The sequence below is a fragment of the Schistocerca gregaria genome, chromosome 8 (genome assembly GCF_023897955.1).
Source record: "Schistocerca gregaria isolate iqSchGreg1 chromosome 8, iqSchGreg1.2, whole genome shotgun sequence".
Classification (NCBI taxonomy): domain Eukaryota; kingdom Metazoa; phylum Arthropoda; class Insecta; order Orthoptera; family Acrididae; genus Schistocerca; species Schistocerca gregaria.
The window spans coordinates 262,936,164-263,080,342 of NC_064927.1; the positions used below are offsets into that span (position 1 = coordinate 262,936,164).

Consider the following 144,179-nt stretch of genomic DNA (forward strand, 5'->3'; position numbering starts at 1 on the left):
AAGTGGCGTCTTTAACGATGTGCAAAAATGAGTCAATTCACAATTTAAATTTAGGTCTTAAAGGTGCTGTAGAGGGTAAAAGGCTGTTAAAGAAACAGCCCTTTGTTTCAAAACACCTAGAATATCTAATCTTTTGACCACAGCATGCTACAATGGTACGATTTAAATACTTGTTCCATGAGTAGTTCCAGGGTAATGCTAAAGACAGTAAATTCAACACATGGACCCAGCAGATATAACACCATCTGTACGTTGAGCACACTCTTACGACAAATACAATTCACACTAGTAAAGATAGCAAAAGGTCTTAAAAACATTACTGAATCATACAGTTTTCCTTTTCTTTAAATTCAAAGCGAAATACTAGAAAATAACAATATAGTCTGAGAGTATGGACGCTGCAGAGGCATATGATCACTTAGAAACGGCGCTGTCAGGAATAAATGAAGGGATAATAGGGTTCAACGTCCTGTCGGCGAAGAGGTTCTTGGAGAAGGAAGTTTTGGTTGGTCCAGTGTTTTATCACTGCGACATGTAGGATCTCCGTCCATGTCTCTAGCAATGCTAGAATATATTTAATTCAAGGGCAGTCGGATTTTTCGAAAGGAGACAACTTACAAACAGCTCACGACTGGCAAAATAGTGAAATTGTGTGCCTACTGCCCGCAACGTATCTACAAAGACGCTGTCCACTGACTTAGGTTATTAATCGTCAAACAATAGAACACGTGCATGTCCTTCTCATTCACGCTGACATAATTCACAGTTCAAAGTCTATTTATTCGAGCTGCTTCAGTGCGAATCTCATGACGAGTACAGTAAGTCGCTTGTACATTATTCCATGTGCCAATACCTACGTTGGACCCATAAAAATTCTTATGTTCAACACGAAGCACTCTATAATACACATCTTTTCATTAATCCTTTATACACTACTGGCGATTAAAATTGCTACACCAAGAAGAAATGCAGATGATAAACGGGTATTTATTGGACAAATATATTATACTAAAACTGACTTGTGATTACATTTTCACGTAATTTGGGTGATCCTGAGAAATCAGTACCCAGAACAACCACCTCTGGCCGCAATAACGACCATAATACGTCTGGGCATTGAGTCAAACAGAGCTTGGATGGCTTGTACAGGTACAGCTGCCCATGCAGCTTCAACACGATACCACAGTTCATCAAGAGTAGTGACTGGCGTATTGTGACGAGCCAGTTGCTCGGCCGCCATTGACCAGACGTTTTCAGTTGGTGAGAGATCTGGAGAATGTGCTGGCCAGGGCAGCAGTCGAACATTTTCTGTATCTAGAAAGGCCCGATCAGAACCTGCAACATGCGCTCGTGCATTATCCTGCAGAAATGTAGGGTTTTGCAGGGATCGAATGAAGGGTAGAGCCACGGGTCGTAACACATCTGAAGTGTAACGTCCACTGTTCAAAGCGCCGTCAATGTGAACAAGAAGTGACCGAGACGTGTAACCAATGGCTCCCCATACCATCACGCCTGGTGATACGCCAGTATGGCGATGACGTATACACGCTTCCAATGTACGTTCACCGCGTTGTCGCCAAACACGGATGCGATCATCATGATGCTGTAAACACAACCTGGATTCATCCGAAAAAATGACTTTTTGCCATTCGTGCACCCAGGTTCATCGTTGAGTACACCGTTGCAGGCTCTCCCGTCTGTGATGCAGCGTCAAGGGTAACCGCAGCCATGGTCTCCGCGCTCATGGTCCATGCTGCTGCAAACGTCATCGAACTGTTCGTACAGACGGTTGTTGTCTTGCAAACGCCCCCATCTATTGACTCAGGGATTGAGATGTGGCTGCACGATCCGTTACATCCACGCGGAAAGATGCCTGTCATCGCGACTGCTAGTGATACGAGGCCGTTGGGATCCAGCATGGCGTTCCGCATTGCCCTCCTGAACCCGCCGATTCCAGATTATGCTAACATTCATTGGGTCTCGACCAACGCGAGCAGCAATGTCGCGATACGATAAACCGCAATCGCAATAGGCTATAATCCGGCCTTTATCAAAGTCGGAAACGTGATGGTACCCATTTCCCCTCCTTACACGAGGCATCACAACAACGTTTCACCAGGCAACGTCGGTCAACCGCTGTTTGTGTATGAGAAATCGGTTGGAAACTTTCCTCATGTCAGCAAGTTGGATGTGTCGCCACCGACGCCAACCTTGTGCGAATGCTCTGAAAAGCTAATCATTTGCATATCACAGCATCTTCTTCCTGTCGGTTAAATTTCGCGTCTGTAGCACGTCATCTTCGTGGTGTAGCAATTTTAATGGCCAGTAGTGTATATCAAACACGCCCCCGGTAGCTGAGTGGTCAGCGCGACAGAATGTCAATCCTAAGGACCCGGGTTCGATTCCCGGCCGGGTCGGAGATTTTCTCCGCTAAGGGACTGACTGGGTGTTGTGTTGTCCCAATCATCATCATTTCATCCCCATCGACGTGCAAGTCGCCTTAATGGCGTCAACTCGAAAGACTTGCACCCGCCGAACGGTCTACCCAACAGGAGGCCCTAGTCACAAGATATTTACGTTTATATATGAAATTAGCTACCTGCCCCGGCTTGAACCGACAACTTGTCATAGGTAGCTGTAATCAATGGTACATGTGATGTCATCTTATTGCAAGTGTAATTGGTGTCTGAGATGCTCTCGTACCCCTTTTGATCTTTTACAGTTGGAGAAATCATTCGTTGTATTATTCGTTTCCCTGATCTGAATATTACAAAATCATTTTGACTATATGGTATTCTGTTGTTTTAGAATTACATCATTTCAACTGTGAAGCCATGGCTACTGAGAGAGGATACAGTTACACTGTTGAGAAGTGATTAGAGCGTGCTGGGCGTAAGGAAACGTGAAAGGAAACTGGTGGCTCCTCCACTCAATCACATGATAGTCTCCAGTGAAGTCCATTAGCAAAATAGCAGCTGAACTTCATGTATCTCAACCAACAGTGCATGGAATAGTAAATAAATTCGAAACTGAAGGATTTAGTCCGACGATTGTTAACAAATTACCTGAAAAAATATGGGAAAGTGGGTCGTCACCTATTGTGCTTTGTAGGCACAACTTTCAAATGCCCTGTTTTGATCAAGAGCTATTTTCTGATGAATGTGCGCTATATCACAGTTCAGACAGGCGAAATGTGATTTTCTGGTCTAAGGAAAATCCCCACTACTTGTAAGTGTTGGAGAAGAACTTGTCCCATGTTATGATTTGGAGGAGCATGTCATCACACTACCTGTTCAGACTATTAGTTGAGATTAGACATACTTTTTTCCATAGAGCTGTAGTGAAAACTCATAAACATGCGAATATTTTCATTTAAAAGATAATAGCAAACTTATTGCCAAGCCTCTCAATGAACAATATACAATGTTCTCATACATCAAAGACAAAATCACTTCAGAGAACTCCACTCCACTGAAGAGGTGCAAAAGTCAGATTTTACATAGTACTCACATTATTTGATATTATTTATAGTATTTACACATAGCCAGTTCTATTACGAAATTCGTCAATTATGTAGAATGAGCTGAAACTGAACGAAACATTTAGGGTCTTCTTAATCTAAACGTTGTTAGTAGTCAAACATTTTATAGCTGCTGGAAAGTTATTGAGAGCGTGTGTTCCTGAATAACATACACATTTTGGGACCAAGGTAAGTGACATTAAATCTTTGTGAAGATTATTCTTATTTCCACTGTTGATTCCATATCTTAAGCTGCTGGATTGAAAAAGAGATATATTATTAATAACAGATTTAAGTAAGGAAATCAATAGTTAGTATTCCCAGATTGTAGAACAAGTCTGTGCAGTATGTTCTTGATTTCACACCTCATTTAGTTCATATTGCACATTTTTCGACTCATAAATCTTTGGCCACTTAACCAGAAATATAATGCTGTATGACATTATAGAATGAAACTAAGCAAAGTATGAAAGCTTTTTGATTTTTACATCAACTACGTTTGATGGAACAGCATACACGTTGCAAATAAAGATTTTCTTCAGTGCTGGATCACCCCCAGCCCCCAACTCTCACTTAGTTCATTATTAAGCTGTAATAACAAGAATGTAATACTGTCAACGTCTATATCATGTACAAACGAAACAAATTTGGCATCTGATAATGTTACTGATGGAAGGTCATTGATACACACAAGAAAAAGTAAGGACTCTGAGATGGAACCTTGTGCGACACCACAAGTAATTAGTTCCGAGTAAGGTGAAGCCTGATAGCTTAATAAATAACTCTTCCCAACTGACGCCCTTCGTTTCCTATCAGAGAAATAAGTTTTGAAATATTTCGTAGCGTTTCCTGTGACACCTTAGCATTCTAATTTGCTTAGATTTACACAATCAAATGTCTTTTACAGATCACTGAATACACAAATGGCCAGTAAATTATTGCCTACACCAGACGTTTGATTGTGGCGAATAGTCTGGTTCAGTGTGACTTACTGTCGGTACAAGGCTAATGAAGAATTGCACAAAGGCAGTGAGTAAACCTTTAGGAGCAGAACACCGGAGGTACTCCGCAATATGTCAAGGATGACATGGAAACGCATAGATATCTGTGTAAGACATGTGGGTGCACATAAAGATCCGCAGGATACGTAGTGCCCCTATGTACAATATACTGTTTTGAGTTAGAGATACAGGGACTGCTGGGACACACTGTACGCCCTAAAGATAACTTGTTTATTCAAGAAATCATCATCCTTGACCAAGAATCAGATGACCACCTGAAAAGTGCGTATTCCGTTTTATAATATTGTTACTATAGATCACAGAAGCAATGTAATAATGTGGAATGTGGAGTTTCATCAGCTGAGTTATGATTTTTCTTCGCACAGGGCGAATCAATAAAACTTGCGCCATAGATGTTGCGGAAATGGAAAGTCCTACTGATGTGCGGTTTTCACAGAATGGATTGGTAGTCAAGGCCTCGTATTGTTAGCCAATTAAAAGAGGGAAATCATACTAAGAGAGTGTGTTTTTGTGCAAACATAAACTTTTTTTACATGGAATAGTACCTATTGACATTAACGGACTAAAGGTAGGATAAATTAGAACGTCAGTGGTGTTTGTTGCAGGACTCCTATGTGAGCTGTTTACGAAATATCGTATTTTGAAAAATTCCCACACCCACACTTGTTCAATACCTGTGGCAGCACACACTAAAGAACAATACAGGTACATAATGTGGACTGTGACCAAAAACGAGACAACTGACTATCACAATTTATGTTCAAAACGACCACCGGCAGTGGTAGTACACGCTTCCAGTTTGGTATGGAACGACTGCTGCAAACATGCCAGCATTTCAGCGCAGATATCCGCACAGACTGCAGAACATATCGTTGCATATCATAGACTGTAGTTGGTATGTCCTTGTAGACAGCGTCTTTCAGCTTTTCCCACAGAAAAGGCGTAAGATCCACGGAAAGGGACAGCCAAATTACATGTCCTTTGCATCCAATCCAACGATTTGGAAACAATTCGTGAAGACATGCTGTAGTTCTTCATGCACTATGGGTTGACAGCCATCATACTGGTTCAACATATTCCTCCTAGCTTGTAAAGGAGCATCTTCTATCATGCGTGGAAAAAAACGCGCCTATGAGCTGATAATTTCACTACTCACACCACACGTTAACTCTCCACGGACGCTGACGTTCCACGCAATTAAGCCAAGAGGGATTGTCAACAGACCAACAGTGCATATTTCTGCGGTTTACCTGGCCATGATTGATAAATGTGGCTTTATCATTAACCACCCGGTATTAATGCCCTTGTACAGAAGTTAACACCATTCTCATAATCGTTTCCATGCAGCTCTCGATGTAGAGAGATGTGATACGTATGGAACCTATTTCGATGGAGAACGTATCACTCGCCTGACTCATGCGACTTTCTCACGCGGTTGCACGGGAGCTAATGTGTGTAATTTCCCCCTTTTCTGTCGTCACTTGTTTTCGTTTGTTACGTTGTTTAGGTCTTACACACCAACTTTCACGTAACTGGCTGAAGAGGTCGATAAATAACTGCAGAAATGGTTGACGTCAATTGGGATACTTGCCGTACACACCATACGGGAACAAACTGCAGTTTTCCTACACTCTCCAGACACAATGAAAAAATCGGCTTCTTCTGCATTGGTAAATGCTATCGTCCACTCGCGAGCAACTGCTTTGACTGTCGCACACTAATTGACTAACAAGTTGCAATGCACTCAAGAAACACACCAATTGATCGTAAGTAAATATAACAACATCGTACCTAACAATTACACCGGTTGAACAGCACAAACAAGTGTGGAAACCTTTCGAAATACGGTATCCTGTTAACGATCTCACTAAAATCCTGCAACAAACACCACTGAGATTCTGATTTATCCTACTTTTAATCTGTTAACGTCAACAGACATTGTTAAATTTAAAAAAAGTGTATGTTCTGACAACAAAAACACTTTCCAGGTATTATTACAATCTGTTTATTGGCTAATGATATGAGCCCATGACTACCAATCCATTCTCTGACAACTGTGCACCAACAGCACTTTCCATTTCCGTAATGTTTGCAGTGCAAGTTTAAGATGTTTCAACCTGTATGTGTGTTATAACCCCCAGAGTAGAGCAGATCTCATCCACGTACGAAACCACTGAGCTTCAGTCTGAACCATTTCTTCCGTGGCTGGTAGAGTGAAGTTTTGAGGTGCACCACGACTTCCGCATAGTCAGCTTACTCGATAGGAACACTGTCCATGGATCTGTGTACGATACGACACACAGATTTCACCTGCCTGACTGGTTCATGATACTTGTCGTTTCTTAACGTGCATTTTTTAAAAGTTAGTTGTTCTCCATTCCTTGTTTTGACACATTCGCGTTACTTATAATGCTCGTACAATTCGTATGTTGCAAAGTGATTGACTTCTTGTGCTTTTGGAAGTCATGAGAGAAAATTCCAGCATAAAAGATACAGTGCTGGAATTTTAAAGATTATTACAATTTTTAATAATATTATTAAATTTGTTTGTGAAATGGCAGACCAGACAAATGATCACCACCTACAATAACATCCACAATGACTGTCTTTAATTGTTGCCAAGTGGCCATTCTGTCATTTATGAAGTTTTCATGTTTAGTTATTTTTATGCATTTATTGTGGATTTTACAGTTTGCACTGAGATTTGATTAAGTACAACATCAGTTTTACTATGGTGGCAGGTTTCAAAAGCACCTTTATGCTGTCCTTCATGGCTGTGAATGTTCTCACTCTGGAAATATTTACTGAACTTAACAATAATCTACATCCCACAAAGCAGTTATATTTATGTCGCATTGGTATCCAATGGGCTAAGTTTAGCGTGCAACTTTTTTCTTATATTTCATGAAATGTGATTAACTATAAACAGTGGTCAACAATAACTCACAGACATTTGTTTATGAGTTTTGCATTTGAGATTATTTTACAGTCTATTGCGTCCTGTCTGTCAGCATACAACCAGGAATATGGACAGAATTGTATGCAGACAAATGATCAGAACAGGGAGATTAAAGAGATGCTGTAAAGAATCGAAGATCTCAGTCTAAGAATTCCCAGAATCTCCAATGTTCCTAGTGTGTATGCTAGCAGCAAACTGGCCACTACTTTTGTGCTGTTTCAAAATGGTGTAAATCAGCAAAGCCCATTAACGATAGAACGTTTACTATAAAGTATATATATAATATATATAAAGAAGAATGTCCATTTATTTGTTTGTCTGTTGGTAATTCATACTAATTTATAGTTTCATTCCTATCTCCATGAAATTTTGCACACTTTCCCTTCAAGGCAAGAAGAAGTTAACTGTCTACATGAGATATATTAATCAGACTTGCAGCATATATGTATATAATGTATAAAGAGAAAAGGCTATTACCAAAAATCTCTAAAAGTTCTTGGGTGATTTACCTTAAATTTCTACATTCAAGTGCAACAATCAAGAAAAGTAATGAAAAACCAAATATACTGTGGTAAACTGACTGCAATACCTATAGCGAGAAGAAATTAACAGTGGCAATACCGATTTTGGAGATAACACCGTTAGATGTCATTAGATAGTGGGAAGAGCGAAAGGCCGACGATATGACAAAAATATGATTGGAAACTCTTATTTCTGATTAACTGACGTTATTCAATGCGCAACAAAACAAAGTTGACCATGAAGAAACTATTGCTGAACTAAGTCAGGCCACCATCATCAGAGGAAATGGCACAGGTGAACATGTATTATTTTTTGCATTTAGTTGACACCCAATGATTTAAATATATCATTCGATATAAAGTAATTGCAGTTTCCCATGTGGCTTTCATTCACTATGAATATCAACAAGGTTCATGGCTAAGTATTTTGTGTAGCAGATAATTAAACATCCTGGGCAATGGTGGGCACTGCAGCTAGTATGAAATGATGATTAATGACACAAAAATATTGTCTCCCAGATCTGCTTATTGAGATTACGTCATCCAGACCAACTGAAATCAAAATCTGTAGTACCAGCTATATAAACTATATGTGCTGTACTCTTGCAGTGTGCATTAATTCATTCGATGCTGAGTGGTTATGAGAAAATAAATTATGTTCTTTAGATCGACATATCTCTTACAGCGTAGGTGTGTTTAATCAATATCATCCATTTAACATCATGACGATGTAGGTCGACCAGATACTTGCTGATTAGTGGTTATAAATTCAGTGCTTATAAATCTAAACCACAGAAGTAGCCCCATGAGTCAATTGCACTTTAAAATCATGATAGCCAAGTTTGTTAAAAGCTGTAGGTTGTACATAACTTTGCTTTAGGGAAAATAATGAAATATTTTTACAAGTTTTTTCTTGCAAATATTTCATAGAACACTTCGGTCTCGATCACAATTTGTTAGTTTATTCATTCTGGTCAGCAGACATCGCTATACGAAACCAAAATTAAATATAAGAAGAAACCATGTGGTACATAATACACACAAAGATAAATCTATCAAAGGAGAGAGGCAAACACATGGTATCTCTTCAGGGATAGATACAAGGTATCCCTTCAGTATGTATTAATATCACTAAGAAGTGCTTAATGAAATTTGTGGACAATAACATCATGTGAAGTTCGTAGTTAATGTGACAGGCAGATGGCACTAAATGTTACATTAATACACAGTTATTTTGTATTTAAAATTAAGCTACTAAGGCAGGTTCATTACAATACTTTTAGTGTGTATTCCTTCAAGTCAATACAATATTAAGAAACAATTTTGTGCAATCATTGCAAAAGGAATAAAACATATAATGATCTGAGCAAGTAAGAGACAGACTTAAACATTTCGAAATAAATTATAATTGCTTCAAGTGAATGCCACCAAAACATAACACCAGAAAATATTTTGAAATAACATTTTTTCATTGTTTATTACAATTATGATCTTATTCATAGCTGTCATTTTCTCAGCAACAGTCTGTAGTATGATGTATACCACATTTCAGAAAAAAATTCAGTTGTCAGTTGCAGAATTAGTTTTTTTTTCTTTGCCAGTTTTAACAGTTTAATCTGTCATCTTCAGAAGCTTAATATTAGTCTAGCAGATGTCAATATCTTCTTCACAGAAGCATACTGCCATGCCATATCAAAAAATGTACTTATTTTTTACTTGTTACTAGCACAACAACTTGACTATGCAGATAAATGTGATACATCTATTGTGAATTATAAATCTGTCATTATAATACTCACATAGAATATATATATTTTTGGATGTGTCACAGCATCTAGCTCCTGAGAAGATGATAGCGAAATCTGCTAAAGCAGTATTATGTGTCTGAAGATAAAAGATTTATCTATCAAAGGCAGTAAAGCAAAATAAAAGTGACTATTCTACTGACAATTGTACTTCTTTCCGATATATTTATTAAAATATTTAGTGCCTCTGCAATACTACACACTAGATTAAAAATTGAAGGAATATAACAGAGGTTGAGTTGCGGTTTTACTTTAAATCTTTGCTTGCTTTTTGTAGCGGCACCACCGTTTAGGATAGGAAAAAGTTAGTTTTGTGCAATATTCTGAGCACCACCGTTTAGGATAGGAAAAAGTTAGTTTTGTGCAATATTCTGAGCACAAGTTACAGCCATATGTAGGCCAGATTGCAGTGAGTTATGCTTACCTACAGTTGTGAAGTAGAATAGAGGCCACAGGGCTGTAAAATTGTTCAAATAGTGTACATAGCGGTTTTGCATTTGCAAGTAGTAGGCAGAAGTGGCCCACTGGCCAAACTAGCGTGTGATGAGTACATGATGCAAAGCAATGCGTATGGAATAACAGAGGTTCACAGCCATGCATAAATAGGTGCGGGTTTCTAACGAGATTTATTGAAGCGTGGCAGCTCTCCTGGACGGCGGGGCATGTCACACCATCAGCTTCATGAAGCAACAGAAGGGGTGCGAGCGTTCGACTATCTGAGGCCGACGTGGGGTCCAGAGCCAGCCAGCGGCGGGCCACTCCATGGCTAGCTATCACGGGCAGTCGTCCTGGCTCCCAAAACATCCTGAGACGAGGGCCACAGATTCAGATACCAGATTGCGGGCTCTTGTTGTCACTGCGATCTCAGCCACACCAGCGACAAGGACGCAGCTGGCCACCTGCGGCTCACACCGAGTGGTGCTGAGTAAGCAGGAATGCAGACTGCCAAGTCAACAGGCGGATTTCCTGACGCCACCAGAACTCCGCAGCTGGCCAAGGCTGGCTCTACACGGCATTGCATTGCACGGGCCACTGAGGTGCTTCCTCAGTATTGCAGAGCACTGTGATGTATACAAGGTGTACGAGGGCACTGTGGTTGGAAGCAATAAATCATTTGGAAAGCTTGGACGAGTCTGAATACAGTGCCTTCTACCTCTTTCTGATACATTTGGTCATTGTGATACGTCCGGTGGCAGAAGTTGCTGCTACATTATGTTTCTTCATGCTTAGCTTACATTAATGTTATTTATGTTACCTAGCGAATGTAAATTATGTACTTACTTATTTTCTGTAATAGGAATGCTGCACCCACAGATAAAATGTTACCAACGTAAATTTAGTGGAGTGATGTTACGGAGATACATTTAGAAACTGTGTGATTTTTTGTGAAAGATGGTTCAAAAGTATATAGTCAGCTGTTTTTCATGGAAAAGTGCATGGAATAAAGCTAAAATGATATATAATAAGATGGTTCTCTTCAGGCAAAAGTTCCCCAGAAATGCTGAAGAAAAGTGTTTGTTCAGAGAAGGCTGTAATGACACTTGTCGATCTTGTTAGCTAGGAAAGAATTTTATAGCTGAAGAAATAAAAATTTCATTATCTGTGTCAGAAGTGTATAAAAAGAGCCCTGATTGCTGCTGATTTCATAATAACATTTTAGAATGAACAAGGCTGAGTTGACCAAGGAATATGTGAAATGTATATGAAGCAGATCAAAAAAATTTGCACATATGTTTCCTTGCATAAAGAGGGGTTAATGACTAAATAGTACAGACTAAGTAGCAATAGCACAACGGTGAAAGAAAATGGACTGGGTTTGTAGTCATTCACAATTGAAAACTTGTGTTTAAGTGCACATTTTGTATCAACCCCGTTTGAACATTTCATTCTGAGCATCTTAGAAGTATTTTTTAATTCAAAAACTGCAAATTCAGCAGCAACTATTATTTTAATGAACAGTTTGCATTAATTCAATGCAAAGAATTGCCACAATACCATGCATAAGCAGAGACAGCAGATCCAGAAACTGCGGTATCCCTTGCCACTTCAATGCATCATCAGGTAGGATCAGACATCGAATTTGCATCTTTTATTGCTGCAGAAGGAGTGCTAAAAACAGCAGATTATGCAAGTAAACAAAAGTCTGTACTGGCAAAAAGTAAATCAGTCAGTTCAAATAAACTTTTGTATCACATTTTAATTAGTCAAGGCAAGTTAGTGGTATGATCTCTCCCATGGGATATAGTAAACAGTAGCTTAGATTTCAGACAGATGACTACATATCCCCAAAATTTAGAAAACTTTTAGTAATAACACATACAAAACGACGTATTTACTGTTTCACATAATCAGTTGTCAGCAATTTAAAACATGCAAAATCATATTTGACAATTGTTTCTGCGGTTTTTAGTGTGTGTTAATTTTAATGAAAATTTGCATTATGTAAATGATACGTATTTGAGTGAATATCTAAGTGTATGAATGTAACAAGTCTTATGCTAATGAAAAAATGAAGAAAGTATGTAGAATACACAGTGAAAGCAGAAAGCATTTGTTTTATCTTTCGACTGAATTGTGGAAAGGCCATATTCAAATGCAGTAAATTAGAGGGAAGAAGGGATTAATATTATCTGATGACACAATTGATAGGCTGTCTGCATTAGTGTTAGCAATAGAATATATGTACTGAGAGATCAATCTATTCAGCTAATGTAATGCATGATTATAAGACAGCACAATATTCAAATCATTACTAACAGATAAACCAAATTCTCAATTAGAAAAATATATATGTCTAAAATAATTATATGAATCTGTCTTTTATCTGCTCAGATTTTCCTCTTGTAATTAAAATAAATGATTGTTTCTTGATATATTAACACAACAGCATGTACAAGAAAATAATGTAGGTCGTGGATTCCATTTATAATAAAGTATTGTTTGTTCATTTTAGTGGCTCTAATGATGTTACTCTGCACATAACACTGTGAACACTTTCAACGGTACTGATATGTAGTAATGTGATATCTTTTGTCTATACTAAATCTACACTGAAGTGCCAAAGGAACTGGTACACCTGCCTAATCTTGCGTAGAGCACCCACGAGCATGCAGAAGTGTCACAACATGATGTGGCATGGACTCGACTAATGTCTGAAGTAGTGCTAGAGGAAAGTGACGCCATAAATCCTGCAGAGCTGTTCATAAATCCGTAAGAGTACAAGAAGGTGGAGATCTCTTCTGAGCAGCACGTTGCAAGGCATCCCAGGCGTACTCAATAATGTTCGTGTCTGTGGTGTTTTGTGGCCATCGGAAGTGTTTAAACTGAGAAGAATATTCCTGGAGCCTCTCTGTAGCAATTCTGAACGTGTGGGGTGTCGGATTGTCCTGTTGGAATTGCCCAACTCCGTCGGAACGCAAATGGACATGAATGGACGCAGGTGATATGAAAGGAGGCTTATGCATGTGTCACCTGTCAAAGTCGTATCTAGACGTATCAAGGGTCTCATATCACTCCAACGCACATGCCCCACACCATTACGGAGCCTCTACCAGTTTGCATAGTCTGCTATTGACATGCAGGGTCCATGGATTCATGAGGTTGTCTCCATACCCACACACATCCATCTGCTTGATACAATTTTAAATGAGACTCATCCAAGCAGGCAACATATTTCCAGACATCAACAGTCCAATGGCCGTGATGATGGGCCCAGGTGAGGTGTAAAGCTACACTCCCGAAATGGTTGTAAGGGAAAATCTCCACTTTATTGTTACCGCGGAGATGCTGTGTCCCATCGCTTGTGCAGCGACTGTAACACCACGTTCGAACTCACTTAAATCTTGATAACCTGCCATTGCAGCAGCACTTCTCTTATACGGCACTGCCGACCGCAGCGCCGTATTCTACCTGTTTACATATGTATATCTCTGCATTTGAATATGCATGCCTATACCAGTTTCTTTGGTGCTTCAGTAAGTATCATACTGTTTTATCTATGCACAGACATATGCATCTTCATAACAATTACCTATTTTATTCTCATATTTGGATTTGATTTTATATCATAGGTTCTGAAGACAGTTGTTGACCAAAAGGCATAGAGTCTTGAACTGTTATTAATAAATTACTGTACAAACCGAATTACTGTCTAAGTATTACCTTGTTCCCAGACCTGTACTTAAATTTCAGATTTTATGTTGCTGAAGGATTACAGAAGACTAGAATAAATTATGAGCCAAACAGATAGCGCAGACTCATACATAATTTATAGTGCCACTGTAAATTGCTTATTAGTATTAACAGCAGTGACATAATTTGGAGCTGTCTGCATACTGTTTTCATAGAAATGGAGAACCACACATTACTATCTTGGATGGAATGTAAATGCCATTTACTGATGATTCGTAGAAATGTTAAGAATGTTACTATGCTCCATTTTGCCTGTCCGGTTAGGCATGCGATCTAACGCACGGCTTTCTGCACTGGGATAGAGCGCCTAGTCCCTGGCACAAATCCGCCTGGAGGACTTGTGTCGAGGTCTGGTGAGCTGGCCTGTCTATGGATGATTTTTAGGTGGTTTTCCATCTGCCTCGGCGAATGCAAGCTGGTTCCCCTTATTCCACCTCAGCTACACTATGTTGGCGATTGTTGCGCAAACAAGTTCTCCACATATGCGTACACCACCATTACTATACCATGCAAACATAGGGGTTACACTTTTCTGGTGTGAGACATTCCCTGGGAACGTCCACTGGGGGCCAAACCGCACAATAACCCTGAAAGAGTGGTTTGATGTGTTGCAGCGGAGGGGTGAAATGGACTGCAGCATTCATCGTGGGGTTTTGGACCACTGCGACTGCACCAGGGATGGAGCCTCGTCATTGTTTCTAGGCTTCTGGTTAACATACAATACAATACAAATGCTCCATTCCAAATTATTACCACTAGGAGCATTCTCTACATTTTCCTTATCTCTGTGTCCTTGAATAAATGTTTTTGAGGGAAAAAATGTAGATTTTTTTCAGACAGTTGCTAAGACGATAGAGCAAAGATGTTCTTAGTATAAAATTAAAAAAAAGGAAGAGTGTCAGTGATGACTAGAACCATTATCTTCCATCACTCTGTAGCAAAGCAAATTCGCAAATTCATAGCATGGTAATGTGAGTAAAGCGTAAAGTAAAGAATCATAGACATCTTGTTCCGATCTCTTTCAAAAAATAAATGCCAAAGAAACTGTTTAGTAAACTTTAATTTAAAATAATTCAGTACATCATTATAGTATAAGTAGAATGTCAGTGTACAACAGTCTTCATATAACGTCTTTCAATGGAATGTCTGTGAACCAGATGTTTTCCTACCCAAAATTTCCTTCCAAAATTTTACACTACTGTCAGGCTTCAAATCTACATTTTAAGTCAATGAAATCAATTAAACATTTTATGTTGAACCACTGTTTAGCACTTAACGTTGTTTAATAGCCTTACTTGCAAATTCATTGCATGAGTATGAAATCAAATACAATTTACATGGAAACCAATTTATGTCAGCTACAGCTGCAGGAAATGTTGACATAGCGAATTGTAAACTCAGCTACATCAGTACAAGAAAATTAATGTTCTCGTAAATGTAATTAAATACTTTAGTTTGCCTGCATTATTACAATTAGCAGCAATAATGATACTTTTACTGTAAACAAGTTTTTATTTCCCTTATGTCAATAGAAGCAAAAATTTTTGGTTCAGCAGTTGTTTGCACTGCGGCAGGTACAATTTTATCTCTGCTCAGTAGTTTTGGTGCGCGCCGGCGATGGCGTTGTAGTCGCCATCGTGCTGCGGCTGCTGCGGCAGCAGTGCCTCCCGCTCGGCGGCGATGCGCTGGTGCTCGGCGGCGATGCGTGCGTACTGCTCAGCGTGTTTCTGCTTGGCGGCCGCCACGGTCGGCGTGTCTGCCACGGGCAGGCTCACGATTGGATGGAATCCCTGCTTGTCCGCCGTGTACTCAACCGTGCGCACCTGGTACCGCGGGTCTATGTAGGCGAACGAACCTGCAAAACCCGTCGGCTGCTTTCAACGACAGTCAAAACAATACGATGGAAAACTCACCTAACAAAATATTAGTCATCACCTTGAAAGAGCCTATTGATCACTTTGGAAAGCTACTCGTATAGAAGGCAGTGATTTGGCCCTCCACTGGTGATGTAATGCTCGCTTTACACTAGCAAGTTATTGCAGCAATTTACTTGTGTGCCTCGTGATGACTGGGTGTTCTGTGATGTCCTTAGGTTAGTTATGTTTAAGTAGTTCTAAGTTTTAGGGGACTGATGACCATAGATGTTATGTCCCATACTGCTCAGAGCCATTTGAAACAATTTACTTGTGTGGAGGAACTTGCCACGCGAGTTGTGAGTGTAAACATATCGCCAAGTGCAGCAATTCATTGCGGAAGTGTCTTGCTGCACGTTTTCCGCTTCCAGTGTGAACACCACGCAAGACGTATCTGCAAGTAACTTGCAGCTTTTAGGATTTATTTTTATTTCCTGCAAGTAGGAAGCGCAAGTTATAGTAAGTATGTCGTCTGCATAATACTCATATTTAACATTTTACTTAATGTTGCGACTTAATTTTATGCAACCATCTTATGTATGATATACAAACAAATTTCAGAAATGGGAATGGATGAAGCAGGATACAGAACATTTTATTGAAGCCGTGGAGAGCTACCCCGAAATATGGAACTTGCATAACTGGGACTGTAAGAATAGAATGAAGAAGATGAGCGCATTAAATGAAATCTCGTCGATATTCGACACATCTGTGAAAGAAATACAGAGAAAGTAGCATAACTTGATGACACAACCCCTTTGCAGCCTGCATCCACTCGCTTGTTGTTTTAGGAGTCTAGAAAAAGACGATGTGTAATTATTACATGTTCTATTTAATTTGCTTGTCACTTTCCATTTTATGAGCATTAGAAAAAAAACATATTTATAAGCGTATTCTGTAAAATGAAGTTTATTTCAATAAAAATTTAATTTCATTGTGTGTTTTCACCATCAAATAATATTCCCTTTTCAAGACGTCAAAAATGGCTCTACATATATCGGGTATGATCAAAGAAATTGTGCTGACGGGAATATGAAACAAGCACATTAGGGACTTGTATGAGTCTCCTACAAAGAAAAGATTTCAATATTCAAACTTTTTTTGGTTGTATGTTTCACATAAATAAATGAAACGTCCTATTTAATTCGTAGCTCACCTGTAGCTGTAAATCATAGAGTGGCTAGCAAACGTTGCTCTGCTGAAATAGCAGTACGGAAGTTTTGTGTCTCGTTTTGATATGATGGGCGCTATTAACGTCAACAAACACTCCAGATCATTCGAGGACATTCTACAAAAGTTTTCAAAAGTATCCATGCGCTCCATACTACGTTCTTGCAAAAGGTTATTATAGGCACCATTCTGCGATCTTCTCATTACCCACTCTCTAACCCAAATACTTCTCTTTTTCTTTTTCACGTTTTTCATTACAGTTACAAGAGCTGCAGCATATCTATCTCACGTGACTACTTGTCATTTTATACTTGGGCTTACACCCGTAATGGTACTGAAAGCATATGTAAACAGTATCAGCAAGTTGTTGATGCAAGTTTCTTGCCAAAGAACTTGCGGAAGAATCTTGATTAATTCTTGCGCTGCTGTGTAAACATAGCTGCAAGCGGATCGCAATAACTTGCAGCAATAACTTCTACAGACGACTTGCTAGTGTAAATCCAGCTTAAGTTATGGGTCAACTTGAAGACATGACACAATGACAGAAAGAAGCTATCAGTAATGAATGTGCACATTACTGCATTGTGAATGTTGTCAAATTTTTCGGTATCAGTGCGGAATCTCCCATGTGTTAACAAGGAATGATGTAATTCTCGCAACCGTGTAGCACGGCATAAGAACAGTAGTCGGAAAAATATCCTAACCAACAATGGCTGGAGGCAAGTGTCAACACAATCAGTTTCAAAACAGACGGGAGCTGAACTATTAGTGAATTCAGATCCACGTCAATCGATCTCCGAGCGAACATCGCGAAGAATACCGCATGCAATGAACATTTGGAGTCAGGTACAACATGTCGTACACTGTTAATTGAAACACCGCTCATCGAGGGATCGGTTCCGACCACAGCTTAAATTTGGAACAAACATCGTCATCAACGACAGAATTAAGTACTGTGGAGTACTATCATTCTGTCAAGAGCCAGAAAGGAGCAGAAGATGGAATTACGGAAATATACAAACTCGTTAGCAGGAACGACTCTTCAAGCTCTGCAATAAATTTAGGCCAGTAATACCGAATGTACTGTTCAGAATTGTCAAAAGGAAGAGGTACACTTTGAAAAGACCTGGAAATATTGGGTTGATATTGGCTGGATTATTTCGTGATGGGGCAGAGATTTCGAAATCAGATTTTCGAAATCACAATTTACTAACGAAGAATATTAGGTTGGAGATCAAGTGAATAGTCAGGAAGAATCGAACTGTAATGGCGAGAGATATCTACATCTACATACATACTCCGCAATCCACCATACGGTGCGTGGCGGAGGGTACCTCATACCACAACTAGCATCTTCTCTCCCTGTTCCACTCCCAAAAAGAACGAGGGAAAAATGACTGCCTATATGCCTCTGTACGAGCCCTAATCTCTCTTATCTTATCTTTGTGGTCTTTCCGCGAAATGTAAGTTGGCGGCAGTAAAATTGTACTGCAGTCAACCTCAAATGCTGGTTCTCTAAATTTCCTCAGTAGCGATTCACGAAAAGAACGCCTCTTTTCCTCTAGAGACTCCCACCCGAGTTCCTGAATCATTTCCTTAACACTCGCGTGATGATCAAACCTACCGGTAACAAATCTAGCAGCCCGTCTCTGAATTGCTTCTATGTCCTCCCTCAATCCGACCTGATAGGGATCCCAAACGCTCGAGCAGTACTCAAGAACAGGTCGTATTAGTGTTTTATAAGCGGACTCCTTTATAGATGAACCACATCTTCCCAAAATTCTACCAATGAACAGAAGACGACTATCCGTCTTCGCCACAACTGCCATTACATGCTTGTCCCACTTCATATCACTCTGCAACGTTACGCCTAAATATTTTATCGACGTGGCTGTGTCAAGCGCTACACTACTAATGGAGTATTCAAATTTTACGGGATTCTTTTTCCTATTCATCTGCATCATATTTACATTTATCTATATTTAGAGTTAGCTGCCATTCTTTACACCAATCACAAATCCTGTCCAACTCATCTTGTATCCTCCCACAGTCACTCAAGGACGACACCTTCGTGTACACCACATGAAAGAGAAGAAGAAATGATGGTTACTGACCCCTGACAACGCCGGAGCCGTCGCTCTCCTCGTTGTGAGTGCGGTCGATGTGTCCGGGATAGCGGCCGGCTACGTAGACGAAGCTGTACGGCTGTGGCGGGCCCTCCGTGGTGGTGGTCGGCAGGGAGCCGTCGGCGGCCACGAACCGCCCCCAGGACGGCGCGCACAGCGCAGACACCAGAAGCGGCACGAACAACAGCGACAGGGCCTGCGCACAGGGGGAGCAATGTGCTGCTGTTAGCGACCTTGCCGTCGCACTTGTGTAGCAGTTCCACACTGCCATTAAAGAATAAGCAAATTAAAATTTCATTGTAAACTGACACTCTTCCCCACACTGGAGCTCGAACCTGAAGCGCAAGGTTCCGAGTTTGAGTCGATATCCTTCACACAGTTTTAATTTACCAGGAAGTTTCAAACCAATGTACACACAACTGTAAGCGTGAAACATTAACTCGAGACTATAAGAGCTGTCTTTTCAGAGCCGGCTGGAGTGGCCGAGCCGTTCAAGGCGCTACAGTCCGGAACCGCGCAAACGCTACGGTCGCAGGTTCGAATCCGGCCTCGGGCATAAATGTTTTTGATGTACTTAGGTTAGTTAGGTTTAAGTAGTTCTAAGTTCTAGGGAACTGATGACCTCAGAAGTTAAGTCCCATTGTGCTCAGAGCCATTTAAACCATTTGTCTCTTCTGAAGTTCGGCGCTATGTGTAGGTAAGACATGTAACCAGTCGATTTTTGAATTTCATAAGAGTTGTTGTACCAGCAAGTAGTTTTCGAGTGACTGCAAATTCGTTGTCACCACCCAAGTGCACCTAATTATTTTGTTTGTGTGTGTGTGTTTGGGAGGGGGAGGGGTCTCGAGAAAGAGGGAAGAGAGGGAGAGGGCTAAGCTGGCTAAAATATACAGTGCTGAAAAAAAACTAGTACATCTGAAAAGCCAACGTCGATTTAGACCCGCCACGTGGGGGACAGTAGATGTACTGAAACTTCCTGGCAGATTAAAACTGTGTGCCGGACCGAGACTCGCACGCGGGACCTTTGCATGAATAGTACGTCGTGCTTGGGTAGCTCGGATGGTAGAGCACTTGCCCGCGAAAGACAAAGGTCCCGAGTTCGAGTCTCGGTCCGGCACACAGTTTTAATCTGCCAGAAAGTTTCGTATCAGCGCACACTCCACTGCAGAGTGAAAATCTCACTCTGGAAACATCCCCCAGGCTGTGGCTAACAAGGGGAATGCCTCAGATATGGCCAACCAATTCAGCTCAGATTTGGCAGGTCGCTTGTGTACAACCTAAAACGAAGGAATCTAAGGTATTTTGGGTCAACACCCCCGCGTTTTTGAGAAAATCGCCCCTAAATGTTATGACGAGCAATCGGCTCACAATTTGCGGGATCCATAGATAATTGTCAATATAGCATTTTTCATCATCAGGTATGGGGTCCGCAAACGTAAACTCTTCCAGAAATCGAGGAAAGAAACTTTTACAATTGCCGCTACTGTACCCACATGGTAAACGCTTTTCACCGACAGCGCCGATAGAGCAACGGCCAAGGTAAATGGCTGGGTAATCGGTAAACCAGGTTTCGAATGGGGAAAAAACCTACCGGATGTTCTTCCTTTCGTTTGTATTTTTCTATATCTCAATTGAAAGGGATAGGAGGGTTAATAAAGTAAGTAAATCAATAAAGAATGATAATAATAATGTAGGTAAACTAATTTCCCGAACGCCGTGAGTTAGTGAGGTATTAAACTTTTAAGCCTTGTCACTATCAATTGAGATATGGAAAAATACAAACGAAAAGAATAACATCCACTAGGTGTCTTCGGGTTTTCAGATTCCCAGCTAGTTACCTTGGCCGTTGCGCTGTGGGCGCTGTCGGCGATAGGTGTTTACCATGTGGGTACAGAAGAGGCAGTTGCAAAAGTATCTTACCTCGATTTCTGGAAAAGTATGCGTTTTCGGACCCCGTACCTGATAATGAAAAATGCTCTATTTACAATTATCTGTGGATCCCGCAAATTTTGAGTCGATTGCTTGTCATAACATTTAGGGGTGATTTTCTCAAAAACGCGGGGGTGTTGACCCAAAATACCTTAGATTCCCTCGTTTTAGGTTGTACACAAGCGACCTGCCAAATCTGCGTCGAATCGGTGGGCCGTGTCTGAGGCCTTCCTCTTGTAAGCCATGTCTCCGCAATATCCTTTCTTTCAGGAGAGCTAGTTCTGGAAGGTTCGCAGGAGAGCTTTTGTAAAGTTTGGAAAGTAGGAGTGAGATAGTAAGTAAAGCTGCGAGGACGGGGTGGGAGTCGTGCTTGGGTAGCTAAGATTATGGAGCAATTGCTCGCGAAAGCCAAAGGTCCCGAGATCGAGTCTCGGTCCGGCACACAGTTTTAATCTGCCAGGAAGTTTCATATCAGCGCACACTCCGCTGCAGAGTGAGGATCTCATTCTGGAAGTAGATGTACTGATAAGGGTTTCAACGCCGTCTACATCTACATCTACATACCTACTCCGCAATCCACCATACGGTGCGTGGCGTACCACAACTAGCATCTTCTCTCCCTGTTCCACTCTCAAACAGAACAAGGGAAAAATGACTGCCTATATGCCTCTGTACGAGCCCTAATCTCTCTTATCTTATCTTTGTGGTCTTTCCGCGAAATGTAAGTTGGCGGCAGTAAAATTGTACTGCAGTCAGTCTCAAATGCTGGTTCTTTAAATTTCCTCAGTAGCCATTCACGAAAAGAACACCTGCTTTCCTCTAGCGACTCCCACCCGAGTTCATGAAGCATTTCTGTAACACTCGCGTGATGATCAAACCTACCAGCAACAAATCTAGCAGCCCGTCTCTGAATTGCTTCTATGTCGTCCCTCCGTCCGCCAGGATGGTTCAAATGGCTCTAAGCACTATGGGACTTAACATCTGAGGTCAGCAGTCCCCTACACTTAGAACTACTTAAACCTAACTAACCTAAGGACATCGCACCGATCCATGCCAGAGGTAGGATTCGAACCTGCTAGCGTAGCAGCAGCGCGGTTCCGGACTGAAGCGAGTAGAAACGCTCGGCCACAACGGCCGTCCGTCCGCCAAGAGATACCGTAGTGGCATAACTGCCAGAGCACTATCTGTGTCTATCCCTTAATAGGGAATGTTCACTATCAGAAGGCTCTTTCTGTTGCAAACGTTTGAAACAAGCAGGCAACCGTGCCTCACAGACGCACTCCCACTTCCTACAGCCAGCTGAGCGAGTTTGAAAGGGGTTATAGTGTGGCCTTCCGAGTGGCTGGATACTCCTGGAGAATTGCCACACACGTTGGACGTGCCGTGTCAGTTGTGCAACGATGCTGGTGTCAGTGATAACGTGAACATTCACATACACACAGACACCAGGTTCTAGAAGACGTCCACGCAGCGCAGACGACCGCCAGGATTGTTGTAATGTAAGGACACCTACCACAGCACAGATACAGGGCATGTGAACCCACGTGTTTCAACACGAGCGGCTGTTAATCGGTTATTAGCAGTGGGACTACGTGCGCGCAAATCTCTAGCCTGTCTACCACACACGCCACAGCATCGACGCGCACAGCTTCGTCGGTGCTGTGAGAGGACCGCTTGGAGATGGAATGGCGCGCCGTGGTTTTCAGCGATGAAAGCAAATTCTGCCCTCATGCAAGTGACGATCGTTTGCGCGAACGACGCAGACCTGGTGAGCGCTGTCTCAGAGTGCATTTCTCCAAGAGACACTGTTTCCACCCCAGGCCTTATGGTCTGGCGTGCGACAAGCTAAAACTCTCGTTCCCTTTGCTGTTTCTGGAAGGGACGCTAAGCAGCGCACAGTGTGTTTAGAATGTTGTTAAGCCGGTTCTTTTCCCGTTCTTGCGATAATAAGATAATGTGTTGTTTGAAAAAGATAAAACTCGTCCACATACTGCCCCAGAGACACAACGTGCTCTGCAAGACGTGCAGAAACATTACTGACCAGTATCATCTCCAGATATGACTCCAATCGAGCACGTGTGGGATGTCACGGGACAAGAAGTGACTTACGCGACTCGTCAACCAACATCTATTACAGAGCTACGTGGGAAGGTCGAGCAGGCATGGAATAACATATTTCAGGACAGTACTGGCTATCTGTACGATCGACTGGATGCTAGAGTGCCGCCGGTAGAGCCTATACTGCGTACTAACAAATGTGTTTCAGCACTGGTCGGTACCTGGTACCTCAGAGCCACATATGCACTGTTTCAACAATAAATCTTGAGTGAATTGGATGCTTCTAAAAGGGAATACTACACTACTCGCCATTAAAACTGCTACACCATGACGATGCCGTGCCACAGACGCTAAATTTAACCGACAGGAAGTAGATACTGTGATATGGAAATGATAAGCTTTTCAGAGCATTTACACAAGGTTGGAGCCGTTGGTGACACTTACAACGTGCTGACATCCGCATGGCTGTAACGGATCCTGCACCCACGTCTCGATCCCTGAGTCAACAGATGGGGACGTTTACAAGACAACAACCATCTGCACGAACAGTTCGACGACGTTTGCAGCAGAGTGGACTATCAGCTCGGAGACCATGGCTGCGGTTACCCTTGACGCTGCATCACACAGAGGAGCGCCTGTGATGGTGTACTCAACGACGAACCTGGGTGCACGAATGGCAAAACGTCGTTTTTTCGGATGAATCCAGGTTCTGTATACAGAATCATGTCGGTCGCATCCGTGTCTGGCGACACCGCGATGAACGCACATTGGAAGCGTGTATTCGTCATCGCCATACTGGCGTATCACCTGGCATGATGGTATGGGGTGCCATTGGTTACACGTCTCGGTCACCTCTTGCCCCCATTGACGGCACTTTGAACAATGGACGTTACATTTCAGATGTGTTACGGCCCGTGCCTCTACCCTTTATTCGATCCCTGCGAAACCCTACATTTCAGCAGGACAATGCACGACCGTATGTTGCAGGGCCTTTCTGGCTACAGAAAATGTTCGACTGCTGCCCTGGGCAGCACATTCTCCAGATCTTTCACCAACTGAAAACGTCTGGTCAATGGTAGCCGAGCAACTGGCTTGTCACAATACGCTAGTCACTACTCTTGGTGAACTGTGGTATCGTGTTGAAGTTGTACCTGTACACGCCATCCAAGCTCTGTTTGACTCAATGCCCAGGCGTATCAAGGCCGTTATTACGTCCAGAGGTGGTTGTTATGAGTACTGATTTCTCAGGGTCTATGCACCCAAATTGCGTGAAAATGTAATCCCATGTAAGTTCTAGTATAATATATTTGTCCAACGAATACCCGTTTATCATCTGCATTTCTTCTTGGTGTAGCAATTTTAATGGCCAGTAGTGTAGCTCCACAACACTGTCGCACGAGAGGTAATATGTGAAGACCCACAATGTCCTTGAAGCACAGTTGTGCCCTCAGAGTTTCCTCAGTCATTCCCAGCCGTGACCTGAACTCATACATGATGGCTGTGCCTCTCCAAAACACTGGAAAAATTGGACCTGCCAGCAGGCAGCCATCATTCTAGCCAACGATGGTCCCCTGGGGTAGTGCAGAATCGCGATTCATAACGGATCACAGTGCAACACCATTTATCAGGGATTCATACTTCCCAGTCACGGCACCACCACCCCACGCTGCTTGTAGTGATAACGACAGCCTACACATGGGAGGTCAATTCCCTATTGCTGCTACTTTGCTCTGACCAATGGTGCGGGGTGATACAGAATGTTACAGGGAGTCCATTACTTATCGGGTGGCAAGCACAGATGCGAAGGTGTTACAGTATGCTTGGTGCGCAATATGGCAATCCCCCCTTGAGTTGCTCAGACCAGAACCTCAGCCAGTATGCCTGTCCTGACCTTCCCATGCAATCCAATATCGGGTCCATTTTCACGTCCGAAAGCCCCACAAATCTGGATACTGCACGATCCGATTCAGCTAGCCTGCCACATGGAGACCCACTGTGAGGCCCCTTTAAAACTGTCTAATTTGTTCTTTAGCTCTGTCTCAAACGAGTGCGCAGCATCTCGGCGTCCTTACCAGTGATCACTCAACATCTGACACTGTTCGCGCTCTTTGTACAGAAAGATTCAAATTTCCTATTATGGGCTTCTAGAGGTTGTAGAGGGGACTTAGTAGATGAAGTTTTTATAAGGAACCCTTGTCTGGAAATGCTCCATTAGATATCAGTTTGAGGATCGGATCACTTTCATTTCTCCCACTTCACGGTACGCACGCAGCAGAGACAACGAGTGTTTCGGGTACTTGTCCTCGGGTTCTCTTCTACGTGATTAAGGACGTCCTCTTTATAAAGTCGAAAGTCCGGGACTTCCATGGAGCACCATAGCCAATGCTCCCAGTTTCGAACGTACCAATTTCTAAGAGCAATTGTTGTAGTTGGACGAAGGCGTCATGTGACGTCACGATTAGAACAGGGACTGAAGTTGGCGCCCTCCTCTCAGCTTCTGTGTGTACCGTGAAGTGGGAGATTTGCTTGACAGATCGCCAAATTTATGTTACATCCAAATCGTACATTTCCGGACATGGTTTCCTGATCAAAACCTCATCCTCAAAGTATGCTCTACATCTCCTAGAAACCTGTAATAGGAACTTTGAATCACCCCGTATTTTACCAAGCCTGACAACAACCGTAAACATAAACAACACAAAAGCACTCTGTTGACCACTGCACCTGTCGCAGAGGACTGTAACCCCAGTCATTTACGTACCCTCTGATGGTGTGTACGTGTACGAAGTTATTATGGCATCTGACGGTTGCTTCTGGGTGTTTCACTTTTTTGTCTAGGAGTGTAATCAATGGTACAATGAATCATATTAAATCTGAAAAGCTACTGGTTGCATACCACTAGTACATAACCCGCCAATTTAAATCACAATTGCCTTTCGTCAACCGTAAGAGGTATAACGAAGCTTGTAAGATTTGTCTGTTGCATATAGTAATACCCATCATAATACTACAGGCTATAGGAGATTTAGACAACGTTTCGTTTATTACCTCGAAAAAATAAAGCTACGTAAATAATTTTTTTCTTTGTTTTCAGGTACATGTCTACAGTGATGGTGTATGAAGGACAGTCAAATGAAAACCAAATACCCCCGACAACGAGACCATGCAATGGATCCGTACAAAAGTAACCACCATATATGTATTAAGACATTTATCCCTCTGGCAGACGAAACGTTCATTTCCTGTTTCGTAGATCCATAACCGCACCCATTCTTGCATTTCCTATGTATTAAGACATTTATCCCTCTGGAAGACGAAACGTTCATTTCCTGTTTCGTAGATCCATAACCGCACCCATTCTTGCACTTCCTCGTCCGAATGGAACCGACGTCCACGCATGCCTTTCTTCAAGTCTCCAAAGATGTAAAAAATCACACAGTGAAAGACCCTGGCTGTGCGGACGATGTTTTAGTGTTTCCCCACTAAATTGTTGGAGTGTAGCCTCGTCCGATAGACAGCGTGGGGGTGGGCATTATCGTGCAACAGAATGATTCTGTTCGACAGCGTTTCGACATCTTGAGGGCAAACGGCAGAGACAACAGTGGAGAAATCCCACATTTGCCGCGGCAAAGAAATCTAAAGCTGTTCAAACAACTTCTGATACGGTCATGACGACCTCCTTCGACTGCAGAAGCCCTCTGCTAGTCGCATTTCTCGCGTTTGGAATCACAATCAATGCGCAGCACTCTGAAGACACTTTGCAGAAACTGCGACGCACCATAAAGTCAAAACAATTAGGAGCGCTCTCGGACGAAATCATCCTGTTTCACGGATCGCCTTTCCCCACACTGCCAATCTGACGAAGGTGGCTGGGAAACACTGCAACATTATCCTCACAGCCCGGATCTTTCGCCATGTGATTTTCACGTCTTTGGCGACCTGAAGGAAGATTGAAGTGGACGTTCGTTAGCTGGACAAGAAAATCAAAAGTGTGTGCGGTTATGTGTCCGTCAGCGGCCGACCACGTTCTAGGAAACAGGAACTGAACATCTCGTCTCCCAGTACGACAAATGTCTTAATGGGTGTGGTGATTACTTTTCAATGGAAGCATTCCATGTTCCCATTGTGGCAGGTGTTTGGTTTTAAATTGACATGGAAATCTCGGGAAAAAATATCGCGGCAAGTGGCCAGGCAAGCCAAAAAAGAAATGGTGGAGACTATTAATGAAGGTAAATAGGGTATGGTAATTCGTTTTCTGCTTTTGAACTGAAACAACAATGCAAGAATCCGGGCTGAGTTGCACAACATTTTAAGCATAACAAAAGTCGTCGACGCTGGGTGACGCGATAGCTTACAACCATTCAAGAAACCCGACGACCCGAGGCACCAGCGGAATGTTGCTGCCCTGTCAGGCCAATGCAAATGACTTGGTGTGCCTCCTAATCCCCATGGAGATAGCTGGCGTATTATTATGACGCCAAGACAACAGAGAAACAAAATAAGCACTGGAAACAAGTGGATAGACCAACTCCAAAAAAGGCGAATATTATGTTCGTATGTCGTAAATCGTCACAGGAGCACAGGTGTTAGACCTGCGGATATGGAGTATTTTTGATATTTTGGAAAAGAATAGCGCTTTTAAGTAGCCAAAAGAGCTTCCAGCTCCGAACCAGTTAAAAACGTACATAATAACAAATTTTAAGTGATTTTCTTCAAATAAAAACAGCTGATTAATTTTTGCTGCCACCCTAAAAAGTTTAGAGTGCCAATTGTAAATTTCTGAAAGCTTACTTCTACCACAGCCAAGAAATAGAGACCAGCTCAGCTGATGAGCTAATCAAGTAAACCACCTTGCATTAGTGTTGACATCACATCAAAACACTGCGGGCAGATGGGGTTTGCGACATCGGTCATGGTCGAGATGCATAGAACCGCTAACGCCTCACTCCAATATCCTCTCAATAGGTCATTTTAGCTCTAATTTTCAACTTTCTGGACTTTATACTGTTATGTCTGTACCCAACTCCAGTAGTAAAGTGCCCTTTAAAATATTACTACAAATGAGCTTACTATCTCAGATTAAGTTTCATATTAATATACTAGCAGATTTATATCAGTAACTAAGGGGAATAAGCCATTTGTTAATATTTCAACTTTGTAATTTCGTGATATGAACTGTGCAGTCGTGTTGCACCACATATTCTTGAAACTTTACGTCTCCCTTAGTTCTGACGATGGTTATTCATTATGGTTATTGAAAATGATTGTTCTACTTGAGACCAAACCGAAATATTGTTAATAATATTTCATTGAAAGTAATTTGCCTAAAATTAACTAAAATGTAATTTAAATTGTTGTAAATTCATGGAAATTGTATATTAAATTAAGTAAACTTTTCCAAATTAAAAATCAGAACATGTAGGGCAATACTTGGTTTAATTTTTGATGTAAGTAACTAAAATCATCTCATGACTTTTAGTTGTTACTTTGTAAGTCTTACATTCAACAATGTATTGGATTGTTTTGTTTTATAAAAAGGAAGTGGAGCATGAGCCACTAAGTCAGTCTGCATGGTTGTCTTTCGGAAGCTGTCGGCGTGAGAGTTTTTTGGTGACGGCCAGTGTGCATTACATCTATGTACTTGATAATCAGTCACCATACGTGGCAAAGGTGTTATACTCTGTGCTTTATTTAAGGGTTAGTACAACAGCAATGCAGAATTCTGATACGAAATTTGAGTATCTCATCATATGGAGCAGTTAATTTATTATATGAACTTTCTTTAACTGTAATTGAAATTTTCTAGTTTTAATTCGTCTTTGTACTCGTGAATGGTGAAACCCAAACTGCTAAGTGGGTCTCATAGTGTGACTGAGAATTCACTATTACACTGTCCAACTACAGTCAGAACTGGCGTCAGTGGTAAGTAAAATGGTTCCCTCTTGTCACATTTAAGCCGCGCGGGATTAGCCGAGCGGTCTATGGGGCTGCAGTCATGGACTGTGCGGCTGGTCCCGGCGGAGGTTCGAGTCCTCACTCAGGCATGGTTCAAATGGCTCTGAGCACTCTGGGACTTAACTTCTGAGGTCATCAGTCCCCTAGAACTTAGAACTACTTAAACCTAATTAACCTAAGGACATCACACAGACCCATGCCCCAGGCAGGATTCGAACCTGCGACAGTAGCAGTCGCGCGCTTCCGGAATGAAGCGCCTAGGACCGCTCGGCCACCACGACCGGCCCTCAGGCACGGCTGTGTGTGTTTGTCCTTGGGATAATTTAGATTAAGTAGTGTGTAAGCTTAGGGACTGATGACCTTAGCAGTTAAGTCCCATAAGATTTCACACACATCTGAACATTTGTCACATTTAAAGGTGGCATTTTATGCCGCAACACAGTGTGATCAAAAGTGAAGTAACTCGCGTGCTACCGAGAAACTCACCGGTTGCAAATTTAACCAGGCCTACCAAACCATGCTCTCTACAGAGCGAGCTAGAAAAAGCTGACACGACAAGCAATAAGGTAAACTCACTTGTGCCCCCACCACCACTTCTGTGGGACTACATCAGAAGCGTAGCTGTAAGCGTGTAAATAGTCGAGCTTAGGGGTTTGTGACATTCTGTTGTGCCGTCATACTGTCTCTGACTGGAGAGAATGACGTATTTTTGAGTTTCAGAGAAATCACGGGTATTCCTCCGTGATTAATATATTCTGGCTGCCTGCCAGCTGATTAACTTGTCCAGTTCCGCCATGAGCCTCGTTACACTTGTAGCAGGGCGGCTACGGGACATCTACATCTACATCTACATTTATACTCCGCAAGCCACCCAACGGTGTGTGGCGGAGGGCACTTTACGTGCCACTGTCATTACCTCCTTTTCCTGTTCCAGTCGCGTATGGTTCGTGGGAAGAACAACTGCCGGAAAGCCTCCGTGTGCGCTCGAATCTCTCTAGTTTTACGTTCGTGATCTCCTCAGGAGGTATAAGTAGAGGGAAGCAATGTGTATTCGATACCTCATCCAGGAACGCACCCTCTCGAAATCTGGACGGCAAGCTACACCGCGATGCAGAGCGCCTCTCTTGCAGAGTCTGCCACTTGAGTTTGCTAAACATCTCCGTAACGTTATCACGCTTACCTAATAACCCTCTGACGAAACGCGCCGCTCTTCTTTGGATCTTCTCTATCTCCTCTGTCAACCCGACCTGGTACGGATCCCACAATGATGAGCAATACTCAAGTATAGGTCGAACCAGTGTTTTGTAAGTCACCTCCTTTGTTGATGGACTACATTTTCTAAGGACTCTCCCAATGAATCTCAACTTGGCACCCGCCTTACCAACAATTAATTTTATATGATCATTCCACTTCAAATCGTTCCGTACGCACACTCCCACATATTTTACAGAAGTAACTGCTACCAGTGTTTGTTATGCTATCACATAATCATACAATGAAGGATCCTTCTTTCGATGTACACTCCTGGAAATTGAAATAAGAACACCGTGAATTCATTGTCCCAGGAAGGGGAAACTTTATTGACACATTCCTGGGGTCAGATACATCACATGATCACACTGACAGAACCACAGGCACATAGACACAGGCAACAGAGCATGCACAATGTCGGCACTAGTACAGTGTATATCCACCTTTCGCAGCAATGCAGGCTGCTATTCTCCCATGGAGACGATCGTAGAGATGCTGGATGTAGTCCTGTGGAACGGCTTGCCATACCATTTCCACCTGGCGCCTCAGTTGGACCAGCGTTCGTGCTGGACGTGCAGACCGCGTGAGACGACGCTTCATCCAGTCCCAAACATGCTCAATGGGGGACAGATCCGGAGATCTTGCTGGCCAGGGTAGTTGACTTACACCTTCTAGAGCACGTTGGGTGGCACGGGATACATGAGGACGTGCATTGTCCTGTTGGAACAGCAAGTTCCCTTGCCGGTCTAGGAATGGTAGAACGATGGGTTCGATGACGGTTTGGATGTACCGTGCACTATTCAGTTTCCCCTCGACGATCACCAGAGGTGTACGGCCAGTGTAGGAGATCGCTCCCCACACCATGATGCCGGGTGTTGGCCCTGTGTGCCTCGGTCGTATGCAGTCCTGATTGTGGCGCTCACCTGCACGGCGCCACACACGCATACGACCATCATTGGCACCAAGGCAGAAGCGACTCTCATCGCTGAAGACGACACGTCTCCATTCGTCCCTCCATTCACGCCTCTCGCGACACCACTGGAGGCGGGCTGCACGATGTTGGGGCGTGAGCGGAAGACGGCCTAAGGGTGTGCGGGACCGTAGCCCAGCTTCATGGAGACGGTTGCGAATGGTCCTCGCCGATACCCCAGGAGCAACAGTGTCCCTAATTTGCTGGGAAGTGGCGGTGCGGTCCCCTACGGCACTGCGTAGGATCCTACGGTCTTGGCGTGCATCCGTGCGTCGCTGCGGTCCGGTCCCAGGTCGACGGGCACGTGCACCTTCCGCCGACCACTGGCGACAACATCGATGTACTGTGGTGACCTCACGCCCCACGTGTTGAGCAATTCGACGGTACGTCCACCCGGCCTCCCGCATGCCCACTATACGCCCTCGCTCAAAGTCCGTCAACTGCACATACGGTTCACGTCCACGCTGTCGCGGCATGCTACCATTGTTAAAGACTGCGATGGAGCTCCGTATGCCACGGCAAACTGGCTGACACTGACGGCGGCGGTGCACAAATGCTGCACAGCTAGCGCCATTCGACGGCCAACACCGCGGTTCCCGGTGTGTCCGCAGTGCCGTGCGTGTGATCATTGCTTGTACAGCCCTCTCGCAGTGTCCGGAGCAAGTATGGTGGGTCTGACACACCGGTGTCAATGTGTTCTTTTTTCCATTTCCAGGAGTGTATTTGCAATACATTACATTTGTCTATGTTAATGTCAGTTGCCTATCCGCTGAAGGACTTCTGCTGACGGACTGCACGCTGTCAATGATCCGACTGTGGGAGGTGTGCTGTAGCGGCGTCCTAGTCGCCTAGACGCTATTGGTCACCGTCCTAATCGACTCCAGGGTGGGAGGTGAGTGACCGAGGCGTTGCTGCTTGGCACCAAGCGCACGACATGCCGACCACGAGAACGTGTGGGGCTGCCTAGCAGGGACACCTCTGGAAGATTTGGACGGGTCGCGCTCTTTCTTTGCCGCTGGTGATACACATGGCTCCGCGGCAACTGCTCGCCGCTACCCGGGACAAAGGAAGTCACAGGTCCCATCGGGGAAACAGTGCATTCCACAATCGGCTGCGTTTGTACGCACACAGTGTGATCCTGAGGTCGGACGGAGTACTGTATAAGGCTGCCTACATCAACACTTGTCAATACACATTTTTTTCCTGCACGACACAGTGCGAATCTCACGTTTCTTGACGCGCAGTGGCCTGGAATAGGCCAGGTCTTTTCACTCTTGATCCCAGGTATATGGGCACCCTCGGACAGCTCTCAACGCACGCCATTTTGGTGCTGCCGTGTAAACGAAAATAATCGCTCGTGCCAGGCGAGACTCAATTTAGGAATAAAACGCCAGGGGCGCGGCAGTAAACTCACTTGCCACGAGTACTCCATTGAGACAGGACAGCTGCTCGTGAAAAAGGGGCGTAACTGTAAACTGTCAATCTAAACGTTGCTTCCAACAACAAGCTCTGCTTTCTAATCACTTACCCACCTACCACATTGAGTCACAAGATCAATTTGGACTGACACTTGGTGCTAATTGCGAGTGTTCACAAGAGAAAGCTGTGTAACTTTTAGCATTTTATGTCTACATCTACATTTACATCTACATCCATACTCCGCAAGCCACCTGACGGTGTGTGGCGGAGGGTACCTTCAGTACCTCTATCGGTTCTCCCTTCTATTCCAGTCTCGTATTGTACGTGGAAAGAAGGATTGTCGGTATGTCTCTGTGTGGGCTATAATCTCTCTGATTTTATCCTTATGGTCTCTTCGCGAGATATACGTAGGAGGGAGCAATATACTGGTTGACGCCTCGGTGAAGGTATGTTATCGAAACTTTAACAAAAGCCGTACCGGGCTACTAAGCGTCTCTCCTGCAGAGTCTTCCACTGGAGTTTATCTATCATCTCCGTAACGCTTTCGCGATTACTAAATGATCCTGTAACGAAGCGCGCTGCTCTCCATCCATTGGATCTTCTCTATCTCTTCTATCAACCCTATCTGGTACGGATCCCACACTGCTGAGCAGTATTCAAGCAGTGGGCGAACAAGTGTACTGTAACCTACTTCCTTTGTTTCTGGATTGCATTTTCTTAGGATTCTTCCAATGAATCTCAGTCTGGTAGCTGCTTTATCGACGATCAACTTTATATGATCATTCCATTTTAAATCACTCCTAGTGCGTACTCCCAGATAATTTATGGAATTAACTGCTTCCAGTTGCTGACCTGCTATATTATAGCTAAATGATAAGGGATCTTTCTTTCTATGTATTCGCAGCACATTACACTTGTCTACATTGAAATTCAATTGCAATTCCCTGCACCACGCGTCAATTCGCTGCAGATCCTCCTGCATTTCAGTACAATTTTCCATTGTTACAACCTCTCGATAAACCACAGCATCTTCCGTAAAAAGCCTCAGTGAACTTCCGATGTCATCCACAAGGTCATTTATGTATATTGTAAATAGCAACGGTCCTACGACACTCCCGTGCGGCACACCTGAAATCACTCTTACTTCGGAAGACGTCTCTCCATTGAGAATGACATGCTGCGTTCTGTTATCTAGGAACTCTTCAATGCAATCACACAATTGGTCTGATAGTCCACATGCCCTTACTTTGTACATTAAACGACTGTGGGGAACCGTATCGAACGCCTTGCGGAAGTCAAGAAACACGGCATCTACCTGGGAACCCGTGTCTTATGGCCCTCTGAGTCTCGTGGACGAATAGCGCGAGCCGGGTTTCACACGATCGTCTTTTTCGAAACCCATGCTGATTTCTACAGAGTAGATTTCTAGTCTCCAGAAAAGTCATTATACTCGAACATGTCAAGAGGACATCGCTCCATTTTCATCTTGCGGTCTCTAAGCATGCGTCGTAGAACATCGGAGAATCTGTGACTGGGTTGCCAAACAGATGTCCACCAGTGATTGTTGCCAACGAACTGTGAGTTACCTTCGAAGCGCCTTTCTTGTCATTGTCCTAGGAAACTGTCTGACTCGATGGCACTGTACAAGTTCACACCACATTTCGTGAAGTCTTTCTGAAATACCACAGAAGTTTGGTGTTCATTATGTTGTCGTACAGACAGAAAACTTAAATATTAATATCATCCGAACGTGTTACATGTTCTACGGTTTTAAAATTGTTCTTCTGAAGTGATGTTATGTTCACAAATGTGTGTGTCTTCAAGGTATCGTATGCCACTTTGGCGACTTGCGTGTCCCTAGCCTATCCCAGTTACCCAAGCGGGGAAATGAAAGCTACAGTTTAATGTGGAATGCGCACTACGTGTCGTTTATGGCGACTCCTCACATGGTTGAGAGGTGAATGCTGGGTTAAAAAGCAGACTGAAAAATCCGTGGTCCGACCGGGATCCAATACTGCGACCTCTGGACTGCCAGAGACGCCCTTTACCACCAGACCACCAGATTTTACTTCGTACACGTGCATCGATGGGCCGTTTAGGATATGGAAGCTACACGTAAATACTTAATGGGGATGGTCGTGCACCGCACCAAATCTGTCTGGAGTATCCGTTACCTAAAGTCGACCTGACACGGTTCAAATGGCTCTGAGCATTATGGGACTTAACATGTGAGGTCATCAGTCCCCTAGAACATAGAACTACTTAAACCTAACTAACCTAAGGACATCACACTCATCCATGCCATAGGGAGGATTCGAACCTGCGAGCGTAGCGGTCGCGCGGTTCCAGACTGAAGCGCCTAGAACCGCTCGGACTCTCCGGCTGGCACTTGACACGGATCACATGCGCCGAGTATCACAAATTCGTATACCGAAAGCTACGTTGTAGAATCCTCATCACAACGTCCTGGTCATGTTATAATATGAATTCAAATAAAATAATTTTTTACATAAATAAAAAATGAAGCAATACTTTTAGATTGTAGACATTGGCGGATTATGGAACTGATAAGTAGTTGTAGGGGAACCTAGATGGCCATAAGCACTGTTGAGTCGTGGTGTTTCGAAGCGGGACGCCTCATAATCTCATCGAAATTTGGCGACTTGTTTAATGCCATTGATAAGTTAGAATCTCAAGAAGTGTTCACCAATAATACTTTAAACAAATGGCAAGAAAATATATCAGTGGCTTTCAGAAGCCAAGACACAGTTACATGTATGTTGAACAGTTATTCTTGCACCGCTCCGACACAGTTACATGTAATTTGAACAGTTATTCTTGTACTCCTCTCACAATTCTTATTACACTGTTATATCTCAGTACTCTTTGGGCCTTTATTGTAATATGTTAGTAGTACAGTTGAGAAACCTATTCGGTGAACTAACAAGCTGGGTCTATTGTTACTACCTAAAGAACATTGAGTGTTTTTCTTTTCGCTTGGTACCCGAAAAATACTGGGACACAGTGAAAAGCGCACGCTGCTGCTGCAACACTGGTCTTTCGACACGCTTGCTTTTGCAAACTTGTCCAGGCGGTCGCACACGGACCGGCCACCTCTTTCAGTTAGTCACGCAGGTTAGTCACCCGAGATCGTTCCACTTAGTTGGAAAGACATAACAAACTAAGCATGAGAAGCCACAACCAGGGTTCTTACATTCATTTATTTTAATGACTCATTCTCAGCTTCCATTTTCCCTTTCCTTTAACTTGGTGTTATTTATGTTCAGAAATTTCATGAAAAAAAAGTATGCTGCTATCGGCGTCTTTTCCACGTGAAAATATTTATCTTCAAGCGATTGTCAGACCCTTCGCTAAATAAAATTACCTGTCCACATGTTGCCGAACTTGTTTCGACTACGCTGCAGAAGTTCCAGTGGGAAGCCCACGCACATGCTCCATAACGTCCCGATCTCTCCCCATGCTACTATCATATTTTTCGAGTCCTGAAGAAAGACATTCGTGGCCGTCAATTTAGTGCGGAAGAAGAGGTGAACACCTGCACAGTGTCAGGGTTCGTAGGCAACTCGCTAACATTTTCCATGGAGGCAATGACAGCCTTTTCTCACCGTCCGATAAATGTGTTAACAGTTACGGCGGTTACTTTCGAAATACACACATCAAAAAATGTTTTGCATCACTTCGGTTCTGAGAGTTCCAGAACCTGTGTAGGAAGTTAGACTAGATACCAACATAAATATCATTTCCGCCCTTTTTATTGCTCATGAAACCCACACATTGTATGTTGTTCCATCATACAGCGAGAGACCTTCAGGAGGTGGTGGTCCAGACTGATGTACACACCGGTACCTCTAATACGCAGTAGCACGTCCTCTTACACTGATGCATGCCTGTATTCGTCGTGCCATACTATCTACAAGTTCATCAAGGCATTATTGGTCCAGATTGTCCCACTCCTCAACGGCGATTCGGCGTAGATCCCTCAGAGTGGTTGGTGAGTCACGTTGTTCATAAACAGCCCTTTTCAATCTATCCCAGGCATGTTCGATAGGGTCCAGGTCTGGAGAACATGCTGGCCACTTTAGTCGAGCGATGTAGTTATCCTGAAGGAAGTCTTTCACAAGATGTGCACGATGGGGACGCGAATTGTCGCCCATGAGGACGAATGCCTCGCCAATATCCTACCGATGTGGTTGCACTGTCGGTCGGAGGATGGCATTCACGTATCGTATAACCGTTACAGCGCCTTCCGTGACCACCAGCGCCGTATGTCTTCTCTACACGATGCCACCCCACAACAACAGGGAACCTCCACATTGCTGCAATCGCTGGACAGTGTGTCAAAAGCGTTCAGGCTGACCGGGTTGCCTCCAAACACGTCTCCGACGATCGTCTGATTGAACGCATATGCGACACTCATCGGTGAAGAGAACGTGACGCCAATCCTGAGCGGTCTATTCGGCAAGTTGTTGGGCCCACCTGTACCGCACTGCATTGGGTCGTGTTTGCAAAGATGGACCTCACCATGGACGTCGGGAGTGAAGTCGTAACATGACGTCCTGTGTTGCACGAAAAGCATTATTCAACATGGTGGCGCTGCTGTCAGGGCTCCTTCGAGCCATAATCTGTAGGTAGCGGTAATCCACTGCAGTAGTAGCCCTTGGGCGGCCTGAGCGAAGCATATCATCGACTGTTCTTGTCACTCTATATCTCCTCCACGTCCAAACAACATCGCTCTGGTTCATCCGAGACGCCTGGACACTTCCTGTGTTGAGAACCCCTCCTGGCACAAAGTAACAATGCGAACGCGATAGAACCGCGGTATTGACTGTCTAGGCACGGTTGAACTACAGACAATATGAGACGTGTACCTTCTTCCTGGTGGAATGACTGGAACTGATCGGCTGTCGGACGCCATCCAACTAATAGGTGCTGCTCATTTATTGTTGTTTAGATCTTTGGGCGGGTTTAGTGACATCTCTGAACAGTCAAAGAGGCTGCGTCTGTGACACAATATCCACAGTCAACATCTATCTTCATAAGTTCTGGGAACTGGAGTAATGAAAAACCTTTTTTTATATGTGTAATAAACAGTTGGCTTACTCATTTTCCATTTTGCACCTCTTCATTTGAATGCTCCTTATACTGTCAGTGGTGCACTGCTGGTCATTAAAATTGCTACACCACAAAGATAATGTGCTACAGACGCGAAATTAACCGAGAGGAAGAAGATTTTGTGACATGCATATGATTAGCTTTTCAGAGCATTCATACAAGGTTGACGCCGGTGGCGACACCTACAACGTGCTGACATGAGGAAAGTTTCCAACCGATTTCTCATACACAAACAGCAGTTGACTAGCGTTGCCCGGTGAAAAGTTGTTGTGATGCCTTGTGTAAGAATGAGAAATGCCTAACATCAAGTTTCTGACTTTGATAAAGTTCGGATTGTAGCCTATCGCGATTGCAGTTTATCGTATCGCGACATTGCTGCTCGCTTTGATCGAGATCCAACGACTGTTAACAGAATATGGAATCTGTGGGTTCGGGAGGGTAATATGGACCGCCGTGCTGGATCCCTACGGCCTCGTATCACTAGCAGTCGAGATGACAGACATCTTATCCGCATGGCTGTAACGGATCATGCAGCCACGTCTCGATCCCTGAGTCAACAGATGGGGACGTTTGCAAGACAACAACTATCTGCACGAACAGTTCGACGACGTTTTGCAGCAGCATGGACTATCAGCTCGGAAATCATGGCTGCAGTTACCCTTGACGCTCCATCACAGACAGGAGCGTCTGCGATGGTGTACTCAACGACGAACCTGAGTGCACGAATGGCAAAACGTCATTTTTTCGGATGAACCCAAGTCAGAAACTTGATGGTACGCAATTCTCCTCCTGTCACGAGGCATCACAACGACGTTTCACCAGGCAACGCCGGTAAACTACTGTTTGTGTATGAGAAATCGGTTGGAAACTTTCCTCATGTCAGCACGTCGTAGGTGTCGCCACCGGCGCCAACCTTGTATGAATGCTCTGAAAAGCTAATCATCTGCATATCACAGCATCTCCTTCCTGTCGGTTAAATTTCGCGTCTGTAGCACGTCATCTTCGTGGTGTAGCAGTTGTAATGGCCAGTAGTGTATATTCCCGTATAGGAGAGGCATTTTAATTTAATGCCGTTTGCCTGGTGTCGGGGGATAAATAAAGAGCGGTTTTGCAGTGCCTGTACTGTTCGTAAGTAGGATGCAATGTTCCTTCGTACGTCTGAAAAGGACAGGCCCTACCATACAGTGTTTCGTAATTAGTTCAGCGTTCTGCTGAAAACTTAAGTGAGACGCCTTACACTTAATGTCTTGCTTAAATTGACAGTCGCTGCAGTAATCTCAATTGATATAATGCTGGTCAGAGTTTCAGCAATGTGAAGAAGTCACCTGAAGAATATGACGCATGTGACATGTAAATAAGCCGATGCGAACCCAAAGTTTCAAACTTAGTCAAATGTATAGCCATATAAACAGATAAGATGAAGGCTGTTCCCAAGTCACAAGATTGGCACTGTTTGTTACAGGCCTAAAGCTCTCGACGCCCTGGGCGAGAAGCTGCTCAGAACGGCGTAGTTCATGGAAATGATGCGAATTCAAGTAACAAGTGCACTGGTTTTTAGACGGTTTTCCATTTGCCTATTCGAATGCGGGCTTGTTTCCCTTATTCCGCCACAGCTACACCATGTCTGCGACTGCTGCGCAAACAGGTTCTCCATTTACGCGTACACTACCATTACTCTACCACGCAAACATGGGGGTTACACTCGTGTGGTGTGAAACGTTCCCTGGGGGGGGGGGGGGTCCACAGGGGGATGAACCGCACAATAACCCTGAAAGAGTGGTTCGATGTGGGACGGCGGAGGGGTGAAGTGGACTGCGGTAGTCGTTGTGGATGAGCGGTTGTAGACGCTTCAGTCTGGAACCGCGCGACCGCTGCGGTCTCAGGTTCGAATCCTGCTTTGGGCATGGATGTGTCTGATGTCCTTAGGTTAGGTAGGTTTAAGTAGTTCTAAGTTCTAGGGGTGCTCAGAGCCATTTGAACCATTTTGACAGTCGCATCGGGAGAGATCAAGACTATAGGCTGTGTGTTCGAGTTAGCGTAACTTCCACGTCACGACATTCGCGATACCGGGAACTGCTGTCTCATGAAGCACCAACACCCGTTGGCGCACCATTTTTATGGACCACTGCGGCTGCGGCGGGGACAGAGCCTCTCCATCGTTTCTTGGCCCTTGGTTAACATACATTACAAGACAACAAGTGCACTAAAGCGAGACACCGGCTGTAGGATTCGGTGAAATAGTGTCTCAATCTCTGAGTCTAAGATCACGAATCCGATACTTTAAGGTTCATTTCCTGATTGCCCTTTTCATTTTTCTGTTACCAATCGCTACCCTTACCTCTGCCACTGTAATCAGTTTCTGAAAAATACTAAGTTGTACCATAGTCGTGTTGAATTATACAGTAGCTTCCTGTACCTATGTCAGTTCACAAAGAGAATGAAGGGAAGAACGTACTATTTCCAATAACCCACTTAGAGCACCACTGCGGAATTTGACGTTCGGGTTGAGAACCATTTCCTTTACTCAAACGGCAACGCAAAAGACGAAATTGTAAACGACTGCGAAGAAGTCCTTTACAGCATGAAGGAAGTGTTAAAAAAGGAAACTTTTCCATAAAGGTTTCAAAATATGGGTTTTCTGACTCTGTTCTGCTGGAAGCCTATCGAAAATAGAAAGTACAGAAGAGCGCTCAAGTAAAACGTAAGTTGTGTGTGTGTGTGTGTGTGTGTGTGTGTGTGTTTGTGTACACTTTGGATCGACGTAAGAATCTCTTCATAAACTCAACACACAATGACCCCAGTGTTACTCATAAACTGTTTAATTTGAAGATCCCTATGCGCCATAATACACGGCTACTATTAATGATTCATCCGTTTTCGAAGCTCTGTAGTTTCTAAAGTATTTCACTTATGTATGAATACAACTGTAAACTCGCATAGTTTGCATTTTGCATATTAGAAATGTTCAATGACTACCCTCTCGTCATCCAAGTGGTAGTCAAGTTCGTTCCATACCTTGTGCAGCAACAAAAAATGGTTCAAATAAACCTCAGCACTATGGGACTTAACATCGGAGGCCATCAGTCCCCTAGAACTTAGAACTACTTAAACCTAAATAACCTAAAGACATCACACACATCCATGCCCGAGGCAGGATTCGAACCTGCGAACGTAGGGGTCGCGCGGTTCCAGACTGAAGTGCCTAGAACCGCTCGGCCACACCGGCCGGCTGTGCAGCAACAGCTGAACTGAAGTGATCCAGTGTTCTTGACACAGGGGTACGTAAACACTGTCCTTATTAGAAACCCTAAAGGAAAGTGTCACAAGGCGTTGATCAGGCGACCTGGGAGGCCATCAGAACTAACACACGTCAACTTCAGGCGCAGCTCATAATCTTCTGGTTTTAATTGGCGCACGAGCTGCAGACGGTAGAGTTTGAAATGTAGCCGCATTCGCAAAATCTTCCACACAGTTTGCTGCGGTGTTCCAAGTTTGCGGCTTGCCGGACCTTTGACTTTTTTCCTCACTCCGTACGAAACTTTCTCTCGCCCTCTCCACGGATGCATAAGGCACGCTTGTTCGATCAGTACTTTTCTTTTTACAGAGACAACGAGCGTCTCTAAACTGTAAATATCAACATACAATGCTCCGTTTACATTACGATTGTCTACCATAATTCCCCTGAATGCACGCTACATTGGTGTAACAGATAAACATCTCGCATATTCCGACACACGAAAATTCTTTTCTTGTCTTGACGCCATTTCATTAAGCCACTGCACTCGGCGAGTTAACAGTTCTGTTCACGCCTCAATGATATTTGAAACCTGACATTTCCCGAGTGTTTATTTATAGCTGTTCCCGAGACTTCGCACGTGTGTTTATTTTTTAATTATAAAGCTTCTTATATGCGGTTTCAATCTTTCTCGGCGTATTCCACTGATGAATTCTTCTCAGGTTATCAGCCGAGTTGTGGCGTCGTCTTGTCGCAACGTTTCAATGAGTTTCGAACCTAACATCTTCTGACTTCGCCGGAAGATGATGGGTACGAAACTCATTGAAACGTTGCGACAAGACGACGCCACCACTCGGCTGATAACTCGAGAAGAATTCAGCAATAAAGCTTTTTTGTATACAATGTTTGAAGTAGTATGATTGGGAACACGAACAAACAGCTTGTATGCTTCACTAATACGGCAGAAAGCCATGTAGAGCTGCCGTTCGAAAACCCAAACCTGGTACACGCCCTCTGTAGCCTTGTGTTTTCTGTATAGTCATGGCATAACATAAGCTCATTAGAAGTTCTGCATGTTTAAAGTGAAACGGTAAATGGTTAGGAACTAATAGTGATTCAGGGCATAAAATCTCGTTCACCTGCTCCACATCCCATCACTATCGTGTTTCTAAAGAGGGCGTTAAAGCCTGATGTTAAGCGAGCTGCAGCAAGTATTTTGCAACAATCTTCACAGAATATCTGAGACCACATAGTCCTTAGACTTTTAAATGTTCTGCTGTATTCAGGAAAACTCCACCATTTTTATTCGTAAATAAAAAGAAATGAAACAGTAATGAGTAGGCACCTAAATCACAAAGGAGCCTTAATAAAATCGTTTTATCTAGCGAAGAACGTAAATAAAACCCATCGATAGAAGCAATGGTAATGTCGTTAAGTTTTTAAGCAGAAGCAGAAAATCCACATATTCTATCCAAGCAAATTCAATGTTAGTTTGTATTTGTAAAGGTAAGACTGCGGCTCTTAATTCTGTCTCTGACATGAATTTCCGAAAATACTTATGTCACTGAGGTGGAAAAAGTCTTTTCGTCGAAAGGAGTCAAATATAAATAAAAGCTATCAAAAGAAGCAAAGCGAAATCAGCGAACCAGTATATCCTAGACAAATAAATTCGCTGTTACTTTGTGTTCGTAATGATGATATTGAGGTGCTCAACTCTGCTACTGTTTTAAACTTCCGAAAGTTCATCTGCCACGGAGTTCAAAAAACCAACAGCGCCATTCACTGGTTCTTTGGCGTACTACGAAACTAACAGTGACCCCTCTTGGTTCTTTGACGTATTACGCTGTGATGATTAAACATCCAAATAATTAAGCATGTTCGCCTCAGCAGCGCAGCGGATTGCTCACCGAAGGGGCCTGGGTTTGCTTCTTGGCCAGATCAAGAATTTATTCTACTCAGGGCTGGGTGTTATGTCGTTCTTAGATTACTATTGTCATAGCTGACATTCACTGTTAAGATGGCTGTATGTACACGTCCCGAATGACAACATTTCAAAAAAAAAAAAAACCTACTAAACTGAGCAGACAGTTTTGGATAAAATTTTAAATTAAAATATTTTTCCCTGTTCCGATTCTGATGAAATAAAGCCTTTATGTTGCCCCAAGCTACGCGCTCAGATTACCTGTGAAAAGCCCATGATAATTCATGTAATAGTTTTGGAGATTAGTGTGTTGAAACAGACAAACAGTGAGACACGACAATTTTACTATTTTGTTATTACTATAAACGTAATACTGCGGAATATATAAATCTTTGAAAACGAGTGAAACATTTATAGTCGCTCAGTACGTTCATTGATTCAGTTATATTGAAAGCAGCATTACAGATTGAAAAGATACGTGCTAGACAAGCAGTGATACGTGTATCTCGAGAGCAAGTCGTCAGGATATTATGTCTACTAATAGTGACAGCAAAGAACTGGTGAAGTGAAGGAACAGTTTGCACAGTCGTCGAACGACCGGGAAACTTAAAATGTATAAGAGAAAATATCCCGCATATGTAACACTGGAAGTATACCTGCATGGTCGGACGGGGATATAAACCGCACCCCAACCATCCTCCCCATCTAGTCGGATGCGATGGCAGGATCTTCGCACTATGCAGCCTCACTCTGTTTACTCAGTTAGAGTCCACTATAGTATCACGCGACATACCTCGTCGCGACATACCTCGCGCGTCGTCTATGTGACCTCGTACTTGATAGAAGCGTCCCAGTGTTCCCCTTGGGTGGTTTAGGGAGAGGCGCTACCTGTCCGTGTAATGGAACAAAAACAGCCTGCGGTTTCCAAGGATCGGCTTCCGTTGCGCAAGGCTGCCAACTGACGGCGTCTGCGTTACTTCATCCGGGTGAAAGCCGGCCGAGGAGCGACCAAACTGGAGCACGTCGCGTCCATTACGTCTCGGCCCGCCGAAGTCCTGACGCATCCTTGCGGTGGCCTCCAGCCAAACACTGCCGCCACTGGAGCTGAGCTCGTAGGCCGTTCGTTAAAATCACGGGTGAAAGTGCAGCCCACACCTCGCGGGACAGGGAGCGCCACGAATCTGCAGAGGACGCAGGCCGCGGCTTTTGAGGCCGCGTGGCTGGCCTCCATCGGAGCGGTATGAGGACCAACTATACAGATGGAAATGCGAGATGTTAAATGGCCCTCACACGTTAAGCAATATCGTCTAACCGTCAAGATGGAAAATTGTACTGAAATGCAGGAGGATCTGCAGCGGATTGACGCGCGGTGCAGGGAATGGCAACTGAATCTCAATGTAGACAATTGTAATGTGCTACGAATACATAGAAAGATAGATCCCTTATCGTTTAGCTACTAAATAGCAGGTCAGCAACAGGAAGCAGTTAATTCCTTAAATTATCTGGGAGTATGCATTAGGAGTGATTTAAAATGGAATGAACATATAAAGTTGATCGTTGGCAAAGCAGATGCCAGACTGAGATTCATTGGAAGAATCCTAAGGAAATGCAATCCGAGAACAAAGGAAGTAGGTTACAGTACGCTTGTTCGCCCACTGCTTGAATACTGCTCAGCAGTGTGGGATCCGTATCAGATAGGGTTGATAGAAGAGATAGAGAAGATACGACGGATAGCAGGGCGCTTCGTTACGGGATCATTTAGTAATCGCGAAAGCGTTACGGAGATGATAGATAAACTCCAGTAGAAGACTCTGCAGGAGAGACGCTCAGTAGCTCGGCACGGACTTTTGCTAAAGTTTCGAGAACATACCTTCACCGAAGAGTCAAGCAGTATATTGCTCCCTCCTACGTATATCTCGCGAAGAGACCATGAGGATAAAATCAGAGAGATTAGAGCCCACACAGAAGTATACCGACAATCCTTATTTCCACGAACAACACGAGACTAGAATAGAAGGGAGAACCGATAGAGGTACTCAGGGTATCCTCCGCCACACACCGTCAGGTCGCTTGCGGAGTATGGATGTAGACGTAGATGTAGATATTGACCGTCTGAGGACGGGTACTGAAGTACTATTTCACTGTTGCTGTTTGAGTTTACATATTGTCATTTCGTCATTTGGAGGTAGTTTATGGAGCTGTGGGCGCTAGAAAATGGAGTGCCGACATATTCCTCTGAGTTCAATAGTGAGGTGACAGCAGTAGAAGCAGCGGCAGCACAAGCATTTACGCTGTGTATGGGGATAACGCCATTGGACAGAGGACAGTAAGAAAATGTTCTTAAGGAGGATCTACATCTACATATATACGCCGCTAGGCACCAAGCGGTGTGTGGCGGAGGGCACAATTCGGGCCAAAGTAAAATCCCCCCCTCCCTCCCCTGTTCCACTCGAGGATCGCGCGAGGGAAAAACGACTGTCTCAACGGCTTTCTACGAGCTCTGATTTCCCTTATCTTTGAATGACGATCATTACGCGATTTGAAAGTTGGTGGTAATAATATATGCTCTTCATCCTCGGTGAACATTGGATTTCGGAATTTAGTGAGCAGCCCCTTCTGTTTAGCGCGTCGTTTATCGGCAAGTGTGTCCCACTTCAAACTCTCTACGAGATTTGTAACGCTCTCGCGATGGCTAAATGTGCCAGTCACGAATCTTGCCGATCTTCTTTGGACCTTCTCAGTCTCTTGAATCAGACCCAACTGGTTAGGGGTCCATGCAGACGAACAATACTCTAAGCTTTGACGAACTAACGTATTGTAAGCTATTTCCTTTGTTGAATGACTGCATCGCTTTAGGATTCTACCAATAAACCGCAATCTAGAGGTCGCCTTACCCGTTACTTGTGTAATCTGATGATTCCATTTGAGATCATTTCGAATGGTCACTCCCAGATACTTGACTAATGTTACCGCTTCCAAAGACTGATCATTTATTTTGTACTCATACATTAATGGGGATTTTCGCCTTGTTATACGCAGTAGGTTACACTTACTAATATTGAGAGATAACTGCCAGTCATTACACAGCGCATTTATTTTCTGCAAATCCTCATTGATTTGTTCACAACTTTCGTGTGATACTAATTTCCTGTAGACTACAACATCATCGGCAAACAGTCTAAGACCGCTGTCAATACCATCAACCACATCGTTTATGTAAATCGTAAAAAGCAGAGGACCTATTGCGCTGCCCTGGGGCAAACCTGAAGTTACGTTTGTTCCTGTTGAAGTCACCCCGTTCAGGATGACAATCTCTTGTTTCTGTCTTTTCGACGTTAATTACTCTCCGCGTTGAAGAAGTTATTTGGAGTTTGATGAAGATCGATTAAACGCATTAATACACAGTGATCCACCTCATTTTATTCGAGAACTGGCAAACGTGATGAACTGTGGATCATTCGACCATCGTACGACATTTGCATCCAATGGGGAAGGTTCAAAAAGCAGGTGTGTGGGTACCGCATGCTCTAAGTTAAATTTACAAAAATCTGCAACAGGTGCCTATATGTGAATCTCTGCTTGCTCATCATCAATTGGCTCGTGAATAACACCGGTCATTCCTATCCTATGTCGTTAGTGGTGACGAGAAATGGTGTCTCATCATTTAACACAAGAAAGAGAAAGGAATGGTTTAGCGCAAACAAAACAGTAACTCACCGTACAAAGACAAGTGCACATTCACGAAAGATGATGTTATGCATTTGGTGGAACAGCGGTGGTACGATGTACTGGGAATTGCTTCCCCGAGGTGCAACTATCACTGCTGACATTTGTTCTCAACAACTGAGACGTCTTGCAGACACAATGCAAGAACCACGATCAGGAAGACAGCGTGAAGTGATGCTATTCCTTGATAACTCCCGCCTGCATTCTCCTAGACCGACAAGAAACGCAATACACGAGGTGGGTTCGGAAATCATTCCACACCTGCCTTCTTCACCTGACCTTGTGCCCTCACCTTTTCCGCTCTCTATCGAACGACCTTCAGCGAACTTCCTTTACGGTTAAAAATGCGCGCCGAACGTGGCTCGACGAGTTCTTCACCTCAAAACCACGTGATTTGTACAGCTGTGGAGGCGAAAAGTTACGCCAGCCTTGGTACACTGTTGTAAATACACTACTGGCCATTAAAATTGCTATGCCACGAATATGACGTGCTACAGACGCGAAATTTAACCGACAAGAAGAAGACGCTGCCATATGCAAATGATTAGCTTTTCAGAGTATTTACAAAAAGTTGGCGCCAGTGCCGACTCCTACAATATGCTGACATGAGGAAAGTTTCCAACCGACTTCCCATACACAAACAGCAGTTGACCGGCGTTGCCTGGTGAAACGTTGCTGTGATGCCTCGTGTAAGGAGGAGAAATGCCTACCATCACGTTTCTGACTTTGATAAAGGTCGGATTGTAGCCTATCGCTATTGTGGTTTATCGTATCGCGACATTGCTGCTCGCGGTGGTCGAGATCCAATTACTGTTAGCAGAATATGAAATCGGTGGGTTCAGGAGGGTAATACGGAACGCCGTGCTGGATCTCAACGGCCTCGTATCACTAGCAGTCGAGATGACAGGCATCTTATCCGCATGGCTGTAGCGGATCGTGCAGCCACGTCTCGATCTCTGAGTCAACAGATGGGGACGTTTGCAAGACAACAGCCATCTGCACGAACAGTTCGACGACGTTAGCAGCAGCATGGACTATCAGCTCGGAGACCATGGCTGCGGTAACCCTTGACGCTGCGTCACAGACAGGAGCGCCTGCGATGGTGTACTCAACGACGAACCTGGGTGCACAAATGGCAAAACGTCATTTTTTCGGATGAATTCAGGTTCTGTTTACATCATCTTGTTGATAGCATCCGTGTTTGGCGACATCGTGGTGAACGCACATTGGAAGAGTGTATTCGTCATCGCCCCGACGTGATGGTATGGGGTGCCATTGGTTACACGTCTCGGTCACTTTTTGTTCGCATTGACGGCACTTTGAACAGTGGACGTTACATATCAGATGTGTTACGACCCGTGCCTCTACCCTTTATTCGATCCCTGCGAAACCCTGCATTTCAGTAGGATAATGCACGACCGCATGTTGCAGGTCCTGTACGGGCCTTTCTGAATACAGAAAATGTTCGACTGCTGCCCTGGCCAGCACATTCCGCAGATCTCTCACCAATTGAAAACGTCTGGTCAATGGTGGCTCAGCAACTGGCTGGTCACAATACGCCAGTCACTACTCTTGATGAACTGCGGTATTGTGTTGAAGCTGAATGGGCAGCTGTACTTGTACACGCCATCCAATCTCTATTTGACTCAATGCCCAGGAGTTTCACAGCCGTTATTACGGCCAGAGGTGGTTGCTCTGGGTACTGATTTCTCAGGATCTATGGACCCAAATTGGGTGAAAATATAATAGCATGTCAGTTCTAGTATAATATATTTGTCGAATGAATACCCGTTTATCATCTGCATGTCTTCTTGGTGTAGCAATTTTAATGGCCAGTAGTGTAGTAAAGGAGAATATATTATCTTTGAATATAGTCTCTGTTACATGAATCGTGTTTATGAATCTTACAGAAAAACTGTATGAAGTTATGCACCAGCCCAACAGAAATGCTGTCGAGCAGTGTTGAGGCCCCAAAAATATTCTATTGTCAATACGTACAGAGCGTGTGAGATCGAGAAGTGGCGCCGTTCCGATGTTGACCGGCCTCAAGAGCCAACCACATCACGTTAATGAGCACTAATGATCTTTCCACTTGGTCTTGGGTACGCTATTCCTCAAATTCAATTTTTCAAGTAGTCTTTTAACATGAGAGAGTTTTCATAGGACCATGCAGGTGTAGTCGCATTTACCAATTTAGCGTGGCCAATGGAGGAGTCAATATGGGTTTGCTTCTTTTATTAATTTGGAAACGTAGTAGACCCATTAGCTTGTGAATTACACTTCGAAAAGCACGTCATATACATGGTGTCTCTCCTAAGCGTCGTCAGGCGCGTTGTCTCTGGTGTTTCAGCATATGTTTGCAGTTTCGTTTTTTGCGTTGTTTAACTGGAGTCGGCCCAAACAAATTGTGCTCATCATGGATTTCATGCGGTGCCCATTGTCGGTGGAAAGCGTCTGTTTGTTTCCTGTTACAACAAAACTCATTTTGAAAGCAGTATTTTACGAGCGCACCGGTCGCCAAATTAATATACAGGGTGTTACAAAAAGCCGGCCGCGGTGGTCTCGCGGTTCTAGGCGCGCAGTCCGGAACCGTGCGACTGCTACGGTCGCAGGTTCGAATCCTGCCTCGGGCATGGATGTGTGTGATGTCCTTAGGTTAGTTAGGTTTAAGTAGTTCTAAGTTCTAGGGGACTAATGACCACAGCAGTTGAGTCCCATAGTGCTCAGAGCCATTTGTTACAAAAAGGTACGGCCAAACATTCAGGAAACATTCATCACACACAAAGAAAGAAAATATGCTATGTGGACATGTGTGGAAACGCTTACTTTCCATGTTGGAGCTCATTTTATTACTTCTCTTCACATCACATTAATTATGGAATGGAAACACACAGTAACAGAACGTACCAGCGTGACTTCAAACACTTTGTTACAGGAAATGTTCAAAGTGTCCTCCGTTAGCGAGGATACATGCATCCACCCTCCGTCGCATGGAATCCCTGATGCAGCCCTGGAGAATGGCGTATTGTATCACAGCCGTCCACAATACGAGCACGAAGAGTCTCTACATTTGGTACCGGGGTTGCGTAGACAAGAACTTTCAAATGCCCCCATAAATGAAAGTCAAGAGGGTTGAGGTCAGGAGAGCGTGGAGTCCATGGAATTGGTCCGCCTCTACCAATCCATCGGTCACCGAATCTGTTGTTGAAAAGCGTACCAACACTTCGACTGAAATGTGCAGGAGCTCCATCGTGCATGAACCACATGTTGTGTCGTACTTGTAAAGGCACATGTTCTAGCTGCACAGGTAGAGTATCCCGTATGAAATCATGATAACGTGCTCCATTGAGCGTAGGTGGAAGAACATGCGGCCCAATAAAGACATCACCAACAATGCCTGCCCAAACGTTCACAGAAAATCTGTGTTGATGACGTGATTGCACAATTGGGTGCGGATTCTCGCCAGCCCACACATGTTGATTGTGGAAATTTACAATTTGATCACGTTGGAATGAAGCCTCATCCGTAAAGAGAACATTTGCACTGAAATGAGGATTGACACATTGTTGGATGAACCATTCGCAGAAGTGTACCCGTGGAGGCCAATCAGCTGCTGATAGTGCCTGCGCACGCTGTACATGGTACGGAAACAACTGGTTCTCCCGTAGCACTCTCCATACAGTGACGTGGTCAACGTTACCTTGTACAGCAGCAACTTCTCTGACGCTGACATTAGGGTTATCGCCAACTGCACGACGAATTGCCTCGTCCATTGCAGGTGTCCTCGTCGTTCTAGGTCTTCCCCAGTCGCGAGTCATACGCTGGAATGTTCCGTGCTTCCTAAGACGCCGATCAATTGCTTCGAACGTCTTCCTGTCGGGACACCTTCGTTCTGGAAATCTGTCTCGATACAAACGTACCGCGCCACGGCTATTGCCCCGTGCTAATCCATACATCAAATGGGCATCTGCCAACTCCGCATTTGTAAACATTGCACTGACTGCAAAACCACGTTGTTGATGAACACTAACCTGTTGATGCTACGTACTGATGTGCTTGATGCTAGTACTGTAGAGCAATGAGTCGCATGTCAACACAAGCACCGAAGTCAACATTACCTTCCTTCAATTGGGCCAACTGGCGGTGAATCGAGGAAGTTCAGTACATACTGACGAAACTAAAATGAGCTCTAACATGGAAATTAAGCGTTTACGGACACATGTCCACATAACGTCTTTTCTTTATTTGTGTGTGAGGAATGTTTCCTGAAACTTTGGCCGCACCTTTTTGTAACACCCTGTATATGTACACTCGAGGACCATGTTCACCTCTAAATGCTCTTTGTTTTGCCTCGGCACAATGGCATCTACCAACAGGACAACGCACACAGGTTACAAAGCCCGTGCGTGGTTCTAAGACCACCAGGATGACTCTACCCTACTCCCTCGGCCACCAAACTCCACGGATTTAAACCCAATGTAGAGTATGTGGGATAACCTCGACTGGGCTGTAGCACCACGGATACTCAACCGAGAAACAGCGCAGCTGGCCACGACAATGTAGTTGGCATGACTCCACATCCCTGTAGGAACCTTCTAGAACGTCACTTCCTCTTACTGCACGTCTCGCGGAGGTCCGCGCTGCAAAAGGTGGTTATTTAGGATTTTAACAGGTGGTCACTGAACACCGTATATGGGGCGCTACAGTAACGAGGACTCCATACCACGAAGATACTTGCCATTTATCACATCACCACGCTATTTCCTGAGGTGAAAGTAGTGATGAGTGACAGGAAAAACTCCTAAAACCGATTGAAGACCAAAGCCCGGACCTTTGAAATATGGTTAAAAACGCGGTTAAGAAGGTAGTTACGCATTAAACAAATAGTGACTGTTAATGATTGAAATTTTTTTCAAAGTTGATAGTTACTCCGTCTGAACAGGCCTTGGAAGGCCCAACGGTACCGACCGGCCGCCATGTCATCCTCAGCCCACAGGCGTCACTGCGTGCGGTTATAGAGGGGCATGTGGTCATCACACTGCTCTCCCGGCCGTATGTCAGTTTCCGAGACCGGAGCTGCTAATTCTCAATCAAGTAGCTCCTCAGTTTGCCTCCCAAGGGCTGAGTGCACCCCGCTTGCCAACAGCGCTTGGGAGTCTGGATGGTCACCCATCCAAGTGCTAGCCCAGCCCGACAGGGCTTAACTTCGGTGATCTGACGGGAACCAGTATTACCACTGCGGCAAGGCCGTTGGCTAAGTTAATAGTTAAAGGTGCAATACAGGTGAATCTAGAGTAATACATTTACTTAATAGTTGTAAGGCATCTACATCGAGATCGTAGCATTTAGGATGGTAATCTGTTTACGTGGATAGTATAAGGTACAATAAAACTGCAATTTCGGGCCACAGACCCACTCCAGCAACGATGAGATAGTTTTATTTCCCTCTTTTACAGAACGATTATCACTTGCTCCCCCCCCCCCCCCCCCGCCCCCCCCCCCCACCACCACCACCTTCTTCTCCCTTCCCTCATCTTCGAGAGGAGGGAGATTTTGAATGAACAGGGAAACCATGATAAGAGACTACAGCACGAAATAGCGAATCCTAAGCTACGAATTATCATGGCGGTAAGCAACCTGGTATATATATATATATATATATATATATATATATATATATATATATATATATATATATATATATATATATAGGAAAAGGACTCCTATCAAAGGAATGAGTGTATTGTGGAATATTATATAATAAGTCATTATTTTGCAACATAAGGTCGTGGCCTCTGTTGTGGTGAGGGGGATTTAGCGAACGCCGATTCAAAATTGTACAGCTAGAATGATGCGCATGCCAGCCTGCTAAAACCGCTGTGCAGGGCGTCACTCTTAGCTGTGATCTGAAAAGAGGAAGGACGTGCCTAGATACACCACGAAATTGGCTGAGTACAGTGGAAGATGAGTAAAAATTCAGTGAAGTGCAGTAGCACACATAGATGATTACTCGTATGTAGGCCTAGATGTGTAGATAGTCTGCCACCGTTTATTTACCTGTTTTATTATTTTCAAAATGTTCTTGGCAGTGTGTGTTAGTAAGATTATTTAAATTAAATATCAATGAATATTCAAAGTGCCTCATGTTACGACTGTTAACTTGTAACATCATGCCGTCGATTATAAATGCTGTCACGAAAGTTGGCTCTCTGCCCTGACCTAGACCTGTTAAAATGTTCAAATGTGTGTGAAATCTTATGAGACTTAACTGCTAAGATCATCAGTCCCTAAGCTTACACACTACTTAACCTAAATTATCCTAAGGTCAAACACAGACACACACATGCCCGAGGGAGGAGTTGAAGCTCCGCCGGGATCAGCCGCACAGTCCATGACTGCAGCCCCGTAGAACGCTCGGCTGCGGCCCTAGACCTGAAGAACAGCAAAACTTACTTATTTCTCTTCTACATAGTTAAACCTAGTAGCGACCCTATTTTTTTCACATTCCAGAGTTAGCAGTTGCCTTGCAATAAAGGTGCTGGTACTGTGAACGTCAATACATAATCAACACCCAGAATTCGCGAAACCCTACAGTATGACGGGGACAGTTCGAAAGATGAGGCTAGTAATGGTTGCTCAGTGGAATAGGTGCGACGAAATTATGGTAAGGCAAACGAACATTGTGAAGGTACATTTATGAAACTCAAGAGAAATAAATGAACGACACTGGCGAAAGAAACGAGTATAATACCATTCAGAACAGGCAAGAAGATGACTGTACATAGAAACCAATTGGGCAAAATATGAAGAATAGTTTCAACTGCACTGTAATGGAAACAAAATGTAGCAGAGTTGATATAATGCGATCTGCAGGTTAAATATGTGGAAAAGCCGAAGCCGACGAATCTACAAAACATACGTGTATGTGATAGTCTTGTTGTGGATTCTCAAGGTAGATGGGATATATAAGTCATTGCACTGAAGTAGTAAGGAGATAATGGAAAAGGAAGATCACAATTTTTTTTGTATATAACAGGATACTGATGTATTGGAGGAGAAATAGAAACTGTTGAGGAACTGTGTGCTTATTCAAACCGTAGGCGAGACATAGGGGCTTAGTGTTTGAGTCTGGCTATGCCGATATCGGTTAATCAACTAAGAGCACTTAAGGAATAATACCGGAGGAACTGCTGTAACAGTGAAGAAAGTAGACAAAATACGAACGGGTACAGTATGTCAAAATTCGTCCTCCGTGTAAATATAAACAGGTGTTGGGCGTATGTGGTCGTTCAAAAAACGGTTCAAACGGCTCTGAGCACTATGGGACTTAACATCTATGGTCATCAGTCCCCTAGAACTTAGAACTACTTAATCCAAACTAACCTAAGGACATCGCACAACACCCAGTCATCACGAGGCAGAGAAAATCCCTGACCCCGCCGGGAATCGGACCCGGGAACCCGGGCGCGGGAAGCGAGAACGCTACCGCACGACCACGAACTGTGGACGATATGTGGTCGTCTTGAGCGGCTAGACGTAATTGTAGTTGTCACACGCATTGTCCTAACTGTGTAAATGACACAATAATAACACTAACAGCGACCTTAGGGATATTACATCTATTAAAGATATTACTTCGTATGGAGGAGTACAAAGTCACAATGGAATAAAATGGAAACGGGGCTAGAAAATGGCTCTGAAACCGAGTCGTGCACCGTAAGATGGCTTGGTGGAGGTTATTAAAGATATATATAAATTTTCATTTTGATGAAAACAAATCACTTGGTACATGTAATTTAGTTTCTCTTGAAGTTAGTATACTCTCGTCAGTATGTAGTGGTTGCGAGACAGTGTGCCCTTCATTAGAATTCTGGAAGTCTGATTGTAATTTACTAATGTGGTTCACCTTGTTTTTCTAGACGTCGTGAGCTGGGTTTTCGTAATCTTCTCTCTGTTTCATCATTCAGGCTGAACGTAGGAACAAACAGATCCATTACAGTGACCAGACTGGTGGCTAAACTAGGACAAAGATTTCGGAATGGACCACAAAATTACCAAAACCAGTAGATGTAAAATAGGATTTGTGGAAAAGGCAAGGCGTGGCATAATTTTGGTTATTGCATTCAGACTATCACTTTTACCATGTTGTGTATCAATAGTAAGCCACCCACTGTCCAGTTTAATTTTCTTGTTGCCTGATTGGTATCCGAAGGCAACGATGTAGAGATAATAGGTCCGCCTCGAAGCTAAACATTTATATTTGTTGAAACCTCCTGACAGATTAAAACTGTGAGCCGGACTATGACTCCAACCTCAAATCTTCACCATTCTGCTCTAATGTCAGTATTTGGCAGACAAGGACAGGAGAGATGGTGGCGTGAAGTTCCGTATCGTCACAATTCGCTCCAAATTTTGAGGCAGAATTTAGCTATCTTCATTGAGTTTTTACTTATCTTCTTATGAGTAATCTCTTTTGGCTTTTGGGTTGAAAAGTGAATTTTTTTTTCAGTAACTCGCACAGAGTAGATTAATTCCATAGTTTGTGTACTCAGATCTTATATTCGGCAAAGACGAAACATTTGTCAAGGCAGGTATTTTCGACTATTTGAATGATGGGTTGTGTGGCGACATCTGTTATTTGTCAAGTTCATGCTCCTGTTAATGTGGCGTTATTAATACAGAACGTTTTTATTTACATGGGCGTATACACTAAGGTACCATATTACTGATGCTGGACCATTACGTTACGACACCAATCTGCGTCACCGAGTTCTCCAACGCACGCCTGTGGGAGAAATTTTTACCGACAGTACTTGGCCGATAATGGGAGAGAGGTGGTGATTTGACGTTCTTGATTACCAGACTTCGGTTCGTGTCCTGTATTAAATTCCAGACATGTCTCTAGTGCCATACAAAGTAAAGTCTTGCGGTGATCCGTCCGTCGGATGACTGCTTCAAAGCACGGTAGTCCCCTTGAAGTTACTCGAGGGGTATAGGCCAACTATCGACACCAGGTTTAACCTTCTCCCTTCTCTCACCATCATACAACACAAACATCACATGACATACACGAAATACACATCTATTAGCGTCAACTACACTCACCAGACACACTTCAGACGCTACTCTCAAACACTGCAAGTAAAGGTGCTATATTGTGCGGAGGAAAAAAATCGTTTCCGATTAGGTGGCTGAATGAATCCCCTACGGTCTCACAGCCTCCGGCCGGAGTAGCCGAGCCCTTCTAGGTTCTACAGTCTGGACCCGCGCGGCCGCTACGGTCGTAGGTTCGAATCCTGCCTCGGGCATGGATGTGTGTGATGTCCTTAGGTCAGTTAGGTTTACGTAGTTCTAAGTTCTAGGGGACTGATGACCTCAGAAATTAAGTCCCATAGTACTCAGAGCCATTTTTTTCTCACAGCTAACAATAGCATATGAATCTTCCTTTTCCTTTATCACGCTAAGCTTCAGCATAACTCCACCGTAACATCTGGCTAAAGAACAGCTTCTCGAATCAAGATACAATTCAAAATCTTCTACTAATTTCTTCGCTAATTTCAGCTAAAGAAAGAAGCAGTAAGGCTTCTTTCAGCACTTTATTTATCATTTTTTCATCACTCTCAACACCAGCCATAGAGACATACATGACACCTATTACGCCACTGGCAACAGGAGACAGAAGTATTCTTGTTTTGGCTGACGATTAACACACAGCGATAACGCACTCCTTAGTCCATACGCCATACACAGTCCATACTCAGCCTAAGGCTCTGAGCACTATGGGACTTAATCAGCCTAAGGACGATGCCATTCGTGGCGTTCAGCTTCAACCTCGATATCGGTGGCGCAGCGACTAAACGGTGGGTTCGTTCGGAAAAATCGGGTTTAAATTCCCTTGCTACTATTAAAATTTCGGAAATTCTTTGTTTCCCTAAACCACTTGAGACGAATACTGGAATTGTTACTTAGAGCCACGAACAATTTTCCTCCCGGTCGCTATTCAGTCGAATCTGTAGATATTTATATCTACCAGTAGTATTATTATTGTGTTCAGATACAAGTTGCAACGCAAGAGTGCTCATAGCCCTGTAGTGCAGAGCTCTAAAACCAGAAGAAAGCCACACACACGTCGACACACAGGCTGCAATGTAATCCACTGTAGTCCGATAACAGGGAGATTTAGAAGAGAGAAACAGAAATAATTTGTCAATCAGCTTAAAGCCGCCTTCAGTGTCGTATTACGAGGACATAAATAAACTGTATCTCCCGAAAAAAAAAGATTCATTGTACAAGAGTATTACATTACCTAGGAATATATAATTACCAAAAAATGGTTGTATTGTCCAAATGAAAAAGAGTGTACGCGAAGGAGTTCAGAATGTTCAAATGTGTATGAAATCTTATGGGACTTAACTGCTAAGGTCGTCTGTCCCTAAGCTTACACACTACTTAACGTAAATTATCCTAAGGACAACCACACACACACCCATGCCCGAGGGAGGACTCGAACCTCCGCCGGACCAGGTGCACAGTCCATGACTGCAGCGCCTTTGACCGCTCGGCTAACGCGGAGGAGTCAAAAGTCCTCTGACAATACTGTAGAAGTCGCTAAATCCTGGTACGTTATGTAACAACGATCCTTGCCAGGATCATCGCTTGTCTGGACGCATACGTGTGCGTCTGCGAAAGGCTTCTACCAAAGAAAGAGACACCAAGAAATTAATATTCCATACATCTGAAAGCATATCCAGGACCCAAACTTAGTGAGAAACTTGGTAGTGAACGTATTGTCAAGTTGTCCTTTTTATTTTGAGTACCCTAAACACTGAATGCTAATCAAACCATCATTAAAAAATCAGATCCCGACCTACTGAAGAACAGAATTTCGGAATCTCATGTTGGTTAACAGATAACGCGACTCATCCATTATTCCCAAGAAATTTTAAAGCGATTCCAGACTTGTTAGATCACCGGTACTCTATATTATGTTAAGTAAAGGTATCTTGAAGCTGAAGGTTGATTTCACAACCACATTTTCACCAAAATGCTGTGCAGCAGTACGAGGAGCTCTGAATGTTGGCGTAAAACAATCCTGTCTTAACACTATTTGTCGTCTCTTACAACTTTTAAGCTGCATTGTCAACGTAGCTCATCCTGAAGAGATGTGGGAGGGGGGGGGGATTCTCATATTCTGACAAAAAGTTTTCTGTAGAATCGGAATCCTGCGTTGTTCCAAAAAGCAATTGTGAATGATCCCAAACTCGTTAGATAACTGGCTCCCAACACCATAGTAAGCAAAGCTGTCCTCATCCAAAGGTTGGTTTGAACAGTTGGTTTACGCTGTCGCTGAAACGTTGCTGTAAAAAGTAAGAATCGGAAAATACTTGAATGTAACAGTCCTGACTGATCTGAAGTGCAATTAGCACTTAAAACTAACTGTACGAACCGTGTGTCCCGTGCTGAAATTGATCTTAAGGAAATGATATTCACCTACCGAAGAAGCAACTTATAAAACATATTTAACACCGAGTATTACCCATCAGGTTGGGACAGTTGCCAAGTTGGATTAATAGAACAGATAAAGAAGGTTCAAAAGAGAACAGCAATCTTGTACATCAAGGAGATGTTTACTGCTGAGATTGCGACAGTGTGCGTTCCAAGAACAGATACTGACATCATGCTAGTTCCCACATACGTCGGACAGAATGACCACATCGTAGAATTTACAACTGCTGCCGAAGTTTTTCCAGAGTCGTAGATCTAACGAACCATTCTCGAATGGTACAGTAAAAGGTGACAAATGATAATGGTACCAGAAGTACCCTACGCCAAACACTGTAAGGTGGCTTGCAGTCGTTAGATGTAAATGCAGATGCAGATTACAATCACAATGCTTTACTTGTACCAAAATCCACTCCAAAAATAAGATTAGCTCTATACGTTGACGTAAAATGCCGTGTTATAGAGCCGTTGCCTTCTCCTATGGCATTATTAATCTCCACTACCAGTCTACCGCATACCGAAAGTCTCGCATTTGCCGTTGGCGGGTTTCCTATTCTGACAGTGTCCTATAGCAACACAGTTCTGGGTTGTGCTTAATGGAATTCTTCATTTCGTAATCCGGCTTCTTCATTTATCAGCACCGAGCAAAGAGCTGCAAAGTAATGGCTTGTAGGGAGGCGGCAGTCGGAAGGTGACCTCTGCGGGCTGGAGAATCCACGAAGGCCTCCCCGGTGGCTCGGCGCCGACCCTTGACCTACCAGTGGTGTTGCGTCACAGCAGACGAGCTGGCGCCTTCCAGCAGGTTCTTCCTCACCGCGTTCTGAGCTCGCACCGCTGCCGCGCCTGCGCTGAGCTCTTAGTCCGGACTCCCATGATCTTACTTTTACCTGGTTCCCCACGAGAGAAATTTGTGGAAACTGTTATGACTTAAAATGAACGAGGCACTTGGCCCTGTAGGAATACCAGTTACACTACTGGCCATTAAAATTTCTACACCAAGAAGAAATGCAGATGATAAACGATGATTGGACAAATATATTATACTAGAACTGACATGGGATTACATTTTCACACAATTTTGGTGCATAGATCCTGAGAAATCAGTACCCAGAACAACCACCTCAGGCCGTAATAACAGCCTTGATACGGTTGGGCATTGAGTCAAACAGAGCTTGGATGGCGTGTACAGGTACAGCTGCCATGCAGTTCATCAAGAGTAGTGACTGGCGTATTGTGACGAACCAGTTGCTCAGCCACGATTGACCAGATGTTTTCGGTTGGTGAGAGAGCTGGAGAATGTGTTGGCCAGGGCAGCAGTCGAACATTTTCTGTATCCAGAAAGGCCCGTACAGGACCTGCAACATGCGGCGTGCATTATACTGCTGAAATGTAGGGTTTCGCAGAGATCGAATGAAGGGTAGAGCCACGGGTCGTAAGACATCTAAAATTTAACGTCCACCGTTTAAAGTGCCGACAATGCGAACAAGAGGTGACCGAGACGTGTAACCAACGGCACCCCATACCATCACGCCAGGTGATAACGACAGTATGGCGATGACGCATACACGATTCCAATGTGCGTTCACCGCGATGTCGCCAAACACGGATGCGATCGTGATGATGCCGTAAACAGAACCTGAATTCATCTGAAAAAATGACGTTTTGCCATTCGTGCACCCAGGTTCATCGTTGAGTACACCATCACAGGCGCTCCTGTCTGTGATGCAGCGTCAAGGGTAACCACAGGCAGGGTCTCCGAGCTGATAGTCCATGCTGTTGCAAACGTCGTCGAACTGTTCGTGCAGATGGTTGTTGTCATGCAAACGTCCCCATGTGTTGACTCAGAGATCGACACGTGGCTGCACGATCCGTTACAGACAAGCGGATAAGATGCCTGTCATCTCGACTTCTAGTGATACGTTGGGATCCAGCATGGCGTTCCGTATTACCCTCCTGAAACCATCGATTCCATAGTTTGCTAACAGTCATTGGATCTCGACCAACGCGAGCAGCAATGTCGCGAAATGATAAACCGCAATCGCGATAGGCTACAATCCGGAAACGTGATGGTACGCATTTCTCCTTCTTACACGAGGCATCACAACAACGTTTCACCAGGCAACGCCGGACAACTGCTGTTTGTGTATGGGAAATCGGATGGAAACTTTCCTCATGTCAGCACGTTGTAGGTGTCGCCACCGGCGCCAACCTTGTGTGAATGCTCTGAAAAGCTATTCATTTGCATATCACATCATCTTCTTCCTGTCGGCTAAATTTCGCATCTGTAGCACGTCATCTTCGTGGTGCACCAATTTTAATGGCCAGTAGTGTAGATTTTACACCGAGTATGGACCACTAGTAGTCCCTTTCCTATATAATATTGGGCGATTCAAATAGAAAGAAGAGATTACGGTTGTTTGTTATAGACAAATTACAAAAGATAGAAACATATTGCGCACGTCGTTTATATTGACGAACGTTTATTTGATGCAAAATGGCGACTACACCACAAGAGAAATCATTCTGTGTGTTGAAATTCGTGGCAAGTAAATTCAGAGTTCAAGTTTAGCGTGCATTCCGCTGTAGAATCAGCGAGAAGCTGCCTCTGCGTAAGCAGATTTCTCGCTCGCATGCAAAATTCTTGGAAGTTGTTCGCTTGTGTAAAGGGAAGAGCACTGGTTGGCCACGCATGTCTGATGAAAATGTCGAGCGTATCCGAGATGCGTTCACACGGAGCCCTCGGATATCCACAAGACGGGCAGGCCGGGAACTTCAACTTCTTCAGCCAACGGTAGGTCGTGTTGTGAAACGACGCTTGCACCTGAAGCTTTACCAGTTGCCGTTACTGCAGCAATTGCGTCCCGACGACCGTAACAGAAGGTACGAATTTTGCATTTCAGTTCTCCAGGACATGGCAAAGGAGACATTTTCCGAACGACTCATCTTTTCGGACGAACTGTTTCTTCTATCAGGTTAAGTAAACCTCAGTACAGTAAGAATTTGTGAGTCACAAAATCCTGTCTTTGTCGTCGAAAGGAGAGCGACCTAAACTGAATGTGTTTTGTGCTGTTTCTGTTCACAAAGTTTATGGACTTTTCTTTTTTGCGGAGGAAACTGTGACAGGAATATCATACCTGGGCGTGCTCCAGATTTGTTGTTTTCTCATCTTAATGAAGATTCCAATCATTTCACCTTGAGGTTATCCTAACAACACCATCCCACAACGTTGGATCGAAAGAGTTGGACAACATCTTGTTCGTTGCTTTTGTCCTCCCGAGTCATCAGACCTCACATCTTGCGATTGTGTCTGTGTGTGTGTATTGAACCGGGGACCTAGAAACGACGGAGAGGCTTTGTCTCGGCGTAACCCTCAGTGGTTCACAACCCCACAACAGGCCACAGCAGTCCACCCACTTCACCGCCGCCTCACATCGAACCCAGGGTTATTGTGCGATTCGGCCCCCGGTGGGACCCCTCGGGAACGTCTCATACCAGACGAGTGTACCCCCAATGTTTGCGTGGTAGAGCAATTATGGTGTATGCGTACGTAGAGACACTGTTTGCGCAGCAATCGCCGACATAGTGTAACTGAGGAGGAATGAGGGGAACCAGCCCGCATTCGCCGAGACAGATGGAAAACCGCCTTAAAAACCATCCACAGGCTGGTCGGCACACCGGACCTCGACACTAATCCGCCGGACGGATTCGTGCCGGGGACCGGCACGGCTTCCCACTCGGGATGCTGGGGGGTACTTGAAAGACAGTATATTTGTCCCATAATTTGTCCCATCTATGGCAGCTATTCTTCATGAGTTATCAAATTGTTGAAGCTGGGGATTCAGTTGACAGGGACGTGTTGATACGTGTGTGGGATGAAATACACTACTGTTTAGATTCTTCTCGAGCAACGTATGGTTCTCATGTTGAGTGTATAGTACAGTGTCTGTGCGAACATGAAACTTTGTACCGGCGTCTATCCAGTGACATTTGTAATATGTTTTACTTATCTTTCAAAGTTCGTCTGTAACGAACAACTGAAACATGTTCTTGGTTTTTGAATCATTCATAGTATTTATTTTAAAAGATCTGCTCCTTCAGATATGCAGGGCGCGCACCTCATTTTGAACGCGGACATCTGCGAGACACGCAAAAAGACAATTAATGAGGTTCTGGAAGGGACCGACATGGATGTGAAGCCATGCCGACTCTACTGCCGATGCAGCTGCTCTAGGTTTCTCGTTTGCGGATCCATGGCGCGTACAGCTCGATCGAGATGGTCCCACAGATTCTCGATTGGGTTTAAATCCAGAGAGTTTGGTGGTCAGTGGACTATGGTAAACTAATCCTGGTGTTCCCCCAACCATACAAGCACACTGGTAGATAACATTATCCGTAGGGAAAAAAACTTCGTCGTATAGCGTAGAATACGGTATCCAATAATAGATGCATACCTGTGTTCATCCATTGTGTCTTACAGAACGAGATCACCCAGATACTGCACGATAACATTCCCTAGACCGTAATGCTCCCTCCTGGTTCCAGAATGTTTTCAGACGTTTCATTCCGCAGACGTCAACGACCATCTCTCCGATGTCTTGTGCGAGGATGGCTCTGTCATCCGCTTAGATTGTAACGTCGTCTTTTGTGCTGCTGAGAGATCATTTACGTAGAGGTTGAACGACATGGGCTCCAGTGTGCTTCCCTGCGGTACTACAGCTTCGTGTCGACTGCTTGCCCTGCACTTCAGTGTTAAAACATCTGTACCTATAAATGAGGGCGTATTAATGGTTAATCATAACCAGACGTACACAATCATCGCAGTACCCACATCCTGCGAAGACCTCACTTAGTGAACACTAACCCCTACGCAGAGATAACTGTAAATCTTTGTGTTGCCCATCGCGCTGGTATGGGCGTGAAGGGGCTCCATCCTATGTGTGAGTATTATTTTTTCCCCCTCAGAGATCGTTTCCTTCAGCTTATCCCACGTAGCAAAGTTATCATGTACAGGGTGATTCTTTCCACCGTGTACAAACTCTAGGGATTGATCGATGAAAGGATACGGAACAAAAACACGTCTAATGAGCATATGTCCGGAAATGTATGCTTTCCATAGGAGAGATCATTTATTCAATCACACAATGTTACAGAGACTGTGGCCTAATACGCGCTGCACCATGCAGCCACAGCTGTTTTACGTGTTGAAATTGGGTTCCATATGCCTCTACTCAAGCGTGTACGCGCCTTAGCAAGTTCTGTTTCACACTTTCACATCGGCCAGGCTGCATCCGAATACTGTCAAAGGCAGCATGAATACGCTGCTCCAGTGACTCCACATCTGGAATGGGCTCTGCATAATCGATACTTCTGAGATGGCCCCATAACCAGAAACCGTACAGACTGAGATTCGGTGAACGATCAGACCATACAACTAGACTCCTCGTCTGATCCATCGACCAGGGAAGACACAATTGACATGCGTCCGGATGTTAACGGCGAAGTGGGCTGGAGCACCATCATGCAGCAGCCACATAAGCATTCGAATCATCAATGGCACTTTTTCCAACAGGGGAGGCAAACTTATCCACAAGAAACGCCGGTAGTTCCGGTATTTTACGCGACGTGAAGGAAGACGTATCAAAATGCGGTCGCCAGTTACCCTGGCTCACACATTCCGGCTGCACCGACCCTGATGATTCGCTGTCACCATACCATGGGGTTCTGCATACTATTCCACAGATGACTGTCATCAAAGTTGAAGATACGGCGCCGCATAAAGGTGACCTCGTCTGTCAATAGGAAGGATGACACAAATCCTGGAATCGGGGTTGCCTGGTGAAGAAACCAGTGAAAAAACTGTTCCCGATATGGACAGTCTGTCGCTAGTGAACCCTGCACACGCTGTAAGTGCCAAGGGTTGTAACAATTGTCATGGAGAATGCTCCAAACGGTCGTCTGGCTTACCCATGGCGGTCGCCTTCCACAGTATTAATCACATTATTCTCCAAGTCTGGTGTCGGAACATTTCGGGTGATTCGTTCGTGATTTCCTGCTTCCTAAAACGACCCTGTCTCAGACAAACGACGAAACACAGTTGCAAACATTGAATGCTGTGGTTGTTGTCGGCGAGAGTAGGTCTCCTGATAAAACAGTGCTGTCCGCCCCCCGTCGCCGTTTGCCTTTCCGTTACGTAAACACCATGCCGGCAAGCTCTCGATCCAAATACAGGACCGTTGTATACAACGCTTTGTCATATCCACGACAATTTGGGTCAGCAAAAGAAGTGAATCGGACCCAACTCTACCAATTACGATTGCAGAAGAGGGCGCTAGGGCATGACGTATGAGGTACAAAATGGCTCAAATGGCTCTGAGCACTGTGGGACTTAACTTCTTAGGTCATCAGTCCCCTGGACTTAGAACTACTTAAACCTAACTAGCTTGAGGACATCACACACATCCATGCCCGAGGCAGGATTCGAACCTGCGAACGTAGGGGTCGCGCGGTTCCAGACTGTAGTGCCTAGAACCGCTCGGTCACCACGGTCGGCAACGTATGAGGAACACTACCACCCTCTACGAGGAAACCATGCATACTGTCCCTGTGGCTGCAAGGCACATTGCGTATTAGACCGCAGTCTGTGATTGAATAAATGGTCTCTCCTATGAAAACCCTACATTTCCGGACATATATTCATTAGACCTTTTTTGTTCCGTATCCTTTCATCGATCAATCCCTAGAGTTTGTACACGGAGAAAAAAATAACGCTGTATATGGAATGAGGATCACGTTACTCCTAGCCACTTTACGCCGTTTTGCTGAAATACTAATAGTTCGCGTTCCGAATCATGTAATTCACTTCAGGTCAATTAGACGTTTGTTGCACACCGCTGCTGCATATTTGTAGACCGTCAATGGGGCGTAAGTGCTAACACCAGGTTTCCTCGTTTTCCGTCTGTTAATCTTCGTAATCGACAATAACTACATGAACACACCCTTACGCTGCACAACACTCCATGCTGTCATCAAAACAACACTGGCACAAATTTGAGTCACAAAGCTCAGAAGAGAAACGGGTCAGCATTTCGATATTTCAAAGTATGTCATGTATAATCTTGAAAATATGTTAAATATTGGGGTTAGATACGGAAATTCGTCAGGATTTGGGTAAGAACCGTTTTTCAGAATCGTCGTCCTGTTCTGACAACATGGTGTAGCGAACCGAAGGTGTGTGCTACGTTGTGTTTGACCTGCGTAACACGCATGTTCCGCAACACAGCTGCATGATTCACGTCTGACTAACAGGCGTCCATTTTCTTCGAGGTCGGACTACTGGCCCAGCTGCCGTTGCTGCAATAAGACGAACTGATCACTCCACGTCCGTTACGCTCGGAGAGCATCATGCTAACATTCAAGTGGAAAGCTCAAATGTCTTCTTGCAAACGATTGTCTTATATTCGAAGCGCTATCCAAGTCCCCCAATTAATCCATATTAACAAGTTTTAGCTATATCTTATTCTGCACTATCACCTTCGAAGTAGTCCCCTTGGTAGAGAATGCCTCTATCCCAACATTTCTAGTACTTTTGCAATATAGCACGCAAGTCTTGCTTTAACGTGGTTAGTACCGTCTGTGACTCTGCTAGATTCTCCTTTGTTGTACCAAATCTTCGCTCCTTCAACTTGATTTTCACCTTGAGCTAGAGGAAGAAGTCGCACGGAACTGTCTGCAAAGTAACACTTGTGTGAAATATTTTCATCTTATGTTTGGTCGTGCATTGTCATGTTGGAGTAGGCAATCGTTAGTACACCACTTACGTTGACGCTCTCTCTCCATGACCTCCCTCTAACGTCTTACAACATCCCTATGGAACACTTTATTGATCATCTGACCAGCGCTGCTAACAATACACATACAGCCCAAAACAGATCAATTATTTAACAACGTCTGATCTGCAGACCTCTACTAAAATTAGAGCAAACTCTTCACGTTGATGATAAAAGCAGACGTGTTGATGTCGGCAGTAAACTCTTAGAGGTCATACAAGAAGCCTGCTTTTTACCAAGGTTAATTTTCAACGACGAAGCAATATTTTACGTTAGCAGCAGAATTAACCGGCGTACCGTGCTCATGCGAGGGCTCCAGAACCGCCAGGAAATAGTTGAGCATGAAAAGTATTTGCTGAAAATGAATGTGTTATGTGTCATTTATCGACACACGGCCCATTCTTATTTTTAGGGCAACGCTGTGAGAGCTATCTTGAAATGCTGCAGCGTGGCTTCTCCATAACAGGGTGCACAACAGAATACGACGATTTCTCTACAACCCGCTGCCTCACTTCCGGATGGAGAGCATGGGCACCAAGACATTGTCCTATATTCTTTGACGCCAAGATCTCCAGACAGGACACTACGAGACGCTTTCTTGTGGAGATACATGAACAACGTGTGTTCTTCTCCCTTAACCTCACTATCAGACCAACTGCTTCAGTGTCTTCCGTCGACGAAGAAATCTTAGTATGAAGTTTTCAGAGTGGACTGTGTACTATTGACGCGTTAAAACTGCGTACCGAACCCGGGTTCGAACACGAAAAGTTATCTTTCACGGGCAAGGCATGCAAGTGAGCGTTTTTGAAGACGATTTCCCTGGTTCAAATCCTCAGTGAACTTACAGTTTTAATTGGGCAAGATGTTTCAAATCGGCGCACACTCGACTGTTAGGTGAAATATTTATTCTGGAAACAACTCCCTTTGCTACAATGTACTCGTATGTAGGAGAACTTCTATGAAGTTTGGAAGTGAAGAGAGCAGAACTGGCAGAAATACAACTGTGAGGGCGGATCTCGCCGGCATAGCTCAGCCGGTAACAAAATTGCCCCAGAAAACCAAGGTTCCTAATCTGAACCGCAATCAGACATACAGTTTTAACGTGCCAGTAAGTTTCATATGTAAAGTCTATGACTAAATTAGCTACAGTCTACATCTTGCCTCTGTAGCTTGTGGAGGACACGTACACACTGTCGGGTAAAAAGTAGCAGGACACCCCTATATAATACGGAATTGAGCACTAGAAGTCACGAGGTGTGGACACACCAGTATAGAAGGAGGCGAGAAGTGTTGTGTTGTCCATAGAAAAGCAATAAGCGGACTGGATCGGTTAAGAGAGTTCAATGACTTCGAACGTGGACTGGCCGACAGCAGTGGCCGAGCGGTTCTAGGCACTTCAATCTGGAACCGGGCGACCGCTACGGTCGCAGGTTCGAATCCTGCCTCGGGCATGGATGTGTGTGACGTCCTTAGGGTAGATAGGTTTAAGTAGTTCTAAGTTCTAGGGGACTGATGACATCAGATGTTAAGTCCCATAGTGCTCAGAGCCATTTTAACCAAATTTTGAACGTGGCCTAGGTGTTGGATATCACCTGAGTAACAAACCCATAAGGAAATTTCAATCCTTCTGAAGTTTCCTAAGACGACTGTTTGCGATGTGATCTAGAAGAAGAAACACGAAGGAAGAACCACAGTTGAACCAAGACCAGACAAACCTCAAATACTGGATGATAGGAATGTTGAGTATTGTGGAGAGTGGTTGCCAAAAATCTCATGAAATAAGGGAAAGGAATCACTCGTGAGTTCCAAAGTGCTACCAGCAATCCAGATAGTAAAATATCTGCACGTACAGAGTTTAAAAAAGTGAGGTATAATGATCGAGCACTCCTCATACGCCACAAATTCCTTTAGTAAATGGTACGCGACGGTTGATGCGGTTTAATCGTCCACACCACTGAACAGTGAATGACTGGAAACGAGTTATATTAAGCAATGAATCACTCTATACCTTGTGGCGATGCGATGAAAATGTTACCTGCCATCATGTGCAGTGCCAAGAGTGAACTACGGAGAAGGTGCTGTTATGGTGTGAGTGGTGTATTTCGTGGTTAGTGCGTGGGCTAAATGCGGAAGTATATTAACACATTTCACGGAATTGTGTACTGCGTACAGTAGAGGAATAGTTCAGAGAAAATGGTTTATTTTATCAGCATGACAATATACCTTATAATAAAGCAGCTCCTGAGAAGCAATGATATTTGGACAATAGCATTTCTGGTATGGTACGGGCTGCCCAGAGTCCCGACATGAATCTGAGCAGAGTGCCAATGAAAGGTCTTCTGGACGAGTCACGACCTGGACTTCGCTCCAATCCCAGTGGCCGTCATCACTACCTTGCCTGGTGTCGGCTCTTGAGGAGGAATGGGCTGCCATTCCTAAAGAGACACAGCAGTCAAAGTATCCCCTGCAGAATTCAAACAATTATAAAGGCGAATGGTGGTTTCACCCCATTTAATGTCCACTAATAGGTTCTGGATACTTTTAATCTGGTAGTGTAGAATTCGTAACAACGCACCAATAAAACTTTAAGGTTTAGTGAGTTTTTTGTACTTTCTTCCTCGTTTGTGGCAAGTTCAAATCAATAACTATAAATGATTGAAATCGGAGATTTCATTTTTTTAAAAATCTGTATTTTGTCCCAGAGAGGTGGCAGTATACGCTGCTGACAAATTTGCAACACCAGCAACTGACATAACTTCAGTTAGTGTGCGTATTCGACGTAGTAACCAGAATACGTCATTAAAGTTACAGGTGATCTTGGCGTGTACAGAATGCCAAATTTAGTTCGCAGAGCTGTCAGCTCTGGTACAAGCAATAACTCTAACCTGGCACACTGAGTCGAACTGAACTTCGATGACAGGCATAGGTATGCCATTCTATTCTGCTTCAACCAGAGTTCATCAATTGTAGTGGCTGGAGAATGATGGGAAACTAGTCTCTGGGCAACACATTATCTGATGTTTTCACTGGGTGAGGGGTATGAGGAAAGTACCGACCAGGACAGCAGTATAAAACCGTCTGCTCCGAAATACAGAAGGAGGACACGGGCAACGTGAGGTCATGCGTCGTCTTGCTGTAAGATCTCGAATACACTGAGGTGACAGAACTCATGGGATAGCGGCATGCACATACACAGATGGCGTTAGTATCGCGTACACAAGGTATAAAAGGGTAGTGCATCGGCGGAGCTGTCACTTGTAATCAGATGACGCATCCTAAAAGGTTTCCGACGTCATTATGGCCGCACGACGGGACTTAAAAGATTCTGAACGCTGAACTGTAGTTGGAGCTAGACGCTTGGGATATTCCGTTTTGTAAATCGTTAAGGAATTAACTGTTCCGCGATCCATAAAGTCAAGAGTGGGCCGAGAACATAAAATTTCAGATATTACCACTCACCACGAACAATGCAGTGGCCGAAGGCCTTCACATAACGACCGAGACCAGCGGCCTTTTCGCAGAGTCCTCAGTATTAACAGGCAAACAACACTGAGTGAAATAATAGCATAAATCAATGTGCGACGTGCGACGAACGTATTCGTTAGAACAGTGCGCCGAAATTTGGCGTTAATGGGCTATGGCAGCAGACGACGACGAGTGCCTTTGCTAACAGTGCGATACCGTCTGTAACGCCTCTCCTGGGCTGGTGGCCATATTTGGTGGACCCTAGACGACTGGAAAACCGTAACCTGGTCAGATGTGTTCCGATTTCAGTTGGTAAGAACTGATGGTAGGGTTCGAGAGTGGGGCAGATACCACGAAAGCATGGACCCAAGTTGGCACTATGCAAGCTGGTGAAGGATCCATAATGGTGTGGGTTGTGTTTATATGTAATGGACTGGATCCTCTGGTCCAACTGAACAGATCGTTGGGTGGAAATGGTTCAAGTTCGGCCACCTGGAGACCATTTGCAGCCATTCATGGACACCATCTTCCCAAACAAGGATGTCATATCACTGGGCCACAAATTTTCGCGAATGGTTTGAGGAACATAGTGGACAATTCGAGCGAGTGAGTTGGCCTTCCACATCGCCCCACATGAAGCCATCGAACTTTAGTGAGACATAACCGAGAGGTCATTTCGTGCACAAAATCCTGCACTGTCAACACTTTGGGAATTATGAACGGCTACAGAGGCAGCATTGCTCAGTATTTATGCTGAGGATCTCCAACGACTTGTTGTGTCCATGCTGTACAGGGCAAAAGGAGTCTTGGCAGAGTATTAGGCGGTATCCCATGACGTCACCTCATTGTATGTAGCGGCTGCTGTTCAAATTATCGGCTATGTGAATCAGATGTGATCGTCTTGTGTTTATACTCAGTGGAGTCCCATACCTCGACGCCAAGTGCTGCGCCCATATGGCGACGATGGATGCAGTCTTTGCAAGTCCGTTATCCTCGGAACCTGTACAACTGATTCATCCATTTTGATGCTGCACGGAAGACTGGAACTTTTCTGAAAAGATGACGTTGTTATCACTCCTGCGTCCAGGGCTCCCGTTGCGCTGACCGCTGTCGGAGCGCCACTTTCTACCCCGTCAAGTGAAGCCGCAACAATGGCCACCGTTCTGACTGCCCGTGGTGATCCGGAGTATCCGTATGGATACTCGTCTTATCAACATTTCTTGACTCAATGCTCGTGACATTACTGTACGTTTCTACAGGTACTAAAAAAAAGAAAAAAAACTGTCCTCTTTGGCACTACTCGCTTGGGACTACTTTGATCCTGCATAACGTTCAGGGTGGCTACTTTACTGAACCCATCGATTTCACTTTCGCAAGACAGTGGTGGGAACCCGATCAACTGAAGCGTCAGTAATGCGGGACAATAAACAGTAGACTCGATAGCCCCCAAATCTTGACGCTGCTCAATTCCGACAAACTCTGGGAGTTTGCAAGAGAAACCAAAGCAAATAATTTTCTCTAACGTCATAATTTCCTGTGAGCATTATATAATCTGACAGAGGGATTATTCACTCTTCAGTCATAATGACTGATTTGTTGTTGTAGCGGTCGCTGTTGTACTGGCATAGGGCATGCTTCATTCTACAGTTGTATTAGCTGTTTCACATTCACATTTAGTTATAAGTGCTGACCCAGCATATGTTTTTGTTTACTAATGGAGCGATATACCTACAGTGAGTGCAATTATGTAGTGATTGTTTACTAAATGGAGATGAGGTTTTCTATATCAACAATCGGAATTTCTGGAATGGGTTTAATCCACCTGCCACATTTGCTGGCGCACATCAAGTGCGGTTCTACGTGAATGTGTGGCCAGGAGTTGTAGGTGGCTTTTCAGCTCGGACATATCTCCTGCCTAGGTCATCGCAGTCATAATTACAATTTCCTCCCCACAACATTGCCAGAATTGCTGGATAACGTCCCAGTTGCTACAGACAGCGCAAGTGGTTCCAGCATGACGGGGCGCCAGCATATTTCAGTGGTCCTGTACGTCGATTCTTGAACCGACAGTTTCCAGAAAAGTGGATTGACAGAGATGGTGTTGTACCATGGCCCACTCTGGCTTTTTTGTGTGGGGAAATATGCGCAACTTAGTCTACAAAACCGCTGGTGAGTGTAAGAGGATCTGGTTGCCCGGTGTTAGACAAAACATGCTCCTCCCCCCCCCCCCCCCCCCCCCGCCCACCTCTCCCGCCCGCTGGTGTACTATCGTTTTACAAGTAAAAGAGGCATTTTTGAACGTCTGCTGTAACTGAAGTAATCGTGCAGTGTTAATTCTGTTGTCTCTTGATAATAATAAGTTAAAAATTGTTTGTTTTGCTTTTTATCAAGATTTCATGTCATAAAACGATGCCTCGCAAGAAAATACATTAGGAAGAGTGTTTTCGATATCCCAGGCTGTCTCCCGAAGATTGTTGATTTAATTAATATTCATCGAGAGAAAACTCCTAAAGTTTTAAAAAAACCCTCACAAGAACATATTACGTCAGGGAATTCAATGTGCCGCGATCTATAAAGTCAAGAGTGTGCCGAGAACATAAAATTTCAGGAATTACCTCTCAACACGAACAATGCGGTGACCGACGGCCTTCAGTTAACGGCCGAAAGCAGCGCGTTTGCGAAGAGTTCTCAGTGTTAACAAACAACACCGCGCGAAATATCAGTAGCAGTCAATGTAGAACGTACGACGAACGTATTCGTTAGGATAATGCGGCGAAATCTGGCGTTAATGGGTAATGACAACAGACGAGGACAGCATGACACCGCATGCAGTACCTCTCCTGTGCTCGTGACCGCATCGGTTGGACGCTGGACGAGTGCAAAACTGTAGCCTGATCAGAAGCGTTTCGATTTCACTTGGTAAGAGCTGTTGGTAAGTTCGAGTGTACCGCAGATCCCATGAAGCCATGGGATTAGCGCGGACATCAGTGCGAGATGCTTATAACAGTTTCCACAATGAAACTTTGTCTCGAAACCTGGCCGAAAATTCAAAGAGATTCTGCTCGTATGTGAAGTATATTAGCGGCAAGAAACAATCAATGCCTTCTCTGCGTGAGAGCAATGGAGATAACATCGAAGACAGTGCTGCCAAAGCAGAGTTACTAAACACAGCATTCCGAAATGCCTTCACAAAAGAAGACGAAATAATTATTCCATAATTAGAATGGAGAACAGCTGACAACATGACTAACGCAGAAGTAAATATCCTCGGAGTAGTGAAGCAACTTAAATCACTTAATAAAAGCAAGTCTTCTGACCCAGACTGTATACCATTTAGGTTCCTTTCGGAGTATGCTGATGCATTAGCTCCATACTTAACAATCATATACAACCGTTCACTCGACGGAAGATTCGTACCCAAAGACTGGAAAGTTGCACAGGTCACTCCAATATTCACCGTATCGCTAACGTCGATATGCAGCAGGATTTTAGAACATAATTGTGCTCGAACATTATGAATTACCTCAAAGAAAACGGTCTATTGACACACAGTCAACATGGGTTTAGAAAACATTGTTCTTATGAAACACAATTAGCTCTTAATTCACATGAAGTGTTGAGTGCTATTGACGAGGGATTTCAGATCGATTCCGTATATCTGGATTTCCGGAAGGCTTTTGACACTGTACCACACAAGCGGCTCGTAGAGAAATTGTGTGCTTATGGAATATCGTCTCAGTTATGTGACTGGATCTGTGATTTCCTGTCAGAGAGGTCACAGTTCGTAGTAATTGAGGGAAAGTGATCGAGTAAAACAGAAGTGATTTCTGGCGTTCTCATAGGTAGTGTTATAGGCCCTTATCTGAGCAGCCGTCTTAGGTTGTTTGTCGATGACGCTGTCGTTTATCGACTAATAAAGTCATCAGAAGATCAAAACAAACTGCAAAACGATTTAGAAAAGATATCTGAACGGTGCGAAAAGTGAAAGTTGACCCTAAATAACGAAACGTTTACACGATAAATCAACCTAAAAGCCGTAAATTCAACTAAATACCTAGGTATTACAATTACAAACAACTTAAATTGGAAGGAAAACATAGAAAATGTTGTGGGGAAGGCTAACCAAAGACAGCGTTTTATTGGCAGAACAATTAGAAAACGTAACAGACGTACTAAGTAGACTGCCTACACTGCGTTTGTCCGTCCTCTTTTAGAATGCGCGGTGTGGGATCCTTACCAGATAGGACTGCAGGCACTTTAATGTGATTTGCAGAGTATCCATGTAGATGTAGATGACCCAAGTTGACAATAAGGCACTGTGTAATCTGTAGGCGGTTCCGGAATGGTGGGAACTGTGTTCACAATGAATGGAGTGGATCCTCTGGTCCAACTGAACCGATCATTGACTGGAAACGGTTATGTTCGGCTACTTGCAGACCATTTACAGACATTCGTGGTCATCACGATCCCGAACAACGATGTCCTATCACTAGGCCACAACTGCCCGCGAATGGTTGGAGGAACGTTGTGGACAGTTAAGAGAGAATGATTTGGTCACCAGCATCGCCCGACATTGAATTCCATCGAACTTTTATGGGAAATAATCGAGAGATCAATTGGTGAACAAAATCCTGCATTGACAACAATTTCGCAATTATGGACGGCAATAGAGGCAGCATGGCTCAGTATTTCTGCAGGGGACTTAGAATGACTGGTTGAGTCCATGTCACGTCGAGCTGCTGCAAAGGAGTTCCAGCACGATATTAGAAGGTATCCCACGTCTTCCATGACCGCTAAGTGTTTTGTGGAAAGTAATTACGTAGTGACAAACGACCAACTTTCAAATGCGATTTATGACTGAGGAAACCGCTGCACAGTCCATCCTCGTGTACAAAAAGTAGATGGCATTACTTCTACACGTTTTGTAAGGTTGGACTGGGGCGCTAAACATCCGCATACTCACGCATTTAGTACACTTCACGCCATTTGACGGCTGTTGCTTCCTTTATGGTATGATGACTTTAATGGCTATCTGTGCAGATAAGTTGTATTTATTTTTATTCTGCTGAGGCGACACGAGAGGGTCGGTACGGACCGGGAGCAGAGAGCAGGCCGTAAGCGCGCCCTTGGCACCTATGATTCCCGGATGGGAGGCTGGTGGGCGCTAAGCGACTCCGGGAATCCCAGGGCGAGTGTCGTGACCGGCTGGTATCTGCTGTCTGGCGGCTGGAGAAAGCCCGCACTCTGGCAGTCGGGCAGCAAACATTTACCGTCCCTCCGATCCGCAGAGCACAGGCACCGCTAGCAGCCTAAGAAATTACCTAACTGTTCAGAAGCTGCAGTCGCGTATTTTTCCACCAAAATGAATAAAAATTGGCCGAGTGCGAGTAGGACTCGTGCACTGAGCTTCCCATATAATATTAATTGTGTATATAAAGTTCACACATACTGGAAATAGAGAATATTAACGGTTGTCGCCTGTTATCAGTATGGATACTGGTAAGATATTGGTGCCGACAATTCCAAGGCCATATCAAAATCTCCACAGTAGTTCTTCAGACTAGCCCGGGCGTAGAAAAGGAAGCGAGCAGGGAACTTCAGTTTATATATGCTTAGACAGAAGATTTAATAAAACATTTTAATTTACGTACTGAAACATGACTACAACTTACATTTTAATTATTTTTGCAGTAATGTTCGTTTTCCATGCTTTTGACGATTGCTGCGTGCAATGTACGTTCAAATATCAGAAGATACTTTTTATGTAATATAATTACAATTTAACAAGTTTCAGATTTTTTACGATATTTGTATAGTGAAACCTTGCTTCTTGCAAAATTTCATGATTCTAGGTCAAAGGAAAGTATCCTATAGGTTTCGATGAGAAAGTTTGCGATTATTAGAATTTGTGAGATAAATAATCAAATTTTTAGATAGGCCAATATGTTCCAGAGCAAAGGTGGTCTTAAACGACGAACAGTCGGACACACGGATAAAAAAATAACCAAAAAATACTTTCTCGTGTGATTTAATTACAAATTGACAATTGTCGGAGTTATCCCGTTCAATGTTATGTGAAACCTTGCTTTTTCCATATTCTGTGTTCTAGGTCAACGGGACGCAACCTGTATGTTTTGACGAGAGAGTTTTCGAGTGTCAAAATGTTGTTGTTGTTGTTGTTGTTGTCTTCAATCCTGAGACTGGTTTGATGCAGCTCTCCATGGTACTCTATCCTCTGCAAGCTTCTTCGTCTCCCAGTACCTACTGCAACCTACATCCTTCTGAATCTGCTTGGTGTATTCATCTCTTGGTCTCATTCTACGATTTTTACTCTCCACGCTGCCCTCCAAAAGTGTCAAAATATGTGACATAAATGCCGTATTATTTGACTGAAGTGATTTTTACACCTCCGAGGGACCACAGACCTTAATACGTGACATAAATTTGAACTTGATACGTCGACCTGTTCCTGAGAAAAATGTTTCTTAACAGTCGGACAGACCGACAGACAGACGGACGAACAAACCGACGGACAACAAAGTGATCCTGTAAGGGTCCCATTTTCACAAATTGAAGGGGAGGACCCTAAAAATCAGTCGTCAGTTTCACAAAAATATTTAATTTCGCTTTACCATTTTCAAAAGCTCAAACTGTCATCTTCGCAAGCCTGATACAGCTTAAAGCACTGGTAAGCCTACGTCGAATAAGGCTCGGATGACAAAGACGCCCTACAAAGAAGAAATAACAAATAAAAGAAGTTTGTTAAAAACGTAGTAGACGAGAATACGCTGCTGGCCATTAACACTGCTACACCACGAAGACGAATTGCTAGAGACCCGGTGGCGGCACTTACCACGTGCTGACATGAGGAAAGTTTCCAACCGATTTCTCGTACACAAACAGTAGTTTATCGGCGTTGCCTGGTGAAACGTTGTTATGATGCCTCGAGTAAGGACGAGAAATGCGTACTATCACGTTTCCGACTTTGATAAAGGTCGGATTGTAGACTATCGCGATTGCGGTTTATCGTATCGAGACATTGCTGCTCGCGTTGGTCGAGATCCAATGACTGTTAGCAAAATATGGAATCGGTGGGTTCAGGAGGGTAATACGGAATGCCATGCTGGATCCCAACGGCCTCGTATCACTAGAAGTCGAGATGACAGGCATCTTAACCCCATGGCTGTAACGGATCGTCTAGCCACGTCTCGATCCCTGAGTCAACACATGGGGACGTTTGCAAGACAACAACCATCTGCACGAACAGTTCGACGACGTTTGCAGCAGCATGGACTCAGCTCGGAGACAATGGCTGCGGTTACTCTTGACGCTGTACCACAGACAGGAGCGCCTGCGATGGTGTACTCAACGACGAACCTAGATGCACAAGTGGCAAAACGTCATTTTTCGGGTGAATCCAGATTCTGTTTACAGCATTATGTTGATCGCATCCGCGTTTGGCGACATCGTGGTGAACGCACATTGGAAGAGTGTATTCGTCATCGCCACACTGGCGTCTCACCCGACGTGATGGTATGGGGTGCCATTGGTTACACGTCTCGGTCACTTTTTGTTCGCATTGACGGCACTTTGAACATGGACGTTACATTTCAGATGTGCGTTTCATCTCCTGTAGTAAGGAATTCAATCGCGGATGGGTGACTTATATGTTCGGTAATGTCGGCCATTTCCTAAATTTATGTAGTAATGTCGTCTGTTGACGTAGAATACTGTTACTGTAATGGAATGCAAAGAAGGTTTAGCGGATATACGCCAAATTCATGGTTTAATTGTATTGTATGTCAACTGGGGACCTAGAAACGACGGAGAGGCTCCGTCCCGGCAGCAGCCGCAGTGGTCCACAACCCCACGGCGACTACCACAGTCCACTTCACCCTTCCGCTGCCCCACACCGAATCCAGGGTTATTGTGTGGATCGGACCCCGGTGGACCCCCCAGGGAACGTCTCACACCAGACGATTGTAACACTTATGTTTGCGCGGTAGAGTAACAGTGGTGTACGCGTACGCTGAGAACATGTTTGTGCAGCAATCGCACCAGACGATTGTAACCCTTATGTTTGCGTGGTAGAGTAACAGTGGTGTACGCGTACGCTGAGAACATGTTTGTGCAGCAATCGCCGACATAGTGTAGCTGAGGCGGAATAAGGGGCACCAGCCCGCATTCGCTGAGGCTGATGGAAAACCACCTAAAAACCATCTACAGCCCGCTGGCTCACCGGACCTCGACACAAGTCCGCCGGGCGGATTCGTGCCAGGGACCAGGTGCTCCTCCCCACTCCGAAAAGCCGTGCGTTAGAGCGTTCGGCGTAGCGGGCGGGCAAATTCATGGTTGCTACATTACCAACTTAATGAAGGAGAGATATTACTTTCTGACCCCCGCCAACATACACTAACAAAATTTTGCTTCATGAGCTGTTAAATGTGTCCGTCCTTTCATCCGCATATCTTTAAGCGCAAGAAAAAAGCCGGTGGAATAGGCTGTGGATAGTTTAGAGATGTTAGCATCGGACGTGGTAGGGGCAGCCTTTCGGGACCGCGTACAGCCTTCCGCCACACGGCAGCTGTCGTCGGCGTGTAGTGTGTTGCTGACCTTTCCCGGGACGTCTGCCAGCCCATCAGACGGCTGTTTGTCCGCGTACCAGCCACGTGGCGTCAGCAGTATTTTCACGGTAATTAAGGAGCGCCTGTAAGGACGGCTGTGCAGTCGCAGGCACTAAAGGCACGCCTCCCCGCGGGGGACGGCAAGTGCAGGGCCGAACCAAGGCGCGCCTCTATCACCCGTGGCAGACCCACAGTAGATACAATCCTGTTCACCAATAACTTGTTTATTAGTTGGGTTGCGTTGTTTGGGAGAGTAGACCAGACAGCGAGGTCATCGGTCTCATCGGATTAGGGAAGGACGGGGAAGGAAGTCGGCCGTGCCCTTTCAAAGGAACCATCCCGGCATTTTCCTGGGGCGATTGAAGGAAATCACGGAAAATCTAAATCATGACGGCCGGACACGGGACTGAACCGTCGTCCTCCCGAATGAGAGTCCAGTGTGCCAGCCACTGCGCCACCTCGCTGTTTATTAGTACTCTTGTGTTTGGAGCCTTACGAAACTCGCAAACTACAACAACGGCCATTTGCAAAATTTTGTTTTCGGAATATGCTGATGCATTAGCTCAATACTTGTTGTTGTGGTCTTCAGTCCTGAGACTGGTTTGATGCAGCTCTCCATGCTACCCTATCCTGTGCAAGCTTCTTCATCTCCCAGTACCTACTGCAACCTACATCCTTCTGAATCTGCTTAGTGTATTCATCTCTTGGTCTCCCTCTACGATTTTTTCCCTCCACGCTGCCCTCCAGTACTATACTGGTGATCACTTGATGCCTCAGAATATGCCCTACCAACCAATCCCTTATTCTAGTCAAGTTGTGCCACAAACTCCTCTTCTCCCCAATTCTATTCAATACCTCCTCATTAGTTACGTGATCTACCCATCTAATCTTCAGCATTCTTCTGTAGCACTACATTTCGAAAGCTTCTATTCTCTTCTTGTCCAGACTACTTACCGTCCATGTTTCACTTCCATACATGGCTACACTCCATACAAATACTTTCAGAAACGCCTTCCTGACACTTAAATCTATACTCGATGTTAACAAATTTCTCTTCTTCAGAAACGCTTTACTTGTCATTGCCAGTCTACATTTTAGATCCCCTTTACTTCGACCATCATGTTATTTTGCTTCCCAAACAGCAAAACTCCTTTAGTGCTTTAAGTGTCTCATTTCCTAATTTAATTCCCTCAGCATCACCCGATTTAATTCGACTACATTCCATATCTTCGTTTTGCTGTTGTTGATGTTCATCTTATACCCTTTTTTCATGACACTGTCCATTACGTTCAACCGCTCTTCCAAGTCCTTTGTTGTCTCTGACAGAATTACAATGTCATCGTCGAACCTCAGAGTTTTCATTTCTTCTGCATGGATTTTAATACCTACTCCGAATTTTTCTTTTGTTTCCTTTACTGCTTGCTCAATATACAGATTGAGTAACATCGGCTACAACCCTGTCTGGCTCTGAGCACTATAGGGATTAACATCTATGGTCATCAGTCCCCTAGAACGTAGAACTACTTAAGCCTACCTAATCTAAGGACATCACACAACACCCAGTCCAACCCTGTCTCACTCCCTTCCCAACCACTGCTTCCCTTTCATGTCCCTCCACTCTTATAACTGCCATCTGGTTTCTGTACAAATTGTATTTTACCCCTGCCACCTTCATAATTTGAAAGACAGTATTTCAGTCAACATTTTAAAAAGCTTTCTCTAAGTCTACAAATGCTAGAAAGGTAGGTTTGCCCTTTCTTAATCTAGCTTCTCAGATAAGATCCATACTTAACAATCATATACAACCGTTCACTCGACGATAGATTCGTACCCAAAGACTGGAAAGTTGCACAGGTCACTCCAATATTCAAGAGAGGTAGTACAAGTAATCCACTAAATTACAGGACCCATATCGTTAACGTCGATATGCAGCAGGATTTTAGAACATATATTGTGTTCGAACATTATGAATTACCTCGAAGAAAACGGTCTATTTACGCACAGTCAACATGGGCTTATAAAACATCGTTCCTGTGAAACACAACTGTCTCTTTATTCACATGATGTGTTGAGTGCTATTGACAAGGGATTTCAGATCAATTCCGTATTTCTGGATTTCCGGAAGGCTTTTGACACAGTACCACACAAGCGGCTCGTAGTGAAATTGCGTGCTTATGGAACATCATTTCAGGTGTGTGTCTGGATCTGTGATTTCCTGTCTGAGAGGTCACAGTTCGTTGTAATTGACGGGAAGTCATCAAGTAAAACAGAAGTGATTTCAGGCGTTCCCCAAGGTAGTGTTATAGGCCCTTTCCTGTTCCTTATCTATATAAATGATTTGAGAGATAATCTGAGCAGCCGTCTTCGGTTGTTTGGAGATGACGCTGTCGTTTATCGACTAGTAAAGTCATTAGAAGATCAAAACAAACTGCAATACGATTTAGAAAAGATGTCTGAATCCTGTGAAAAGTGGCAGTTGACCCTAAATAACGAAAAGTGTGAGGTCATCCACATGAGTGCTAAAAGGAACTCAAACTTCGGTTACACGATAAATCAGTCTAATCTAAAAACATTAAATTCAACTAAATACCTAGATATTACAATTACAAACAACTAAAATTGGAAGGAACACAAAGAAAATGTTGTGGGGAAAGCTAACCAAAGACTGCGTTTTATTGGCAGGACACTTAGAAAATGTAACATACCTACTAAGGAGACTGCCTATACTACGCTTGTCCGTCCTCCTGCGCGGTGTGGGATCCTTACCGGATAGAACTGACGGAGTACACCGAAAAAGTTCAAAGAAAGGCAGCACTTTTCGTATTAACGGGAAATATGGGAGAGAGTGTCACAGAATTGATACAGGATTTGGGATGGACATCATTAGAAGAAAGGCGTTTTTCGTTGCGGCGGAAACTTCTCACGAAATTCCAATCACCAACTTCCTTCTCCGAATGCGAAAATATTTTGTTTACACCGACCGACATAGGGAGGAACGATCACCACGATAAAATAAGGGAAATCAGAGCTCGTACGGAAAGATATAGGTGTTCAATCTTCCCGTGCCCTATACGAGGTTGGGATAACAGAGAATTGTGAAGGTGGTTCGATGAACCCTCTGCCAGGCACTTGAATGTGATTTGCAGATTATCCATGTAGATGTAGCTTTTATTTGAGGCCTTATTACTTTCTTTCTTTCAGAATGAGCTTGTTTCCGCTCGTCATGCCAAATTGTACCGCTCTTCGTAGTTTTTCCTGCCTGGCCATCTGTCCAGTCGTATATCTCTAGTCTGTTATATCAGGTTGCGTCCATCTCTGTAGCTGAACGGTTTGAGTTACTCGCTGGCATATAACAGACCCGAGTTCGATTCCCAGCACTGCCGGGAAGCCTGGAGCAAGTGCACTGAGCCTCGTGATGCGAACTGATTGCTGGCGGCACCAGGTCTGCTAAACCGACGACACCCGGGAGTGAGGTGTGCTGGTCACCCACCACTCAACCCTGACGCATGCAAACGGCCTCAAGGGTAGCCGATCGGTCGGTCCAGATTAGTCCGTCTTTGGCCAGAGCGACGCTGCTTATTTTATCCTGTTACACCAAGTTGCGTTATCCCTGCTGCCATCAGATCATCTTTTTACGGGAGCCATCCAATGTATTGTTTAAAGTTTAGCTACCGAGTGAAGTCGCGCAGTGATTAGCACGCCGGAGTCGTATTTGGGAAGACGACGGTTCAAATGCGTGTCCAGCTATGAAGATTTAGGTTTCCCGTGATTTCCCTAGATCGTTCCTGCCAAATGCCGGCATGGTTAATTTAAAAGGACACGGCCGATTTCCTTCCCCATCCATTCGCAATCCGGTATTGTGTTCCGTCACTAATGACCTCGCTGTCGACGAGAAATCAAACTCTAATCTCCCTTTTCTTCAGTTTTAGCTTTACTGCGACTTTCGTAGAATTCCACAACTTGTCCAGTTAATATAGCTGTTTTCAGTCCTTTAAAGTGCCCATCGAATTTCAACTTACGTTTCTTGATATCCGATTAAATGTTGGTACACCTTCCTATTTCGTTATTTGCTGTTACACGGATAGGTCTCCAGTGGTGAGGGTCGACTTTTAGAAACCATCTAATCGATGATGTGGTTTAACGTCCCAGGTATTACATCCTGCAGTCATTCATCCTGGAGGGCCGTCATTTGAGAGTAATCGACGAAAAAAAAATTCGGGATTTTGCGAGACGCTCTGTAACTCTAGAAAATAGATGTTACAAAGAGTGGTTTGTAGCGTATCGCTTATAGTACAAGCCTCAAATACAAGAGGTTGTGGGTTCGAAACTTGTCAAATGCTTTAAATCGTTTGATTCATAACTATTTGTAATTATATTATTATTATTATGTTTTAATTATTTCCGTGTATTAATTTCGGTTTAATCGGTTCCGTGTCATCATCCCATATTTTCGTCCGTCGCTGCCGCTTATGTGAGCACGTGTGAGTGCTTGAATTATTAATCTTCAGTGATTTTTAGGTTGTAGGTCGCATTGCCAAGTAAAACACAACATTTTCTTTCTTCTGAAGCTTTGAAGTGCGGGGAGAATAACAGTGTCTGCCGTTTTAAGCACGCGATTAACCAGACTTTGAATTTCGTGCTCTCGCTTAGCCTGCCATCTCTCTGAAAGCACGTAAACCTACAGCCATGGCGCCGCGTAGAAGTTCATTCAAGAAGCGAAAATCGTTTAACGATGTTTTGGACCACGACACCGAATATCTGCATGGACTGAGTGACTTCAAGGCGAGGGTCAGAAACAGGGACTCTCTGCGCTCCTCGAGAGACCTAAAGGTAAGCCAAATTCGAAGCACAACTGTTCCTGTTGGGTGAGTCCCAAAATGAGTTCCATTTCCAGTGATTCATCGTGTTTCTAGAGAAAATGTGCGTACATTGTTGTTTAAGAGCCTGAGAGTTCATTGTTATTGTATGGCTGTTAGTAACAATGAAAGTATTTATAACTGTTCAGGCAAGTCAGTTCAGCTGCCCAGTGTTCTAGTAAAATGCCGTGTGTGGTATTTAAACCAAACTTCAATTTGCTCCTACTAGGACTTTTTTTTCCGCATGAACCATGAACGTTGCCGTTGGTGGGGAGGCTTGCGTGCCTCAGCGATACTAATGGCCGTACCGTAGGTGCAACCACAACGGAGGGGTATCTGTTGAGAGGCCAGACAAACGTGTGGTTCCTGAAAAGGGGCAGCAGCCTTTTCAGTAGTTGCAGGGGCAACAGTCTGGATGATTGACTGATCTGGCCTTGTAACATCAACCAAAACGGCCTTGCTGTGCTGGTACTGCGAACGGCGAAAGCAAGGGGAAACTACAGCCGTAATTTTCCCCGAGGGCATGCACCTTTACTGTATGATTAAATGATGATGGCGTCCTCTTGGGCAAAATATTCCGGAGGTAAAATAGTCCCCCATTCGGATCTCCGGGCGGGGACTACTCAAGAGGACGTCGTTATCAGGAGAAAGAAAACTGGCGTTCTACGGATCGGAGCGTGGAATGTCAGATCCCTTAATCGGGCAGGTAGGTTATAAAATTTAAAAAGGGAAATGGATAGGTTAGATATAGTGGGAATTAGTGAAGTTCGGTGAAAGGAGGAATAAGACTTCTGGTCAGGTGACTACAGGGTTATAAACACAAAATCAAATAGGGGTAATGCAGGAGTAGGTTTAATAATGAATAGGAAAATTGGAATGCAGGTTAGCTACTACAAACAGCATAGTGAACGCATTATTGTGGCCAAGATAGATACGAAGCGCACACCTACTACAGTAGTACAAGTTTATATGCCAACTAGCTCTGCAGATGATGAAGAAATTGATGAAATGTATGATGATAAAAGAAATTATTCAGGTAGTGAAGGGAGACGAAAATTTAATAGTCATGGGTGACTGGAATTCGTCAGTAGTAAAAGGGAGAGAAGGAAACATAGTAGGTGAATATGGATTGGGGGGAAGAAATGAAAGAATTTTGCACAGAGCATAACTTAATCATAGCCAACACTTGGTTTAAGAATCATGAAAGAAGGTTGTATACATGGAAGAACCCTGGAGATACTAAAAGGTATCAGATACATTATGTAATGGTAAGACAGAGATTTAGGAACCAGGATTTAAATTGTAAGACATTTCCTGGGGCAGATGTGGACTCTGACCACAATCTATTGGTTATGACCTGTAGATTAAAACTGAAGAAACTGCAAAAAGGTGGAAATTTAAGGAGATGGGACCTGGATAAACTGAAAGAACCAGAGGTTGTACAGAGTGTCAGGGAGAGCATAAGGGAACAATTGTCAGGAATGGGGGAAATAAATACAGTAGAAGAAGAATGGGTAGCTTTGAGGGATGAAGTAGTGAAGGCAGCAGAGGATCAAGTGGGTAAAAAGTCGAGGGCTAGTAGAAATCCTTGGGTAACAGAAGAAATATTGAATTTAATTGATGAAAGGAGAAAATATAAAAATGCAGTAAATGAAGCAGGCGAAAAGGAATACAAACGTCTCAAAAATGAGATCGACAGGAAATGCAGAATGGCTAAGCAGAGATGGCTAGAGACAAATGTAAGGATGTAGAGGCTTATCTCACTAGGGGTAAGATAGATACTGCCTACAGGAAAATTAAAGAGACCTTTGGAGATAAGAAAACCACTTGTATGAATATCAAGAGCTCAGATGGAAACCCAGTTCTAAGCAAAGAAGGGAAAACAGAAAGGTGGAAGGAGTATATAGAGGCTCTTTACAAGGGCGATGTACTTGAAGACAATATTATGGAAATCGAAGAAGATGTAGATGAAGACGAAATGGGAGATAAGATACTGCGTGAAGAGTTTGACCGGGCACTAAAAGACCTGAGTCGAAACAAGGCCCCGGGAGTAGACAACATTCCATTACATTAGAACTACTGACGGCCTTGGGAGAGCCAGTCATGACAAAACTCTACCATCTGGTGAGTAAGATGTATGAGACAGGCGAAATACCCTCAGACTTCAGGAAGAATATAATAATTCCAATTCCAAATAAAGCAGGTGTTGACAGATGTGAAAATTACCGAACTATCAGTTTAATAAGTCACAGCTGCAAAATACTAATGCGAATTCTTTACAGACGAATGGAAAAACTGGTAGAAGCGGACCTCGGGGAAGATCAGTTTGGATTCCGTAGAAATGTTGGAACACGTGAGGCAATACTAACCTTACAACCTATCTTAGAGGAAGGATTAAGAAAAGGCAAACCTATATTTCTAGCATTTGTAGACTTAGAGAAAGCTTTACAATGTTGACTGGAATACTCTCTTTCAAATCCTGAAGGTGGCAGGGGTAAAATACAGGGAGCGTAAGGCTATTTACAATTTGTACAGAAACCAGATGGCAGTTATAAGAGTCGATGGGCATGAAAGGGAAGCAGTGGTTGGGAAGGGAGTGAGACAGGATTGTAGCCTCTCCCCGATGTTATTGAATCTGTATGTTGAACAAGCAGTAAAGGAAACAAAAGAAAAATTCGGAGTAGGTATTAAAATTCATGGAGAAGAAATAAAAACTTTGAGGTTCGCCGATGACATCGTATTTCTGTCAGAGACAGCAAAGGACTTGGAAGAGCAGTTGAACGGAATGGACAGTGTCTTGAAAGGAGGATATAAGATGAACATTAACAAAAGAAAAACGAGGATAATGGAATGCAGTCAAATTAAATCAGGTGATGCTGAGGGAATTAGATTAGGAAATGAGACACTTAAAGTAGTAAAGGAGTTTTGCAATTTATGGAGTAAAATAATTGATGATGGTCGAAGTAGAGAGGATATAAAATGTAGACTGGCAATGGCAAGGAAATCGTTTCTGAAGAAGAGAAATTTGTTAACAACGAGTATAGATTTAAGTGGCAGGAAGTCGTTTCTGAAAGTATTTGCATGGAGTGTAGGCTTGTATGGAAGTGAAACATGGACGATAATTAATTTGGACAAGAAGAGAATAGAAGCTTTCGAAATGTGGTGCTACAGAAGAATGCTGAAGATTAGATGGGTAGATCACAAAACTAATGAGGAGGTATTGAATAGATTTGGGGAGAAGAGGAGTTTGTGGCACAATTTGACAAATATAAGGGACCGGTTGGTAGGACATGTTTTGAGGCATCAAGGGATCACAAATTTAGCATTGTAGGGTAGCGTGGAGGGAAAAAATCGTAGAGGGAGACCAAGAGATGAATACATTAAGGAGATTGAGAAGGATGTAGGTTGCAATAAGTACTGGGAGGTGAAGAATCTTGCACAGGATAGAGTAGCATGGAGAGACAGCTGCATCAAACCAGTCTCAGGACTGAAGACCACAACAACAACATTATTGAATGCATTATTTCATTTCCTCATTTTGCTTGAATTTCTTTTTACTTAGAATGCCCTCTTTCACTGAAATCTTCGTCTGCGTTACTTTGTGCATAGTGCAACACGATTTGTATTTTAAATGTTTGTATGACGATTACCATAAAAAAAATTACGTTGTAAAGAAATTTCGTTTTTGACGCCACTGTACGTATAAATAGTTCATTTCTTTTTTAACCAGTAGATCGGCATTTTCAGAAGTTTAAATGTTATGACAGATAAATAAATGTAATTAAATTCACATGTAGAAAAATTCTAGCTGGAAAAGGAATGAAGAGAAGGAAAAATGAGAACTGAGAAAGTCAAAATTGTGATTAAAATGATGTGAGAAAGGAGCAGAAATAAAAAAAATTACGCTTAAACATACTAACTGAGTAAAAATAATGATCAGACTCATTTCGATAAGGATTTAATAATAAAAAATGCCAAACCATATAATGGGATTTGAGCTCACATCTTCTCGCACATGAGGCCTAAGTTGTAACCATTACGCCAAGCAACCAAAAGCCAGAACAACTCTTTTTCAAAATCTTGGAGAACCACGTGAATTTCCGAAATTTTTTTCATCGGTTACTCGTAAATGAGGCCCCAACAGGGTGAATGGTTGTAGGATGTGATACCTAGGCCCAAAACCTACAATACCGTATAGACAGTTTCAAAAAGTCTATCCCACCACTGGGGACCTACCCTAGTTTGTCTGTAGGTACACACGCTCATATAGCGGAACGCAGTGAGCTAGCTTGCGTCACCCGTAAGTGCACCTGACACCGATCTAAGCCGCGCAGCGAATTTAAGGCCGTGGGCGGTACACCAGCCCGGCTGAGTGTGCTTCTTAGAGGGTTTTCCTCTCTCGTTTAGGCAAATACTGGACTGGTACTCAAATCCCTCTTCAGAGAATACGATACACAAACAGTTAAAATACCACAACACACAAGATAAAGTTTCCCCTTTTCAAAGACAGACGGCACACACTACTTCTGTCCCTGAGGTTACCTCAACGACTGTGTCGGCTGGAAGAGCATCCGGTCACAAAATAAATTATAAAATAAAGTTTTCTAAAAAAAGCGGACCCTGTACTACATGGGCGAACTGAAAAGTAATGCTTCTGAATGTTTAATGTGAAAACTCTTAAAGCTTTTTTAAATAACTAACATTCTTCATCTTTATTCTTCATGTTTACATATCGGCAGCCCTCTGCCGTCAGAGCGTGTAACACGGCGCTCTGTAACGTAACTACGTCGTTGCGTGCTATACTCGAACTTAGAATTGCAAGAGCGTCCAAATATGGAGCACCCTCTCCTTCATCATAACAATATCAGACCACAGACGAGTGCTGCGACATCTGTAACAACCCGACACCTTAGGTTCACTGTCGTCGGTCATCTTCCGTACAGTCTTGCCTTGGTCCCATGCGATTTTCATCTGTTTCCAGAACTTAAAGAACATCTTTGAGAACTTCGCTTTGGTAGTAATGAATCGTTGGAAGCAGAGGTGATGTTAAGGCTCCGTCAATGAAGTCAAATGTTCTACAGTGACGGTATCAACAAACTGGTCGCTCATTGAGAGAGATGTGTTCGACTCCAGAGTGACAGTGTTGAGAAATAAATATGTAGACATGAAGAACAAAGCAGTAAAATGGTAACAACGATTGCTTTATTTAAAAAGCTTGAAGAATTTTCACATAGCAAATTCCGAGACATTACTTTTCAGCACGCTCTCGTAGACGCGATAAACTCTAGAGAGAAGAAAGAAAGCTCTCAGTGCGTCTGTCACTTACTCAGAATAATTTCGACCTAACATTTTCCTGACTTTTACTTATCTTCGACATATATCTTTCTGTTTAAAATGCATGTTTCAGCTCAATTAAATCACCCTGTATTGGTGGCTGTGTTGTAGTGTGTCAGTTTTGAGATTTTTTATTTTTTTTAATAGATATCTTCGCTAAGTCTGAAGGCTATTTCCATCTTGTGTCAACGAATTTCGCAGCTGATCTTTACTAGGCCAATCAGTTTTTAGAATTTAAGGTACTAGACTGTTGCTAGGCACTTACATTCGTTTTTCAAATGACGTTTGAAGACCTACTGAAGGAATTGAACATATTCTCAGTTAGAATATAATAAATTTCCCTGAGACGGATAAGCTTCTGTTCATAAAACAGCCCGGATTTAGAAAGGATCACGCGTGCGAAATTCAGCTTTCCGTTTTCCCGCATAATATACTGCGAACCATGGTGAACGGCAACAGGCGGGTTATATATTTCTAGATTTTTCGGAAAGTCTGTGACACGGTTTCCCACTGTAACCTATTAACGAAGGGCCGGCGTATGCATTAATCTCCCAGATATGTGAGTGCCTCGAAGACTTCTTAATTAATAGAACCCAGTATGTTGCCCTCAACGACGAAAGTTCATCAGGGAAAAGGGTATCATCAAGAATGCCCCAGGGAAGTGTGACAGACCGCTCTTACTCTCAACGTGCGTAAATGATCTGGTATACATGGTGAGCAGCAATATGCGGCTGTTTGCTTATGATGCTGTGGTGTAGGGAAAGGCGTCATCGTTCAGTAACTGTAGAAGGATACAAAATGACTTAGACAAAATTTCTAGATGGCGTGATAAATGGCAGCTTGCTCTTAATGTAGGAAAATGTAAGTTACTACTGATCAGTGGAAAAAAAAGATCCCGTAATGATCCAATGCAGTAATAGTTGTGTCTTGATAGCACAGACACGATTAAATATCGAGGCGTAACATTGCTAAACAATATGAAATGGAACGAACACGTAAGTACAGTGGTGGGGAAGGCAAACCGCCGACTTCGTATTATTTGTAGAATGTTGGGAAAGTGCAGCTCTTCTGTAAATGAGACTGCGTATTGAATTATACTCGACAGACACTTGAGAACTGGGGAGACGTTTATGGACTCAAACAAGAATCCCTGGAGGGAAGAAAATGATCTTTTCGCAAAACGCTATCCAGAAATTTGCATAACCGGCATTTGAAGATGACTGCAGAATCATTCGGCTGCGTAAGGATCACGAAGATAAGAGAAATTAATGCTCGTATCGAGGCATATAGATAATCGCTTTAGCCTCGTTCTGTTTGCGAGTGGAACAGGAATGCAAGTGACTCGTATTGGTACGCGGTACCCTCCGCCATGCACCATACGGTGGCATGCAGGGTATGTTTGTTTACGTAGATGCAGGTGTATTCTTTTTGCTGTTGCTTTAAAAACTTCTATTTGTTTTGTGGTGTTTGAATGACCTGATACTGGGTCGTTCGGTCGCTTGCAAAATCTATGCATTCTGTCCAACTATTGGTTCTTCGTAATATGATTGGTTCGTCTGTTTTAAGCCCCGCTTTCGCGGACAGTATAAACAGCTGGTAACCAATCGTCTGATTGATCTGTTGTGTCCTGCTACTACTTCGTCTCCTATGCACGTCTCTTCAGGGTGGCACTGACTCATAAAGTTCTTAATTATCTATATAATAGCTTCAATTGCATCAGAGGACGCAGTCCATTCCGTGTCAACACATCCGACACAACTGATGTGGCGTTGACTGAAATATGACTTGCTCTTGGCGGCCGAACCCGAATGGGGCCTCCCGGCCAACAACGCCATATGACCATTTTATTTTCATGGAGTGACCACCAGCTTGCACATGGCTTTATTGGGTTCGCACCACACTCGAACTCTACAATCAGCTCTTACCACTCGGAATCGGGACTCATCTGACCAGCCAACGATTTTCCAATCGTTTATGATCCAACCGATATGGTCACGAGGCCAGAAGAGGCGCTGAAGGCGCGTCGTTGTCTGCTACGTAGCGCATTAACGCCATATTTCGCCGTACTGTCCTAACAGATAAATTCGTCATACGCTCCACACTGATTTACGCTGTCATTTCACGCAGTGTTGCTTGTCTGTCAGGTCTGACAACTCTAAGCAAAGACCGTTGGTCTCGGTAGTTAAGTGAAGGCAGTCGGCCACTACGTTGTCCTCGGTGAGAGGCAATGCCTGAAATGTGGTATTTTCGGCACCTCTTGAAACTGAGGTCTTCAGAATATTGAATTCTCCTAACCATTTCCGAAATGGAATTTCCCATGGGTGTAGCACTAACTACCGTTCCACCTTCAAAGTATGTTAATTTCCGACGTGCGGCCATAATCACGCCGGAAACCTTTTGATATCAATCACATAAGAGCAAATGACAGCTCCACCAATGCACTGCCCATCATTCCATCAGTACGCGGTACTGCTGTCTACTGTGTAGTCCATATCAGTGTAGATTAATTTTCAATGTTGACAGACCGTTTGCTTAGCGAAAATAGCTAGATATAATATGTTGTTGTTGTTGTGGTCTTCAGTCCTGAAACTGATTTGATGCAGCTCTCCACGCTACTCTATCCTGTGCAAGCTTCTTCACCTCCCAGTACTTACTGCAACCTACATCCTTCTGAATCTGCTTAGTGTATTCATCTCTTGATCTCCCTCTACGATTTTTTCCCTCCACGCTACCCTACAATGCTAAATTTGTGATCCCTTGATGCCTCAGAACATGACCTACCAGCCGGTCCCTTCTTCAAGTTGTGCCACAAACTCCTCCCCAATTCTATTCAATACATCCTCATTAGTTATGTGATCTACCCATCTAATCTTCAGCATTCTTCTGTAGCACCACATTTCGAAAGCTTCTATTCTCTTCCTGTCTCCAAACCATTTATCTTCCATGTTTCACTTCCATACATGGCTACACTTCATACAAATACTTTCAGAAACGACTTCCTGACACTTAAATCTATACTCGATGTTAACAAATTTCTCTTCTCCAGAAACGCTTTCCTTGCCATTGCCAGTCTACATTTTATATCCTCTCTATTTCGACCATTGCCGGCGGATGTGGCCGTCTCGCTTCAGTCTCGAACCGCGTGACCGCTACGGTCGCAGGTTCGAATTCTGCCTCGGGCATGGACGTGTGTGATGTCCTTAGGTTAGTTAGGTTTAAGTAGTTCTAGATTCTAGAGGACTGATGACCACAGATGTTAAGTCCGATAGTGCTCAGAGCCAACTTCGACCGTCAACAGTTATTTTGCTCCCGAAATAGCAAAACTCCTAAACTACTTTTAAGTGTCTCATTTCCTAATCTAATTCCCTTAGCATCACCCGACTTAATTCGACTATATTCCATTATCCTCGTTTTGCTTTTGTTGATGTTCATCTTATATCCTCATTTCAAGACACTGTCCATTCCGTTCAACTGCTCTTCCAAATCCTTTGCTGCCTCTGACAGAATTACAATGTCATCGGCGAACCTAAAAGTTTTTACTTCTTCTCCATGGATTTTAATACCTGCTCCGAATTTTTCCTTTGTTTCCTTTACTGCTTGCTCAATATACAGTTTTAATAGCATCGGGGAGAGGCTACAACCCTCTCTCACTCCGTTCTCAGGAACTCGTAATGGAGACGAAGCTCGTGGTCCTGTGGTAGCGATCTCGCTTCCCGCACACGGGGTTCCGGGTTCGTTTCCCGGCGGGGTCAGGGATTTTCCCTGCCTCGAGATGACTGGGTGTTCTTGTGTCGTCTTCATCATCATCATTCATCCTCATTACGGTCGGAGGAAATCAAAAGGCAATGGCAAACCACCTCCGCTAGGACCTTGCATAGTATGGCGGTGCGGGTCTCGCTCCTCGGAGTATGGGATATCATCATTATCATCAATGGAGACGAAAAGGTGTTTTCAATAACAGCACAGAATATTGAACGGGAAGGGGATAGTAGGAGGGATAGCAGATATGTTTGTATGACAAGGATGGAATGTTACAAGTTTCGGTTGGTAGGACTGGTTTCGTGGTTGGGAGTGGAAACAGGTCAAAGCTCGGGAATGACAGGACGGAAAAGTCTTAGCTGTGCATAGGAGGTGGAATATGGTTGAAATGTCAGAGAAGAATAATCCTCACTGAACAAAAAAGAAGTAAGTTTTGGGGTGTTGGTCTTAGTTCCCCGAATTAGGTACCAGATTCGCATATGTACGAAGAGATGAAAGGGTGGAGACTGGAGGAGGTTGTATAGTATGTGAAATGGAGAAAGACAGATACGGAAAGTGAGGTGGCTTTCATGTCTGTCGAGGATTACACGTGGTTTGTAAAATTTTGGAGGGACAGATATTCAGACAGGATTGCCATACGCTAGGATGGGATAGATGAAGGATTTGTAGGTGAGGACTGTGATGGAGGAACCTAGGTTGTTAGTACTTTGAGACGGCTTTGAGTTTTGTGTGTAGTAGTATATAGCTGTATATTCCACACTGATTTCCCATCAAAGGTTAATTCGAAGTGCTTTACTGTGAGGGTTATAGTAAGGGGTTGGTTTGAAGATTGAGGAATGGAAACTGAGATGACAGATTGTGGCACGACTAAAACTGTAGACTTTAAAATTTACAAACGACACGTTATTGTGCGTGTGTAATAAGTAAATGACTGGTCAATACCGTACTGCATTCGCATCACGCCTTCAAGCTTCGTTCAACACTTTGCTAACATGAAACACACGCGGACGGTGAAAGGGCGAAAGTCGCATGTCTTCCGGTTGGCAGGCTGCAGTTCCCCATGTAAGCATTCCGATGTGGCTGGCGCGGCGGGGAAGGGGTTTAGCGGAAGAGAAAACCGACCTGCTGCGGTTCGACCGCGGTTCTCGAGTGTTCCTACCCGGGGAAATGAATGCGACCGAACTGAAAGCTTTAAACGAGTCGCTGGAGCACTCGCCTTTGAAATAGATCTCCGTGGAAACGGTCCGTTAAAAGCTCGGGAATTTCCACTCCTGACTCTTCGGCTTTGACTCAACGAGTAAGGCGCGTTTTCGCAATTAAATTTATACGCGTGGTAGTATCTACGACTGGCGCTCGTAGCATATCGATAAAAACTATCAGAGAAGCTCGCACGTTTTAAGAGGATTAAAAATGTACAGTTCATAATGTTTCACAATTTTATCCATTGCTGCCAATGTTACTTCCGTGTCAGTATTACTTTCGTGAAATAATTTAAAAAAAAAATCCTTCTGTCACAAATTGTGATTTGTATTTCGAGGTCTGGGGGCTTGTCTTCGGGTGCGTTTGGTCAGCGTACATCATAAAAATTAGTTTACTACTGGTCCTATTACGAGTACATAGGCAATCCTATTAAGAGTACACCGGCATTGCTATTACGAGTACATAGGCATACTACAGTTTTTACGAAAGTAATACAGCATCCAAAAATTTCTTACCGTCTGCAGTAGTGTTTGCATGGTTTTAAGCTCAGTATGAGCAGACATGCCATATACATATAGGGGAGAGTGTTGTAACTCTAACACTTTTCAGCCTTTCGCTTCATAGTGTTATATATGCTAGATATGAAATACGTATTTGCAATGCCCCCATGTAACTTCGTAATAGTGTAAAGTGTGAGATGAAAATATACCAACAGAAACATATTAATACCGGTGAATACTGTGAATATTCTTTACTGTGTAAAATACGTTCTGCAACTAAAATCTTAGCCGGTCGCTGTGGCCGAGCGGTTCTAGGCGCTTCAGTTCGGTACCACGCTGCTGCTACGGTCGCATGTTCGAGTCCTGCCTCGGGCATGGATGCGTGTGAGGTCCTTAGGTTGGTTAGGTTTAAGTAGTTCTAAGTCTAGGGGACTGACGACCTCAGATGTTAAGTCCCATAGTGCTTAGAGCCATTTAAACTTTAGCTAAAGACACCAAACGGAAACGAACTTTGTATATCTTTTGTTGTAAAAGGAATAAAACTGTAACTAATTCATTTTCGCTATTCTGTTTCGTCCTTTTTTGTCTGGTTGTAGAGTAAGCACACACGTTTCTAATTACTGTAACTTCAGGAAAAAACATAACATAGCAATTTTTTGGAAATGTACAAGTGGGATTTAATTGCAGTATTAGATCTGATCATATCCCATGATAATAACCATAACTTTGCATGAATATTTGCATCTTTCCCGTCAGAAGCCATAAAGAAAGGATTGATGAAGGTTTGTTCGACAGCAGAACGACCGAACACATTACGTGCACTCTCGTTACCTATTCAACATCGCTAAGCACAAGTACACTGGGATGGATTTGCCGATCATTTCTTGTCGTTCTTTACTTGTATTTTTATACGTAAAAATCTTGCTAAGTTGATCGATAGATCACCTTCGAACTATGGCGTCGGCAATCACTCCAGTAGATTGATTCATATTGTGACTCATGATATTAATAGGTGGTAATCTGATAATTGCCAGAATACACTGATCAGCCAAAACATTATGAACACATCTCACGGCGGCATTGGATGCCGCCTGGTAGGGTTCGGGCATGTGACGCGCTAACAGATGTATGTAAGCGGAACAGACACGGACGGGCGATTACCCAAGGGAAGATATGGGCTGCAAATGTGGATATCCGTTTGATAAGCGTCTTTGACAAAGGGAAGATTATTATTACGTACAGCCTTTGAACGAGTATATTGAAAACGGTGAAACTGCTCGACTGTTGACGTGTTACGTCGTGAGCATCTAAAGAAAGAGGTAGAAGGACAGAGAAACTACCATTAGGCGGTAGATGGTTGGACGTCCACGAGTCTCCACAGAACGTGGGGTTCGGAGGCTTGTCTGCTCTGTAAAGTAGGATAGATGGTGATCTGTGGCATCCCTACCGAAAAATCACAATGCTGGTGCACGCACAAGTATTTCGAAGCACACCGTTTATGTACATTGTCGAATATGGAGATCCGCAGCAAACCACCACTACATGTTCACATGCTGACTGAACGACATCGATTACGATTGCAGAGGGCTCGGGACCATCGGGATCCGACCGTCGATCAATGGAACCGTGTCGGCTTTTCGGGTGAATCACATTTTTGCTACACTGGGTCGCTGGTCGTCTGCACAAACGCCGTCATTGAGGTGAACAGCGGCTCGAAACGTGCAGCGCGCCACAGCAGCCGGCTGGAGGCGGGAGGAGGGGGGGGGGGCAGTGGGAGATATTCTCTTGCACTTGCATGGGACCTATGGTAGTAATCAAAGAAACGGTCACATCTGCGGACCACCTGCACCCCTTCACGCTTCATATCTTTCCCGATGGCGGTGTCATCTTTCAGCAGTGTAACTGTCCGTGTCTCGGAGCCAGAACCATGCCACAGTGGTTTGAGGAGCATTAAAGTGAACTCATATTGATGTCTCGGCCACCAAATTCGCATGGTGTAAATCCTACGGAGCTCATGTGGATCGCTATCGAGCGCCATCACCACGTGCACAAATCAGCGGCCCTTTACTTACGCCAGTTACATAACCTATGCTTAGATGCCTGATGCCACTTACCTCCGCAAACCTACCAACAAAATGTAGGATCCGTGATGCCCAGAATTACTGATGTATTTCGTTCCAAATACGGACAAACAAGTTATTGAGGAGGTGATCATAATGTTTTGACTCACCACCGTGTGTAATTTACCGGGTGATCAAAAAGTCAGTATAAATTTGAAAACTGAATAAATCACGGAATAATGTAGATAGAGAGGTACAAATTGACACACAGAAAAGTAAGACAAAGCAAAGATGATGTTCTTTCGAGGAAATGCTCAGTACGTCCACCATTATTCCTCAACAAGAGCTGTAGTCGAGGCATAATGTTATGAACAGCACTGTAAAGCATGTCCGAAGTTATGGTGAGCCATTGGCGTCGGATGATGTCTTTCAGCATCCCTAGAGATGTTGGTCGATCACGATACACTTGCGACTTCAGGTAACCCCAAAGCCAATAATCGCACGGACTGAGGTCTGGGGACCTGAGAGGCCAAGCATGAGGAAAGTGGCGGCTGAGCACACGATCATCACCAAACGACGCGCGCAAGAGATCTTTCACGCGTCTAGCAATACTTTGTTTTTTGTTTTTGGTTCTAATAAAACCCCACGTCATTCCAAGCATGTGTGTAAATTTTTACCTCTCTATCTACATTATTCCGTGGTTTATTAAGTTTTCAAATTTATACTGACTTTTTGATCACACGGTACATCTTGCGACAATAATCATTAATTCACTTATATTTTTTGCTCAGCTTTGTTGTTTTTTAACGTTTCCCTCTTTCGTTAAGAGCTGCATAGTAATCAGTATTCTTATTTGCTGTGGCGTGCTGGCAAAAGTTGTCATAATAGTAGTATTCCAGGCCTTTCTCTTGAACTATAAATCCTAGAGGAAGCCTCTAGCCAACTCTGTAACAGAAGTTCACAAAATTTTCTCACTCCATTGTGAAATGATGGCATTCACGTTATATGAAGTGCAGTCTTTTTCTGAAATTACATAAAATACTCCGGATATTATGGTTTTTTTTTCTAATGTGAGAGGCTGTTTCAAAGTCAGACATGATCATATACCAAGGAAAAAATGTTATATTCAAATGCAGATGTTTTGCAATTGACAAAATCTCGTCAACTCTATATTTAATAGTCTCTGCATTAGATTATTATTCTACTAGACACCAAAATTCAGTAAGTGAAACCAAATTGACGGGAAGTTTTATATGAAATCAGTCACAAGTCAAAAACATTCTGAAACAGAAGCTATTACCAACCAACACACGTTTCCATTTTGAAGACAGTAAAAATTGTTAACACATAACAGAAACATAGTTCATGTTCAAATAACACGTGTACCGTGGTAGAAGAACATCTGTTCAAGGTACAAGTTGACGCACGACAAATGAAGCGTGGCTTACCCATTCACACGTTACGTAACTAGATTTAAAAATATACACCATTTTATTCACCATGAAACTCTGTAACTGAGGAATCAACAATGTTCTTCAAATAACTTTAATGCATTACAAGGAATTTAAATATATTTAGTTCATAATACTTAAACGCATTACAAAACACAACCTCATGTCTCACAACAACAAAAGCAGTATAAAATGTAACTGCTTATGGCGGTCTCTAGTGCGCGTTCCTTCAAGCGATTCTAAAATCAGTCAGTAGATTGAAAGACCGACCAGGAAACATCGTATGTTTCTACGTACACTCTCCTCCAGGTACAAAACTCTTCCCTGATTATGTTTATTTCATATACATCTTTGTATCACCTTTGAAGTCCAACCCCTGTGAATATGGCCGGTCGGGGCGGGCGAGCGGTACTTTTTTTTTAATTTCATTTTGTTCGCTTTAGTTCGTTGCATCTGCTCGGGGCGGACGTTGTATGACATCCGTTTTAAGTTCGTTGTTGATCGATTAGTTCAGTTTTTTTATTACAGAGGGCTGCTAACCCTCTGACCAAACACGCTGAGCTACCGTGCCGACTATACTAGGCGCTACAGTCTGGAACCACGCGACCGCTACGGTCGCAGGTTCGAATCCTGCCTCGGGCATGGATGTGTATGATGTCCTTAGGTTAATTAGATTTAAGTAGTTCTCAGTTCTAGGGGGCTGATGACCTAAGAAGTTAAGTCCCCTAGTGCTCAGAACCATTTGAACCTGTGTATATTTCGAAAGGTAACATTTTTACATTTGATATTCTTTCACTTGTTTTGATTTGTATTTACAAATTTGCTGTAGCACGATAAGTGTGTATATGTACATGAGAAGTCTACTCATACTGCGCTGGAAAAATCACGTAACCACTACTGGAAACAGTAATTAAGTTTTTGGTGTTGTCCTAGTTTTGTTAACAGTACAAGTAGTAACTTAAATTCGATAAATGATGTTGACTGCTCAAGCACTTGAAGGTGAGCCCCAAGGGCTCGAAATGCATCGTACATAACAATAAAAATCTCGATTTGTGACTAAAGGCGGTTTGTTTTTTATTTTACACAATTATAGTGGCTCAGTACATTGAAGCGACGAAAGTCATGAGATATGCACATACACAGGTGTCGGTAGTCTCGCGCACACAAGGTCTAAAACGGTCTAAAAGGGCAGATCTGGCGTTTGTCCTCAATTGACTCATGTAAGAAAAGATTTCCGACTTGGTTATGGCTGCACTAAATTCAATATTCCGAAGTCCACAGTGTCAAATATGTGAGCAGAACACAACATTTCAGGCATTACCTCTCTCCACACACAATGCGGTGGCCGACGGCCTTCATTTATGCGTAGAGTTGTCAGTGCTAACAGACAAGCAACATTGCATGAAATAACCGTAGAAATCAATGTTGGACGTATGACGAAAGTATCAGTTAGCACACTGCTGCGAATCTGGTGTTAATGGGCAATGGCAGACGGCCGACGCAAGTACTTTTGCTAACAGCACGACGTCGCCCGTAGCGTGTCTCCTGCGCTCCTGACATATCTGTCGGAGCCTAGACGATTGGAAAACCGTGGCCTGGTCAGATAAGTCCCGATTTCAGAATGGTAAGGGCTGATGGCAGAGTTCAAGGGTGGTGCAGACCACACAAAGCAATGGATCCATGTTCTCAACAAGGCACTGTGCGAGCTGGTGGTTCTACATCTACATATATACTCCGCTACCCACCAAGCGGTGTGTGGCGGAGGGCACTATTCGCGACAAACTCATATCCCCCCCTCTGTTCCACTCGCGGATCGCACGAGGGAAAAACGACTGTCTGAACGCCTCAGTACGAGTTCTAATTTCCCTTATCTTTAAATGGTGACCATTGCGCAATTTGAAAGTTGGTGGTAATAAATAATATATGCTCTACATCCTCGGCGAAGATCTGATTGCGGAATTTAGTGTTCAGCCCCTTCCGTTTAGCGCGTCGTCTTTCTGCAAGTATATCCCACTTCGAACTTTCTATGAGATTTGTAACGCTCTAACGATGCTTAAATGTACCAGTCACGAATCTTCCTGCTCTTCTTTGCACCTTCTCAACCACATACAGACGAACAATACTCTAAAACTGGACGAACTAACGTATTGAAAGCAATTTCCTTTGTTGAAGGACTGCATCGCTTCAGGAGTCTACCAATAAACCACAATCTAGAGATCGCCTTGCCCATTACTTGTGTAATCTGATTATTACATTTCAGATCATTTCGAATAGTCACACCCAGATACTTGACGGATGTTACCGCTTCCAAAGACTGATGACCTTAGCAGTTAAGTCCCATAGGATTTCACACACATTTAAACATTTTCTCCCGAATGTAAATCCACTGTCTTCAGCAAAATACCACTATATTTGTTTCTCGGAACAGTGTTCATGCTTTTAGTATCTTTTTTTCCCATAGGATTTCAACAGAAACAAGCGTAACTTCAGGTGTGCCCCAGGGTAGAGCAATAGGTCCGCTGCTTTTTACGATTTACATAAACGATCTGGTTGCTGGTATTGACAGCGGCAATAGACTGTTTGCCGATGATGCTGTAGTCTCCAGGAAAGTAGTATCACACGAAAGTTGTGAACAAATCAATGAGGATTTGCAGGAAATAAATGCGTAATGAAAAGACTGGCTGTTATCTTTCAATATTAGTAAGTGTAGCCTACTGAGTATAACAAGGCGAAAATCACCATTAATGTACTAGTAACAAAATAAATGCCCAGTCTTTGGAAGCGGTAACATCCGACATGTATCTGAATGTGACTGTTCGAAATGATCTCAAATGGTATGATCGAATTACACGAGTAACTGGTAAGGTAGAATCCTGAAGCGATGCAGTCCTTCAACAAAGGAAATAGCTTACAATACGTTAGTTCGTCCAGTCTTAGAGTATTGTTCGTCTGTATGGGACCCTTACCAGTTGGATCTGATTCAAGAGATCGAGAGGGTCCAAAGAAGATCGGCAAGATTCGTGACTGGTACATTTAGCCATCGCGAGAGCGTTACAAATCTCATAGAAAGTTTGGAGTGGGACACACTTGCAGATAGACGGCGCGCTAAACGGAAGGGGCAGCTCACTAAATTCCGAAATCCGAGCTTCACCGAGGGCGTAGAGAATAAATTATTACCACCATCCTTCAAATCGCGCATTGATCATCATTCAAAGATAAGGGAAATTAGGGCACGTACTGCGGCGTTAAGACTGTCGTTTTTCCCTCGTGCGATCCGCGAGTGGAACAGAGGGGGGAGGGGGGGGGGGGGATATGACTTTGGTGCGAATTGTGCCCTCCGCCACACACTGCTTGGTGGCTAGCGGAGTATATATGTAGATGTAGGCATGGACTCAACAAGTCGTTGTAAATCAATTGCAGGAATACTGGGCCCTGCTGCCTCTATTGCCGTCCATTATTGCAAAAGTGTTGCCGTTGCAGGATTTTGTGCACGAACTGACCTCTCGATTATGTCGCGTAAATGTTCTATGGGATTCATGTCGGGCGATCTAGGTCACCAGACCATTCGCTCCAATTCACAAAAATATCCTTCAAACCAATAGCAAACAATTGTGGCCGGATGAAAGATCGCATTTTCGTCCATGACAATTCCATAGTTGTTTGGAAACATGCAGTCCATGAATGACTGCAAATGGTCTCCAAGTAACCGAACATAAGCATTTTTAGTCAATGATCGCTCCAAGTTGATCGGAGGACAGCCCACATCATTATGGACCCACCACCAACTTGCACAGTGCCTTGTTGACAAGTTGCGTCTATGGTTTCGTGGGGTCTGCGCCACACTCGAACACTACCGTCAGCTATTACCAACCGAAGTCGTGACTCATCTGTCCATGAAGAGGCTCCTGCACCGTTTTCAATGAGAATTGTTTGATGAGCCGCAGTACAGCCCGTAATTGGCTCCCCCTGAGTTTCATCTCTGCTCACGTAAGCCTCTAACTATGAAGACAACATTTTGACACAGACACTGAGCTGTAGAGCAACGTAGAGAATTGGCGGAAAACACAAGCGGTTGCCTTCTATGACGAGGGTATTGGGAAGCTGGTAAAACGTTTCGACAAATGTCTAAGTAAAAAATTCTGATTCTCGCAGTGATTTCCATTTCGTGCCCGACGGGACCACACTTTGCGAACAGCCCTTGTAGTTTACAGGAGCGGACTGCATAATCATTCCACTTCGCATACGCAACAATGCCATCGTTCCAACACGGAAGTCAGGACGAAAGCTGCAAGTTCGTTATGAAATCTTGAGAGCAGTCCTGCACTCGCGTGTCATGCAAATGTGATATACTATAAGAAAGTCAAGTACAGATATTTCAGAACTATAGTTATTTGGACGAATATTTTTTCTGTAATAGAGGGAAGTAACAAAATTGTACAGTGCAATATTCGTGGTCAAACGGTATGTCTCAAAGTGGTTGTGAATGGACTATCACAAAACGCGCTGTCACAGCTACATAATATTCATCGTTTTTAGACGCCATATATCTGTGGTCAAGAAGGCGCTTTCAAACAGTAAACTGGAGCCCTCCTTCTGCTTTCGTTTTTTTTTTCGCATTTGTCGGCTTCCTTTACGGCCTACGTAGACCTATTGAAATTAATAGCTTGTAGAACCTGGTACCTCATTGGCACAGCCGGCCGGTGTGACCGAGCGGTTCTAGGCACTTCAGTCTGGAACCGCGAGACCGCTACGGTCGCAGGTTCGAATCCTGCCTCGGGCATGGATGTGTGTGATGTCCTTAGGTTGGTTAGGTTTAAGTGGTTCTAAGTTCTAGGGGACTGATGGCCTCAGATGTTAAGACCCATAGTGCTCAGAGCCATTTGAACCATTTTTGAACCATTGGCACTAGACACTGTAAGGTATTAGTTGTAATTAACATTTTAACCGAACCCTATAATCTAGTGGCCCCGTCAGCAATGAGACTCTAAGGACTAATTTACTTTCCTACGTTCGTACTGACCTTCTTTCTTTTGTCTCTACAGCACGGTTCTTAAACTGTATGTTGATACATTTGGTTGACGAGTGACTCCAGTATCGAAATGTATTAAAAAAGACAGAAATGTATACCTCAATTCAACAGAACTTGATGTTCGCGACGCACACTGTGCCTCTGATTTTGAAGAGTTTAGGACTTACCATACTTATAATAATGGAACAACGTCAAAAGCCGAGCGTTGAAACATATTGATCTACTTTTAACGCTAGGAAAACAGTTCTGTTAGCCACGAATGTGATGACTTTTATCTAATGGGATTTCCACTCAATAATTTTGTCCGTCTATTCAGAAAACGGAAAATCTGTTACCAGCAACACCAACAGCGCGCTTTACTAGAAGTCGTAGCACCGGAATGTTCTCAGTAGTCTAAGCACAGCCCTCTACCACTAGTAGAACATTATTCGCCATTCCGTAATGAAGACAGCGAAAAGTAGTGTCATTTACGCTTCCACTGCGCTCTTCAATTGACTTTCTTCTGCCTGATAATAGGAAAAGGTGGAGAAGCCGCTATTGTTGTTTGCACAGTTCCTTTTTTTACATTCTATTAATGTCACGTACCACTCTCCCGGATAGCCGTGCGAGTTAGCACGCCGCTTTCGGGATTCGGGGAGGCGCAAGGCCCCGTATCTAATCCTTCTTGCGGATTAACGACGAGGGCCGATTCGCTGGCCAACCAGCATGTGGTTTTTAGGCGATTTGCCACATGTCTCTAAGTAAACACCGAGCCGCTACCCACCCCCTGGCTCAGTTGCACAATTCGATTACATCTAGAAAATCTTCAGATCCTTGCTCAAGGGATAACGCTAGACGCAGACTGTTGGCATACACAAATTCCGTCCCGTGAGGCAAAAGGGTGTAGACTAACATTGCCAAATTCAATCATTAACATGCCAATCCGAGAACTGTTAGTTGTTTAGCGCTGCTTATTATCCGTGGTACTGTCTCGTTTTATGCTATTGATATGAAATAGCTCTCGTTCCTTAAATGTAAATAGCAATAATTGTAAGGAATTCTTTTTACTTAAGTGAGACAGGGGTGTCATAGCAGACGTAAATTACAGGTGTTCCAGAATGATTTTTACAGCTTGAGCAAATATATTACAGAAATGGGGATCGGTAATTTTCACACAAATCTAAATTTTTTTTTAATTTTTGCACGTTAGTTATTGACGAAAATCGCTTCCTCTCCCCCCTCCCCCGCTAACAAATGGCACAGTGCGTGGAATGGTAGATAGGGACCGAACATGGTATTCTGAAACCCAGGTTTAGCGACACTTACAGATTACAGAAGCACATCGCCATCACGTCCGGGCATCAGGCGTCAATTGCGCACGTTAATGAGGACATGCTAAGCCTACCATGGGAGCAACTGGAATATTGATTTCATAACTGACATTTGTGGGATAGTTTGCAGAATCTCATGATATGGTAATAGCGAATCATCAGCACTTCTACAGCAGGAATGTGTGGCCGGGATAATTGGCGAATGTTCTTTGGGATCAGTCTTCCTTCCACGCAGCCTAACACGACGGAACTATCGGCATTTCTTGCGGGTAACTTTGCCTACCTTGTAGGCAGAAATGGCACTGATGATTTGAGGGGTTAAGTGGGTGCTACATGATGGTGCTCCAGCCCACATCGCCGTTAACGTCCGGACGCATCTCAGTCGTCTCTTCCCTGGTCGATGGATCGGACGAGGCGGTCCAGTTGCATGGCCCGCTCGTTCACCGAATCTCAACCCATACGATTTCTGGTTATGGGACCATCTCAATATTATCGTGTATGCCGAGCCCATTCAAGATATGAAGACGCTGGAGAAGCGTATTCATGCTGCCTTTGACACTGTTCGGGTGCAGCCTGGCCGATGTGAACGTTTGAGGCAGTACATGCTACGGCACGTACAGGTATGCATTGAGACACATGGAAACCATTTTCAACACATACTGTAACTGTGGCTACATGGTACATTGCTTATTAGACCGCAGTCTCAGTCTGTAACAATGTATGACTGAATAAATGGTCTCTAGAATGGAAGCCATGCATTTCCAGACGTAGGTTCATTAGACGTTTTTCGTTCCGTATGCTCTCACCGATCAATCCCCAGAGTTTGTACATGGTGGAAAAAATCACCATGTATAACCTGGACAGGAGGTCTTGCCTTTATTAAATGATGTAAGGTGCTTTGCTGCAGTGAGAATTTCTGCTTCTAAGTTACTCATGTTGGCAGCTATTTTTATTTCGAATTCTCGAATATTTACTTCGTTTGCTTTGATGAAGGAATTTCGCTAAACAGTGTTTAAAAACACCGTTTTAGTGTTACTGTCATCGGTAACATTATCGTTGCTATGGCGCAGTGAAGGTATTGATTCTTCCGGATTTTAATACATAGTTTTGTTGTGGAAACTATTAAAAAAATTGTCTCACTTAAGTCGGCGCTAAATTTCGAGCTTCAATAAAACATCAACAACCTTGGAGACTTCACGTTTTTTTAAAAAATTTGGCATGCTTTTTTCGTTTCTTCGGCAAAGTCTAACCTTTTTCGTTTAACTTGGGGAATCGATTTGATGTCTCCTTCCAGCAGCGTAACTGGCCTTGTCACAAGATCAGAATCGTGCTGCAGTGATTTGTCTTGACCACCAAATTCCTTTTGCTTAAAGTCGATGAAACACCTTTGGGCTACTATTATGTACCAATTCAGAGCCCGCAGAATTATGCACGTAATTTATGATAACTGCGTTCTCTGTGCTTAGACATCTGGCGCCGCATACCTTCGAAAACCTACCAAGGACTTGTAGAATCCATGTCACGCTGAATCGCTGTATATTGTCAAGACTCTGTTAAGAATGTGCTCATAATGTTTTGGCTACACGGCGTATATCTGTTGCAATTGTAATCTGAATTGCCAACTATTTATTTCGAATAAAGACTGACACTTACTATCGCGGGAGCCATCGCAAGCCCACACCAGATACCAACAGAATAGTCTACATCTGTTCGACTACAAATATTAAGCACACCTTTGGTTGCTTTCGTAACACCTCTGCCATGAACATGTCTAGAGTCTAATATTTTACGCCTGGAATAACAGAGTCACGGCTTGGAAGTTTGGAGTAGACGTGACTTGCCCTCGCTTGCAATGTCACAGCTTGTTACGTTCACCAGGTGACCGGGTTTGGAGTACGTAATGTTCTATGCAATCTCCTACACTTTACAGAGCACAAAGGAAGAATGAGTGGCTGTTTCGAAATAGCTGTGCTGTATCTTTGCCCAAATGCTCCGTAATTCCCCAAACACCATCGTATGTACGATTTTTAGCGTCTTTTGAAAAAAATGGTTCAAATGGCTCTGAGCACTATGGGACTTAACATCTGTGGTCATCAGTCCCCTAGAACTTAGAACCACTTAAACCTAACTAACCTAAGTACACCACACACATCCATGCCCGAGGCAGGATTCGACCTGCGACCGTAGCAGTAACGCGGTTCCGGACTGAGCGCCTAGAACCGCTAGACCTCCGCGGCTGGCCGTCTTTTGAGGACGGAACGTAATGTTCTGCCACCAGGAGAAGTTGGAATAGCTTATACTGCACCACCAACATGGCCCACTTGTTACACTAAGATCGAGAAGGCCGATGTTTCTCGCTAGGACCCTGCTACTAGTGTAGCGTCTGTGGAAGGAGAGCTTTTGTCTTACCATGGTCCTCGCCCGACTGACATCAAACGTTTCGTGGCACCACCACAGTACACACTCTAGCGTATACCGATAACAATCGTGTGGGTTTCGCATTTCAGAATTGTATACTCATGCGCTTTGACCATTATTGCTTGTAACCACAACTTTAAAACATTATTTTATGGCTTTCGGCCAGGCATTCTGATTTTAGGGTCAGTGTTTACAGCTCTCAACCCAGAGTTGCTACAATAATCGCCGATGGACTTCACTTGGCTTCACTACGTCATATATCTAAAAAGTTCTAACATCGCTCTGTTCCATCACAAAAAGAAGATGAAATTTATTTTGAGCATTTTCTACACTGGAAGAAAGGGCGTCACAAAAGATATTGTTGCCTCCAGAAGAGAACGTCTTCGATGTCAATATAATTTGCCTCTCTACGCATTTTTATCCGCTCTGCTTAAGTGTCATTGAAGGATTGATTTTCTTAACATAACCTTATAATGTTATTTCACTCGTCACTAGAGACATGTCCGAAATTCCATCACAAAAATTCTGACTTTAAAGGGTATCCCCTCTTACCTTCTTGTGATTGCAAATATAGCTGATTCTCACTGACGATGCCACTTGGTTCCAGGTATATCTGTAATTAATCTCCGCACGAACCCTTGCGTGCTACAGATAGCCGTAGCGGTACGACAGGTGCAACCGCATCGGAGGGGCGTCTGAAGAGAGACCAAACCAACATATGGTTCCTGAAGAGGGGCAGCAGCATTTTTAGCAGGGCTAACAATCTGTATAATTGATTGATCTGGCTTTGTATCATTAGCTAACATGTCCTCGCTATATTGGTAATGCGAATGGCATTGGAAGGTAATGCGCTAGCCAGATTGCCGCTGGTCTCCGACCAGAGAGATGACACAGGATATTGCAGAGAGTATGTTACTGGTTCCTGGATGTGAAGGGATACCGGTAAGTTTGGTGCGCAAGACGGCAGTATTCTCTTGTGGTGGTCATACTTGGTCGACCAGGATCTTGACGATGAGTATACCTGCCCCCACTTTCTCATGCAGTCCAGTATCGGACCACTGTCACACACAAACGCTCCACAAAATTGAATACTGCATGGTTACATCAATTGGCCAAATATAGACCCACAACGAAGCCCATTTCAAACACTGTTAGGTGCTGATAACTGTATCTCACACGAGTAGCCAGCATCTCCGTGTCGTTCACAGTAATCACTCAACATCTGCCGCTGTTCACGTCCCTTATATACCCTGCAAGCCCTGGTAACAACACTAATGCACTACCTGTTACAGAGATTTGTTACTCTAGTCACTTCCGTACCCGCAGATAGCGAGCATATCAACGAATTTACATTAATATCCAAACATGTCTTCTGGATCTACATCCACGCGCATACTCTGCAAATCACATTTAAGTACCTGGCAGAGGGTTCATAGAACCAACTTCACCGCGCGAAGTGACCGCGCGGTTTGAGGCGTCATGTCGCGGACTGCGCGGCCCCTCCCGTCGGAGGTTCTTAGCATAATCTAGTTTAAGTTTGTTGAAGTTGTGTGTAAGTCTAGGGATCGATGACCTCAGCAGTTTGGTCCCTTACGAATTCACACACATTTGAACATTTGAAACACCTTCACAATAATTCTCTGTTATCACAACTCTAACAGAGCGCAGAAAAAACCAATATCTATATTTTTCGGTGCGAGCTCTGATTTCCCATATTTTAATACGATGATATTTTCCCCCTATGTAAGTTGATGTCAACAAAATATTTTCGCATTCAGAGGAGAAAGTTGGTGATTGAAATATCGTGAGAAGATTCGGCGCCAACGAAAACGCACTTGTTTTAATGGTGTCCACCGCAAATCCTGTATCATTTCCGTGACACTCTGTCCCCCATTTGTCGGTAATTCAAAACGTGCTACCCTTCTTTGGACTTTCTCTATGTACCCGTTAATCATATCTGGTAAGGATGCCAGACCACGCAGCAGTACTCCAAAATGGGAAGGACAAGCGTAGTGTTGGCAGTTTCTTCAGTAGATCTGTTACATTTTCTCAGTGTTCAGCCAATAAAATGCAGTTTTGACTTGCCTTCTCCACAACATTTTCTATGTGTGCCGGCCGGAGTGGCCGAGCGGTACTAGGCGCTACAGTCTGGAACCGCGCCACAGCTACGGTCGCAGTTTCGAATCCTGCCTCGGGCATGAATGTGTGTGATGTCTTTAGATTAGTTATGTTCTAGGGGACTGATGACATCAGAAGTTAAGTGCTCAGAGCCATTTCTATGTGTTCTTTCCAATTTAAGTTGTTCGTAATTGTAATTCCTAGTTATTTAGTTGAATTTGCAGCATTTAGATTTTACTCATTAGCCGTGTAACTGAAGTTTAACGAATTCCTGTTAGCACTCACGTGGATGACAGTACACTTTTCATTATTTGGTTTTAAAAAAATGGTTCAAATGGCTCTGGGCACTACGGGACTTAACTTCTGAGGTCATCAGTCCCCTAGAACTTAGAACAACTTAAAACTAACTAACCTAAGGACGTCACACACATCCATGCCCGAGGCAGGACTCGAACCTGCGACGTAGTGGCCGCGCAGTTCCAGACTGTAGCGCCTAGAACCGCTCGGCCATCCCGGCCGGCTATTTAGGGTCAATTGGCAAGTTTCGATCCGTAAAGTATCTAAATCGTTTTGCAATTGGTTTTGATCTTCTCACGACTTTGTTAATCGATAAACGACAGTATCACCTACAAAAAGCCCCTAAGAGAGAGATTGTCTCCTAAATTTTTTATACGGATAACGAACAGTAGAGGGCCTATAACATTACCTTTGTGAACGCCAGAAATCACTCCTATTTTCCTCGATTAATTTCGTCAGTTACTACGAACCGGGACCTCACTGACAGGAAATTATTAATCCAGTCACATAACTGAGACGATATTCCATAAGCATCCAGTTTTTCAAGCCGGTTGTGAGGTTCAGGAAATCTGGGAATCAAGAATTAATTTAAAATCCGTTTTCAACAGCACTGAACACTTCGTACGAATAAAAAGCTAGTCGTGTTTTACAAGAACAATGTTTTCTAAATCCGTACCGCTCATGTCAGGCAGTGTAGTCTAGAATGTAAGCCACTAAAATTAGTAGATGTTATTTGCTATTAGGCTGTCTTCAAATGGCTCTGAGCACTATGGGACTTAACTTCTGAGGTCATATGTCCCCTAGAACTTAGAACTACTAAAACCTAACTAACCTAAGAACATCACACACATCCATGCCCGAGGCAGGATTCGAACCTGCGACCGTAGCTGTCGAGCGGTTCCAGACTGTAGCACCTAGAACCGCTCGGCCACTCTGGCCGGCTGCTGCTAGGGCATCAAGAAAACGAACGATGACCGGAGTACAGACAATGTAAAATGAAGGTTGGCAAAACCAAGAAAAGCATTTCTGAAAAAGACAATTCTTGTTCGGAAGTGAAACGATAAACAGATCAGACAAAAGCAGAATAGTAGCTTTTGAAACGTAGTGCTACAGAAGTATGTTGAAGATTACATGGACAGATCTGTGAGGGAACTGATTCGAAATGGTGAGATAAATTTATGCCACAGTTTGACTTACAGGAGGGATTGAAAGGACACATCCTGAGGTATCAAGGAATGGTCAGTTTTGAGGATGGGTGGAGGTGGAGGTAAGAATTGTAGAGGGTATCAAGACCTGTCTACAGTAAACAAGATCAAGTGGTTACAGGGTGCAGTAATTATGCAGAGATGAAAACGCTCGCATAGTACAGACTGCTGAGAAGAGGCGCTTGAAACACATCTTTTGACTGGATACCTATATGTCATCAATCTGACAATATACTTTGATAAGCCAAAACATTATGACCACTGCCCACCGAGACGTTGGATGCCGCCTGTTGGAGTTGCGGGCATGTGACGCGGTAACACAAGTATGTAAGTGGAACAGACAGAGATGGGGGGATCACCCTAGCGAAGATATGAGTTGCAAATGGAAAAATCCATTGAGATAAGCGACTTTGACAAAGGGCAGATTACTATTGTGAGTCTGAGATTATTATTAGGCAGAAACTGTGAACGAATATCTCGAAAACGGCGAAACTGGTCCAATGTTCACGTGCTACTGCCGTGAGCATCAACGGAAAGAGAGGACAGTAAAACCACCACTAGGCGCTAAAAGGTTGGACGTCGATGACTCTTCACACAACGTGGAGTTCGGAGGCTTGTCTGCTGTGTAAAACAGGATAGATGGTGATCTGTGGCATCTCTGCCGAAAGAGCACAATGCTGGTGCACGCACAAGTGTTTTGGTGCGCACCATTCATCGTACATTGTTGAACATGAAGATCCACAGCAGACCACCACTATATGTTCACATGTTGACAGAACGACACGCTTGATATCTTCCCCGATGGCGATGTCCTCTTTCAGCAGTATAACTGACCGTGTCTCGGAGCCAGAACCATGCCACAGTGGTTTAAGGAGCATTGTAGTGAACTCAGGTTGATGTCTCGGCGACCAAATTCGCCTGATGTATAGCCTATGGAAGCCATCTGACCCGTAATCGGGCGCTATTATCGCGAACGTACACCAGCGGCCCGTTATTTACGCTATCTACACGACCTAGACATCTAATGCTGCACAAACCTACCAACAAATTGTCGGATCTCTGGTACGCAGAATCAATAATGTAATTCGTCCCAAAGACGGACAAACAAGCTATTAAGCAGTTGGTCATAATGTTTTGGCTCATCAGTGTATTCCGGAAGCCTGCCATACGTCAGTGCATGTAATATAGAGTGGTAGTTCCGTTAACCAATTCTTGTCCTTTCCGTAACTGGCATTAACAATGTAGTGTTGCGGCCCTTTGTTCAAGAGAATACGACAGTCGCGGAATCGGCTGGTTTGAGAGTGGTGTCGCTTGGTGGCGGGCGCGAAGGCCCTGGGTTCGATTACGGACGCCAGCGAATCGTTACGTCACGGCAGTTCGTGCCGGCGTGTCGCGCCGTGAAAGTAAACGTGGGCTAGCACAGCCGATCCGCTCGTCGATTAAGGGACGGGAGAGCGCTGCTCCGAGTTAACACGCACGGGTCAGTCGCTGCCGCTCGCGGAGAGAGCGGAACGGGGACTGCCGTTTCTGTGACCGAACGTCCGGCGAACGACAACGTTCCGTCAGTTTGAATGGAACATTCCTTGTAACGGCTCTCGTTTTTCCGCCAACATATTTTTTTTTTCTATTACATGTGTGGTGACGCCGTACTCAAGATTCTGCGCCCTTATATATACTCAATGAAGGAGAAATACCGACGTCAGGCGCATTAGAGTATTGAAATCTTTCATTACCGACAAGTGAAACTTGGCGCCGGACGGTGACTTGAACCCAGATTTCCTGGTTTGGCTGTTTGAGCATGCTTCCCATCCATCCCAAATACCCAACTCCGACCTCTTGGGGTTATGATGTGAGATGCTGCGAGCAATAAGGAAAATGGACAGGGGGCGCTACAGAAGAAGTATGCGATTAGTTGGGAATTTGAGTTGGTGGCAGTTAACAGAAAAATTTAAATTTATTAAATAGTCGCTATTGGATCTCATGTTTTGAAGTACCTGAATGGCCACAGAGCAATCTCCGCTGGTTTAATTTCTTTAAAAAAAAAAAAGAAACAAAAAACAAAAGGCGTTTAAAGTGACTGCTCGTGCAGAGTGCGAAATCCGCGTTTGAGTCCTGGACCAGCACAAATTTTGCACTCGTCACTATGTGGCTCACGTCGGTATTTCTCTTTTTTATGTATAGATATATCTGTCTCTATATTCCCATTAGCCTTTGGCCACCTAATTACCAACGTTTTTCTTGTTAACTGCAGAAGATATTTTGTAGATCCTTCTTATTCCAAACCCACACCAAACGATCCCTTACAATGTGCTACATAAAAAATTATTTAACAAAAGATCGCAAAAACACCCCTTGTCCTCTCTGCAGAGTCAATCATGCCCTCAAACAGTTATTCATCTTTGCAATAAACTCACCAACTAAATATGGCACACCCAGTTGCAAGAATACATTTTGCTTTGGAGCGCTGTATGCTGTGTATAAATGATTCAAAATGGTTCAAATGGTTCTAAGCACTATGTAACTTAACATCTGAGGTCATCAGTCAACCTAGACTTAGAACTACGTAAACGTATCTAACCTGAAGACATCACACACATCCATGCCCGGGGCAGGATTCGAACATGCGACCGCAGCATCCTGTAGAAATGGTAATAAGCGATCCACCGCTGTCTTATGTCAAGGCAGTGAAATGGTGTGTATGTACCAGTCGGTTGAATGGAATAAGTGCAGTAAGATTGTTTGACATGGACATGTTACCGAACAGCAGAAAGGAACTGTCGTGTTGTCACTGTTTGGAATGGTAGATGAAACGTAGCAGTCAACATCCTCTCGATTTGTTAGCTCCTACGGGGCCTAATTATCAATGGCGGGTGTCGCTGGATATGACGTACCTGATGAAACTTGTAGACTCTCTTCGTAGCCGAAATGAAGACACTATCAAGGCTACAGCTCATACACGGTATTAGCATGATGTGTCCTCGGGAATAATTAATTCTTTGTCCAGTATGCGTACCTGCAACTTATCCAACCCAATTACTACCACAAGTGCAAGGAAAACGTCCATCCCACTTCAACTTAGTTACATGACGTCGTCCTTCCCAATGGAACACAATTTCTCTCTATTTCCTGTGTCTCGCTTCCATCACGGAAGACATCAGTATACTGTATATCACTACGTACATAAACTCGTACCCAACGCAACTGCAGTAGGACTTGTTGGCTGTATACAGAATGTTCAGAAACTATCTTGAAAACTTGTGAAGGTGTTGCAGGATAGGTTGTGCTGAGAAATAATGAAAAAATTCAAGCGATCCACCAGAGACGGTGTTGCCTAAGATGTGCTTCGTTTGAGTCTGTAAAACCGAACAAGAGAGTGATACAAAAATTGTACATGGAACGGTAGTAAGGATCGAACCCGAGCTAAAGGCCGAACTACTTAGTACTGACTGCACAAAATATTTTCCTTTTGTGTCGTATTTTACCAAGATACTCAACAAAGACATGTGTGTTCCAGTATTTCATTATTATTGGACTGTGAGAGATAGATTAAAGCTATAGATTTATTATCAAAATATTGCCTTAGTAGACAGGAATGGTAATAAGGAAAGAATAGTAGATAATACGCCGTAACTCATCTGCAGACCAGCCGACAGGCTTGCAAGAAAATTATAGAAGAGGGTTATGATTCTTTTTACTCGTGCAGTAACAAGTCACAACGACAGTCTGTCTTGGCAATACTGTAAATGTTTTCTAATATTTTCTCTCTAAGGTTATATAACATTTTTCTGTGATTAAAGTTTGTAGAAAGCGTTTTGAAGTGGAGCCACGTATCTGGTACATGAGACTCTTCCCTTTGCTAAAAATCCACGGCCAAAACTACTTGTAACGTGTGTCTCATGCGTACCACAGCATCACATAAAAAGGAAGATCATAGACTAAAAGCACTTTTGAGCAGAGTTTATTCGTCGAATATTCGATTCTTTTGGGATCATGCCAAAAAAAATCGTACAACATTTAGCAGAAATTACGAAAAATTGCACATATCTCGAAAGGAAAAATGCGTTTTACTTCCTCCAGTAGTCGTAAAGAAGACATACAAAAATCAAAGTGCAAGCTTCCAAAATGATTGAAAATGTCGCTTACTTGTGATTGAATTACACATCGATCCACTCATACAATCTGCGAAAGAATAATGTACAAGTTGTTGACAAACCGGCAAATAACGTGATCCTGTAACATCCTGACTTTTCTCTGTACTAGAAAGGACCGACATACAAAATAGTTCAAAACTTTTTATTGCGCTGAGAGCATCGCTATAAACGTTTGCGATAGCGATGCATTGTGATTGGCATTGTAAGACATCATTAACAATGTACAACACGGAGTAAATTATAATAGTTTAGTTGATTTATGTACTGTTTAGTAATTAACGATGAATTTCGGCAGAACACTAAAATCATTTTCAGCCATTCTCTTGTCTCTACCTCTGCACAATGATATCTACACATCCTTGCGCCATTTTGAGTAAGGGGCGGGAAGTATGACGCTTCGATTGAAAGGAAGGCATAAGCAATACCGTCTACGCGTGTACATAGTTAATTCTACAAAGCTCTACCTTTCGCCGTAAAGATGAAGCCAGACTGACAGCAGCTCGCACGGAGAGAATAGCCACTTCTCGCTATTCATCTGTGAATTGAGCGTAAGGAAAATATAAATTCGGTTGACTAAGAAGTTCCATTTATCACAGAATTCATTATGATTTCAAATCTGTGCAGATACCATTGAACGGAAAAAGCTGCAGTAAATGACGAGGAAAAGACTCCTAATGAGGAAGGCACGATATCAAAACATGTCGTGGTAATTTAGTGCGTATTACACAGAGTAGGAAACTACATTGTGTCACAGTCCTCGAAACTAAAAATTACTCTCTCTGGCTAGGAAGAAAATAATAAAAGACCGTTAACATGTAACTGAGACATTCATTACCAACAAAACATTATATAGACCGCACTGTACGATCATATTACTCATTCTACTCATTCGAGTTACCTGTGGTTCAAAATCACTACTACCGTTGCTCCGCTTCATAGGATCCTGAGCGATCACAGCTAGAATATTATCTGTCCACGTATACAGCATTCGCACAGCAAAAAGCGCTCTCGAGACGGTCGCTTCTCACGCTGCGAGTAATTTTTAGTCCCTCGTCACTGTTTGTGTTAACAATATTTGTCTATGAAGCAGCCAACCTCGTAAAATGAAAGAAACTGAAAATCTACCAAGTTTCAAAAGTATGTGGTTTGTCTCATGAATTACCGGTAGCCTTCTCTGTATTCTCCGCAGGATCCACATACAATATTATTTTGTCTCATGATTATTGGAAAAACTCCTAAACACGTTACAAATCCCTGCTTCCCTTTTTTTGCTTTCTTTTATTGATCTAACGTGAGTTTCCAGAAATCACTAGAGAGTCGTTCCATTAACATATGGTTTCATATTAAGCTATTTGAACCAGAAGTCATACTGAGCTTTTTCACTTTCTGTCTCATATTTCGTCCAGCAAATTTTTCAGCTGCTGTGTTCTAGATATATTGTGCCTAACCCTGATACCAATGACGCAGTGGCGAATTGTTTTGTATTGATATAGGCGTGCACTGTCACAATGAGTGCCGTCTGATGATGGAAATGCTATATTCCGAAACAGATCACACTGTAAATTAACTTGATTTTCTCACAAAAATATATGTTACACCTTTCTTAATGTTGTTGTTATGGTCGTCATCCGAAAACTGTTTTGATGCAGATCTCCATTCTACTCTATCCCGTACAAGTGTCTTCATCTCCTAATAACTAAGGCATCCTATATCCTTCTGAATCTGCATACAGTACTCATCTGTTGGTATCCCTCTACGATTAATATCTATCTTAAAATTAGCTTTTGCATAGCAAATAACTTACGAACGAACACAATATACAGACATGACAAAACTCTAAAACAAGACCAATCAGGAAAATATGAAATTAAATGCAGCGATAGCGACGCGTTCTGTATCGGACAAAAGGAGTGAAAACTTATTACAGAATATAAAGAACACATAAATGAAAACGAAAACAAGTTCTGCACAATTAGCACGCATCTGAGGGAGAAACAACATTGTACACCAGACGTAATCAATAATCTTTCAGTTCTTAATCGAGCAGAAAAGTGGAGGTATATGAACAATCTGGGGAAGAAAGAGATCTACGTACGTTTAAAAAAATCCAAATAATATTATAAAAGGATAACCCGAACTTCGAAATGAAATGTATATTGAGAATTTTGACGAAATTCTTCTGAGTATATAGATAACGCACAACTGATGACCGCCCCAAATTTCAGTTCAACAAAAATCGACTTTCGTCACAAGATAATGAAATCACAGACTATGTCCCTGCCATAAAGGTAGATCGATAACATCATAACTGCAAACCTGTAAATATTCCAAAGCAGAATAATTGGTAAGTAACGTGAAGTAAATAGTTTAAAAACTATGCATCAAATATATATTTATACGTACATATTTATATTTGCAGTGGCCTGACTTTGTAGGGGTCCGTTTGCAAGTTAACCGTGCTCGAAACTAGTCGCGGAATAATAAAATAGCGTAAAAATGACCATATTGCAGTTTTGTCGGAATACACATATAATAAATGCAGTTCTTGCCAATGCAGTAAAGCTGAGCGGAAATGAAGACGGTAGTGCGTAAAATATTAATTAAGAAATTACGACACGTGGCGAGATGATGCCACTGTACCCAGAATAATTGTGATTGAGCGCCGTGGCAATGGATTAAATCAGACGAGAAAACTTGTTCAGGCGCGTACATCGGCTGGCTGTGGAAGATGAGAGGGAGAAGAGGCGCTGGGGCGGAGCTGTACTCACGTGCATGTTGTCTGGAGGGTGTTCAGCTAGAGACTGCGCCGCCGCCGGCGCGGCTCCAGCAGGGAAAGCTTTGGCCTATGGTGGCCTTGGCCGCTTTGCGGGATCGCCACCAACAGGTGAGCCGAGCTGAGCTGAGCTGGCCCTGCCTGCTCGGAGAAAGGCCCGGGGACACGCGGCCATGCCTAAAGTCCGGACTCACTAAGGCCCGCCCAGTCTGCAGGGGAATGGCGAAGGGCGGGGAACTCCGCAATGAATTTGCACCCCGAAGCGAGTGTTGTCCCTCCAAGCACCTGCAACAATAGAGACTCCGTGACCGGAAGTTATGAATATCTCTTCCAATACAGGTCGATACAGTAGCTGTTCACGGGCAGTACAGGGTATCCCAGAAATCTTTCGTTGATTACAAACATGCTTAAGGCACAAACTACACTGAAGCGCCAAAGAAACTGGCACAGGCATGCGTATTCAAACACAGAGATATGTAAACAGGCAGAATATGGCGCTGCGGTTGGCAACGCCTATATAAGACAACAGCAGTTGGTGCACTTGTTAGATCAATTACTGCTGCTACAATGGCAGATTACCTAGATTTAAGTGAGTTTGAACTTGGTGGTATAGTCGGCGCACGAGCGATGAGACACAGCATCGCCGTGGTAGCGATGAAGTGGGGATTTTTCCGTACGACCGTTTCACGAGTGTACCGTGAATGTCAGGAATCCGGTAAAACATCAATTCTCCGACATCGCTGCGGTCGGAAAAAGATACTGCAAGAACGAGGCCAACGATGATTGAAGAGAATCGTTCAATGTGTCCGAAGTGTAACCCTTCCGCAAACTGCTGCAGATTTCAGTGTTGGCCATCGACAAGTGTCAACGTGCCAACCATTCACGAAACATAATCGATATGGGCTTTCGGAGGCGAAGCCCACTCGTGTATCTTTTATGACTGCGCGACACAAAGCTTTACTCCTCGCCTGGGCCCGTCAACAACGACATTAGACTGTCGATGACTGGAAACATGTTGCGTGGTCGGACGAGTCTCGTTTAAAATTGTGTCGAGCGTATGGACGTCTATGGTTATGGAGAAAACGTGAATAATCCATGTACCCTGCATGTCAGCGGGGACTGTTAAAGCTGGTGGAGGCTCTGTAATGGTGTGGGGCGTGTGCAGTTGGAGTGATATGGGACCCCTGATACGTCTAGATACGACTCTGACAGGTGACACGTACATAAGCATTCTGTCTGATCACCTGCATCCATTCATGTCCATTGTGCATTCCAACGGATTTGGGCAATTCCAGCAGGTCAGTGCGGCACCCCATGTGTCCGGAATTGCTACAGAGTGGCTCCAGGGACACTCCTCTGAGTTTAAACATTTCAGTTCACCACCAAACTCCCCAGACATGGACATTATTGGGCATATCCCGGATGACTTGCAATGTCCTATTCAGAAGAGATCTCCACCCCGTCGTACTCTTACGGCAGGATTCATGGTGTCGATTCCCTCCGGCACTACTTCAGACATTAGTCGAGTCCATGCCATGTCGTGTTGCGGTACTTCTGCGTTATGGTGGGAACTCTACACGATATTAGGCAGGTGTACCAGTTTCTTTGGCTCTTCAGTGCATGACACAAAGACACATATTTCTTATCTTGAAATGCAGGTAACATATTCAAGCTTTTGTGTACATACACACACAATTAATAAATTTCGTCTTGTGGCCCTTTCGTTGACACGAAGATATTCAGTTCCACCCATGTGTTGGTCAAAACTACGAGAAGTATGGATGTTACGATGTCAGTAATTCTACACCGTAACGTAGCGATGTCATTTGCTGGTGTTTTCTAAACCTGGTCCTTGAAATATCCCCAAAGAAAGAAATCTAGTTGTCTTACGGATGGTGATCGCGGAGGCCAGTTGACGGAACCAACAACCCCGCTCCATTTTCCGAGAAAAGCTGTATCCAAATGGGCACAAACAGCTAACCCCAGTGAGGTGGAGCACCATCTCGCTAGAAAATTAGGTCCAGAACTTCCTGAATCTGTGGCAAGACAAATAACTGCAACATATCAAGATAGTTATTGGCTGTGGTTGTCGTTTCACTGAAGAAGAAAGGTACTATGATCTTATTTTGCATAAAATCACACCACATGTTTAACTTAGGGCTCTCTCTGATGGTTTCAGACACAGCGTGGGTATCTCAGACACCCACATCAAAGCACTCTGTCGGTTGACAACACCATTCAAATGAAATGTGGCCTAATCTGGGAAAAGGTCACGTTTCGGACACACATAATCTTCCTCAATCTCAGCCAGCATGGCAACAGAACATTGATAACGAACATAGCAATCCGTTGGATGGAGGGACTGCACGATCTGGAACTTGTAGGCACGGAAAAGAAGTTGTTTATGTCGGATGCGTCGCAATGATGTCATCGCAAACTGCAACTCACATGAGGCTCTGCGGAATGACTTCTTGGGACTTTGAAGGAAGGCGTATCTCACTGCCTCAGTTGTCTGTGCTCTAGGTAAAAGCCCGCCTGTTCTAGGGTGATCAAAGACGCTCCCGTTTCCTTAAATTTCGCATACCTCATCTTGATGCTCTTAACATATGGTGGCTGTTTGTGGTTTAACGTCTCTAATTTTCTCTGGACTGCTTTTGGTGACTGTGTCTCGTAATACCAGAAGGAAACATTGAGTACATGTTGTTTGCAATTGGTGGCCGATTCCGCTTATGTTGCGACGCTGGGCACTGTAACAAACAAAGCAACAGTAAGTATGTATGTACACAAAAACTTGGATCTGTCACGTGCTCAGAGCCATTTGAACCATTTTGTCACATGCAGTTCAAGACAACATGTGTTTGTCTACGTGTCGTATTTTATGCCTTATGAATGTCTGCAATCATGAAAAGGCTTGTGGGACACCCAATATTTTGAAGGATGTGTTACTAGACCATTCACGACATACACTGCCTATCAGAAAAAAAGTGAAGCACCCAGAGCGGAAAGAGGAAGCGAAATGAAACTTCACACGTTCAGAAGGGTATATTATTGCAGTGATTACGAAGTCGAGACAAATTTATAACGAACTTGGAAGCATGAACATACTTTGGTTAGCAAGAGTGTCAGGAAACTCATTGTGTCCTCTCCTGAGCCAGGCTGCCACAGAACTGCTGTAACTGGTGCTTGATATCCTGGATACTAGCACTGGAACGGAACTGACGTAAGAGCTGACCCTATACATGTCCTGTCAGGAACCTCGGTCTTATTGGCCACGGCAATACCTCCGTATCATGCAGACAGTTCATAGGGACGCATAGACTGTGTGCATGAGCATTGTCCTATTGAAAAATGGCACCATGTTACAGTCTCTTGAGAGGCTTAAGGACGCCACCGTAGTTTCCGATCACTGTAATCCTGAGTAGTGCGGAACCACTATTCATCTTTGAACGCAATGTGACGCCATTCGTCAGAAATCCACGTTTTTCAGTCACAGAACCACCCATGACGCAGCCGTTTGTGGGACGTTAATTCCGTAGTCCGTCTGCTGTTAGTCTCCGACTACGTGCTTGGTGCACACAGCGGAGATCCTCCTCTGGGTGGTGGTCGGATGTGACCACACAGAGCCTTTGCATCACGTCCTCACTCTCCCGTGTAAACCAGAATCATACCATTGCCACGCCCGAATTCCCAAAAATCTGGGTACTGCACGATTCGACCAGCTGGTTAAATGGCCCCATTCAAACTCTCTCAGGTGCTGATAACGTTGTCTCGCCCGAGTGCGTGATATCTCCGTGTCCTTCAAAGTGATCACTAAGCATATGACGCTGTTGACAGCCTTTATACACTCCTGGAAATTGAAATAAGAACACCGTGAATTCATTGTCCCAGGAAGAGGAAACTTTATTGACACATTCCTGGGGTCAGATACATCACATGATCACACTGACAGAACCACAGGCACATAGACACAGGCAACAGAGCATGCACAATGTCGGCACTAGTACAGTGTATATCCACCTTTCGCAGCAATGCAGGCTGCTATTCTCCCATGGAGACGATCGTAGAGATGCAGGATGTAGTCCTGTGGAACGGCTTGCCATGCCATTTCCACCTGGTGCACCTACTTGCTCGAGGTAGCGGCTCCGGTCTCGTAAACTGACATACGGCAGGGAAAGCGGTGTGCTGATCACATGTCCCTCCATATCCCCATCCAGTGAAGCCTTGAGGCTGGGGATGACACGGCGGCCCGCCGATACCGTCGGGTCTTCATACCTGTTCGGGAGGACTTCAGTTTAATCTACATAAATGTCTCGGTGCATAGCACTGAGAACTCTATGAGATTTTCCGTGGACGGCGCCTTTGTAGACATCTATAGCTGTACTCCGAAAGTGTAGCGGAGGATACGTAATGTACCAGCACATCTACAGTGGCGTCACTCAGTGATGCAAGAATTGTCTCTTAACCTGTCATCACACGAGTCGTGTCATTCATCGTGCAACGCCGTGATTTGATTTCCTCCATGCTGATGGACACTCAGAAACGATCCGGTTTGTGCCTACAGTACGTTTGCCTCAACATTGTATATGCCATCGCAGCGCGCTCCAGCCGGAGTTGTCGGCTGCATAAGGCTCTGAAATCACACAATTAGTTTAAGAAATAGACTGACTTAAAATTACTACCTCAGCTCTACTGAACCGCACATGTCCATATACTAGTCATGTTGTCCTCTCTATAGTATGCATAAATAAAAACATCAATATCCACCAACATGTTATAAGACAAAAAGGAAAGCTTCACATCTACACTCCTGGAAATTGAAATAAGAACACCGTGAATTCATTGTCCCAGGAAGGGGAAACTTTACTGACACATTCCTGGAGTCAGATACATCACATGATCACACTGACAGAACCACAGGCACATAGACACAGGCAACAGAGCATGCACAATGTCGGCACTAGTACAGTGTATATCCACCTTTCGCAGCAATGCAGGCTGCTATTCTCCCATGGAGACGATCGTAGAGATGCTGAACGTAGTCCTGTGGAACGGCTTGCCATGCCATTTCCACCTGGCGCCTCAGTTGGACCAGCGTTCGTGCTGAGACGACGCTTCATCCAGTCCCAAACATGCTCAATGGGGGACAAATCCGGAGATCTTGCTGGCCAGGGTAGTTGACTTACACTTTCTAGAGCACGTTGGGTGGCACGGGATACATGAGGACGTGCATTGTAATGTTGGAACAGCAAGTTCCCTTGCCGGTCTAGGAATGGTAGAACGATGGGTTCGATGACGGTTTGGATGTACCGTGCACTATTCAGTGTCCTCTCGACGATCACCAGAGGTGTATGGCCAGTGTAGGAGATCGCTCCCCACACCATGATGCCGGGTGTTGGCCCTGTGTGCCTCGGTCATATGCAGTCCTGATTGTGGCGCTCACCTGCACGGCGCCAAACACGCATACGACCATCATTGGCACCAAGGCAGAAGCGACTCTCATCGCTGAAGACGACACGTCTCCATTCGTCCCTCCATTCACGCCTGTCGCGACACCACTGGAGGCGGGCTGCACGATGTTGGGGCTTGAGCGGAAGACGGCCTAACGGTGTGCGGGACCGTAGCCCAGCTTCATGGAGACGGTTGCGAATGGTCCTCGCCGATACCCCAGGAGCAACAGTGTCCCTAATTTGCTGGGAAGTGGCGGTGCGGTCCCCTACGGCACTGCGTAGGATCCTACGGTCTTGGCGTGCATCCGTGCGTCGCTGCAATCCGGTCCCAGGTCGACGGGCACGTGCACCTTCCGCCGACCACTGGCGACAACATCGATGTACTGTGGAGACCTCACGCCCCACGTGTTGAGCAATTCGGCGGTACGTCCACCCGGCCTCCCGCATGCCCACTATACGCCCTCGCTCAAAGTCCGTCAACTGCACATACGGTTCACGTCCACGCTGTCGCGGCATGCTACCAGTGTTAAAGACTGCGATGGAGCTCCGTATGCCACGGCAAACTGGCTGACACTGACGGCGGCGGTGCACAAATGCTGCGCAGCTAGCGCCATTCGACGGCCAACACCGCGGTTCGTGGTGCGTCCGCTGTGCCGTGCGTGTGATCATTGCTTTTACAGCCCTCTCGCAGTGTCCGGAGCAAGTATGGTGGGTCTGACACACCGGTGTCAATGTGTTCTTTTTTCCATTTCCAGGAGTGTAGTCAGTAACGAAATCCATACATATTATAATAATGTATGTATGTATATACGTATGTTCCACATCCCGTCCTAAACCAATAGACCTATTTCAATCAAGTTTCGTACACATATCACTTGCTGTGTAGAAAAAACCTCTGTGTCGATAAGAACCGCATTTATGTCAAAGGGGTGGGGGTGAAAAACAGTGTAGTCCACAGCACGCTAACAGCAATATTTTATGCATCCAGTATTTGAAAGTGAGAGCACTTAGCGACTTATAACAAACTTTACACATAATTTCAAACCTTTAAGAAATTTTTCTCGCTGACAACTACCACAAAATTATGAAACTACATTTACTGCACAAGTAGGAAAACTGCCGAGTGAACCATGACGTTTTTATTTACTACTTCCTCACTACTAACTGCATTTGCAACGCAATTTTCTGACAGTATTCACATATACCACTGAATGTGCCAACAAAAATATATCGTTTTAATGCATATAATTCAAGGGCAACGGCGTCATAAGCATTGAACTGTGTGAAAATGAAACTGCGGGGCAAAACTCACTAGAGGTATAGCAGAAGTATGTATACCTATACGAGGGTGGTTTGAAAATTTCTCGGAATCACCACAAGAGGTCAGCGAGTGCGCAATGAGTTGTTCACGTGACATTCATTGGACTGCTGCCTGTAACTATGTACCACGTCAATGCTCCTGGAAGAGAGCTGTGGCGGTGGCGTGGTTCTGTTGTTGTTCCCGCGTATTGATTTGCAAATGTGGAAAAAAAATCGAAATTCGAGCAGTTATTAAGTACTTCGTAAAGAGAGGTATGAAAGCAAAGGGCATTCATGCCGATTTCCAGATTACACAGGGGGTCTCTACTTCTTCATATTCAACTGTTGCCGAGTGGACAAATGAATTTAAATTTGGTCGGGAGAGCTTAGATGATGATCTGGGCAGTGGTCGGCCCAGATGTGTCACTACTGCAGAAATCATTGCAAAAGTGCACAAAACGGCCATGGAGGAGCGCCGAGTGCAAGTGCGTGAAATTGCTCATGCATGCCAGATGTCGTCTGATAGAGTATATGCCGTTTTAACTGAAGAATTAGAAATGAAAAAATTATCTGCAATATGGGTGCCGCGACTCTTGACGCTGGATCAAAAACGCATGCCGTCGCCATGGCAAAATTACGCGAACTAAGATATGAATTGTTGGCACACCCATCTTATTCACCTGATATGGCTCCGTCAGACTTTCATTTCTTACCTAAACTGAAAATTTTTCTTGGTGGACGAAGATTCACTTCAAACGAAGAAGGGATAGCCAGAGTTGACAACCATTTTGCATGCCTGGAGGAAACTCATTTTCGAGATAGGATCAAGGCACTGGAACATCGTTGGACCAAGTGCATTAATCTACAAGGAGACTACATGGAAAAATAAAACAAGTATCAGTGACGTAAGTACTTTTTTTTTCTATTCCGTTCCGAGAACTTTTCAAATCACCTTCGTACTTGTGAAATATGTTAAATATATGTGAAGTATATTTGACATGTGCATATGCGGGAAAAGCACAGGTAAAAAGATCATCCTGGAATGACGTCAACCAAATTCGTTAAACATATTAGTTACAATCTGGAATATAATACTGTGGCGGTAAGAACCACCAAACTCTGACTGGGGTGAGTGTGATAACATGGAGAGAAGAGAGGAGAAGGAGATGGACAGAGAGGGGGCAAGGAGCACCTGGACAGACAGAGAGGAGGAAGGAGCAGACAGACAGATAAAGAGGGGGAGGAAGAGGGGATAGAAAGGAGGAGATGGGGAGAGATATGTGTAGGTGGAAATGGATAGAGAGAGGGGGAGGAGGAGATGGATAGAGAAGGGAAACAAGAGGGAATAGACAGAGAATGGGGAGCAAAAGGTGGGAAAATACAGGGGGAAGGAGGAGATGAACATTGCGGGGGAAGCAGGAAACTGATAGAGAAGGGGAAGAGGTGGGGATAGATGGAGAAAGAGAAGAGGAGAGCAGAGGAGATGGCCAGTGGGGGAAGAAGCAGATGGGCAGAGGGGGAGGAGCAGATGGGTAGAGAGTGGGATAGGAAGAGATGGACAGATTGGTGGCCAGGAGGAGAAGAGAGGGTGGGTGGAGGAAGTGGACAGAGAGAGGTGTGGTGGAGGTGAACTAATAGAAGACTGGAGTAAATACGTACTGAGGCAACAGGTACTCAGCCACTCAGCTTATACAATCAAATGAAACTGTATGGTTCCAGAGACCTTTTTCAAGCTGAAATATCTACAACGTATACATGCAGACTGAAGCAACGAATTAAAATTTGTACCAACGCTAGGATTTGAACCTCGGTCTTCTGCTCACCAATCCTGTTCGAGTTTAGTGGGAATTTTGGATTTAGGACGGAGGAGTGATGGTGTTGTATGTGTAATTGTACAAAGCGCGTGTCCTTGGGTGACATAGCGATTAGCGACCATGAGACGTGGGTTCGAAACCCTGCCTTGGTAGAAATTTTAATTGGTTGCTTCAGTTTACACAAACGCAGTTTATAAAAGTTCCATCACAAATAGTAAAAATTATTTCAACATACTCACGTTTTAGTAAAACCCTAACGTAAATCTTACTTGATCGTTGACTCATTTTCTACATCTATATTCCGCAAGCCACCTAGCGATGTGGCGGAGAGTGCTTTCTTTAGCACTATCATTTTCTCTCTTTCCTGTTCCAGTCGCAAATACTTCGCGGGAAGAACGATTGCGGGTAAGCCTAGTGTGGCCTCGAATCTTTATAATTATACCTTAATGGTCTTTCCGCGAGATATACGCAGGAGGAAGGAATTTATACTAACGGAAAAAAATCCCACATCAAAAAATATTTAATATATAGTAATGAAATTTAGAGAATACATTCGACTAGGTAACATATTTAGGTGGTTGGCACTCCAAGACCACAAGTTAATTTTTTACTTTTTTATTTTTATTCATTTGTTTATTAGTCACTAGTCTTCTGACTGGTTTGATGCTGCTCGACACGAGTTACTCTCCTGTGCCAACCTCTTAATCTCAGAGCAGCACTTGCAACCTACATCCTCAATTATTTGCTGGGTGTATTCCAGTCTCTGTTCCCCTCTACAGTTTTTACCATCTACAGCTCCATCTGCTACCATGGAATTTATTCCCTGATGTCTTAACACGTATCCTACCATTCTGCCCCTTCTTCCTGGCAGTGTCTTCCATATATTCCTTCTTCCGCCGATTCTCCAGAGAACCTCCACATTCTTTACCTCATCAGTCCATTTAATTTTCAACATTCTTCTGTAATATCACATCTCAAATGCTTCGATTCTCTTCTGATCTGGTTTTTCCAAAGTCCATATTTCACTACCATACATTAGAGCAGAGAGTGAGTTACTGTGAACAGTCCGTTGACAGGGTTGTTCTCACCATAAACGATATCAAACCAACACCATCAACAATAGTTCACTTATACAAGTCGGTGTCGCAACCCGAAGATTAAGAGACACAGAAAGTATATGACGACATTGAATGGGTAATACAATACGTAAAGAGAGATGAAAATCTAATAGTCATGGGGGACAGGAATGTGGTTGTAGGGGATGGAGTAGAAGAAAGAGTTACGGGAGAATGTGGGCTTGGCAGTTGAAATGAGACAAGAGAATGACGAATTGAATTCTCTAATAAATTTCAGCCAGACATAGCGAATACTCTGTTCAAGAATCACAAGAGGAGGAGGTGCACTTGGGAAACACCGGGAGGTACGGCAAGATTTCAGTCTGATTACATCACGATCAAGCATATTCCGAAATTAGATGTTAGTTTCTAAGGCGTACCCAGAAGTAGATTTAGACTCTGATCAGCATACAGTAGTGATGAAGAAAAGGCTGAAGTTTAAGAGACTAGTCAGGAAAAACCAATGCGCAAAGCAGTGGGATACGGAAGTAGTAAAAAAACGAAGGTATATCCTTGAAGTTCTCTGATGCTGTAGATACTGCCATAAGGAATAGCTCAATAGGCGTGAGCAATCAGGAAAGTTGGAAAGAAAAATGTTAGTACAGAGAAGGTAGCTGCGATGAAACCGAGGGTACACAAGAAATACTTCAGTTAATCGATGAAAGAAGGAAGTACAAAAATATTCAGTGAAATTCAGGAATGCAATATAAAAGTCCTTCGGGAATGAAATAAACTGAAAAAGCAGGGAAGGTAGGGCGACATGACTGCAGGAGAAATATGAAGAAATTAAAAAATAAGTGTTTGTCGGAAGGACTGACTCAGCAACCTTCGGTGAAATTAAACTAAGGCTGGTAATATTAAGAGTGCAATGAGAATTCTACAGCTACATGCAGAGGAGAGAGCGGATAGATGGAAAGAGTACATTGAAGACTGCGATGACCTCTGATAACGTGATAGTACAGGAAACAGTAGTCGATATAGAAAAGATAGTGTATCTTGAATTAGAATCAGAATTTTTAGTTAGTTTTGGAAGACTTACGATCGAATTAGGCAGAAGGTAGAGATAACATTCCATCAGAATGTCTAAAATCAGTGGAACAAAACGACTATTCACGTTGGTGTGTGCGATGTATTAGTTTGGCGGCCTACCATCTGACTTTCGGAAAAACATCATCCACACAATACCGAAGATTGCATGAGCCAACAAGTGAGAGAATTATCGCACAATCAGCTTAATAGCTCATGCATCAAAGTTGCTGACAAGATCAATACGCAGAAAAATGGAAAATAAAACAGAGAGTGTGTTAAATGAATATCAGTTTGGCTTTAGGAAAAGTAAAGGCACCAGAGAGGTAATTCTGACATTGCGGTTGGTAATGGAAGCAAGAATGAAGAAAAGTCAAGACGCGATCATAAGATCTGTCGACTTGGGAAATGCGCTCGACTATATAAAATGGTGCAAGATATTTTAAAATTCTGAGAAGAATAGCGTTAAGGGAAAAATGAGTAATATACAATATACACAAGAACCAAGAGGGAACAATAAGAGTGCGAAACGAAGAACTAAGTGCTCGGAATAAAAAGAGGGTACGGCAGGGATATAGTCTATTACCCCTGCTGTTCAATCTATACGTCGAAGAAGCAGTTACGGAAGTAAAATAAAGGTTCAACAGTTGAATTAAAGTCAAGTGAAAGGATACCTATGATAAGATTTGCTGATGACATTACTATCCTCAGAGAAAGTGAATATGAATTATAGGATCTGCTGAATGGAATGAACAGTCTAATAAGTACGGAATATGGATTGAGAGTAAGTCAAAGAAAGACGAAAGTAATGAGAAGTAGCAGAAATGACAACAACGAGAAACTTAACATCAGTATTGGTGATCACGAAGTAGTTGAAGTTAAAGAATTCTGCTACCTTGGGAGCAAAATAACCCATGACGGGCGGAGAAACGAGGACATGAAGAGCAGACTAGCACTTGCTAAAAGGTCATTCTTGGCCAAGAGAAGTCTACTAGTATCAGACAAAGGCCTTAATTTGAGGAAGAAATTCCTACGAATGTACGTTTGGAGGGCAGCCTCTGCAGCCAGCGACCGTGGAATAACGACGAGAGTGATCCTGCTGTGATACGAAATCGCCCACCAGATCGTAACTCCCAGTGTAGGTCCAGTGTTTCTAGCACAGAGACAGGTTGGTAGCAGATCCTCAATTGGCTTCCTTCTAACCAACAGACGGCCGTCACTGACACCGAGGCAGAAGTAGCTTTCATGATAAAATACAACAGACCTCCACGCTGTCCTCCAGTGAGCTCTCGCTCGACGCCACTGAAGTCGCAAATGTCGGTAGTTTGGGGTCAGTGGAGTGTATCATCTGCATCCATTCATATCCATTGTGCATTCTGACTGTCCTTGAAGTAACCGATTTGTAACTGTTCGTGGTGTCAGTGTTGCGCCAACAGCTGCTCAATTTGCTGCTTCAGATGCTCTTCGATACCCAAGAGCCATACGCCGACCACAATGAATGGCCTTCCCTGTTGGTAGCGCCACTTGGCTGTCCGGAGCCCGGTCTTCTTTACGAGCGTACATTCTCGTCAGCACCGTTGACAGTAATCAGGTACAGTGGCTACATTGCTTTCAAGTCTTTCTACAATACCGCAGCTTCTTGTGGCCCTATTACATGGCCTCTTTCAAACTCAGTGAGGTGCTGATAATGGCGTCATTGTCGTCTTAAAGGCGTTCTTGACAAATATCAACTCACCACATCCAATCTCAAAGGTAACTAACACGCACAACCGTTGCAGTGTGTGTTTAAAGCAAACCTGATTTGTATCCACATAACGGCGTTACTAGCGCCACTCTTATTCGACTGGCGCAAAATTTTAATACACATCATGTTTCAGATGTAGAAACTGGCCAACCAACTTTTCTTTATGTCGCACAACTCCTTCTTGGTGTTGCAATTTTTTTTCCATAGGTGTGTTTGTTGCCTCTTCGAGGAACGTACGCTGTCTGAACTGCAACAGTAAATCACGCCGTGATGCAGAACGCCTCTCTCGCAGCGTCTACTAATGGAGTTGGTTGATCATTTCTGTGTACTTTCCTGCTTCCTAAATGAACCTGTAAGGAAACACGTTGCTCTTCTTTGGGTCTTCTCTGTTTCCTTCATCCTACAATGAAGTACCAAAGAAACTGGTACACCTGCCTAAAGCAGACACCAGACTCAGATTCATCGGAAGAGCCGGCCGCTGGTGGCCGAGCGGTTCTAGGCGTTTCAGTCTAGAACCACGCGACCGCTACGGTTGCAGGTTCGAATCCTGCCTCGGGCATGGATGTGTGTGATGTCCTTAGGTTAGGTAGGTTTAAGTAGTTCTAAGTTCTAGGGGACTGATGGCCTGAGATGTTAAGTCCCATAGTGCTCAGAGCCATTTGAACCAATCATCAGAAGAATCTTACGGAAATGTAACTCATCCACGAAAGAAGTAGATTGTAAGGCGTTGTTCACCCGATTCTTGAGTATTGTTCATCTATCTGGAATCCCTATCAGGTAGGACTGATAGAGGAGATAGAGAAGATCCAATGAAGAGAGGCACTTTTCGTCACGGGAACGCTTAGCTGGCGAGAGAGCGTTACGGAGACGCGAAATAAACTCCACTGGCAAACGTTACAAGAGAGGCGTTATGTATCACGGAGAGATTCACTAGTGAAATTTCGGGATAGCAATTTTCAGGATGAGTCGGACAACATATTGCTTCCCCACATACATCTCGCGTATTGAGCACGAGGAGACAATTGGGGAAATTAGAGCCAATACAGAGGCTTACCGACAATCATTCTTCCCACGCACTATTCGAGAGTGGAATAGGATGGGAGGGATCAGATAGTGGTACCGAAAGTAGCCTCCGCCACAGACCGTTAGGTGGCTTGCGGGAGTATGATGTAGATGTATCGTGTAGGGCCCCAGCGAGCAAGCAGAAGTGACGCAACACGATGTGGCATGGACTCGACTAATGTCTGAAGGGAACTGGCACCGTGAATCGTGCAGGGCTGTCCATAAATCCATAAGAATCCGAGGGGGGACGATCTCTTCTGAACAACACGTTGCAAGACATCCCATATATGACCAATAATGTTCACATGTGGGGGGTTTGGTGGCCAGTGGAAGTGTTTAAACTCAGAAGAGTGTTCCTGGAACCACTCTGTAGCAATTCTAGACATGTGGAGTGTCGCAAGGTCTAGGTGGAATTTCCCTTGTCCGCCGGAATGCACAGTAGACATGAATGGATGCAGGTTATCAGACAGGATGTTTATGTACGTGTCTAATATGAGAGTTATATCTAAACGTGTCAGGGGTCCCATATCACTCCAACTGCACACGCCGCACGCCATTACAGAGTCTACACCAGCTTAAACAGTTTTCTGCTTACATGCAGGGTACATGGATTCATGACGTTGTCTCCATACCCATACACGTCCATCTGCTCGACACAATTTGAAACGAGAGTCGTCCGACCAGGCAACATGTTTCCAGTCATCAACAGTACAATGTCGGTGTTGACGGCTCCAGGCGAGGCGTAAAGCCTTGTGTCGTGTGGTCATCGAGGGTATATGAGTGGGCCTTCGGCTCCGAAAGCTCATGTCGATGCTGTTTCGTTGAACGATTCGCACACTGACAGCCCAGAATTGAAATCTGCAGCAATTAGCGGAAGGGTTGCACTTCTGTCATGTTTAACGATTCTCTTCAGTCGTTGCTGGTCTCGTTCTAGCAGGATATTTTACCAACAGCAGCAATGTCAAAGATGTGATATTCACGGTACAATCGTACGGCAAAATAACCACGTCATCACTGCTTCGGAGATGCTGTGTCCCATCGCTTGTGCGCCGACTATAAGACCACGTTAGAACTCATTTAAATCTTGATAACCTGCCATTGTAACAGCAGTAACCGTAGTTATCAAACTACGCCAGACGCTTGTCTTATATAGGCGTTGCCGACTGCAGCGCCGTATTCTGCCTGTTTGCGTATCTCTGTATTTGAATTTTTCTTTGGCGCTTCAGTTAATAGCTGATACGAATCCCATACTGACGAGGAATATTCGAGTATTGGTCGAACGAGTCTTTTGTAGGCTAACTCCTTTGATGATTGAGTACATTTCCTGAGCATTCTTTCAATGAATGTCAGTCTGGCACCTACCTTTCCTGCGCTTAGTTTTATTTGGCCGTTTCATTTCATGGTAGTAACTTCTTACAGTGGCTGTTCTGCGATAGTGAAATCATACAATAATAGGTGTTTCTGTCTACTTATACTCAATACCTTACATTTGTTTATGTTGGGGGTCAATTGCTAAATCCTTCACCAAGCGTCGGTCCTCTGTTCGCTACAATTTTCTACCATAGGGACTTGTCTGTATACAACATCATGACGATTACTTGGTCCTCTGGCTCTGTCGTCTCTCTAGGTCGATCGTATTCTTCTTGATGCTGTGTTTGGCCTCTGTTTACCCATTCCTGCAACATCCTGCAGTGGCATCGCTCCTATTCATATGTCGAGCGATTCGCCCATTACTCCACGCGACTTGTTTGAGCCCAACCACACATCCTCTGTAAAATGATGACATCTACGTACATCGTTCACGTACCTGCATGTGAGGCACAGTTACTGTCCAAATGAGTACGCGGAATGACATTCGCGAAGACTTTACGCCTTTGTATTGATATTTCCCCTGTTTTCTATCTTTTCTAGCTGCACAACGAAATTGCGCTGCAGCGTTACACATTCATCCATCGGCCGTCAAAGTTACAGTTTCGCATTTTCCGTCAATACCAGTTTGCATAACCAGTTTGCATAACTCCTTCGTGGTGTGCCTTTTTTTTGTCGTAGCGTGTATATACAAGAAAGAGATTAAAGGGAATGCTCAGGTTATACAGTTATAGCCGTTTTAAATGCTGCTTATAGGATCCACTCATCTGTGATCAAAAGGAAACTCTAGTCAATACCAGAACATTTTTGCTAGAGGAGTAATGCGGCTTTCGTAAAGGCAGATCCTGTGCAGATGCTATATTTGTTTTAAAACGGCTGATAGAGAGGAGATTTCAGTAAGACACTATGTGGCGCAGTGGTTAGCACACTGGACTCGCATTCGGGAGGACGACTGTTCAATCCCGCGTCCGGCCATCCTGATTTAAGTTTTCCGTGATTTCCCAAAAATCGCTCCAGGCAAATGCCGGGATGGTTCCTTTGAAAGGGCATGGCCGTCTTCCTGCCCCATCCTTCCCCAATCCGATGACACCGATGACGTCGCTGTTTGGTCTCTTCCCCCAAACAAGCCAACCTCTGCTCGTCCTAGATTATGGGGAGGTGTACGGTAAGGTAGGTAGAATGTATTTATGGTAAATACTCACTGACTACTATGAACCCCTAAATTGGTAAAATGCCATTAAATAACTACTCAATAACACTAAAATTAACATAGAAGAAAATTTATTGACTGTAAACCAGAGATTAAACCACAAGTGTGATCCCTCTTCAATCCTTCTTTATGTATATCTCAATAAGGTGCCAGAAGCATTGAATTCTAAAAATCCCAAGATGGACCTAACAAGGAAAAACTTTATTAACACTGTTTTGCCTGAAGACAGTGAAAAAAGCTTTGAAAGAACGTGCGTTCAAATCGAATGAAGTTTAACAGACTTACCGAATGGTTGCATCTGTAAGTAAAACAAAAGTTATGGCAATGAACGGGAAACACATAAGAAGAGCAATAATTGTGATAAACGATAAAATAGTAGAACAAGTAAATTCGTTTAAATATCTCGAGTCAAAAAAAAAAATGGTTCAAATGGCTCTGAGCACTGTGGGACTTGACTTCTGAGGTCATCAGTCCCATAGAACTTAGAACTACTGAAACCTTACTACTAACCTAAGGACATCACACACATCCATGCCCGAGGCAGGATTCGAACCTGTGACCGTAGCTGTCGCGCGGTGCAGGACTGTAGCGCCTAGAACCACTCGACAACACCGGCCGGCATCTCGAGACAGATCTATAAATACATAGAACAAATTCAGGTATGGTTGAAAATATACAGCAATATTATGCTATAAGTGGTTGTGAAAGGAGGTATCTTGACACATCTATGAGGAAAGAAATCACACTAAGACTGCAGAATGTGCTGGCTAAGTCTACACTCATGTATGGTAATGAAAACTGGTTCCTAAGACAAGGAGATGAACAAAGACTGAAGCAGCTGAGATGAGGTCACTTCTTGGACTAACGCCAAGCGACATTCGCAGATTGAAGGTATAGGACAACTGCGACGCGTGATAACAACAATGAGAGATGACGTTAGAAACTACAGAAAAAGACTCCATAATCGCATAAAGAGGAGGCCACCTGACGGCGTATCATAGCAAGCACTACATTTCAGCCAAATTGGAAAACGTGATAAGGATAGACAACAAAAAGACGAGAGAACAGTTTCGATGAATTCCTTTTGTTTCGAAACGGGACAACACCCACTCATTGAAATGGAAGAAGAAGGCAAAATTATTACGGCGAACTTAAATAAGATAATATGCGACTGTATAGAAGATAGTATACATTTCGATTTCACCAAAATACGTAAATTCTTACAGCTGAATAGTTACCAACGTTAGAATCGGTTAAGAGCTGTTTTCGTGCTGTAATCCACGTGATAGTTTTGGAGACATGAACGTTTTTGTGTTATGACACAAAAATTTCCATTCACTCGAAGTTACGACATGAAATTTAAAGGTATTTTTGATAAGTTAGTGCTGTACAGTCCTCTAATGAAACTGCAACCCTCTTGGTGTTTGCCCATATCCTATGAAAACCCGCCGTCAGTTTATCTATCCCGAAACCAATTACTGTATATTACTATCTTCGTATGGAAAGAATACTACCAACTACCAACAAGATCTTTTGCTTAAAATGGTTAGGCCCAAAACGAGTCATTTCGTTTCCTACCAACTCAGCCACAGCCCTGTAAAGCAGTTTGGTCCGAACTCAGCCAATGTTTGTTAGGCTGATTCACAGACTTTGAATATTATCTTGTCACTTGCTGCTTATGTCTGGTATGTAGTCAATGTGTGACAGTGAATTTTCTAACAACTGTTCATGCAAATTCACTATATGTAATGCTTTGAGCGATATGATGAACCTGTGTGGTTTACAGCCTGTTACAAGCAAGCCTATGAATTGATGCCACTTGGGCGCTTACAAATCTAATAAAACTGTCTCTTACTGGTGTAACCTGCAGTAAATAAATGAATACTTTTATGGTTACAATACTTCCTGGTCATCAAACGTTAACATGATTTAGATCGCCGGATCCTTGTATCTCGAAAAAATTTCACACCCCAAGAAAATAAGCGAGCTAGAAGGAACTGACACTACGATTTTCAGAAGAAAGGATGCAGTCACATGGGAACACACGGTAACCAAATGTTTGTAACTTTTATGTTTATGACTTGTGAAGCTCAGAACTCAATTAACAGTCAGCTTAAGCATGAACTGACTCTCTCAATTCTCGAGAAAATCGACTGGTCAACTTTGATTCACTAAAGGTAGGACAGTTTCCGACGAGCCGCGTGTCTCTATCGGCAGCGCTCGAGGCAGGTAATCGGCGGATTACTGGTTCGAGTTTCGCTTCGGTCGATATTTTTCTTTTTTTTAAAACTGTATTGATAACTTTTCTTTTACAGTCCAGTAGAATACTGTCATTGTTAGGCCTTGACCTTTTCTTCTTCTCGGTTACAATCTCGAGGAGACTCTTCACAATCAGACGAAGTCTCGACGAAAACATTTCCTTCGTTCAGTACATTGAGCATAATTAATTCGTCATATGTTACAAACTTCTTTCCTGTAAAGTTTGTATTGTACACTGACGTGAAAAAAGTCATGGAATAACTAGCAATATCGTGTCGGACCACCTTTTGCCCGGCGTAATGCAGCAACTTGACGTGGCATTGACTCAAAAAGTCGATGGAAGTCCCATGTAAAAACATTGAGCCATGCTGACCGCAAAACCGTCCATAACTGCGAAGGTGTCACCGATGCAGGATTTCATGCACGAAGTGACCTCTCGATTGTATCCCACAAATGTTCGATGGGATTCATGCCGGGTGATCTAGGTGGCCAGATGATTCGCTTGAATTGTCCAGAATGTTCTTAAAACCAAGCTTGAACAGTGGCGCATTGTCGTTCATAAAAAAATTCCATCTTTGCCTGGGTTCATGAAGTCCGTGAATGGCTGCAAATGGTTGCCAAGTAGCCAAACATAAGCATTCACAGCCAATAATCTGTTCAGTTGGACCAAAAGACTCAGTCCATTCCACGTAAACACAGCTCACACCATTATCGAGCTACCACCACATTGCAAGCACGTTGTTGACAAGTCCATAGCTTCGTGGAGCCTGCACCATACTCTAACTCTACCATCAGTTCTCATTAACTGAAATCGAGACTCATCTGACCAGGTCACGGTTTCCCTGACGTCTGGAGTCCAACCGATATGGTCACGAGCCCAGGAGAGGCGCTGCAGGCGATGTCGTGGTGTTAGCGAAAACACTCGTGTCGGTCGTCTGCTGCCGTAGCACATTAACGGCACATTTCGCCGCAACATCCTAACGGATACGTCCCACATTAATTTCTGCGGTTATTTCAAGCTGTGTTGCTTGTCTATTAGCAGTGATGACTCTATTCAAATGCCGCTGCTCGCAGCCATTAAATGAAGGCCGCCGACGGCTGCGTTGTCTGTGGTGAGAGTAAAATTTGACATTCTCGGCACACTCTTGACACTGTATACCTCGGAATATTGAATTCCCTAACGATTTCCGAAATGTAATGCTTCATGCGTCTAGTTCCAACAACTATTCTACGTATAAAGTCTGTTACTTCCCGTCTTGCGCCCGTAACCACGAAGGAAACCTTTTCACGTGAATCGCCTGAGTACAAATGATAGCTCCACCAATGCACCGCATTTTAATACCTTGTGTACCCGATACTTCCTCCAACTGTGTAGGAGGTCTGTTGCCCACAAAATTTTACTTATTGAGTATGGTTCCCTTCGAAATACTCTCCTCCCAATGCCTTTCCCACATCCGTAAGCAGTATTGGTACGCCTCTTGCTGGATCGAGCGAAGCGCCGTCTGCGAATTTTCTTTTATCTCGTCTATCGTTGCAAATCTTCGTCCTTTCAATGGGGTTTTTCAACTTTGATAGTAAAAATAAAGTCCGCAGGGGCCAGGTCTGGAAAGTACAGAGGATGTGATTTCGTTTTTTGTGCAACTGTCGCGCACCAACGGGGTGAATGCGCGGGTACTTTTTCGTGATGCAAGACCCAACAGTTAATTGTCTCTCCACATTTAAGGCCGATTCCTCCTCACATTTTTTCGCAGACGTCGCAACACGTCCCGATAGTACCGTACCATCGATTAACAGTTTTTCGTGTGCCATGAATTCGTGATGAACTAATCCTTCAAATGGTTCAAATAGCTCTGAGCACTATGGGACTTAACATCTGAGATCATCATTCCCCTAGAACTTAGAACTACTTAAACCTAACTAACCTAAGGATATGACACACATCCATTCGCGAGGCAGGACTCGAACGGTCGCGCGGTTACGGACTGAAGCGCCTAGAACCGCTCGGCCACCGCGGCCGGCAACTAGTCCTTCAAAGTCAAAGAAAACTATCAGCATGGCTTTGACGTTTGAACTGGTCTGACTAGCTTTCTTTGGTCTTGGAGAACCTCTTCTCACCCATTGTGAAGACTGAAGCTTGGTCTCAACATCATACCTGCAGGCCCACCTTTCATCACATGTCGTGATTCTCTTAAGGAACATCTCGTTCTCATTTGCGCGATGCAAAAGTTCATCACAGATTGCGAGGCGAAGGTCTTTCTGGATGTATGGTTCAGATGGCTCTGAGCACTATGGGACTTAACATCTGTGGTCATCAGTCCCCTAGAACTTAGAACTACTTAAACCTAACTAACCTAAGGACATCACACAACACCCAGTCATCCGGTCTTTCTGGTCTTAACTCATGAGCCGTGGGACGAACTTGGAGGCAATACAATGCATTCCTAAATGCTGTATCGGGATTTCATGAAATGATCGAACTAAAATGTTACATTCTTCTGCAATATATCGGACAGTTAGTCTTCGACTGGCACGCACAATTTCGTTGACGTTTACGACATGAGCATCGTTGGTAGATGTCCAAGGTCGTCCTGAACGAGCGTCCGGCCGTTTTTAAAGCGTGTAAACCATTCGCAACACCGGTACGGTTTGCCTTTCGCGGGCAAGCTCAGTTGGTAGAGCACTTGCCCGCGAAAGGCAAAGGTCCCGAGTTCGAGTCTCGGTCTGGCACACAGTTTTAATCTGCCAGGAAGTTTCATATCAGTGCACACTCCACTGCAGAATGAAAATCTCATTCCGGACTGTTAATTATCTCTGCAAAGAGCTTCACTCTAGTGTTGCTTTTTTCCTTCAATTCAAATGCAATTATCGTGAAAAATTATAATTAGATATGTGTAATTGTCATATATTTCATATTTAAATGACGTGTGTACTCGAATTAAACGAAAAAAAGCAGTGAGCAAAGAGAAAACGGAACCAATGACCCTGTGATTACGTCTCGAGCACTACCGACGTTTTTTTTATCTATTTCGTCGTTTTTCTTCACTTCTGTGCGGATGTCCCATATCATCTCTCAGATTCCTTCCATGTAACTTCATTTATTTTCTCTTTGTTAGAGAGGCTCTGCCCAGTCCCCTGAGCAAACACGCTGAGCTACCGTGTCGCCAATCGACAAAACCAAAGGGCCTTTCGAAAATTGTCCTACCTTTATTGAATTAACGTCGCTCGGAGAACTTCAAAGTATATTTTCTCGAGAATTTTTGACAGTCAACAGAAATTCATTTGTTGATTGCTATTTGAGTTCTGTACTCTTTGTTCCATATCACCACATGTCTTCACTCAAGAACTACGTTCTTCAAATGTACCCCATTTTAATGGTATTCAAAACTGTCTTGAAATAGCTTGCCTTAACTAGAGATTACAAAAATGTTAGGTAGAAATTTCAGTTAGGCAGGTAACTCCGTGACGCTGTGCTACTCCAAAAAATGTGCCAGCGGAGACGGAAACCTTGAGATAATTTCTGCTACCACACGACTTCAGGGCCTTTTCATATTATCAGGTAGCTTAGGGCACAAATGGCAAAAACATGTGCATCAGATAAATTATATCGATCAGACACAATTTACACTCATGCTCATAAATTAAGGATAATGCTGATACATGGTAAAACAACGCTCTGGTGGGCGGTTTCCGGGTTTAAATCACGTCGGGGTATGATAATGCGGTGCATTTGACATGCGGTCGTCGCACGGTGGCGCTGGCAGCAGTCCACATACTCAGAGATAGGTGTGTTGGTACATGTCAAAGTACGGTGCAGCGAGTAAATGTGCAGACGTTTTCAGACGTGCTAATGGTGACTGTGTGCTGAAAATGACTCAAAGAACATAAATTGAAGACGTTATGAGGGGTAGAATACTAGTGCGACTGGAGGCTGGCCAAACACAGCAGGTCGTAGCACAGGCCCTCCGTGTGCCACAAAGTGTGATCTCAAGATTATGGCAGACAGGAAACGTGTCCAGGCGATACAGTACGGGACGTCTATAGTGTAAAACACCAGAAGAAGACCGATATCTCACCATCAGTGCCCGCAGACGGATACGGAGTACTGCAGGTAGCCTTGCTCGGGACCAAACCTCTGCCACTGGAACAGCTGTCTCCAGTCTACAGACGACTGAACAGACGGGTTTATTGGCCCGGAGACCTGCAAGGTGCATTCCACTGACCACTGGTCACAGGAGATCCCGTAAAGCCTGGTGTCAGGAACACAGTACGTGATCATTGGAACAATGGTCCCGGATTTTGTTCACGGACGAGTCCATGTATAGTCTGAACAGTGATTCTCGCCGGGTTTTCATTTGGCGTGAACCAGGAACCAGATACCAACTCCTTAATGTCCTTGAAAGAGACCTGTAAGAAGGTCGTGGTTTGATGGTGTCGGGTGGAGGTATGATTGGTGCACATACACCCCTGCATGTCTTTGACAGAGGAATTGTAACAGGTCAGGTGTATCGGAAAGTCATTTTGCACCAGTATGTCCGCCTTTTCAGGGTATGCAGTGGATCCCACATTCCTCCTCATGGATGATGACGCACGGCCCCATCGAGCTGCCATCATTGAGGAGTACCTTGAAACAGAAGATATCAGGCGAATGGAGTGGCCCGCCTGTTGTCCATATCTAAAACCCATCGAGCACGATGGGATGCTCGCAGTCGACGTATCTCTGCACGTCTTCAAACCCCTACGACACTTCAGGAGCTCCCCCAGGCACTAGTGCAAGAATGAGAGGATATACCCCAGCAGCTGCTGGACCACCTGATCCAGATTATGCCAACCCGTTGTGCGGCCTGTGTACGTGTGCATGCTGATCATATTCCATATCATTGTTGCGGTACATGCGCAGGAAACAGTGACGTTTTGTAAGACATGTGTTTCGGGACGGTTTTCTCAACTTATCGTCAATACCGTGGACGTACAGATCTATGTAGTGTGTGTTCCCTATGTGTCTATGCTATTAGCGCCAGTTTTGTGTAGTGCCACGTTGTGTGGCACCACATTCTGCAATTATCCTTAATTTATGAGTATAAATGTAGTTACATATACAGTTAGTAGATGCATGAAGGTTACATTGATGATTCTATTATTATTAAAGTATTAATTAAGTTTTTTTAGTCATAAGCCTTCCGACAGTTTGATGGAACTATTCCGCTCCAGTGCCTACCTCTTCTTCCCAAAGCAACATTTACAGCCAATGTCTTCAATTATTTGATGGATATATTCCAATCTCTGTCTTCCTTTGCAGTTTTTGCCCTCTACAGCTCCGTCTAGTAGCATGGAAGCCATTCCCTGATGCCTTAACAGATGTCCGATGATCCTGTCCCCTCTCCTTGTCAGTTTTTTCTGCATATTCCTTTCCTCCCCGATTCCAAGCAGAACCTCCTCGCTACTTACCTTATCAGTTCACCTAATTTTCAACATTCGTGTGTAGCTTTGATTCTGTTCTGTTCCGGTTTTCCCACACTCTGCGTTTCACTATCATACAGTACTGTGCTCCAAACGTACAATCTCAAAAATTTCGCCCTCAAAGCCTATGTTTGATACCAGTAGACTTCTCTCGACCAGGAACGCACTTTTTGCCAGTGCTAGTTCTCCTTCCTCCGTCCTCCTACGTAGTAGAATTCGTCAACCTCATCTACTTCGTGGCCATCAATCCTGATGTTGAGTTTCTCATTGTTATCATTTTTGGTACTTCCCATTCCTTTCGTCTTTCTTCGATTTATTCTCAATCCATATTCTGAACTCATTAGACTGTTTCACTGAAATCCTTTCACCTTAAATTTTAATTCCACTGTTGAACCTTTTTTTATTTCCGTAATTGCTTCTTCGATGTATAGATTGAACAGCAGGGGCAAAAGACTACATCCCTGCCTTACACCCTTAATCCGAGCACTTCGTTCTTCGTCTCCCACTCTTATTGTTGCCTCTTGGTTCTTGTACAAACTATATATTACGCGTCTATCCCTATATCTCTCTCATATTTTGTCCGCCCCCAGTAGCTGAGTGGTCAGCGAGACAGACTGTCAATCCGAAGGGCCCGGGTTCGATTCCCGGCTGGGTCGGAGATTTTTCTCCGCTCAGGGAATGGGTGTTGTGTAGTCGTAACCATCATCATTTCATCCCCATCGACGCGTCAAATCGAAAGACTTGCACCAGCCGAATGGTCTAACCGACGGGAGGCCCTCGTCACACGACATAATCATCACTCCTATTTTTCTCAGAATTTCGAACGTCTTGCACCATTTTACACTGTCGAACGCTTTTTGCGAGTCGACAAATGCTATGAATGTGTCTTGATTTTTCTTTAGTCTTGCTTCCACTATCAACCGCAATGTCAGAATTGACTCTCTGCCGCCGTTACCTTTTCTAAAGCCAAACTGATCAACATCTAACACATCCTAAATTTTATTTCTCATTCTTCTGTATACTATTCTTATAAGAAACTTGGATGCATGAGCTGTTAAACTGATTTTGCGGCAATGCTTGCACTAGTGAGCTCTTATCTAAGATAGGGAACGGTTAAGAATATTTTGCTGTGTTTCTGTTATCTTCTAACAAACCACAATATTCAGCGCATCGTCCTTGCGTACACGGCCATACTTCATTATTGCGTTGAAGTGATCTTTCCAAGAACGTCGTGGGCTACCACGTTTACATCTGCCAAGTGTTTTCGAAATTTTCTTATCACACCATAAAGAATTCATACACACTATTACTTTTCTGCTTGTCTGTATTCTGTATTTTATTTCTGTATTACTCAGTCCACTATTCTCAATATATGCCCATAATATTTAAATTTTTCTACCTGTCTCATAGCTCCTCCATCATTAATGTAAACTTCAAATCTGGTGGCCGGCCGGAGTGGCCGAGCGGTTCCTGGTGCTTCAGTCTGGAAGCGCGCGACCGCTACGGTCGCAGGCTCGAATCCTGCCTCGGGCATGGATGTGTGTGATGTCCTTAGGTTACTTAGGTTTAAGTAGTTCTAAGTTCTAGGGGAATGATGACCTCAGCTGTTAAGTCCCATAGTGCTCAGAGCCATTTGAACCATTTCTCAAATCTGGTGTCACTATTCACTACCAGATATCCGACTTTTGCTCGGTTCATCTATAGTCCCTATTTGTCATAGTCCTAATTTGTCATAGTCTTGGTGGAAACGTCGTATCATGAACTCAAGATCGAATTCATCTTGTGTTTTAATGGCTTGATTATCAGCAAAAACTAATGAAAACACTAGTGCACCACTAACAATGATTCCCTGTTCTCCACAGCTGTTCTTCCATTTCAGAGAGCCACTTCTATTCATAAATTTAATGAGCTGAGGGACATGCTGCAGCCTTGTGTCAGCCCTATTCTGATATTGGTAACTTTTAATCAGTGCATTTCGATAATAATCTGTAATAGGTTGTCATCCGTATCTACAGGGTGTTACAAAAAGGTACGGCCAAACTTTTAGGAAACATTCCTCACACACAAATAAAGAAAAGATGTTATGTGGACATATGTGTCCGGAAACGCTTAATTTCCATGTTAGAACTCATTTTAGTTTCATCAGTATGTACTGAACTTCCTCGATTCACCGCCAGTTGGCCCAATTGAAGGAAGGTAATGTTGACTTCGGTGCTTGTGTTGACATGCGACTCATTGCTCTACAGTACTAGCTTCAAGCACATCAGTACGTAGCATCAACAGGTTAGTGTTCATCACGAACGTGGTTTTGCAGTCAGTGCAATGTTTACAAATGCGGAGTTGGCTGATGCCCATTTGATGTATGGATTAGCACGGGGCAATAGCCGTGGTGCGGTACGTTTGTATCGAGACAGATTTCCAGAACGATGGTGTCCCGGCAGGAAGACGTTCGAAGCAATTGATCGGCGTCTTAGGAAGTACGGAACACTCCAGCCTATTACTCGCGACTGGGGAAGACCTAGAACGACGAGGACACCTGCAATGGACGAGGCAATTCTTCGTGCAGTTGGGTTTAACCCTGCATATCTTTCACAGCCTGCCACAGTTTTGTTCTAGTGACCGCGTCATAAGCTTTTGTTAAATCTGCAATAAGGAATTAGGAAAACTGCTGTAGAGGTACTGGGGCCCGAGAGTAGGACCGTGGTCTAAAAGGATCTACATGGGTGTCGGATTACTTTAAGAAGTTGATTTGACAGAAGAAGAATTTGTTCAAAACAAGGTTATCAATTATAAGGTACGATCAAAAATTTTCAGTTTTGAGGGCGTTGCTGCAGCTTACATGCAACGCAGCACGACTCCGATATGGATATACCGGGCGATCAAAAAGTCAGTATAAATTTGAAAACTGAATAAATCACGGAATAATGTAGATAGAGAGGTATAAATTGACACACATGCTTGGAATGACATGGGGTTTCATTAGAATCAAAAAAATACAAAAGTTCAAAAAATATCCGACAGTTGGAGCTTCATCTGATCAGAATGGCAATAACTAGCATAACAAAGTAAGACAAAGCAAAGATGATGTTCTTTACAGGAAATTCTCAGTATGTCCATAATAATTCCTCAACATTAGCTGTAGTCGAGGAATAATGTTGTGGACAGCACTGTAAAGCCTGCCCAGACTTATGGTGAGGCATTGGCGTCGGATGTTGTCTTTCAGCATCCCTAGAGATGTCGGTCGATCACAATACACTTGCGACTCCAGGTGGCCCCAAAGCCAGTAATCGCACGGACTGAGGTCTGGGGACATGGGAGGCCAAGCATGACGAAAGTGGCGGATGAGCACACGATCATCACCAAACTACACGTGCAAGAGATCATTCACGCGTCTAGCATTATGGGGTGGAGCGCCATCCTGAATAAACATAGTACGTTCCAGCAGGTGTTTATCAGCCAGGCTGGGGATGATGCGATTCTGTAACACTTCGGCGTACCTCTCACCCGTCACGGTAGCAGTTACAAAACCAGAATCACGCATTTCCTCGAAGAAAAAAGGCCCGATAACTGTAGATGTGGTAAATCCAACCCATACCGTGGCTTTCTCGTCGTTCAATGGAGTTTCCACGACAGTTCTAGGACTTTCGGTAGCCCAAATTCTGCAGTTGTCGGCGTT

At 43.9% G+C, this 144,179-nt stretch overlaps 1 protein-coding gene and 1 pseudogene across 1 annotated transcript; both read right to left on the reverse strand.

Annotated features, from left to right (window-relative positions):
- Nucleotides 1–15,060: 15,060 nt before the first annotated feature.
- On the reverse strand, nt 15,061–116,800 carry LOC126284805 (uncharacterized). The gene is made up of 3 exons (XM_049983969.1): nt 116,698–116,800; nt 19,216–19,423; nt 15,061–15,873 (listed from the first exon to the last, which is right to left on the reverse strand). Exons 1-3 carry the CDS (start codon nt 116,701–116,703, stop codon nt 15,611–15,613), a joined length of 477 nt encoding a protein of 158 aa, XP_049839926.1. The 5' UTR covers nt 116,704–116,800; the 3' UTR covers nt 15,061–15,610.
- Nucleotides 51,962–52,079, reverse strand: LOC126285666 (5S ribosomal RNA; annotated as a pseudogene).
- Nucleotides 116,801–144,179: the final 27,379 nt, after the last annotated feature.

Bases quoted from the DNA above. Each gene is read 5' to 3' on its own strand.
- LOC126284805 (XM_049983969.1), bottom strand. The intron at 15,874-19,215 runs GTCAGTAACCAT...CGGGTTTTGCAG, and splicing joins CGGCTCCGGCGTTGTCAGGG to GTTCGTTCGCCTACATAGAC.